Raw genomic sequence first — 144179 nt, 5'->3', positions numbered from 1 at the left:
CATATCTGAGAGATTCTGAGCCTCACTGAGCTCTCTGTAACAATTATGAGGCTACTTTTTGTTAGTTACCTGAGAAAATAAATGTTAAAAACACTTAACACAGTTCCAGGGAAAAGAGTGCTTACACAAGTTTCTTTTACCACCTTTGACAGCATGGTTAGTGACCTTGAATCACAAAAGGATCAATGTTTGCAGGTTAAATAAGGCCTCTGAATGAGAATGTCAGAAATACGCACACTGGTCATATAACTTTAATGATGTTCCTTAATTTTGCTCACAGCCTGTACCTAAGTCCTAACAATAGGACCTCTGCTTGCCTTGAAAGTGAGTTTCAGCCTTGTTCAAAAATTCTAATATTTGGCTTGTTATTTTTTTTTTGCTCCATGAAAAAGTTTTGATCTTGGCAATCTGCAGGCCCCAGACTCCTTGGATTCCTGCATTTATTCCCCAAAGATAATATATGCTGTTTAATTTAGCTTTTCCAAATCTTATCTTTTCTTTAATATCTGAGTCAAGTTCCATCTATTCCTGAAAACCCTTTTTGTTTAATCTCCACCTACTCTAGGAGATTTTTTCCTTGATATACAGCCCCTAATAATCTTTATAATTCCTTGAATACCTAATATTTTTGTGACTTCTCTTGAATCATGCATCAATGTTTTCATTTTATTCTCAGTTCAAATTTTAATGTGTTTTATGTCATCTCTTCAACTGGAATGCATGTTCCTTGTGGGGTTATTTTACTTTGTTTTCATCCAAAGGAGCTTCTAATAGTATCATACTTATGATAAAATTTTAATAAATGCCTTTGAATACTGATCATCTATTGAATACTGTATGGTTACTCTAAGCACAGAACGTTTTTATGTTGCTAGTAAATCCTTTGAGAATGTTCAGATACCCTGGTCACATAGATACTACATTAAGGATTTTGAAATATCATACATAAGAACAACTTATCTCAGTCAAGTTCTCACCATGGCAACAGCTACTTATTTCACAAAGAATGAGACTGATTTCTATGGCAGGTAATGTAAAGCCAGATGCTTCAGACTGTTTTGTTTTGTTTCTTAAAGTGGAGTTATACACATACATACATACAACAATAGTCCCATTTAAATAGATTACACATGTAAAATTCTTTAGGAATAAGTCATGTTTAGAACTCATTTCAGAAACGGATTTACCCAAAAAGAAGTTTACAACCATGATCCAACTTTACCTTAATACCAGTGTTCTCTATATTAAGCCTAAGGCAGGAGTCTTTAAATTATCCACTCAACATAATTGTTTACCAGGGATTTACTGGATTCATGGGATAAAATGAGAGGATGATTTTGGAGGAAGCTAAAAATTTCGCATGTTTAATAGGTATCAATATACCCGAGTATTAATCCACAGGAATGATTCCTTCTGCAATGTTCAAACACTTGAAAGATTACATTTTAGGCTAGGACAGTATTTCATTATAATTATCATTTTTAGACATTTCACTATAGCTTTGTTGTGGTTCGTAATTCATCTCCAACTTAAAATCTGTATTTATAGACACCTCTAACAATAATAATATCAAACTTCTTATTTGCATAGCACACTCATTGACACTTTTATGTCTTTTCCCTGAAGTACAGTGTAGCTCTAACCACAATTGCCATCTTGGTGATTTCTTTCCAAAGTCTTATCCAAGTCAGTTTAGAAGAATTCCATTTCTAAATATTTCAAAGAGATTAGAATAAAGGGAAGCAGCTCTTATTAGGAGGATTCTGGATGTGTTATGATTTTTGTAGGAAGTGTAGTATTTTGAATAAAAAATATTATTATTTGTATAATGCCACCTGTAGTGGAATGAACTTATTCTCTTCAGTGAGATGAAGTAATATTTGAAAGTCTAAAAAAGGTCTTGGTCTACTGATGTCTATGGCATTCTAAATTCACATCAAGGATTACAATAGTATTTATATATACACATATACATATATGTATATATATATATACATGCATATATATACACTAAAAATATATATATTTAGTACTAAATTATTTTGCTAGTATATATATATGTATATATATATTATATTTTAGTAAGTTATTTTACTAGTTCCTTAATTTTTTATATCTTTCTCTAGAAAATAAGATTTTTATTCATTGTAAAATTAATAGGCAGAAAATATTTTCCTGGATTTGGGCACAGCAGAAGTCTGCTGGTATTTTGGATATCCAGACATTTTTGGTGTTGCTATTTTTGTCAGTCTGTTGCTGAATTATTACTTTCAGGGAAAAAAAAATGTTTGAAAGAGGATAAATCTATGTCCGTTAGTCATTCTAAAATGGAGTTTATTTGTAGCAGAGGATAGAGGATTCAATTCATTGCAATACTTCTATTGCTTTCATTCTGTGTCCCTGCTATAGATACTCTGAATATAAAAATGAGCTAGAAATTGTCACTTCTCTATAGACTATTTAGGAATATTGCAATATGAAGAAAGAACTCTAATATAATATGATGAGTGTCATGATAGAGATATACCTCAAGTAGTAACATACTGATAACAGAGATTATAATTTTTTGTAGAGTAAGAGTGACATAAAGGATTTCTAGAAAGCAAAGCAACACCCCATCTAAGTTTAGGATAGTAAAAGTTCCAGGGAGAAACAAGTCTTTTTTTTTTTTCTATATTAGAAAATATTAAAACTCTTGCCTAGTAACTTTCATAGGGTCACAAAACTTTTATTTATTATAACCCAAGCTCATAGTATAAAGTCATTCCTAGCTCCTATTTATATCCCATAAAAAAGAAAAAAAGAAAAAAATTCCATGAGAAATATGCTTCCAATGATTTTAGTTGCAATGACTATATGGAGAAACGATTCTCAGAGGGTCACTACTATTCTTGGAATTTCTGACCTACATTCCACAGTATCAACAAATAGGTAAAACAGAATTTATCAAAAATACTAAATTAGAATCACCATTGAATTTTCTTTTCAGCCATTACTAAATCCAGCCAGTGTTAACCTTGGAAACATATTGTCAGTTTGTCCTATCTTTTCTTTCTCCTCAAACCTCTAATTCTACTTCCCTATTTAAATGATAAAACGGAAATAATCAGTAAACAGCCCTGGTAAATTCCTACCAACACAACAATATCCCTCTGCATTTGTGCTTTCTCTGGCATTATTTTACACATATGGCTTACTTCCCTATTTGCCGCCAATCCATGCCATATACACTGGGTCCCATGCATTCTTGCTTACTCATGAACACTGTTATGACATTTTTGCCTATCATTCTGCATATTCATTATTTATTTCGCTACTAATCATTTTCATCAGCATGCAGAATTGCTGTTATTTATCCCATCTGAAAATATAAATGACAAAAAAAATGTATCTTCGTAAAACTAATCAATTACTCTGCTGTCATCAAAAGAAACCTCCTCAAAGATAAAGTATATATTTGTTGACATCAACTTTATTCCTCCTATTACTTTTAAAACAAGGCCTAATTGGTGTAAAATGAAATGTTCATTTCTTAAGTACAAGGATATCTTGATTTATTGTACTTTGCAAATACTGTGTGTGTGTGTGTGTGTGTGTGTTTACAAACTGAAAGTTTGTGGCAGCCCTGTGCCAAGCTAGTCTATTGGCATCATTTTTCCAACAGCATTTGCTCACTTCATGTCTCTGTGTCACATTTTGGTAATTCTCACAATATTTCAAGCTTTTTCAATTTTTGTGTGTTATATTGATCTGTAATCAGTGATCTTTGATGTTACTCTTACAATTGTTTTGGGACTTCATGAAGCACACCCAGATAAAACAGCAAATCTAATCCATGAACGTTATATGTGTTCTGATGGCTCCACTGCCAGGCCATTCCCCCATCTATCCTCCTCTCTTCAAGCTTCCCTTATTCCCTGAGACACAACAATATTAGAATTAGGTCAATTAACAACCACACCATGGCCTGTGAAAGTCACTGTAAATCAAAACCTAAACTTTATTAAGGTCAGTGAAAAAAGCATGTTACAAGCTGAAATAGGCCTAAAGCTAGGGCTCTTGCACCCAACTATTTGCCCAGTTATGAGCGCAAAGGAAAAGTTCTTGAAGGAAATTAAAAGTGTTACTCCAGCGAATATGCTAATGATAAGAAAGCAAAAAGACTTATTGCTGATATGGGGAAAGTTTTGGTGGTCTAGCTAGGAGATCAAACCAGCCACAATATTCCCTAAAGCCAAAACCTAATTCAGAGCAAAGCCCTAACCCTACAATTCTATGAAAGCTGAGAGAAGTCAGAAAGCTGAAAAAAAGGAAGTCTGAGGCTATAAGAGATTACTTCACAAGGTTTAAGGAAAGAAGCCATATGCATGACATAAAAGCGCAAGGCAAAATAGTACGTATGGATGTAGAACTGTAGCAAATAATTCTGAATATCTAACTAAGGTAATTAAAGAAGGCCGCTACATTAAACAGCAGAGTGTCAACGTAGGTGATACAGTCTTATTCTGGAAGAAGATGCCATGTTGGGCTTTCATAGCCCGAGAGAAGGCAGTGCTTGGACCCAAGGCTTGAAATGACAGCCTGGCTCTCCCGTTAGCAGCTAATGCACCTGGTGACTTTAAGCTGAAGCCAGCGCTCATTGACCATTCCAAAAATCCTAGGCCCCTTAAAAATTATACTAAGTCTACTCTGCCCGTGTTCTATAAATGGAAGGAGAAAGCCTAGATGACAGCACTTCTGTGTACAGCATGATTTATTGAATATTTTAAGCTACTGTTGAAACCTCCTGTTCAGAAAAAAAGATACCTTTCAAAATATTACTGCTCATTATATCTGGTCACCTAAAAGCGCTAATGGAGATGTACAATGAGATTAATGTTGTTTTCATGCCTGCTAACACACCGTCCATACGGTAGTCTGTGAGTCAACGGTAATTTCAACTTTCAAGTTTCATTATTTAAGAAATACATTTTGTAAGGTGATAGCTGCCATAGGTAGTCATTCCTTGGATGGATCTGGGCAAAGGCAACTGAAAACCTTCTGGAAAAGAGTCATCATTCTAGAAGCCATTAAGAACATTTGTGTTTCGTGGGAAGAGGTAAAAATATGAACATCAACAGGAGTTTTTAAGAAATGGATTCAACCTATAGGTTCGCTTTGAAATGTTCAAGACTTCAGTGGAGGAAGTAGCTGCAGATGTGGTGGGACTAGCAAGAGACCTAGAATTGGAGGTGGATCCTGAATATATGACTTAATTGCTCCAATCTCATGATAGAAAACTTGAACAGATGAGGAGTTATTTCCTTATGGATGAGCAAAGAAAGTTGTTTTTTTTTTTGAGCTGGAATCTACCCCTGGTGAAGATGCTGTGAAGATTGCTGAGATGACAACAAAGGATTTAGAATATTACATGAAGTTAGTTGATAAAGCAGCAATGGGATTTGAGAGGATGAACTCAATTTTAAAAGAAGTTCTACTGAGAGTAAAAGGCTAGGAAACAACATCCCCTTCTACAGAGAAACCGTTTATGAAAGGAAGAGTCAGTGAATGTGGCACACTTCACTGATGGCTTCTTAAAGAAGTTGCCACAGCCACCCCAACCTTCAGTAACCACCATCCTGATCAGAGCAGCCATCAGCACTGAAACAAGAGCCTCTACCAACAAAAAGATTAGTACCAGTCACTGAAAGCTCAGTTCCTAGTATTTTTTAATAAATAAAGTTTTCTTAAATTTAGCTAAATGCATTGTTTCCTCAGACATAATGCTATTACACATTTAATAGACTACAATATAATATAAACATAACTTTTATATGTACTAAAACAAACAAACAAAAAAAAAAAAACCCAGTTCATCTGACTTGCTTAATTGCAATATTTTCTTTATTGTGGTGTTTGGAACTGAGCCCACAGTATCTTTGAGGTATACCTGTGTAGGGTTTGATGAGCTTGATAATTGGATACACCCTTGTAGCAATCATTCACAACAAAATCTGTAACAACTTCATCACCGAAAATTCTCTCAAGTTCCAATCAATTCGATCTCCTGCCATCAGGCAAAAGTGATATGGCATTATCAGAATGCCATATCAAAAATGATATGGCACAAGAGAACAGTAATAATTCTTATACTGAAAAATGGATTCAAGAACTGGTTAGAAGCTAAAAAGCCAAAAGTGCCTGGGCAAAACAGCAGACTCCGGTGCATATAAGAGGACTTGCAGAGTGAAATTCCACATTTACATTCTTGAGAGAGAAAAATCAGAGCTACTCACACATTGGGAAAAATATTGATCTGAAGATGGATTTTTAAATTGAAGTCAAACCTGATACTGTGAGTATGGATAAATGTAAGGACTCTGAAATGAATGTGAGATTAATCTGTAGTAAATCTACGGGCAATGATTCTTTGTCTTGTTTCCATTAAAGGCCTAGCTAGGCTTTGTCTCCACAGGTATGCTTTCACCTGTCCTAGAGGTATATGTCTCTGAATTTTATTAAGTTACTCAAATGCAGTTTCCAGAGAAAGAAAATATAAGAATTTTGTGAAAGTGGGTTCTAATCAAAGGCAAACAATGTTGTTCTTCAATTAAAATTAGAATCTTTTCTAATTAAATTTCCCTTGCTGTAGGCATGCATGGATATTCATCAGTCATATGCAAAAATGTTCTTTTAGATGACAGTATGTTCTCCTTACAAAGCAGAAAAAGTTCATAAATCTCTTCCACAAATCAAAATTCAGATGTCTTCTCTCTGATTGATTTATTACTGTATATTAGAGTCCTTGGGCACATTTGAAATTACACCAGCCATGTGATATATACAAGACAGTTGTTTTTAACCTCTGCAGATGTGCTCCAATATTTAAAACTGATGGAATTTTGCAGAGCACTTTCCTTTCTGTTTTATGGGCTATTATAAACAATTTTAATGTCATTCGTCTAAACTGTAAATGTTGATTTTTTCGGACCATTATGGATCATATTCTGACATCTTAGGGGTGAGTAAAGGTTAACATTCTTATGGATCAATTTAATTTTTTATATATGTATAGCCTTTAATTATTTTTTTCAGGAAATAACATAAAGTTCCATGCAGAGATATTAATGAAAGGGAGCCATTTAGGGGGACCTGGGTGGCTCAGTGGTTGAGTGTCTGCCTGCGGCTCAGGTCCCAATCCCCAGCATCCTGGGATTGAGTCTCTCATCGGGCTCCCCACATGGAGACTGACTAGCTCTCTGCCTATGTCTCTGCCTCTCGTTCTGTGTCTCTCATGAATAAATAAATAAGTATAATCTTGATAAATAAATAAAATCAGGAAAAAAAGAGCTTAAAATCATTTGAATTAAAGGCTAAAAAAGAAAAAAAATGTTCAAGACAACCCTAAAGGATAAAAATAGTAATAGAAGAAGGCACTTTTCAATAAATTAAGAAACTATATGTCAATCAAGAACTGATGTTTAGAAGTAAATAAAATGGCTATAGATTTTGAGTCTCATTATCCTTCAGTAATCAACACATTGTCATATTAAGATAAGGATAGATATGTAGATCAATAGAACACAACAGCAAACGTTCAATTAAAGCCATACATATATGGTCAAATTACTTTCATTGTAGATGCAACATAGTTTGGTGAATAGGAAAGAATAGACTTTTAAAAAATGGTGCTTGAATAATTGGATTTACGTAACCAGAAAAAAAAAATAAGCAGGAAAAAAAGCCATAAGACACACCATTTAGAAAAATTATCTCAAAATTGGTCTAAACTTGAAAGTATAAGAATTGTTTATGAGAATGGCAATATATTTGCAAGTCTCATTGATAAGGAAAATGCCATACTCATTCAGCTCAAGAAGGCTGAAAAACTGGGTGACAATGAAAAACAGAAACTTTGTCATAAGTTCTACAGTGTGCCGCACTGGGGGGAGAAAACCTACACCAACACAGATTTTTTTTCTGCCTCACATAATTGGAACCAACATAACTGTATGGGGCTGAGACTTGGGCCTCTCAGACTCTGCCTCTTGAGTCCTCTTCTGTCTAGGTGTTGGCAACATGCTCTCCTGCTTATCGTGGAAACAAGGCTTCTCTATAGGCCCATTTTTTGAGACCATCAGGATCAACAATGAAAGGGCATCTTCCTGAGCGTATCTTTTAGATAACAATATGAAGTGACATGCCCATCCCCAAACCAATGCCTGGGACTAGGCATTTGACTTCCATCTTCCCAGTTTTGTTGATTCCTGCAATTAAGAGAAAGTGGGTGCTTTCATCAGGAGGAGGATAAAGGCATGCATGGCACCACTCCAAATAACTTTTATAGGTAATTTATTTAAAATGACTAAGAAATTTGTCCTTTGTTTTAGCTTCTAGTAACTGAATCTTTTTGTACCATATGTATCTCCAAGGAAGATAACGCATACCTTTCTCCAAAAAAAAAAAAAAGAAAGAAACATTCTTCCTTTTTTTTTTTTTTTTTTTTTTTTTGAGGTTACAGACAGTCATTGACATCTAAGAATTTTGTTAAGTGGTAGAAAGCAAATAATCTCAGGTTTGGGTAATAATATTCAGGGTGAGTCAATATCGTCAAAACATGCAGAAATATTATAAAAATGACTTTAATTTTTGTATGGAAATGTTAGACCCTGGTCCACTGTCATGGTGAAGAAAACATATTATCTGGTATTCTTTAGATGGAGGAGCCACATAAGAAATGTTACAGCTGACACTATAACTAATGTCTTACACACACGCACACACAAAGCAAAATCAGAAAGTGAGATATGAATCATATCCTGTTCTCATAGAATTTTGTGTTTCTATCTGATTTACACAATTTGGTTATGAGAATCATCTCATTCTTTCTTGATTCAAGAGCTCAGACACGTGAAATAAGCCCTCCCAATCAGATCTTCCCATCAGACTTGGCTTGGGAGCTGTTTACTGGGCCTTGTTCCTGGGCATAGGAAGACCACCCTCTGGTGGTCATTTCAGTTATAGGAGCATAGGGCCTTGGAAACTTTAGAGAAAAAGGAGTAACGTCAAAGTTCATTGTACAGATGCAGTGGAGGTGGTGGTGAAAGTTAAAAGGGTCCAATGTTTATAGAAAGTAGCAGAGATTTCCTAACTGAAACAAGTCTGCTGTATGATTTTGAAAATTGTTGCAGCTTTTCAGTCAAAACCCTATTTCCCTTATTCTCCCAGAGATTAGTGACCATGATCTTCATGGTCAAGTATCTTTTATGGTAAAATACTAAAATATATTAAAAACTTAGTTGCATGCAACTATATAATTCCACTTATATTGGAAATTAATTCAAATTAATTAACTTCTCTAAATTAGTTCAACTTTTATAGAACATAAATTGATTTTTAAGGGATGCCTGGGTGGCACAGTGGTTGAGCATCTGTCTTTGGCTCAGGTCATGACCCCGGGGGTCCTGGGATGGAATCCCGCATCCGGCTCCCTGCATGGACCCTGCTTCTCCCTCTGCCTATGTCACTGCCACTCTTTCTGTGTCTCTCATGAATAAATTTTAAAAATAAATTGATATTTAAGCTATGATGCATATATATTAAAACTCATCAATCCCAAATATATGTGTTTAAATATGTGTGTGTATATACACACGTACAAATGAACACTTATTATAATAGAGATGTTAAATGTCAATTTAAATACTAATATATGGATCAGATTGATTATTAAATAATGACTATGCGTTGGCCAAGTAGAGTTTATTCCATAAATACACGGATTGATAATGGAAAATATATTACTATTTCAACATATTATTAACTAAAAGGTAAAGAACACCATATGGCTATCATTGTGAAAAATGGATTGAAAAAAATATGAATATAATGAAGAAAAAGTTCTTAGAGAAATATATGACAAAAGGCATTTTTAATGTAATAAGGCATCTATCTTACAGATCCATCATTATAGATAGGAACAAAATAATGAAATTCTAATACCGAAGAAAAGTAAAGGATATCTCCTGTGATTATAATTTTTAAATCACTTCCTCTTTGATTTGAAATATAATAAGAAATGGGAAGTATTACTGTTAAGAAAAAACATTCTTATCATTAGTAAGAGATGCTTTTATTTACTTTATGGAAATTTTTAGGGAAATAACTCATAACATTCAGACTTAGACAATTCTGTGGTCAACTAAAGATGTATTAAAATCAATAATAACCAAAAAATAAAAATAAAAAAAATAAAATCAATAATAATTTCAAGAAAAAATAAGACAGAATTTTCACCAGAAGATGATGAACTGAGCTGAAAAGGATGGACTGCTATCTCTTTTTAAGCTTTGGAAGTTCTGGGTGAAATATGTAGAATATATTTTTAAATTAATCAGTAAAATTGTAAAGGGGGAAAAAGGAATATTGCATGCTAGAAACTCATAAATAAATTTTAAAAATTGCAAGGGAAATCTGATACTTTGTTATCCCCAACTAGATTCAAATCATATTTAGCCCAGAAGCTTATGGGCTGAGATGTTTAGACAGTAGGCATAGCTGCCACAGCCAGGAGCATTATTTCTTTACCCTTTTAATAGCTTAGGACAAAATAAATCCTACTTTCTAGCCTTTAAAGTCAGCAGAGAACCTTAATCTTTGCAAGTATTTTGAGTAGAGGACAAAAAAATATGTAAAAACAAAATCCAATGCTTGTTCACAAAAAGAAACATACTGCAGAAAAACAATTCAAAACACCTGCAAGATATGAAATCCATAAGCAATACAACTATATAAGAAGAATCTAGAACTATTAAAAATCTGAGTGATATAATATGGAAGCACTTTCACAATATAGGACATATATGATTCACATAGAATAGACCATCTCTATTAGCCTCCAGCTAAAGAAAACTACAACTTGTATGAAAATAACCATGGAGAAGGGTCCATTAATAGAAGAAATGAGATATCCAGTGTCCCCAAACATAGAATAATAGAACATTATGAAAAGTACTCTTAAAATAATTAAGCTTAAAATAATGAAAGTTGAAAAATGACAAGGATAGTTTGATATAAGAAAAAGGCAAATCATAAAGATCCCCGTAGGACTTCTCACAATGTAAAACACGCTGAAATAAAATATTTAAGGAGTGGGATAAGGACTATATTAGACACAGTAAAAATCAAGTCAGTGACGTGGAAAACAGATATGGAGAATTATCCAGTATGTGTCACAAAGACAGTTATATTACCAAGATGGGCTCAAAAGACATAAGGGATAGTATAATAATTACCAGTTGTTCTAATAGGAGTCAAAGGATGAGAGAATGGGATAATAATATTCCATACAACAATTACTGAGAAGTGTTCACAATTGACTAAAGATTTCAATCTTCAGATTCAGGAGCATTACAAATCCAAAGTGCAATTAAGACAAATGAACACAGAGAGATATCATGGAAAAGTACATATTCCAGAAAAAATATGTATATATTTATATTTTATTTACAGTTGCATTTTTTGTTTCTATATTTTTATATATTCGGTCCATAACTAGGCATGGGTTATATGGTTATTTATGGAGTTATAACTAAATATACATAGTTTTGTAGTTTTGGACTATATAGGTAGGAACTGCATGTTTGTGTTACCCCAAAATTTATTTGTGGAAGCCCTAACACCCAACAGATTGATATTAGGAGGCAAGGTTCTTGGGAAGTAATTAGGTCATGAGTGTGGAGACCTCATGATGAGATTTGTACCCTCATAAGAAGGTAGATATTGAACAGCTTGTCTCCTATCCCTCTCTGTTCTCTGCTATGTGAGGTTACAAGGAGTAGGTGGCCATCTACAAATGAAGAAGTGGGCTTTCTCCAGGCACTGGATCTGCTGGCATCTTTATCTGGGACTCCCCAGCCCCCAGATGGTAAGAAATAAATGTCTGTTGTTTAAAACACCTTGTCTGCAGTTTCGTTAGAGCCAATTGAGCTAAGACATATATATGTATAGTCTAAAAGGAATAAGTGTTAAATTGACAACATACTACCAATCAGCAGTAATGAATGAGCAAGGACATGACACTGAGAAGTAAAAATGACTCTCATTCTTGATGTCTACACTCACCACAATGATTGACTTTATAACTGATTGGCTTCATAATTCACAAATCCTCATTAGAAGAATTACTTAAAATGTTTTACTAAGAAACAAGACAAATTCAAAAGAAAATAATGGAATTCGAGATACAAGTGAAAAAAGAAATCAGACTAAATATGGATAGATTTGTTACTAAATTCATATCAGTCCTGAATCTATCCACACCCAATTATATGGTATCTATCTATCTATCTATCTATCTATCTATCTATCTATCTAGAATATTTACAAAGAAAGTTGATAAATCTATAATCATATTTGGCGAATGATAAAAAATCACCTAAAGACTAATAGATCAGTCAAAAATTTTGAAAAATATGATTTAAACAATCTAATAAACAATTCAGTGGACAGATATAGAAATCTGAATATAATGAGTTGTACTCATGAAAATGGGTTCCCAATGTGGCTTTTGGGGTTCAAACTCAAGCTGTGCCCATTATTCACTGACTGATCTGGTTACCACAATCTCCTCAGCTATACAATAGTAGTAATAATAATATCTACTTGACTGGGTAATTGGGAAATTAAAGGTGTTATACAATTAAATGTTTTAAGGGCAGAGTCTAATTTATAGTAAGTGTTCAGTAAATATTAGCTATTTTATACTTATGGATTCATAGATTCACCTAAATTTATTATATACTACTAAAACATATTTTCATGATTATCACATTTATAGAATTTAATTTCTATCATTGCAAATGAAGAAACATTATGCAAATTTGAAGGTATTTATTGCAATAAATTCAGTTTACCAGGGTAGTAGTTATTACTGTTCTTGCAATCTACAAGTTTAAATACAACTACATACAATGCTAGAAGCAAACCGGTATCTTACAGTCAACTCAAGAAAAGCAGAATGACCAGGACTCATGAATATTTTGGATCAAGGACTTAAACCTATCAGGAATTTATGAGTTATCATCTCATCATTTTACTTCAGTATGCAATATTATCTTTCACATTTACCTTGTTGTGCTTATTTGCTTTACTCTTTTCTCTCAAACAAGGTGTATTTCTCAGCTCCTTTTTCATGCATGTTTGCCCCTCAGCTCTTAAATTTGCATAGTTTAGTTCCAGTTAGGGAAAAAGACTAACTACAACTCAGTCCAGATTCCAGATTCCTAGAAAAATTAATTTAATGGTCCAAACTTGGGTCAGGAATCTGACATCCTACAATCAGATACCAGAAGGCTGAGGGTAAAAATCACAATCAATGGTAGATTCTCATAAGAAGATTTACATTATGACTTGGAAAGAAATGACAATCCCTGACTGCTACATCACTATGGAGCCTACCAATCTTAAAAGACATACTGGAGTGCTTTATTTTATAATACCATGTAATAATTATTTAAAAAATAAAGTAGTTGAGGCGAATCCATACTGTTTTAGAAAATTGGAACTGTAAACAAACAAACAAAAAGCTAAATCCAGGGTCTGGTAGTCATCCTTGCCAATAAAGCCAGCATGATGGTAAAACAGTCATGATTTTATTCATCATTGAATCCTCTATATATTAAGACAGCGATCCAAAATATAATCATTGCTCTGCCCTTATCTTTTCCAAGTTGAAACACATCATTATTTTAGGTTTGATTATGTAGATTAGAGGGAAACTAGCTATAATATCTAGGAATTCACTGAACACTAGGCTAGAATATACCAACTTGGCTTTCAGCAAAGGTCCTGGATACTCACTAATGTACTACATCTCACTCAAAACTTCAATGGTTGACCTAGAATATGTGTTAATATTATCCAGTGTTATCTTTATTCATGTCAAAATGTGTTTGCTATGGGGCAGAAGACTTTATGACGGACCTTATGGTGTTCCAGACATTATCTGAAGTGTTTTACATATGTTAAGTCATTCAAATGTTAATATAATTATGTGAAAGAGGTTTTATCATCATCTCCGTTTTAAAGATGAGAAAACTGATAAAGAGTCATTGAGTAATTTTCCCAATGTGACCCCTTAGCAATAACCGAACTAGGCAAGCAGTGCTGCTTCAAAATCTGTTTTTAATCTTTCCACTAGTGAGTGAGTGAATGTGTGCGTGCGTGTGTTGTGTGTGCACTCACACAAATGTTTAACATGTGCAAATCTGGAAGGAGGAAGGGAAAGAGAGAGGAAGAGACAGAAAGAGCGAGCTTCCTAGGCAGGGTTGAAAGAAAAGAAATGAAAAGAGTGATAGAGAAAAAGAGGAATGGTTTTTCACTGACACACTAGAGAACTTGCTAGCTAGGACTTACCATCTGATACATACCATGTAGATTTTTCAGTGTTCCTGTGAAAGGCATATACTGTGACATACTGCTTCATTTTTAAAATTAATCCTTCCAATTGGTTAAGATATTTTCACTAAGGGCTATTACATATATATTAATAAAAGCATAAATATAGACAATAGCATTAGCTTTTAACTGTATGAAAGGAAATACTCCTTACTCTAATTTTCATTTTATGTTCACCATTCCAAGTTTTATAACAATTTTGTTTAAATATATCTATCAAGCATTTATCTCATCTCTATTTAATTATTTTTAGAGGCATGATATTGAATTAATAAAAAAAAAAACAGGGTTATGGCTACAATTTGAGAGTGACATTAAATATATTGCTTGTCGGGATCCCTGGGTGGCGCAGCGGTTTGGCGCCTGCCTTTGGCCCAGGGCGCGATCCTGGAGACCCGGGATCGAATCCCACGTCGGGCTCCTGGTGCATGGAGCCTGCTTCTCCCTCTGCCTGTGTCTCTGCCTCTCTCTCTCTCTGTATGACTAACGTAAATAAAATAAAAAATAAATAAATAAATAAATAAATAAATATATTGCTTGTCAACAGCTTTTAAATTTTTCTTTCCAGTCTATTATAATGGTAATTAAATTTTAACTTAAACTAGAGGAATGGGTATATGCGTCAGTACTAAATTAATAATGCTGTTTAGTACTCATTAAATCAACATGGCTGGATTCTAACAATTTTTCAATGAAAAGAAACATGAATTTTAACATATGCAATGTTGAGTAGTATAGTAGACTCATTTAGTTATGATATTATATGTTATAAATTATAATTACAACTCAGACATTTTTATTAATTGGATTGTTCTCGGCAAATTAAATCCAATATTTCTATTATCTCTATTCATATCAAAATACCACAGATATATAGAATTTATTAGAATTCATGTATAAGAACCAGAGTATTGTTTTCCAATAAGAAGCCAATTTAGCACGTAACATGTGTAAATACAAAATAAATACAACAACTTCAATGTATCTTTGCACCAGGCTATATATTATGCTTCTTGACTTTGCCCAAAGCCATGCACATTTGGCCACGCCAATATTTAGGTAGCAGTTTACAGAAGGAATTCAGAAAATACTACTGGCAGTATGGTTGTTTTCTACAAACAAAAAATGAAGTGTGAATTTGTAAAGAATTGTGTCTTCCAAAGGGAAAGTAAAACTGTAAATAATGCAAATTGGCAGGATTATAGAATATAATGATTCCAAAGAATATTCTGAGTTATAATTGGAAATCATATTGAAGGAAACAGGTTACTCTATTTTATGTGTTGCTAAGTGCTGAATATGTAGCTTGCTAAGGAATTCAACTATACCAGAGAAAATGAAAAATATACTGCAATATTATACTCATTTAAGAACCATTATTATACAACAGAGCGTATTATACAACAGTTGTGGAATAATATTTTCTGCTGTTTTTAAATTCTTAGCAAAATATAAAGTGTCTCTAATACCATGGGTTATTTGACTTTCTGGTTGTGCTGGATTTAAGAACACATTTGGTATGTTTAGATATAAGGAATCCAAATAGAACCTATAACTTCAATACTCTGGCAACCATAGGGCAAATTGCAGCTGAAAGAAACTAAAACAAATGGAAGTCTTCAGTTATTTAGGAAATAACAGAGATAGTCAGAGGGTGGGAAAAATTATTAAGAGGTTAGAAGAATAAGGTCTCCCTAATTAAACATGATTATTTTTAAAAATGAAGATTACTCTCCACTACTCTAAGGAAACTTGCTGCACTGAGAAACATTCTAAATTTACAGAAAGTCGTTTTCAGTGTCCTCTTATGAATGAGGACATCACAGTATCATTTCCAAAGAAAATGTAGGCTTTTCTGATGTATTGTAGAAAACTGAGAGCGAGTGGCCTTAAGCCTGATAGATTTGACAGAACAGTCTGCAGGGGAGGGGGGAGGAGAAGAATATCACCAACTTTTGAGAGCAAGGAAGCCCCCCCCATATCCCCCCCAACAAAGGCATCAACTTTCAGATAGGACACCTAAGGAGTAGAAAAAGTATCTCCAAGAAAGTCCCCCTCAAAATGATTTCCAGGGCTGTTGAGATGGAGACTTTTGTAATGGAGGGTTCCAGACACGACACCCTACCCCACCCCATGGATTTTCAGCTCAGCTTTGGAATTTTTTTTTTTTTTATGTGGTACTTCATTCAACAGAAATGGCTCTGCTCTGAAGGGTCTTCACCAGGTATAGATTACTCTAATGTTCTGTGTCAAAAAGTCATGAAAGAAACTGAAACAAGTATGATGAAAACAACAGGAACTAAAACACAATGTGCAATGAAGCAGAGAGGAACAGGGCTGCTATCTCCTATATTTGGAAACAAAAAAGAAATGGGAAAGAAAGCTTAGAGTTTACCTTTTATAGTCTTCTTGTTTTTTTTTTTTTAAATCACAGGCTATTTGGTAAAATATGAGTAATGCTTTGCTATATATAAAAATGATAAAGTCAAATTTTCTCACCAGCTCTTGCTGAAAGTTTTTTTCAGAAAATATTGCCTTAGAAATAGAAAAACAATAAAGCCAATTTCAATGTTGACCAAACTCAGGATCATATAGTTTCTACCACATTGATCACTTCATGCTATTGGTAAAATGATCAATATCACTGAATGGCCTTGAGCCTATAGAAAAGAATATTTTTGCAACATAATGACTCCAGAGTCAGGTTAAATCAAACTATCCATATTCTAGATGGAAAAAAGCAATAATTATAGGTGAAAAAGAAGCCGACCAGAGAATATTCATTTTCCGTCATTTATATGGTTTCAAATGATTAGCATTATAAAATATAAGCTATTTTGAATATTCGCAAACATGCAGATACAATGTTTTAATTTCTGAAGTAAACTAAAGATCAAAACTAAAATACATGCTTGCTATGTTGACTGTATCTGTGAAGAGTTAAAACAGAGATCTGTTTTACCAAACTCCATTTTTTTTTAAGATTCTATTTATTTATTCATGAGAGACACAGAGAGAGGCAGAGACACAGGCAGAGGGAGAAGCAGGCTCCCTGCGGGGAGCCCGATGTGGGACTCGATCCCAGGACCCCAGGATCAGGCCCCAGGCTGAAGGTAGGCACTAAACCACTGAGCCACCCAGGCATCCCTACAACTCCAATTAATGGATTGAATACATTTACCAAAATTGATCAATTAATTACTTCTTATAGATTAGTGAACATCAGAGATATGATATTTTTATCTGATCTTTGCTGTTTTTTTCTTTCCATTAAAGTTAGCATAACGTAATATCTATTCGAAAAGTGAAACAATGGGTGCCTTTGATCCACTAGATACCGCTCTACGTCCTTTGTGTAATGTTATAGAGTTTTATCTTCCAAAAGTCATTGGAGGGACGACAAGAGCTGTTATCAATGTCTTAGACTTTAATCGGCTTCATCTTGGTCTCCTTGGAAGTACTAATAAAACCAGGTACTGTGTAACACCCCTATTTCATTGAGTCCAATTTGAGAATGCAATTCGTTGGGTGTGCTAAGTACCATGAGCACTGCTCCTACGAGCATTCTGGTACATTTCTGCACCTGTGCAAGCCATTCTCTAGTATACACAGTGCAGAGAAGCTGCAGTTTCCCCCCCCCGCCCCGTAGGCCTGGGCCTTCCTTCATCTTCTTTGTGCATGGGGATCTAACTACCACACAGACCCTGATGCATGCCTTTGCCTGAGGACTTTCTCTGGCTTTTGAAGCACGCTCTGCCTCTCAGCAGGTCAGAAGTCCTGAGCCACTAATGATGATGGGAGACACAGCTCAGTGACTGATGGAGGTTGGTGCATTCATGTATCCTGGTGCTTCACCCTCGCCCCACCCAACACCGGATAACGTTAGGGCACGTTCTACCTCAGGGTCTAGCAGTATGAAAAGGCTCCAGTGCCCACAGTGATAACGTGCCTTATAAGCTACTTTTTACTTGCTTTCTGCCCTTCTCTGTCTCAGTCTCCTACTTTTTTATTGGTACCTCCTGAAATCCTGGACAGAATCGGCTTCTCGAGACTTGACATTGTTTCCTTCTGAATTATTCTAAAGGACTAGCTGCTGTGGGTGTTCCAGATTTATGCTTTTATATCAAATTCAGGTCCCTCCCTTTGAATTAATTCAAGGCCTCTTCTGTTGCCCAGGACACAAAGGTTAATGCCCAAGGCTCTAATTTCTAATTGCCTTGTAGTGGCAATAAAGTCTGGGGAAACCGTGGCTTCATTTTTTAGCCCCTCTGGTGTCATTGACTCTTGATTACATCCCACACTAAGAATTTTTTAGATTTTTTTCTTCTGAGCTCAACAATGTGTTTATTTGATGATTATTATGATTTATTTTTCATCTGGATGTATAACAATGAAAGGCAATTTCAGAATATCTAGTCTGCCTTAGTATTGGAAGGAGGGAATCACTTTACCCCTTTGCCAAGCTGAGAGAATCCTTTAGCTTAATCATCATCAAGACACAAGAATTCGTTCTTCGGTTGCATTCATTCTTCCTTCCAGCCCATCTGTTTAATTTTTTTTTAAGATTTTATTTATTTATTTGACAAAGAGAGTGAGAGACCACAAGCAGGGGGAGCAGCAGAGGGCGAGGGAAAACCAGGTTCCCCAGGGAGCAGTAAACCTGCTGTGGAACTCGATCCCAGAACCCTGAGATCATGACCTGAGCAGAGGGCAAGTGCTTCATCAACTGAGCCACTTGGGTGTCCCTGTTTAAATTTTTATATCCTATCTTTAATTCCCAAGATTTTGTACCCTTTTTGATAGCAATCTTTTGTTTTATGGCTTTAGGATCCTTCCAAGTCACTCTAAGTTAATTATACTAAATTCAAAATATTTTTGTATCTCCCATTTTTAATTTTTATTGTTATTATTGATGTTGTTATTATTTTATCATTAACTTTTTTATTTAGATCTTTTTTTTATGAGTTATACTCCATCTAAGAGTACACGAATTTTTTTTTAATTTTATTTATTTCTATGAGAGAGAGAGTGTGAGCCAGAGGGAGAGGGACAGGGAATCTGAGGCAGATCACATTGAGCACAGAGTCCTATGTTGGGGGGCTCAATCCCACTAATGCAAGATTACAACCTGAGCCAAAATCAAGGGTCTGTCACTTAACCAACTGAGCCACCTGGGTGCCCCCATGAAATAGATTTTTAAAAAGAAAAAAAAATTCTTTAAATTAAAGATTCTTTAAATTATTTTTTTTCTTTATGATCATTCTTTAAATTAAATGATTCTTTAAATTAAAATTTTAAATTAAATACAAGTAAGTATCTTGCAGGTCGGATAATCTCTTTTGGGTGAATGTTCAGTCCTCCCATTTCTACCCACCCACCTCTTTAGGGTGATAAAGAACTGGGTGTGGGTATAAGCATTCCTATGACAGCAGCAAAGAAAGAAGCATCTGGTGTTCACATTGTTTATGGATCCAGCCACGCATCTTTTTGGTCTCTGGACTAGCCATAGGTCATAAGCAGCATTTAGTAATGCCATGCTGGCTCTCACATCTGGAGACTGTCATCCTCAACGTTTATTTCCAATTGTAAATCAGTGAATAATGTGGTCTGTTTATTGTGACCATAGTCCTTTGCTGGCCTGTTTGCTCTCTCATTACCTGCTTTCTCACCTAACCATGTGACTCCCTCTGGATCCCCTGAATACAGCATCGGGAAAGAGAAGAACCAGAAACATACTCAAGGCTCATCTACAGACATTTTCCTCTTATTACTGATGTGTTCTTTACGGTCGTGTTGGCATGGGGCACCTTTCCATTAGGGCCTATTTTCAGGTCACCAAACTACAGATGTGATGGGCAGATGATAGATCATTTAAGAATGACTTCTTTTCAACCTAAATAAAGATCATGCTTTCCAACTCTGGTATTTTTACCTAGAGAGAGAAATTCAGAACATACATTTGGAGCTTCTTACTTTTCCTATCTAATTTATTCTCATCCCACAAAACATAAAAGGAGAACGTTTTTCTCTCATATCCTGAAGACAGTACCTCCTTTACATTATATTCCGAATTGCCTCTTCAGCTAGTTTTTAGTCACTGAATGGTCAAGTGCATCCATCTTAGCTTTTCTCATGGGCCAATTAGGGACTGAATGTTCTAAATAGAAATCTTAGCTTCCCACTCCAAAACATGGTTCCCATTAGATAAAACAAACAAAAAAAAAATTACTTAAAAAATAATTAACAGTCAGACACTGTATTCCAAACATATTTTATTTCCAAAAGCACTATTAGGGATCCCTGGGTGGCGCAGCGGTTTGGCGCCTGCCTTTGGCCCAGGGCACGATCCTGGAGACCCGGGATCGAATCCCACGTCGGGCTCCCAGTGCATGGAGCCTGCTCCTCCCTCTGCCTGTGTCTCTGCCTCTCTCTCTCTCAATCTGTGTGACTATCATAAATAAATAAAAATTAAAAAAAGCACTATTAAAGAAGGCTGAAGAAGCAGTGTCAAATCTCATTACCTGTATCCCTCAAAAGAGTTACCAGATTAATTAAACAAAAACTATAAAATCTTCTAAATAAAGGTTTATATCTTAGTTTTTCCTCATGCTTTAAAATATATCATGCAGAGGTGCCAGGGTAGCTCTGGGGTTAAGCGTCTGCCTTTGGCTCAGGTCATGACCTCAGGGTCCTGAGACTGAACCCCACATCGGGCTCTCAGCTCAGTGGTGAGTCTGCTTTTCCCTCTTCCTCTCCTGCTGTGATGTCTCTCGCTCTTTCTCTCTCACGATAAATAAATAAATAAAATATATTATGCAAACTTTTAGACTGCTATTATTTTAAAAGATAGTTTGGCTCAAGAAAAACAGCAACAAAAAAGACGTTTCTGGCTCTAATTTGGCTCTGCTATTACCTAACTGTATAATGTTTTACTAGAGTCCTTTCTTCTCTGATTCAGTTTCTTCACCTTTAATTAAGAAATTGTAACCGTAGGCTTATAAGTTCCTACATATCTTTAAAACACTATGATTCAGCCAATCACTGGAAATCGCACAGCACGCCGAATATAGAGACATTCTGAGGAGCCAAATATAAAAACAGACTTTAGACCAAGGTTAAAGGAAAACAAGGGAAATGTGCCATCAACCTTTCCAGCCCTCCCTTCAATTGCCGTTTGAATGGCACACTTGCTTTTCAGTCGTCCCTTTGGACCAACCCAAACTTTTGAACAGCCTTGACCAGAATTACTTATTATATCTTTCAATGGATGCTCTCATTTACATTTTCTAAAATGGCCCCAAAAGAATGTGTCAAAGAGTATATTTAATATTACACTAAAATGCTTTGTCAGGCACATTAGGAAATGATACTAATGGCACTTCTCCAGAGAGCTGGAGCCATGTTAATGGCCTAGTGCTTGTCGCCATTTGGGCTAAAGTCTACAAGAGTTTCTAAAGGTCTTTTTTACCACAAAATATGTCCTCAGAATTTTTCACAAGACGCTGCGTTTCTTTTTTAATGTGTCACATTTTCTCTATTTTGTAAAATATTCATCATGCTAAAGTTGTATAAAAATAAAACATTTATGTAATATTAAGTCTATAAAAAATGTCTTGTCAGAAATTTAATTTGTCTTAAATGGCAACACCTGATTTAACTTAAAAAAAAATCAGAGGCATATCACATAATAAATCTCGAAAAGAGCTATTGAATTATAATGTCACATTAAGTCCCTGTGCCCTAATAAAGTGTCTGCTTTGTAAAATCATACATTGGTGATTTGGGGACCTGATGTTTGGAAGTGAAGAAAGAAAAAAAGAGTAGACTTTTGCAGCTTTCATTTGCCATCAATTATACTTGCATAAATCTGTTGGCATTTCAGAATGTGATGCATCGGGTCAGCACTTGTCAGGTGAGTAAAGTGTTCCCACAGTGCAAATTAGAGTTTTGGAAGCAGGTCTTCTCTTTCAGTCCATTGGGGCATCATTTAGCACACTGAAGTGGCAGTTTATTAAATAGTACCCCTGTGGCCTGAAAGAAAGAACATTCCTCTCAAATTTCATAGACTATTTCCCAGGACTAGAGAGATTATATGTTAAGACTTGGCTCATTGTCGTTACTTCTACTGATTTGATCAAGATATTATAAAATATCAAAGTAATTATTGTCTATAAATTATAAACATCTATGTAAACTCTTTGCATGGTAATTACTCTAAAGCGCTTTAAATTATTTGTTGTATAGTTAATTCGAATGACAAGTCAATACTAAGTAATTAATCAGCTTTTTAAAAATATGACTCGGGAATTCATGAAAAATTCGGATTCATGTTGGATTATGGTGGCATCATTCTAATTGTAAAGTACTAAATCATCTCTCAATTTCATTTTAAGGATGACACATGCAGTCTTTATTAAGATATATAGTTGGAGGAAGGTATTGTAAGTTGAAACAAATTTTCTAATTACATTATAATAAAAGATTGACTTCCTGAAAGAGTGTCTAGGATCTAATATTTTATATAGAATTAGTAAAGCCGTATTTAAGTGATTAATGTGTTATAGCTTCACAATATATATTCATAAGTTACAAAGATTCGCAAAAGTCATTTGCATAGACTAAAATCACATGAAATATTATTTAAAAATAGAACATATTGGGTGGACAGGGAATGAATGCAGGAAAAGAATTTGTTTATAGCAGAAGGAAGAGAAATCAAGTTTGTTAATGAAAATAAAAAGCAAATTCTCTTTTTCTTGCTGAGAAAGAAAGAATTGGCCTACTATATTTCCCACTAAAAACCCAGTAGTGTTTTTTCCAAGTAAGTTTAAAAATAAACAGATGCCACATAGTGCAACTAATGATCTTGGGTACGCTGGATATGGTTTCGCTTTGAAGTTTACTTGTTTTCATAGATGGAAACCAATGTGAAAATGAAATAAATACAGAAAATAAGTACATGTCTAAACACAAAAGGTAGGACTTCCTTAAAAATGGATGGCTGAACTTGAACCCAGATCTTGCCGGGACCTTTGTTTTTCTTTTGTTCTTAAGTCTAATGTGTTTTATATTTGCTATTTTTGCTGTTGATTTCCAATTGTATTGCAATTGTATTATGATACAAAATGTGACTTGTTACATAGGTATTCAAATATATTGAGGTGTTTGAGGCTTAGTAAGTAAACTTGAAAAGAACATTTAATCATTATGATAAGTCAGTGTGTGTGTATGGAGGGGAGACGGAGCCAATTATACAGAATCGTGAGTTTATTGAATATTAGAGGTAGAAGTAGTTTAGGGATCAGTGGGCTCATTCTCCTTATTTTGCAGATGAGATAACCAAGCCTGAAAGTGACTCTGTTGAGGGTTAATGAATTTTAGAGAGAAGACTGATCTACAAGTCACCTGAAGTCCCAGCTAGCATTTTCAGTACATCTCCCTGGGTCATAAACTCTAATTGCAGAAATGTTTGCAGAACACAAGAGCTCATAAAAAAAAAAAATCTTTATAACAAATTTTAGCGTGTACACACAGTGTAGCTTAATTGGCCACTGATACTTTTTTAAACACATTTTTATATTCTGATCACTTGAAAGTAAGTGATTCAAGCAGTTGATTACTTAGCTTATATAGTGAAATTGGGAAAAAAAATCAAAAAGAATGTATTGGTACAAGTGCTCAATCATGACCCATTATGGAATGGATTATTTTTTCATATTATTATTTCAAAGTGTTTATAAGTCCTTGAGTAAACTGAGAATTATGGGTTCAAGGAGGTCTTACAATAATTCTAATGTAATGTCCAACATCTATCTGTCTATCTATCTATCTATCTATCTATCTATCTATCTATCATCTCTCGGATATTGGCCGTATAAGTACCATAATAAGCCTTTGTATAGACAGTGCAATTACTTTCATGAGTTAGCATGAGTTATTACTTTCACATGTTAACATATATGTCAGCACATGTACATGCACACATAAACACACATATGCATACACATAATTTATCTTGAACGGGTTAAGAAATACTGAGGTCTATCACTGTCATATCCTATGCTATAAGTGAAAATTTATTATTTTAATTTTAATAACATTGTCTTATTTCTACTTTCAACACCCATTACCCTTTGTATCTGTTTTGTTTGTTTTTGGTCACTGACTTCTGGCTTGCATCCTAATTATTTGTAAGTATCATTTAAAAGATGGTGGTTGTCATGGGAAAAGTTTTTGATTGGGAGGCAGAAAATTTGAATTTGAAACCTGAATCTTCCCATTTTTGACCACAAATCATCACTTAACAAATCATCACTGTTTTCATTTTTTTATCTGAAATAAGTTACAGCAGTACCAGTTTATACTTTGTGCACTTTGTTCCATCCTTGTCTCTTCTTTACCAAGCGCAATTTCCACACTCCCGATCAGACTAGAACTTACTCAAAATCAAGGGCAATTTACAGTGTTTCTGGCCCAACCAGACTAGCTCACGATTAGAATCAAATATTTATTAACCAGCTCTGAATAATTGAATATTGTTTTGAAAAGTATAAAACACTATACTCATCAAGGTATTTCCATTTTGTCCTAAGTACTTAGGCCCTTTACTTCTTCAGGGAAGAGACGAGAAAATCCACTCTACCATTTCTATCCTCAGTTTTGGACAAGAACTTTAGTAGAGATTTAACAAAATGTGTTTTTTTTTTTTTTAAGAGTGAATTTTTATACTTCTAGCACTTATGTCCCTAGATGATTCCAAGAGTTTAATATAAAATAAACCTATTAACTTGATATATCTTCTCAATAGTTCTCTTTTCAGTAATGTAGCTTTTATTAACACCATTTTACTGGCAAAAAATCTGCACCAACAGGTACAACCTATACCCAAAACACTGCACCAAACACACACACAACCTAAAGTGGAAGCCAGGTTTTGCGACTCCGACTTTAGATTCTCTTCAAGGAAAGGACTATATATTCCCTCACAGAAAACACTGTATTTGCTTATATGGTCCCCATATTTGCCTCTCTGAAATCCCATCCTTAGGAGATGCAATATGTTGACTCCTAGGTCAAAAATAACTTCATTATTAAAATCTTTAGTGTTAAATCGGAGGATCAAATAATTTTCCTTCCACATATAGCTAAACGTGTGTCAAGATGATTTTTGCTTTCGTTTACACTATTCTTACCACTCTTCTCCCTCAGTTCCCATGCCACCTGTAAATTTATTTCACATGCTACAAGTAGAAAATACATTTTAGTATCCAATTGCTACCCTTTGTTTCAACTCAGGATTTGTATAGTTGAGTATTCAGGTAGCAGCTGTGTCCCTTGGTACTTCCAGGTACTAAACAGGAAGAGAATAGACACAATTTTACGTGACTGTCGTAGTCAAGAATTGATGTCATTTACGTATGTCACAAATATTGTATTTTTGTATCCCTGTGCTACTTTAAGTCTTATGTTCTAATGCATTTGCCTTTTCGATAGGTAAGTGATTTCAAATTCATTTCTGCTTCGAAAAGAGTGCAGAAACTCATCGACCTCCCCCAGTACCCCTCCTAAATACATTTACTTCACTGAATATGCTAAACTGGACCTTAAATTTGCTGCCTATGTATATGAGAATGAAAACCAGATGTCCATTGATAATGGTATTGCTGATGCCGACACTTTGTTAAATGAAAATTCTTGCAGTGTTGCTGAAGAAGCAGAAAATTTAATGTCTCTTATTTGAATGAGTTTTACCTTTTTGTCTGGAAATTCTGTATCGCTGAGTAGAGTCACAGAGACATAAGTATTCCTGGGTCCAAGAGGACTAAAAACAGGTGCCTAATGATATCAAAAGTTATTATCTGGACATGGGGCTATCTAAATCTTCATTCCCTATCACCATAGGCAAAGGGTATATAACAAGTTAGACCAGCTTTAGGAAGAACACAGGGCATGTTCTATTTTTGTTCTTTTACCCATTGGTTTAGCTTTTTTTTTTTTAATCGTTAAAACATACATTCAAAATGCTTCATAAACACTGTGAGATATCTGGTATGCTGAACCACTTTGACCTTTTTAAAATTCTTTATCTCAGTTGGCCAGTCATTTTAGTCTCTGCAACAGGTTCCTGTACGTTTTAATAGGAAGAGAAGGGAATGGTCAACTCTTTCAAAATCTTGCTTAGAATACTGAAAAGGTCAACAAACTACAGCAGAGGAATGTAAAAATGAGACAATTGAAATCTGATACCTCGTTTTTGTGACGGAAATTTTTGCAAGAATTGAAAATGTCACAACACGAAGTCAATTTTCAGGAAGAGACTGGGACAGAGCACACACCGAACCCATCTCGCCACACTATTAGGCTGTGGTCTCACCTTTCTGATTAAAGAACTCCCTGCACACACACACACACACACACACACACACACACACACACACACAGCTTTCCTCTTTTTTTTTTTTTTTTTTTGTCTCTTGTTATTTTTACCAAAGATACACTCTGTGAGAACAGAAAAGAAAGGAACAAGATTCAACAGTTCTCAACCGGCACAGGATTTACTTCCCCAAGAGACATCTGGCACCTGGTCATGCCCAGAGGCGTTGAGGGTGCCTTGACTAGGGTGCAGGGCGCGGTGGGCCTCTCGGGAGGAGAGACCTGGTGTGCAGCTAGGCATCTTACCGCAGACCAGATAAGCCCCGGCGACAAAGAATTATCTGGCCTAAGGTGTCGACAGTGCTGCTACTGAAAAGCCTTAAGGTCACAGTATTTCCATCAGCTGCATCACCCAGGGTGCATCCACCCTCGTGGATATATTAAGCTTTTGCCTGGCCAGGTCCTTCATGGGCAGCGGCTGCACCGTAGAGGTCTCTTGTTGCTGCAAAACCAGAAAGTGCATGCAACCCAGAATAGACGCCGAGGCTTTACAAACCCTGCGCTGTGCACGGTGTTTGCAAGAGCTCCCTGCCCAGAGAGGGGCAGTGAATGCAGGGACAGTGATCCATGCAAGGGGACAAAGTAGCCGGTGCATCAGTGCACCAGGAGGTTCAGCTGAAAACCGAAGAGCAGAAGGCAAGGGAACAAACTAGACACGACAGATACGAAGCACTTATTAAACGCCAGGCCATACTTCTGATGCCACCTGGGTCATCGTCCTACTGCGAGCCCCAGCCTCCTGGAAGGGAGAACTGACGATGCCGCCTGTTGGCCCAGATCTTCCGGCAGCTTGACCCGGCCCAGGGGAGAGTCAGGAAAGTCTCCTGGAGGAAGGTGGGGGGTAAGGGTGTTCAGCCTTGCAGGGCACGCGGTCCCTGCTGCCACGCTGGCCTCTGCGCCGGTCGCCTGACCACAGCCAGGCCAGCTGGCCTACACGGGGATGGCCGGGCCCCCAAAAAGCTGTCCTCACAGAAGGAGGCGAGGCTCTATCGGGCACGAGGGCCACAGCTTGATGCACCCCCGGCTGAAAAATCCAAAATCTTTTCTATGACATAGATTTTGCCCTTTTCAGTTCTTGAGCTTCATCTCAAATGCCTTTTTTTTTTTTTTTTTTTTTTTTTTTGCTCCTGCCTGTGTTCCAAGAATACAAAACCACTAAGAGTTCTCTGAACGCATCAGGTTGTTTCGTGCTCTGTGGCTTTGTGGTGCTCCACCTCCTGGCCCTGGCTTCCAGGTGTTAAGTGAAAGCTGCGCCTAGTACACTCTCGGGTGAAGCATCACCTTAAAACCCTTTTCCATCCCTCCCTCCTTGCCCCGTCGCCACAGGCTTGCTCTCACTCTGCTGTGCCTCAGTGTACCCTTGTGCACTGCTATTAACCAACTTCAAATACATAAGTGGAAATTACTGACCTCTCTCCCCCTCACTAGACATGGGCAAGATGTGTAACTAGACTCTAACCCCTCGCCTGAATGTCAGAGAGATCTAAGAATTCCTTTTCGAACTCAATCCCTTTTGGTCCCACTTAAATGTGAAGACAATTTTTTTTTTGCCAAAATAGGTTCTATTGAGCTTTCTAGTAGGTAGCCATGGGTAAAATAGGGCAGCCCTAAAAGTATGTTGTATTTTTTTAAGATTTTTATTTATTTATGATAGTCACACACACACACACAGAGAGAGAGAGAGAGAGAGAGAGAGAGAGAGAGAGACATAGGCAGAGGGAGAAGCAGGCTCCATGCACCGGGAGCCCGACGTGGGATTCGATCCCGGGTCTCCAGGATCGCGCCCTGGGCCAAAGGCAGGCGCCAAACCACTGCGCCACCCAGGGATCCCTAAAAGTATGTTGTAAAACTAACATATGTAAACCATGATTAGTCATGATACAAACATCTCAGCTTTACAGTGATCAATGTGTATTTAAAAATTATGTAGAAACCATAGAGACACGGCAAATGAAGGCCATGGAGACACATTTTAGAAATCTTAAGCAAATAAGTAGATTATGGGAAAAACAGAATTCAGATGGACTTAGAGATTAAAGAGGAGAAGGGAAGCAGGAAAGTTAACCACCAGTCTGTGATTCCTCAAGGTTCCAGGTCTGCCATTTTTTTAAGGATTTTATTTATTTATTCATGAGAGACACACAGAGAGGGGGCAGAGACACAGGCAGAGGGAGAAGCAGGCTCCATGCAGGGAGCCCGACGCGGGACTCGATCCCGGGTCTCCAGGATCACGCCCTGGGCTGAAGCAGACGCTCAACCACTGACCCACCCAGGTGCCCCCCAGGTCTATCATTTTATTTAATTTTATTTACCGTTGCAATCCCTTTGTCTCATTAGCAACTTGCAAAACAGTCTGTTCAATCCAGGACTTTTAAACTGTCACTTTTGTCGCCCCAGAAACATCCGAGGTCTCTTACCATGAAAGAGTGGATTCTTTTGAATATTCCTTTTCTTAGCATTCTTGAGATTTTGAGATTTTGATCACACTGCTTCTACAGCAGATTCCCCGACAGTGATCCATCGGGCCTGAAACGCCCGCCACCCCCGGGTGAAAATCTTCACCCTCCATCTATTGTCATTGTGCATTCAGGATGTGCATTCAGGTTTCATTCGTTTATTTCTTTGTCTGTCTGTCTGTCTGTTTGAATTCAAACACATAGATATCGGTAATGTCTTAAACGGCACGTTTAGAATATAGCCTTGGAGTAAAGAGGCATCATCTTCCTATGCCTGGCTTCAAACCATTTAGCAAACGAATGGCTGTTCAGGGAAGTGCTTAAAATCGATGAAGGCAGTAGAGGGAACTGACTAAAAAAAAGGTTTGTCGGAGGTAAATATGTGACTCTTGGGAAAGTGAGAAATAAAAGAAGGGAACATCAGGCGACTGGATGTTTAAACGTGTAAACCCTCACTGGAAATGAGAAATGGTTCAGTGATGTGTTCAGATTTGGTGCAACTATGAGAAATGGAATGAAGTGAGAGGAAAGACGATTTGGATGGAATACACGAGAAACTTCCTGACAGCGCAAACCGCTGGATTACGGAATTATCCCTCGAGGGAAGTGGTCAAAGTCACATCACTTGAATGGTCGGAATCAAGAGAGACAAAACACCACTGGAAGTTATTTATTTGTTGATTCTGCATAGCAATCGTGGGGGTCCCTAAGGGAAGTGTTCTATCAAGCAGATGAGATTTCTGAGGCTCTCTTCAGCTATTCTGTGCTTCTGTTTTCTGAACTGCATATACAAATGACAAATGACAAAAAAAAAATGTTTTATACCCTAGTTCCTTGGCAGTTATATTTCTTAAATAACACAAAGTTCCCCCAGACAAAATGTGTTTGGGCATTCTATAAATGCAACGCTCTTCATTTTGTTCCATTTTCTGCATGGGGTGGGGAGGTGGTGGTGGAGAGAGAATTTAATGTCATAGTACTTGGGTTTGTACCCTTGCTTCAGTGCACGGTTGTATATACCCAAGCCACTAGGTCTCTCTGAGGCTACGGTTCTGCATTCATAATATGGGGCTCAAAGGTGATATAATTTTTGCAAGGGTTGGATGAACCACAAAGCAAGATATAAACATCATTTGGTAAAGGTTAGATGCATATTGTACTTAAGATAGTTTTTATCTTCACAGTTGAGATGACTTGCTCATCCCAAATTGATTATATATTTAAGTTTCTCTTACTCTGCTAGTAGTAATGACTTGTGCTGATCTAGAACATTCTATCTCATATTCTCATGCCTTAGCCATAGGAAGAGGAGAAGCCATTGGCAAGAAGGCTTACTGAGACTCTCCCAGAATTGAATCGTAGCTTTAGCGCTCAGAGCAGCAGAGCCTTCTGGGTGAGTCACGTAGCTGCAGGTGGGTGGGTGTGCAAAAACCCGCACTGCTCACAGCCTCTGATACTCCTCAAATCACTGGATCGCGTAGGACAGTTTGGACTGTGCCTGGCGAGTCTTCTCAATGTACGGATGGGACAACCTATTTGGAGATTATTCCGAACATTCCCTTCTTATCATGTTCTACCTGGAGCAGCAGTGAATCTTCAACACAGATAGGACTGGCTGTTTCTCAGAAATGGCAGGGGGCAGAAAACATGCCTAAGTTCATACATATTATTGAATGCCTCATAATGCTACTATAAAACTCTGCAAACCTATTTGGGGTAATTCTAAAGCGAGAGCCAAGTGCAGACCAACAGGAACTGTGATAACAGCATCATTTGGCTAATGTGCTGTTTATGTATACAAAATGCTTTGCAAATGGTAAGGGGAAAATCACCAGCAGAATAGTTTCTAAAAGCATCTTAGTTTTCTAAAGCCATACTTATCTAAAATTGTAACAAAGAACAGCAGGAGGTGTGTGACAATGAAGCCAGTACAAAATGAACGAAGTTTCAGCCAAATGTCAAAATATAAGGAAGGAATTTCTGAGGCAAAAGAAAAAAAAAATTGTATTGGGAAATGGGAATACAGTAGTTTTATAGAGATTTGGAACTTTAAATTATTCAGAACTGGTACAATCAAAACTAAAGCACGTGCATGTGTACCATCTGCTTGCCTCCGGAGAGGAGTCTTTGGAGAATTGATTTCAGCTGCCAGGGTTTGCAGGAAAGGAAACTGGTCTCTAGTTTATCCGAATCATTACTTGAAAACAGGAACTCAAGAACAGAGAAGAGACTTGGGCCGTCTGGCTCTGTCTCCATGGAGAGATATTCCCTAGAGATTTCAGCAGCTACAGAAAAATACCAAGATAGGTACAGAGAAAAGAGGCACAGCCTGTAACGTCAGCTTTAGAATAAGAGAAGTGCTTTTGATTCAAAACATGTTTTAGAGTAGTTGTGAGTACTTAAATAAAGATTTAACTGGCTCATGAATATTTTTTTTTCCTAGACGTAAACTAAGTTTTCTAGTAATGCTAAATCCTCGTTTGTTGAGTCACGTTCAGGCCAGACATTTACTTCTGTTTCTCTTCTACAAACAAGAATACAGAATCTGGCATTTTCTGGCCAAATTGAAAAATGGAGAATCAATACTCCTGGGAGTTAAGTCCCGGGTTCTAGGGAGTCTTAAATTTCATGGCATTAGTGCTACCAGTTTTGTCGCTAATGGCCATGTCTACACATGTAGTCTTCACTTAAAGACCACACTAGTCAACAAATACTTACAGTGTTTCTACAAGTTAAAGAACATCAAAAAGCGATGGGGCTTTTCGGGGGTGGGGCTCAGTCAGTTAAGCATTTGTTTTCGGCTCAGGTCATGATCTTAGGGTCCTGGGATGGAGTCCCACATTGGAGGGAGACTTCCTCTCCCTCTCCTGCTGCCCCTACTGCCCAGCCTGTGCTCTCTCTCCTCTCTCTCTCCCAAATAAATCATTTAAAAAAAAAAAAACAAAAGAATAGCAAGAAGCATAATTTATAGCCTGTGTTTTTAAAGACTCAAAGATTTAAATAGTAGTAACTGAACACCCATTTCAAAGACTTACATAATAATACAAGAGATTAATAGCAATTCAAAAGATGTTCAGCATCACCCATCATCTGGTAAATGCAAACCAAAACCACAACAGCCATCATCTTTCATCTGTTAGAGTGGCTAAAATCAAGGGATAAGAAATAAGAAGTGTTGGTGAGGATACAGAGAAAAAGGAACATAAACTGGTGCAGCCACTGTGGAAAACAGTCTGGAGGGTTCTCAAAATATTAAAAACAGAAATACCATATGATCCAGTAGTTCCACCACTGAGCATTTACTCCCCCCAAAAAATGAAAACACCGATTCATAAAGATACATGTACCCCCGTGTTTATAGCACCATTATTTACAATAGCCGAGATATGGAAACAACCTAAGTGTCCACCAATAGAAGAATGGATAAGGAAGATGCACACACTCTGGAATATTAGGAATATCACATAGCCCTAAAAAGGGATGATGTTGTGCCATTGCAGACAACCTGGATGGACCCAGAGGGTATTATGCTAAGTGAAGTAAGTCTGATGGACAAAGATATAAGTGGAATAAAAACAAAAAACCTCAAAACCAAAGGAAAATACAAACAGAAAACAAATGAATAAACAAACAAAAGGCAGAATCAGACCTATAAATACACAGAACAAATTGATGGTTTCCAGAGGGGAGGGGGTTGAGGGATGGACAAAACAGACGTAGGAGAGTGGTAGGTATAGGCTTTACCTATGGAATGACTAAGTCTCCAGCACAAACAACACATCACAAGGAATAGAGTCCATGGTACTGTCAGGGTATTTCATGGGGACAGATGAAAGTATAGTTGCCCTTGTGGTGAACACAGCATAATGTATAAACTTGTTAAATCACTATATTGTACCCCTGAAACTAGCATAACTCTGTATGTCCACTATATTCAGTTTTAAAAAATTAGCAATTCAAAATCTATCAAAAGACATCATGTAACTAAATACCAGGCAAATCTACACATTTTAAGCATTCTATGTTCAAAGAAAAGATGAAATCCTGTAAGTTACAGTAGGCAAGAAAGAGTGCCTAGAGATCAAACTTGAACGGGTTCATGAAAAATATTTCATGTACTGAGAATACACTATGGGGGAATCCAAAGATGGGAAAAGGATCAGCTTAATTCACTAAGGAATATGTTGGAGAAATTATAAATAAATGGATGGATAAGCAGATAGATAAATATTACTTTTTCAAGTTCTCCAGTTTCTTTAGGTAAGACATGTCCATGTTGAGTACTTTGACAGTCCAGAATATTCAGGGTTTTTTGTTTTTTGTTTTTTTTTTAGCCATGTAACTAGCAAATCGCAAAATCAAACACACACTCATGCAGAAAGTGTTGTTCAAGAACAGAACTGAAAAGTAAATTCACTCAAAAAATGAGCATATTCACTAAAATAGCAGTTCAAGCAAACTTAAATATTAAACACTAAATTATACATAAAACCATATCCAACTTAAGTAACAGAGACTCAGTTGGGTGCATAAAAACCAGCTTCTGAGCCCAGTAAATACTGTAGTTAGCACATAAGGTTCATGTTTTGTTTTGTTTTGTTTTCTATTCTCCTCCAGTTGGGAAATTTATATTAGGGAAAATAGATTAAAAGGATGTGCTTGGTAGTACAAACAATGCTCACATATTAATGTTTGTATATATAACTCCTGCTTTTCAAAAGTTTGCTTTATGCCATTTCACTTTTATGAAAGACCTACACTAGGACCTGTTTTCCAGAAAGAAAATCAAAATAGAATTTTCACTCAAACAAAAATGACAAAAAGTGAAAACAGTGTTCAGTGTGTGCTTTGCAGCAAGCTGTCACAGAGGCAGCGTGCACCCCCAAGCAGTGAGAGTGGCCCCGCCAAGCTCCTTCCTGGGAACTACATTCGGCATGTCACGTTGGCATCAAATTACCATAGATTTGAACTGTGTCAGTGAGCATCTGTGCTTTATCTCGATCTATTTTGTGCATCCATTAGCAAGATGTATCCTAAGGTGTTAGAAAAGCCCAACGGAAGTTATCTTTTATTGTGGGGAGGGGCCTGGAAATGCTCAAAAATGTTTCCATATAAATTAGTGGTACGTGCTTCTTCCCTTTTCCCCATTTCAGCTCTCAAAAAGTTTCACGGGAGTGCTGTACTTTCACATGGTAGGGGAAACCTGCATTGAGCATTGTACAAAATCCCTGATACGCATTATCTCACTCCACAACTGCACCAGGAGTTGTACACATTTACCCCATTTTTATATGAGGAAACGAGGCATAGAGGGATGCAAGTGGAAAAGTAAAATACTAACACTGAATCTTCATTATTCATGTGACTAAGGAGCTTGAGTGTCGATGTTTATCAATGTTTTCCAGGACTTTGACATCCCTGCACCATAAATGGTTGACAAACTAACCCTCAACTGTAAAGGATCTTCTCAGAAATTCAATAATCAATAAATTAGTATCGATACTAGAATCTGAGGGGCTGATTAAAGAGGTAAATTTATTTAATCCTCTGACCCAGGGAAAAGGAAATCGAATGGTATGAAAGAAATCGAAAGCATAGCAATCATGGACTTCATGCTCATAGTAGTAGGGGAAGACATGATCTAGGTCTATGTTTAAGGCCACAACAACCTTCTAGAGCAGTTCACCCATTTATTGGTGAGAAAATTAAAAGGCTAGACTATCACAGACACACCAAATCTCCAACTTTCTAACTGTCATCCCTCTTAAAATGTATTTGACCAGTATAGTCCATACATAAGGTTTCCAAAAATGATTTAGGGAAGCTTTAGTTAGAGATCATTTTAAGTAAAAATATATTTTAGAAAAAAAATTCAATATATGAAGCTGAATTTAGCTTGCTCAGAGTTCGCATACAAAGTTACAGAATTTGAGGTAGGGTTTTTTTTTTTTTCTTTAGATAGGATTGTGGGTTTTTTATTTATTTAGTTTTTTTTAACTTATATATCATATCAATGATAACAAATATACTAGAAATGAAAGTACCAACCCTCTTCCCTACATTCATAGACGGGTTCTATATCAATGTCAACGTGAAGGTTCAGTGTTCGTAAAAGTTGGGTCTGGCTACAACTATCCTGAAAGTCATCATGGTGAGGAGCATGATCTTTAAAAAAATAAATAAATCAGAGTCCTTGAACATTATTTTACATATCCTCAAAACTCTAACATATGAATAATATAAAGCATTGAAGAAAGTAATTGTACATGAGAGAAATCTGATTTTGTTTCCAACCTACTGCTACCTATGTCTTCCACATCACAAGATAACTCAACTTTTTTTTTTTTTTATTTTTAGTGGCACAAACCAGTTTTTCCATTGGTGAATGTCCAATTCCTACCACCACCTGTGTGTGAAAATTATATTACAGAGACTTTAAGCCCAGCAAAAGTCATGGGATTGTAATATAGCCTTGATGTAAAAGAAAATTAGCTGGCTACAGGCAGGAATTCAGACCAGATGGGACAATGGCCTCGTGCAATATGGCAACTCCCCGCTGCCTTGTTTCCATCAAAAGGAGCGTTATTCCTACACAAGCCACCACAATGGGAAAACAGAGACAGTACGGTTGCATCATCTTAAAGCTCTGTAGCCTTCAGAACAATTTCGTTTCTTCAAAGTAAAATAAGAAGTGCCTTTGATTTTCTTAAGCTCCTTCCCGTTTTACAGAAATATTAACATGTAACATTTGCCTTCATTACAGTCATTAGATAAATGCCAACTTAGTGTTAGAAGAAATGCATTTTCAGCTGAAATGGAGCCAAGTTGTCCTAGTTAGTTATGTTAAAGAGAATCAGAAATTAATCAGTCTACTATTAGGGCACAGCTGTTTTTTGAAATGTTTCTTTGATTTTCAAGAGTTTATGTTTTAAAGAGTTATTATTAAACATAATGGTAAGCCTAGAAGTTGAGAGCAAAGCACACTTTAAGCAAGCTGGCATTCCAGGGGAGCAAAAACAGCTTCTTCCTCCCAGTTATGACCTTTGAGCATGTCCTTTCTCATGCTCAGATACACCAAGTGGAGATATTATATTATGTCCAAGTATAAGCCTAGAGGAATCAGGCTTATTCATCGAGGGAACTCAAAAGTTTAACATGTTGTGTTTGTTTTTTTTTTTTTTAAAGTTCAGAAACCTGCAGGAGAGAATTCTGTACCCCCAAGTTATTAATACAACAGCAAAATTCATTAGCTGACTGTGATGACATAGTAATAGTCTTCAAACCAACAATAAATACCTTTTTATAAGCACTGTGTTTAACTTAATAGCCCTTTTAGCTCAAAGGCAAAGGTTGGTGTCATCCTTAACTGAAGCACACTTATATTGTCTCTTGCTGAGCCGCTGAGAGCAGGTTAATGCACTGCCACAATAATATACTTTTTTAAACTTTTCCCCCCCCTCCAACGATTGAAGATAGCATTTGCATCAATGTCATGACACATGGCATAATTGGAGGGTTCTGGGCCATGAATACGTATCAATCTGTTAGACCCTTGATATTTGTTTAAACAGTGTGGGTACTAGAAGCAGACCAGATGCCCTGGTTTCAATGCCAATGCATCACTCCATCCCCTTAAGCTGCCTTTTGTAATTGTCAGTTCAATATCAGAATCGGGGTCGGAAACCGTAGAGTTCATTACACATTCCCTTCCTTCTGATAACCGAAGAGTACAAAAAAGGCAGGCCTGAAATGCATTAATTGTTCCGTGTTTCATCTTTCATTTTAACCCAGATCACTAAGTTTTCAAAAGCCATACTTATGTTTTTAATATATCCAGTTCAAGCAGGCACAACCACTCCTTATACATTCCTGGAAGGGAGGGGTTTAAAAAATTGCCCTAGAGGGTGATAAAGGTCCAAAAGGAATTAGGGTTGCTCAAAGGAAAGGCAAAGTGTTCTTTTAATCCACGGGCAGGTGTATATAAAAATGCAATAATGATGTTCACGGTTTATAATGAAACCCAATACATAACTACGCACTGTTATCTTCTTAAGTAAATACACCTTTGCCTGCCCTTGATATTTCTGGGTATAGACATGGACAACTAGAACAAGCAAAGAGAAAATATTTGCTGGGCAAATGGGACCTGCAAGTTCCACTACAACTGACAAACATCCCTGAGTGTTCACCACATGTGTGTTCTCACAATAGGCCAATACAGTTTTAGGACACATTTTATGGATGAATACACTGAGGCTCAGAAGTGGGGTTTCCAGTTACCAGGGCCCGGTAAGTGTCAGAGCTAGAAGGAGAACCCACATCAGCTTGATAGCGCTTCGTGACAAGGACATGTGCCTAGACTAGACATCATGTCACGCGGATTCTTAGACCAGACTCAAACTAGTTGTGGGTCTCAGTAAAGTCCCTTTCCCTTAGTTCTCAGAATCTACATTGCTTGGGGTCCCTCCGATTCTAAAATCCCATGTACTGTTTTGAATTAAACCAACCTTGTAAGATCTAATTCACCTATTTTCCCTTCATTCAAAACTACGATTTACTGAATGTCCTGGATTCCATTAAAGAACACTGCACTCCAAAGTGATGTATTCCCAGGGCCTACTCGGTGCAATTTGAACATTTCATACGAAGTCACATAAGCAAACATTTCTGGGTCAGCAGCAGTGGTTGCAAAATCAAATAAGATGCTGAAGTCCATAGAATTCTAAGTGTAAGCATCTAAATGCCAGTTAACAGCTGACTGAGCAAGAATTTCTGAGATCATACTGAAGAATTCAGAAAAAGAATTGTGCTGTATGAACGTGTTTTGTCTTTTCCTTCCCATCAGGAAAAAAAAAAAAATCCTCATGCCCACACCTAGCTAATACTAGTGCCATAAAGTGAGATATGTTTGTGTGTGAATATACCTCATCCAAATATATGTATTTAATATTTTGGCTCACAGTTTCCTGGAGAGAAAGGAAGAAACAAGGCAGGATATTGTGAATATTAAATTCTCTATTCCGTCTCATATTATTTTAATATTCCATAAATTTTCCTGGTACTTAGAGATATAGGTTAAAGCTTTGCTTTCAAAGCTCAAATTCTTACATAGCAGTTTAAAATGAGGTTACAAATTCTGCAGTGCGAAAGAAGTACAAAATAAAGGAAAAAAACCCGTAGGTTTCAAATTGGTAGACAGAATCTCAAATTCCTGTTTGATGCTTTTTTTCTATAATTATACAGTTATCAGGGAACATTATTCTTCTTATATTTTCATTCATTTGAGGCGTATTTAACCCATATTTGCCCTCCATTATCCATTCTATGAATCACAAAAGAATGAAATATTTTCACTTTACTGAATGCATGTTTTAAACGATTTTATTTATTTCTTTATTTGACAGAGAGATAGAGTCAGTGAGCACAAGCCGGGGTGGGGGATACAGAGGGAGGGGGGAAGCATGCTCCCTCCGGAGCAGGGAGCCTGATGTGGGGCTCCATCCCAAGACCCTGGGATCATGACCTGAGCTTAACCAACCGAGCCACCAGGTGCCCCCTGAATGCATCTTTACATACTATTATCTGGTAGATATTTTGTCTTCAGAAGAAAGCTACCTTGAGGAAAGAAGAAGAAAAGGAGAAAATAAAAGATAAATGTGTTTCCAGAAGAAAATGGAAGAACGTGAATATATTTTGGTTGGTCTAGAGGAGGAGTCATAGGTACTATGTTCATCTTCTTCTGAAGTAAGGTTTTGAGAGTATCTCAGATACTGCTGTCCCTAGACACATTGCCTGGATGCCTGGCCCTCATGGTCTCCTTGGAGGAAAGTTACCGAATGCTAACAGAGAAAGCACAGATCCCTAGGAATCATTTCAGTATGCACTAGACCACTGGGAGGAGACGTGAGGTACTGTAACGCGGTAATTCCAAATAAAGGATGGGCCCATGGATCCATTGTGAGAGAGGATGGTACTATTTTACAGGATATACTGTGAAGAGTAAGCGAGTTGATACGTATGAGTTTCCAACACGGTGCTGGCATAACAGGGAGTGCTAAATAAAAGGGAGATGTTATTAATAATTAAGGTAGAATTGAAGAAATGAGAGGAGGACCCATGGTGATAGAAGCAGGATTTTAATAAAATCTGAGAATTTAATTGCTAAATAGGAAATGATACCATCCTTGCCCATAGAGGGATTTATGCTTTTTAAAATTAAATAAGTCATTAAACATAGAGTGCAAAGGTAAACAGCAATGTGAAATGTGGGGTAATAGGGAGACATCCTCGATCTTGGTTTAGGAAATCAAGAAACATTCCCCAGAAAATAAAGTCTAAATCCAAAAGGAGGGGTTAATTCTACTCTGTCAATTGTATGCATTTGAGAAAGTTAATTAATTTTCCTAATCTGCATCTTTCAGGAAAAAAAAAAAAAGATTCCTACTACTCTCAATATCTCCTGTAAGTGGAAACATAGAGTATTTCTCCTTTTGTGGCTGGTTTATCTCACTTAGCATAATGTCTTCAGGCTTTATCACTGTTGCAGCATGTGCCAAAATTCCTTTCCTTTTTAAGGCTAAATAATATTCCATTGGATCGCCAAATTATCGAAGCAGTCCAAGTGTCCATAGAAGGATGCTGGGTAGGGCAGCCCGGGTGGCTCAGCAGTTTAGCGCTGCCTTCAGCCCAGGGCATGATCCTGGGGACCCAGGATCGAGTCCCATGTCAGGCTCCCTGCGTGGATCCTGTTTATCCCTCTGCCTATGTCTCTGCCCCCCCCTCTCTCTTTCTCTCTCTGTCTCTCATGAGTAAATAAAATCTTTAAAAATTCTTGAAAAAAAATAGAAGGATGCTGGGTAAAGAGGATATGATATATTACAATGGAATATTATTCAGCCATAAAAAATGAAGTCTTGTGTTTTACAACAACCTGGATGGAGCTGGACAGTATAACCTTAAGTCAGGGAAAGACAAATACCACATGATTTACGTATGTGTGGAAGTTAAGAAAGAAAGCAAACAAGCAAAGTAGAAAACAAACCAAGAAACAGACTCTTAACTCTAGAGAACAAACTGATGATTACCAGAGGAGAGGGGTGGGGAGGATAGGTGAAACAGGTGAAGGGGATTAAAAACACACTTACCAAAAAACAAAAAACAAACAAACAAACAAAAAAAAAAACACAGTTACCATCACGAGAGCTGAGTAATGTATCCTGAGTAATGTAATCCTGAATCACAGGATTATATACTTGAGACTAATATCACACAGCTTGTTAACAATATTGGATGAAAATTTAAAAAGTCAAAAAATAAAATTACAAATAAAAATTCATGAGATAGGGGGTGCTTGGGCAGCTCAAGTGGTTCAGCATCTGACTGTTGATTCTGGCTCAGGTCATGATCTCAGGGTCATGAGATCCAACCCCATGTTGGGCTCCATGCTTAGTGTGGAGTCTGCTCAAGGTTCTCTTCTACTCTCTCTCTTCCCCTTCCCCTGCTCATCATTTCTCTTGCGTGCACTTTCTATCTAAAATGAATAAATAAAATCTTTTAAAAAATTCATGAAATAAAAGTGTTTATATGTTGTGGGGTGCCTGGGTGACTCAGTCAGTTAAGTGTTCAAAAAAAAAAAAAAGGTTATATGTTATGGGTAAATTGTATTGCTCTGTGCTTAAAATAACTTTTAAATGAGAACATTCCAAAATTTAAGAAATATATATATTCCATTATATGTATATATGACTTTTTGCTTATCCCTCGTCTGCTGATGGACACTTGGGTTGTTTCTCTTTTGAATTTAGTCTGTAACGCTGCTATGGACATGGTTGTACAAACATCTCTTCAAGTTCCCTCTTTTGATTCTTTTGGGTAGACACCAAGAACTAGAATTGCTGGATTATATGTTAACCCTGTTCTTAATTTTTTGGAAGAAGGGCTGTACTCTTTTTCATACTGGTTGCACCATTTCTACTCACACTAAAAATTCATGAGGATTCAAATTTCTCCACTTACTCACCAACGCTTGTTATTTCTGTTTTGTTTTGTATCATTTTGTTCTGTTTTGATAACGGCCATCTCAATGGTTGTGAAGTGGTATCTTATCGTGGTAGCGGTTAGCTTTCCGAAATGATCAATGATTAGATTTCTTTTCATTTGCTCGTTGGGGATTTGTGTATCTTCTCTGGAGAAATATCTATTAAAATGTTTTCCCCATTTTCTAATAGGCTACTTGTTTTTGTTCGTTGAGTTGTATGTGTAAAGACATACTCTGGATTATTAACTCTCTATCTAATGTAGGATATGAAAATATTTTCTCCCATTTCATTGGTTGTTTCTATACAATTTTTTTTTAATTTTGATGCAGACCAAACTGTCTCAGTTTATATCTTTTGTTGTCCGTGTTGTTGTTGTCATATCCAAGATACCAATGACAAATCCAATGTCATGAAGATTTGTCCCATGTTTTCTTTTTTTTTTTGTCCCATGTTTTCTTCTGAAAGATTTATGATTCTGTTTCCTTTAGGTTTTGATCAATTTTTTAGTAAACTTTTGTATATAGTTGAACATAACAGGTCAACTTGATTATTTTACATGTGGTTATCTATTTTTGCCAATACTGCTTGTTGAAGAGTCTTAGCGTTCTCCAGTTGTCTTGGCACCCCCGACATAAATAATTGAAGCATGTATGTGAGGGTTTATGTCTCTCTATACTCTCATTGTTCCACATTACCCTTTTTATATGTACCACACCCTTTTAACATTGAAATCAGGAAGTACGATATCTCCAATTTTATTATTCTTTTTCAAGAGTGTTTTCTCTACTCAGGGTCACTTGGCATTGCATATGAATTTTAGATTTTTTTTCCTATTTCTGAAAAAAAGTGTATCATTGGGATTTTGATGAGGGTTGTAATAACTGTGTAGATAACTCGGGGTAATATTAACATCTTAACAATATTATATCTTTCAGTTCATGAACACAAAATGTGTTTCTACTTATTGGTGTATTCTTTCAGCAGTGTTTTCTAAGTTACACTGTGCAAGTCTTTGGCTTCCTTGGTTAAACTTATTTCTAAGTAGTCTATTATTTTGATGCTGTTATAAAAGGAATTACTGATTTCCTTTGCAGATTGTTTGTCACCAATGTATACAAATGTAACCGAATTTTAAGTATTGAATTTGTATCCTGCCACTTAGCTGAATTCCTTTTTTAGTTTTGACTGTTTTTTTGTGTGTGCGTGCTTACATATAAACCATGTTTGTGAAAAAATAAATAAATAAATAAATAAATAAATAAATAAATAAATAATAAAGTTTGTGGACAGAGATAACTTTGCTTCCTCCATCTTTTTTTACTTATACATTTATATACTTTAATCAGGCTTTTTTTTGCCATATCTCTAATTCTCTCTTACTAATATTTTATAAATATATCTTTTTTCAATATAATCTATACATTTTTCTTTTTCAAGTTTTTATTTAAATTCCAGTTCATTAAGATACAGTTTAATATTATTTCCAGGTGCAGAATTTAGTGATTCATTATTTACATACAACACCCCATGCTCATCACAAGTGGCCTCCTTAATACCCATCACCCATTTAACCCATCCCCCTGTTCACGTTCATTCCAGTAAGCCTCAACTTGTTCTCTATAGCTAAGAGTTTGTTTCTTGGTTTGCCTCTCTTTTTCCCCTCTATGTTCATTCATCTTGCATCTTAAATTCCACATGAATGAAATCATATGGTATTTGTCTTTCTCTGATTTGTTTTATTTGGCCTAGTACTGTCTAGTTCAATCCATGTTCTTGCAAATGGCAAGGTTTCATTCTTTTCTATGGCTGAATATATATGAACTACTTCTTTTTTTTAAAATTTTTATTTATGATAGTCACAGAGAGAGAGAGAGAGAGAGAGAGAGAGAGAGAGGCAGAGACACAGGCAGAGGGAGAAGCAGGCTCCATGCACTGGGAGCCCGATGTGGGATTCGATCCTGGGTCTCCAGGATCGCGCCCTGGGCCAAAGGCAGGCGCCAAACCGCTGCGCCACCCAGGGATCCCGAACTACTTCTTCTTTAGCTACTCATCAGTCGATAATCATTGGGCTCTTTCCATAATTTGGCTATTGTTGATAATGCTGTTATAAACATTGGGGTACATGTATCCCTTAGGATTAGTATTTTTATATCCTTTGCATAAATACCTAGCAGTGCTATTGCTGAACATAGGATAAGTCTATTTTTAACTTATTGAGGAACCTTCAAACTGTTTCCCACAGTGGCTGCATTAGTTTGCATTCCCACCAATACTGCAAGAGGGGTCCCCTTTAGCCATGCCCTTGCCAACATCACTGTTTTTTCTGTTGTTAATTTTAGCTATTCTGACAGCTGTCTGGTGATATCTCATTGTAGTTTTGATTTGCGTCTCCCTGATGATGAGCGCTGTTGATCATCTTTTCATGTGTCTGTTGACCATCTATATGTCTTCTTTGGAAAAATGTCTATTCATGTCTTCTGCTCATCTTTTAACTGGATTATTCGATTTTTGATGTTCTATTTTATAAGTTTTTTATTTTCGATATTTATCTTTTATTAAATATTTTTCAAATATAAAAATATATTTTGCATTTGCAAATTTATTATTCCATTCTGAAGGTTGCCTTTTAGTTTTGTTGACTGTTTCCTTCACTGTGCAGATTGCTTTCTCTATTTTAATTTGAATAACTTTACTTTTTTTCTTGACTTCATTGTTCTGGCTAAACAATCTGTACTATGAGGAACAGAACTCATGAAAATCAACATCCTCATCTTATTCCTAATCTTAGAGAAAAGAAAAAAAAAACAGTCTTCTACCATTGAGTGTAATGTTAACTGTGGGTTTTACATATATTTTTACTATGTTGAGGTAGTTTCCTTCTATTCCTAGTTTAATGTCCATATTTTCCTTTACCTCTCCAAGTATATTAAAGGTAGATATTTGAAAGTCTTTGTCTAATATGTGCAAATCCTGTGTTTTTCAGGAATGGTTTCTCGAAATTTACTTGTTCCTTTAAATACATATGTTTTGGGGGCACCTGAGTGGCTCAGTTGGTTAAGCTTCTGCTTTCGGCTCAAGTCATGATCCCAGTATTCCACGATTGAGCACCCTGTCGGGCATCCTGTTCAGCCAGAAGTCTGCTTCTCCCTCTCGCTCTGCCCCTTATTTAAATAAATAAGTACGTAAGTAAGTAGTTTTCCTGGTTTTCTTGTATGTTTTGTCATTGTTGAAAATAGGGAATTTGAAAAAATCAGTCACCTCTCCCGGTTTTTGAAGACTGGCTCTCTCTAGGAAATTTTCACTAATTAGCAAGACACATTTGATCCTTAGAATCAGCTTGACATTAAGGTTCATGATACTCTTAGAACTTTTCTGGACACATGTCTTCCCTAGGCATGGGTATGTCCTTGTTTCCTAGTCTCCTGTTTAGATGGCTATTTTTCATTGTGTTCATTTCCCTCAGACTCTCATCTTTCACCACGCTGCCCTGAGAAGGTGGATCAAAGGTAAGTAAAAATACCCCCCAAAGTTTCCTTGGAAATTTTTTAAATTGGGTATTTGCTTGGTTGCTGGAAATATCTGACAAATTTCTAGAGCTCCTGTAAAGTTATTTTTGCCATTCTCTAGTTATTTATTTAATATTTTCATGAAACAAAAATCAAGGCCTTTAGAGCTTCCAAGTCCTCCTACCTGCCAATGTTCCTCTTTCAGTAAATATATATATATATATATATATATATATATATATATATTTTACCCATTTCTTTTATAGTCTACTTTATCTTTCATCCATTCCCTCACTGATTATGTCTATCTACCTACCTATCTACCTACCTTCCTATCATCTCTCTCTCTCTCTATCTCAGAATTTTTCAGAGATAATGACAGCTTATAGTTACTTGGGACATAACATTGAGGACAACAGAAAAAATTCCCTGATTGTATGAAATTTATCTTCTACTTAAGTTAGAATTGTATACAGTAGTACAGTAGGTCAGAAAGGGATAATTGCTAAGAAGGAAAAGTAGAGTAAGAAAGTGGGTAGGGGATACCAGAAAATAGTGCAATTTTTAAATAAGGCATTAAGAAGAGGTTAAAAACCACATGAAGCAAAAGAGAATTGTGAAGATGTCTGAAAAGAATGCATCTCCAGCAAAGAAAAAACCTTTTATAAAATCCTCCAGACAAGTACACACACATCTGATGTGTTTTCAAGGAAAGCAAGGTAACCAATGATGTTGAGGAAAATTGAGCAAGGGGCAAAAAGCAAAAGGCTTTTTTTCAAAGAGAGTTAGAAATTGTAGAACCTTTAAACATTACTAAGTCTTTAGCTTTACTTCAGTTGGAAAGGCATTGGAGGGATCCCTGGGTGGCACAGCGGTTTGGCGCCTGCCTTTGGCCCAGGGCGCAATCCTGGAGACCCAGGATCGAATCCCACGTCGGGCTCCCGGTGCATGGAGCCTGCTTCTCCCTCTGCCTGTGTCTCTGCCTCTCTCTCTCTCTCTCTCTCTCTCTCTGTGACTATCATAAATAAATAAAAATTTTAAAAAAAAAGAATATTTAAAAAAAAGGCATTGGAGAGCTTCGAAGCAGGGGCATGGGATGATGAAAAGAATCAAGGAGGCTGCTCTGTTAAGATTGGTTTTAAGGTGGGAAATGCATTTGCAGGGAGATCAATTAGAAGGTCATATAAATAATACTATATACAAGAAAATATAGTTTCCTATATTTTCCTGATATTTCCTGATAAACTTTGAAGAAATAACAAATGAAACTTGCCAAAGAATTGGCTATAGGAGCAAAGGAGAGGAAGAATTCAATTGTAACTCTATGGCTTTGTCCTGTGCAATCTGAAGAATGGAGTTGTACCTCACTGCAGTGGGAAAAGCTGCATGATAGGCAGATTTGAAGGAGGGAAAGAGAAAAATCAGAAGTTTAGTTTTGAACTTGATAAGATAAAAATACCTATTGAAAATTCAAGATCAGATAGGTAGGAAGGAGTTGGATTTTTGAGGCTGGAGTTCAAAAAAAACATCAGGTCTTAAAGTATTAGTATAGGAGGTATTAGAACAAAGATGATATTTAATCCTTAAGGCTACTGGAAATTACCAATGACCATGAAACATGAAAAGATAAAAGTTTAATTTGATGAGTAGGAAACAGGAAAGGAGCCTGAAATGGAATGACTAAAAGAGAAAGAGAAAAGCAGTAGGACAATAGAATGCCATATCCTGGAAGCCAGGTTAAAAAGTGTTTACAAGGAACACTGACTGCGTCATATGTTGATACGGAGTTACGTACATTAAGGTTTGAAAATTGATTGTTGCATAGAGCGTTATGGAGGTCTTTGGTGATTTGTCAAGAGCCGGAAGTTGTATATTAGTTTTCTTTCTTTTTTTAATTTTTTTTTCTTTTTTTAAATGGTAGAATTAATGTTTTTGTGTATGCTGATGAAAATCATCCTCTAGAGACTGAAAACCTGATTTTGCTGGAATTGAAGGAGTCTTGCTGATACATTGTTCTTGAAAAAACAAAGCAAGATGATATTCACTACATACAGGGGAGTGCTGCCCTTCAATTTGAGTGTGGAAAGTTTATCCAACATAATTGGAGGAATGACATCCTATATGGCAAAAATGCAGGAGTGCTGGTGTTTATAACTGTGGGAGCTTATGGCAGTTCTCTTCTGAGACCTGTTTTTTTAAAATGGGATTTGAAAGTAAAACATTTCAGTAAGAGTGAGAATAAAAGATAAAGGGTTATATGTTTAAAGAAAGAAAAGGGCAAACAATTTTCATTTGAGAAACGGAGAATGAGTAGAACAAGGATATAGGGTTTGACTCCCAGGAAAAACTGAGGGCTCAGTAAAAGGCTGGTGATCCTGAATTTAAAGTGAAACGATTCAATATACTTATTTGTTTTAGTCCAGAGACATTCAGCTACTATGTGCGGTCACTGAGCACTCAGACTATCATCTTTAACCAGAATTAGGATTTTGCCAAAAAGGTATGTGGAAGTAAGAGGAATAAGAGACTTCAAGACATATAGACTAAAAATAATGTATCCAAACACAGTCCTCTTCCAGTCTCTACATATCCAACAAATGACTATGGAACATACATTCTAGGCAATATTTCAGGAACGTGGGAAATATTGGTGGAAACAAATACCCCTGTCCTTAGGAAGCTTAGATTCTAATGGAAGAAAATAGTTATGAAAGAAAATAGTAAGTTAGTAAATAAATAAATATCTCAATAAATGATAAATGCTACTGGAAAAATAAAGTAGAAGAAAAAAGGTGGATTAAATATGCTAAGTGGGAGGGTGAAGCATCTAATTTAGAGCGGTCAAGGTTTGTCTCATTGGGAATGTAGGATTGAGGCAGACATGAAGGAGACCAGGGAGTTAACCAGACAGATACCTGGAGGGAGAGCATTCTAAAACTGTGACTGCTCAAGAAAAGTTCCAACATCTGAAGTGTGCCTGGTACAGTCAAGAAACAGCAAGGCGGACGACATGGCCACAGTATGGTAAAAATGTGGGAACACAGTAAGAGACGGGGTCAAAGTAGTAAGAGTATTGGGGGAAGAAAATCATGCTTTCCATTGCAAGTCCTTTGGCTTTTCTTTCGAGTGTAAAATAAAACACAACACTCATTGCACCATTTTGAGCAAAGCCATGATATGATTTAATCTCACTGTTAAAATAATCATTTTGTTTATTTTGTTAAGGATCAACTGTAGAGAAAAAAAAAGAATCAACTGTAGAGAGACAAGGGGATGAAGCAGGGAAATTTGTACATTAGTTGGCTCCCACTAGCTTACTAGAAGATAGGAAAACCACCAAATCTCAATGCTTGTATAAAAAAATGCTTATTGCACTCTCATGTTAGATGTTGGCTAGGATCAGTTATGGCTCTGTTCCCTGAGACTTGTCATTTTAGGATCTAGGATACAGGAACAGTCCATATCTGTGGCGTGCCATTCCCAGTTCAGAACAGAAAGAGAAAGAGAGAGAGAGAGAGAGAGAGAGAGAAATGGTCGCCCTACAAAATGCCTCTTTAAGCTCTCTGGAATGCCACCTGAAATCCCCAAACATTTCGTTAGCCAATTCTTCCCCTTCAGGGAGTGGAATTGCAAGCAAACTGGCTAAATAATTTGAAGACCTCAATGCAAAACTGAAGTGTGAGATCTCTTATTCAAAAGTCATTAGACATTTCAAGATGGCAAGGACAGAGCATTAACCCAAGTGAAGGTCACACACTCAAGAAGTTGACACTGACTGCAAGTTACATAGAAATGAGAAGGTCTGAATAATACTCTAGAAGGAAAGAGAAATATATGGGTAAATAGGAATAATAATACCATCTACCATAATTTTATAGATGGCTACTGGTGTAATCCAAGTGAGTGATTATCTTGGCTTAAGCCACATGATATTTTTAGTGGAGGTTGAAAGATGTGGTTAGTTTCTGGAAAGATTTTCAGAAGGGTGCTTCATATATTAGAAAGAGAGGGGATAAAGATTATTCCAGGTTTTATCCTGGATAACTGGAAAAACGGAGGAGCCAATAATTGAGTTGGGGAAGATGGTAGGTGGCATGATAGAAAATAGAGAGTTTTGGACATGATAACCTCAAAAAATGTATTAGATGTTCAAGTAGACGTGCCAAAAAGGAATTGCATACACATATCTGGAGCTTTTGAGAGAGATCTGCGTTAGAAAAATGCATTGGAGAATCATGGGCTGACGGCTAAAATTAAAATTCACATTTGCAATCACCAAAATAATGAGTGTAGATAGAAGAGAGAAAAAGCAGTAAGCAGTAAGCTGTGGTGTACTTTAACGTTCAGGAAAATGAGGAATAGACTGCAAAGGAGTGTGACAGACAGCAACCAATGAAGTAAGAGGAAAAAAAAATCTAGTGAATTTGATATGATGGAGACCATGTAAAGGAAATGTATCACAGAGGATCAACTGTGCCCAAAGCAGCTAACAGATGCAGGAAGAAAACTGACAATTGAATTTAGCAATGTGGATGTCATCAGTGACTGTAACAAAAAGCAGTTTGAAGTGGATCAGTGGGAGCAAAAGCCAGATTGCAATGAGTTTTTAAAAATGAGAGGAATTAGACACAGCGAGTATAGACAATTCTTCAGCAGAGAGTTTGCTTTTAAGAAAATCTGACATTTTTTTTTCCTTAGCCTCAGACATTTTGACTAAGTATACAACACATCATGGAAAAGTTTCACATTCTAAAAGCTTTGCATCTCAAGATAGCCATGAAAAGGGACATCTGGAATTCTTTCATATTAAGATAAGCCATGAAAAAATAGAAACAATATCTTTTTTTATTAAAAACAGGAAAATATACTACTCAAATCAAAACTGACCCAAATATTATCCAAATAGAAATATGTTGTAAATTTTGAACAAGAAACTTTGCCCTTTTTTATTCTTACTATCCAATTTTTGTGAGTCTTTGGACTCTTTTACAGATGCTTTACTGTGAATTTACCTATGAGTTTCTTCCTTTTCTTTGACAGCTCCAAAGTGAAGGAAAGAAAACAATAAAGAAATAGATGGAAGTGAAATTGGGGTCATAAGAATCCTTTTCACCCCTTTGTTTTCTTTTTTTTTCCAAATGGAGAAATAAACGCATGTTTACAAGTTTATCTAAATAAAAATGAAAAAATAAATCATAGAGGAGAGAGAAAGGAGAGGTAAATTTTTGAAGCCAAATCTAAAAACACAAAAAGGGATGAGAGAACAAAGAGAGGAATTGGCTTTGGATAAGACTACAATAATTCATCTATGACAGTAGTTCTCCAAAAGGTCATCCACTTATCTGCTTACCCCCGCCAGAGAACATTTGGCAATCCACGAAGACATTTTTGATGGTCAGGACTGGGAAGGGGGTTCTGTTAGCATTTAATGGGTAGAGGCCAGGGATGCTGTCAACCATCCTACAGTGCACAGAACAGCTCCCACCACAAGTGTTATCCAGTCCAAAATGTCAATAGTGCCAAAGTTGAGAACCTCTGGCCTACAGTGACAGGAGAGTAGGTAAAGTACATGGGAATGAGATTCTAATGAATTCAACATTTCAATGCAGTAGAAACCAAGGTCTTCAATGAAAGAGACAAAGAATGAGGCAGAGAGCAGAACTTACGAGTTTTTGTTATCAAGTAAATTCAAAGAAATGAGAAAAGGCTGGAAGAAAATTGAGAGACTATGCAAGCATTTATAATGATTAACCACAGTGTTTAATCTAGATGAGGCAGGGAGTGGGGATATTAAGGGAGTGAGGAAAAAGGACAATGTAGTGTGGGCAGTGAATGGGAGGGTTGGCAGGTTGGCTGAGGTATCACGTAAAAGTGAGCAAATATGAAGGAAGTGGTTGTCAGACAGTAAGTGTATTAAATTAAGATGATGAAAAAAAAAAAGAAAAAAAGATGATGGAGGTGTTGCAATTCCACCTGAGAGAGGGTGGAAGACGAGATTGCCAATGAGAAAAAGATATTCAGGGACTGAAAGGCTAGAGTGTTGAAGGGTCATTTGCATATATGTTGGAATTGCTAAGGATTCAGAAGGGGTAGTCTTAGAAACCGTGATGGAATAGGCAAATACTATTATTGAGAAGAGGAAGAACGGATTGGGGGTCAATGAATGATAGCTAATAGGAGAGGTAATTGGTGATACAACGTAAAGATATGAAGACATGAGGTATAAAACTAGAGGGTGTTAGAGAAGAATAGTCTCAAAGTCAAAATAGTCCTACCACTTTCCAGCCTGAAGTACAAGCATACCTCAGAGATAATTGTGGATTTAGTTCCAGACCACCACAATAAAGTGGTTATCTCAAGAAAGCGAACCAAATGAATTTCTTTGTTGTTGCTCAGGGCATTTAAAAATTGTTTACGCGATATCTTAGTCTATTGGGTACGCAATAGCATTATGTCTGAAAAAAATAAGCATACCGCAATTAAAAAATACTTTATTGCTAAAAAATGTTAAACATTATCTGAGCTTTCAGTGACTCATAACCTTTTTTGCTGGTGGAGGGTCTTGCCTCGATGTCGATGGCTGATGACTGATGACGGTGGTGGTTGCTGAAGGTTAGAGTCGTTGTGGCATTTTCTTAAAATGAGACAACAATGAAATTCGCTGATTGATTCTTTCTTTCAAGAACAGTTTCTCTGTAGCATGTGATGTTGTTTGACAGCATTTTACCCACAGCAGAATGTCTTTCAAAATTGGAGTCAATCCTTTCAAATCCTGCTACGGCTTTATCAACTACGTGTGTATAATATTTTAAATCTTTTGTTGTCATTTCAACAATCTTCGTAGCAGCTTCACCAGGAGTAGATTCCGGCTCAAGAAACCACTCATCTTGCTCGTCCATAAGAAGCAACTCCTCATCCATTCAAGTTTGATCATCAGGATGCAGCAATTCGATCATGTCTTCAGTCTCCACTTAAAATTCTAGGTCTCTTGCTAGTCCCACCGCATCTGCAGCTACTTCCACCACTGAAGTCTTGAACCCCTCAAAATCATCCACAAGGCTTGGAATCAACTTCTTCCAAATTCCTGTTAATGTCTGTATTTTGGCCTCTTCTCATGAATCATGAATGTTCTTAACGGCATCTAGAATGGTGAAACCTCTCCAGAAGGTTTTCGATAGAATCCACCCAGATCCATTACAGGAAGCACTATTTATCACAGCTATAGCCTTACAAAATCTTATTTCTTACATAATAAAACTTAAAAATTGAAATGACCCCCTCGATCCAGGGGCTGCAGAATGGACGGTGTGTTAGCAGGCATGAAAACAACATTAACCTCATCGTGTATCTCCATCAGAGCTTTTAGGTGACCGGATATAATGAGCAGTAATGTTTTGAAAGGTATTTTTTTCTTTTCTGAGCCGTAGGTCTCAACTGTAGCCTTAAAATGTTCAGCAAATCATGCTGTAAACAGATGTACTATCATCCAGGCTTTGTTCTTCCATTTATAGAGCAAGGGCAGGTAGATTTAGCATAATTCTTAAGGGGCCTAGGATTCTTGGAATGGTCAATGAGCGCTGGCTTCAGCTTAAGTCATCACCAGGTGCATTAGCCCCCAACAAGACAAGACAGCCAGCCTGCCTGTTTTTTTTTTTTGTTTTTTTTGTTTGTTTGTTTGTTTTTTTTGTTTTAAGCTTTGAGGCCAGCCGTTGACTTCTCTCTGGCTGTGAAAGTCATCAGTGGCATCTTTGAATATAAGACCATTTCACCCACATTGCAAATCTGTTGTTTAGGGTAGCCGCCATCTTTAATTATCTTAACTACATCTTCTGGACAATTTGCTGCAGCTTCTCCTCGCTGCTCCAACTTGCACTTTTCTTTCGGAGAGATAGTTTCTTTCCTTAAACCTCATGAGTAAACCTCTGCTAGCTTCCGACTTTCCTTCTGCAGCTTCCTCACCTCGCTCAGGCTTCCTAGACTTGAAGAGAGTTAGGGTTTGGCTTAAGGGAACGTTGTGACTGATTTGATCTTCTATCTAGACCACTCAGACTCTCCCATATCAACCATAAGGCTGTTCGGCATCCTCATCATTCATGTGTTCACTGGAGTAGCACTTTTATTTGCCTTCAAGAACTTTTTCTTTGCATTCACAACATGGCTCTTTGGCACAGGAGGCCCAGCTTTCAGCCTGTCTTGGATTTGGACATGCCTTCCTCACTGAGCTTAATCATTTCTAGCTTCTGATTTAAAGTGAGAGATGTGTGACTCTCTCTTTTCCTTGAACACTTAAGAGGCCATTGTAGGATTATTAATTGGCCTGATTTCAGTACTTCAGTATTGTTGTGCCTCCTCCGAGGATATGGAGAGAGAGAAACGGGGGAACAGCTGGTCTATGAAGCAGGCAGAACACAGAGCATGTACTAATATGTTCGCCACCTTCTGTGGGTGTATTTTGTGGTATCCCAAAACAATTACAGAAGTAATATCAAAGATTACAAATCACAGGTCACTAAAACAAATATAATAATAATGAAAGAGTTGTGAGGATTAGCCAAACTTGAGACAGAGACATAAGGTGAGAAAATTATGTCAGAAAAATGGTGCCAATAGACTTGTTCAACACAGGGTTACCACACACCTTCAATTCGTAAAAAATGCAAGATCTGCAATGTGCGATAAAGTGAAGCACAATAAAATAAGTTATGCCTGTAAAAGGCTGAGAGCCTGACAGGAGGCAGAGAACACTTTGTCCCTGTTGCAGAGTTCATTTTCCTCAAGAGCAAAACAGTGATGGGAATTTTCAGAAGTAATTTGAGGGTATAGCACATCTTAATGATAATGGGCCATAAATCCCATGGTTCCCAGTGCAAGGGTTTCATGAGCTTTGGAAGAACAAGAAGGAATAGAGAACTGGGGATGAGTGGTGGGTGGCCCGGGACCGAGGATTCTTGTTGTAGCAGATATAAGCAACGATCTAATGTGGTTAGTCCCAGAGGATCCACAAAAGATAGTTATGACTGAACTATTAATATTGGAGTCGGGGGGAGGGGTTGGTTTCTGGTAATTCCCACATGACTCCTGATGAATGGGAGAAAAAGCCTGGGAGCCTTGTGGTCCTAGTTCCCATGTTCTGGTTTCTAGGAAGAAACCTCAGTGCATGTGATCCTTGCTGATCTCAGCTGAAGGATTTAATGACTGCTGGAGAAAACCTTTCCACCTGAATTTTCCTTCCCCAACTCACCTTTACTGAATACACAAAGAAACTCCTTACATACTGATAAGTAAAAGACAAGGGGTTCCACAAGAAAATCAATAAGAAATATAAAAGCATATAGTTAGAGCTTGGAAAGTAGAGTTATTTATGTAGATGGGATATAAATATGGGTTTGTGTCTGGCTTCAACCCTTACTGGTTGTCTGCCCTGGAGGATGTTTCATGAGCTTTCTATAAAACGCCAGTAAATGGGAATAAAAATCCTATGTACCATACAGGAATTTTTTGAAGACTAAGTAAGATAACTCATAAAAAAAAAATTCTTAGCACAGTGCCAGACACATGACAAGCATGCTGTGATGTAGCTCATATTTGTTAACTCTATGTGTTTAGAAAAGAGAAAACCACCAATAAACTCAAGATGTTCAACCTTATTGCAAACTATAAGAATAAGATGCAAAGTTTCAACTACCCAACTGACAAAAAAAATTTAAAAACATTGATAGCATCCAATTTTTAAGTGATTATACGATGAAATTGGCACTCTTATTTGTGACTGGTGGTAGCGATATTTGGCATTGCCTTTTTGGAAAATAATCGATTAGCATTCATTAAAAATATTCAAAATATGCATTTTCTTGAATCCATCAATCAAAATTTAGGCATCTGATTCATGGAAATGAAGGCAAGAGAATGTCAGGATTTATACCTAAGAGTGTGTGTCTTTGCTAACGCCCATAAATCTCCAATTTCTGTTGTTTCAAGGTGGGCAGTTATGTCTTTCCTCAGTGTAGCTGGAGACTGGAAGCAGCAGGGAAGAGGACCACTGGCTTTTCAGCGAGAGAGGCAGTAAAAGGGAGCCAACGCCAACGCGACAGCAGGTCAGGAGCTGGCAACACCATCAGCAACTCTGGAGGGAAGTGGGGTCTGAAGCAGCCTCGTTAAAACCCCCTATTGGAGAGCCATGTGGGAAGGGACTAGATCACATCATTCTTAAAACCCAGCACTGCCTGGATGAAAATCCCTGCTCTGCCACTTTCTGTTACCAACTGTCCTCAGGTGAGTTATGAAACTTCACCTGCTACAGATGTCTTATCCGTAACATGAGGAGAAGCACAGGGCCTACCTCATAGGGTCTTTATGAGCAGTAGATGACGAAGTGCCTATTATGGTCCTTGGTACCTATTAACCACTATATAAATGTTTATTGAATACAAAAATGAAATCACTTCCAGAAATACTTCTTCTCAGAATTAAAGAGTGGAGCTTGGGAATTTGCCATTGGGAGAACGAACAGCTGAGATTATAGCAAACTACAGTCTAATAGATATAACATGGGTCCTCGCATACTTGGTTGTTGTTATCCATAATATTAACAATAAAATATATCATAAATTAAAATAATAATAATACCTACCAGCTCCGGAGCACTGGTCCAAGTATTTTACCTGTAAGAGCTAACCTATACAGCAATCGCATAAGATAGCTATTCTTACCCACATTTGATAAACGAGAAAGCTGAGACTAAGATAAGTCAGCATATTGTTCAACGTCAATCATTTAATAAACTGGCAGCCAAGACTTTGACGCACTAAGTCTAATTCCACAGTTTTTACCATCCACTACCCTCTACTTTCTGCATTATACGCCTCGGCCTGGGAGCTCAAAGTTTTATAAGGCCATTCTGGTATTGTACATTGAGACCAGTGCTCCACTGGGCTTTTGTGGACCAAAGGTGGGTATATCGTCACGTTTTTTTTAGCTCTAAGAGAATCAGCCCTGATTTAAAAAGTCGTGAAACCAAACAAATAATAAAATTTTGCCACATGATAGATGTGATCGTTTAGAAACCAGTGTCATTAACAAGATGCTTGCAACCAATTAAATGGTCAAGATTCATAACATCGGAAAGACTAAGCTTGTCCATAGTTCATGGATCACTAATCCATATCAGGCCGGTTTAATTAGAGAAGAGTCCAATGATTTCCAGTTGGCTTTCTACATCATTTAAACTACTTTTAAATGTCCAGATTATAATAAAATCAGGTTGAACCAATACTATATCCATTCCCATGTACCCTCTGCTTATTTCCCAGGGAAGTGTGAGCAATCTCATTAGCTTTTCCTGAGGTGACAGATCAATATCACACACGCATTTAAGTCTGCACTTCTAAATTCTCAGTATAATTAGCCGCACAGATTATACATTATTAAACTTCATTTTCACTGATGGTCTTTTTTAAGATTAAGGTATTACATATCATATTTAAATATATCAGTTTAATACAACTAGGTGGCTAACATTTCAAAAGCCATTTAACAGCTTTATATTTACCTACCAGACACAGAAGTCATTTAGATCAACCTCTACATACAGGGAAAAAATGTGTTACCAATTGGATCCCTAAAATAGTTGTGGTTACAATATGCATTTAAAATGCCAATATTGGGATGCTGGGGTGGCTCAGCGGTTGAGCATCTGCCTTCAGCCCAGGGTGTGATCCCGGAGTCCTGGGATCGAGTCCTGCGTTGGGCTCCCTGCGTGGAGCCTGCTTCTCCCTCTGCCTGTGTCTCTGCTTCTCTCTCTGTGTCTCTCTCATGAATAAATAAAATCTAAAATAAAATAAAATAAAATATAAAATAAAAATAAAATAAAATAAAATAAAATAAAATAAATAAATAAAATAAAATACCAATATTATTCCACCAGGAAAAAATCCATTGAATTTAAAATCTATGCTCACTATCCTTAGCTTCCTTTTATCCCAGGTTTCTTAAACATTAAGTGTGCTAAAAAAAAAAAAAAAAAAAAAAAAAAAAAACATTAAGTGTGCTACTATCTTAAGATTTTTTTTCTATCTTAAGATTTTTATGAAGATTTTGTTAACTTTTGATTGAGAAAATCTATTGTTTTTTTTCTTTAAACATGTTTTGGTTTTGGTTTTGTTTTTAAGATTTTATTTATTTACTTATTCATGAGAGACACAGAGAGAGAAGCAGAGACATAGGCAGAGGGAGAAGGAGGCTCCCTGCAGGGGAGCCCAGTGAGAGACTTGATCCCAGGACCCCGGGATCACGACCTGAGCCAAAGGGAGATGTTCAACCGTTGAGCCACCCATGTGCCCTTGTAGATTTGTTTTGAATGCAATTTATAATTCATACTTACACTAAGCTACCAAGTAAAGGCAGTTGAAAAAAATATTTTTGAACTGTCTTCTTTTTGTTCACTAATTAATTATAACTACTAACTGCTTATTTTGGAATTACATTATACCATAGTTTATAACTTTTTATTGCAAGTCATGTTCTGCATTTCTGTGTGTACAGTTTGATCGATATTTATTAGATTGTCACTTTTTTATTGTAACATCTTTTATTTAAGGCATATCAGATGTCTGCTTGTTGGTTGTGATTTGAAGACAGAATTATGAGTTATTTTCCATATTACATTCTACCTTAATGAGAGAATGAAGGCAGAGCAGAGATTTACTATACATTTTTATGAATATGATTTAAAAGAAAACAAGTCTTTCTTTTGTGTTATTATGTGTCATATGTCATATTATATTAAATACCAGAGAGTCAAAGAAGTAAAATACATAGTTCCTTTTTCTGAAGGGATTCTAATCCAAAAGGAAAAGTAGCATAATGTAAAATGTAAACTGTAAGGTTTAAGTTATAAGGAGTTTACATATCCAAGAATGAGTATTTCCTACCTGGGTCGTTGTGGTTGTCTTTAGTTTTTGTAATTTTAACAAAACATTAAAAGCACTTTTAAAATGTAACTGTGTGCATTACCAATGGAAGTAGAGAGAAGAATATTTTGTGGGGAGAGAGTAGGAAATATAGATTAAAATAGCATATGCATTTATAAGACTACAGAGAGATATGGAGGCTGATAATGTGTCACTAAAATGCCTATTAGGCCTCTTCGAACCAAGCTACATAGAATTTTATGGAAAGGATTGTTTGTTTGTTTGCTTTTAAATGAGGTTTCTGAGGAAGCAAATATCTACTTCCTCTTGTATACTACTAGATTCTTTTTGTAATCCCAAATATCTTGAAATGTGTGTGGTAGTCTTCCGTTACAAAAATAAAAATTAATGTTTATTTCTCTACTAGCATGGCAAAGATCGGATTACAGCTTTATTAATTTATTTGTGTTGTTTTTGAAAAGTTTGAAAATAAACTTATTTCTATCCAATTTTCATGTCATATAAGAGATGGATAAAAGCAATTCCTTGCCCCATCCACTCTGTATTTGAAATAGGTAATATCAGAAATCCAATTGAATGCCTTAACCAATCAAGCTAAATATTCCAGGGGGCTTTTTAACATGCTGCTCTGATGAAGCAAGAGTATTAAATTTATTCAACCATGAACAATTCTTTGATTATCATACACCTCAACTGCTCTGCTATATGTTGACCACAAGAAGAAAAAAATAGAAAGTGAAATGTGATTAGTTCCCGATGAATTGAAATTCCTTTAATAGATATCGAATGGAGAACATTTATATTAATAGTTACAATCAAGCTTTTAGTTTTTTCTCCTTGAGAGTAGTATTCAATAAATGTACTTGACATATGATAACATTCTTATAGATGTATAAATAGTCGCATATGGAAAAGTGGAATTATTGCCCCTGTATTATTTGTTCCAATAAGGGGAGTGTCCATTATGTAACAGGACAACTCATAAATAACCATGCCGATTATACTTTTTTTTTTGAAAACTATGTCCACAGTTGCATACCTAGTATTTGTCAATAAATTGAGTGTAAAGATGTAAAAAGTGATAAATTATAAGATTTTAAAATTATTTTGCTGCTGAAGCCTAACAAAGGATTGCTTAAAAAGCTTGGTTAAAGAGAAGAAAACATATAATTCAACCGGGTAAGACATGATTATATTATGCTTAAGCCATTGTCAGCGTATAGAAAAATATGGGGAGGTTTAAAAAGACCCAGTAATTATAGCATCACCTCGTTTTGGCAACCCTATAATATTCATTTTCCTGCTTCTTAGACAGATGCAGAAGTCTATAGTGTTGGAATTGAATGTCAAATAAAAAAAGTCCTGTCAGTGCTCGTATACCATATAGGGATCTTTTTTTTAACAGATGAATTATTACAACTTCATGTTTTGCTTCTCTGTCTTCACAGTTATTTCACACATACTTTTTGTGAGTCACTGGAAAGGATGAAGCATGGAAATTTCACAGAACTCACTAAGAAGTGTGAAATCAAGTTTGAGATGTTGAACATTGTTAATTTATTTGTATCATTGGTAAAGGTAGGACAACACAATTAGGATAAAGATATATGTCAAGCGAGGGGAAAGGGAAGAGTATCTAGAGGCCTTATAGAGACCCACCGGCCTCTTCTCAAATTGGTGTCAGTTTTCTGGACTAAATCTAACACGTGACCAAAACCCAGCAATACAATGAATAATGTATGGTCGCAGGAAGCTTATAGTCTAATTAAAAGACACTATGCATAGACACATTCATAGAAGGTTCAGGGTAAATTAAAGGGGAAGAAATGCTCCAAGCATGAAGTGAAATTTCAACTCTTCCATCTTCTTTTTTTTTTTTTTTTTTTTTTTAATTTACGATAGTCATACAGAGAGAGAGAGAGAGGCAGAGACACAGGCAGAGTGAGAAGCAGGCTCCATGCACCGGGAGCCCGACGTGGGATTCGATCCCGGGTCTCCAGGATCGCGCCCTGGGTCAAAGGCAGGCGCCAAACCGCTGCGCCACCCAGGGATCCCAACTCTTCCATCTTCTAGCACAGCTTATGTCACTCAAATTTTTCCATGTGGATGAGCTGATACATTTGAGAAATCACAAACAATCAAGCACTCGCTCTCTCCCTTTCTTTCTCTAAATCTATGTATCTATCATTTGTGATAAGAAGATAATATAACATTAACACTACTAACATTACATATTATCTATCTATATACATGAGGATTCAGATTCTTCCTTTTCTTTTTTTTTTTTTTTTTTTTTTACAAATTTGAAGCACCACTATAAAATAATTATCTTTGGGGTATGAACTTTATATTTTGTCATCATAGTATCTTTCCTCTATAAAAATTAATATCTCTGAGTCCCCAGAGTATAATGAACATGTGACAAGTGTTACTTTCCTTTCTCCTTCAGATTATATTTATTTCCACAAACATCGTTCAAGAAAATAAACAAGTATCTTATTTCAAATATGTAATTTAGTGTCAACTGTTTCTTAGTTTTCAGGAAAATTTGAAGAATGGACAGGCAGACAATTCGACACAATGCTCTCTTTCTTGATTAAGGTAGTTTTTCTATCTGTGTTTCAAGGACATATAACTTTTTAGAAAACTTACTATATGAGCATAAAAACAGAAATGGGATAGGAAAAATATGGTGCCTGAAAGTATTCCAGGAGTTGGAAGCTAAAGAAAATAAATCAAAGACTTGTCTTAATAATAGTTAAATATAAAAAAATAAAAAAAAATAATGGTTAAATATATACAAAGGGAGAAGAGGATTAAATATTTGTTTTCTGAAGAGTAATTTTGTATTTTGTTTTCTATTAAAATACAAGCACACAGACACACACACAAAGGGAGTTTTACAATACTCTTGTCCAATTCCCCAGCTTCCTTTTATGTAAATTGCTCAAAATCAGATGTGAGGAAACAAAAAATTATAATTTTTTATAATTATGTGCTATCTCCGAGAAGAATGTGAAGGCCATCTAGGGTAGGCTTCACTTTAAAGATAAAGCAAAGGAATCATCAATGAAGCAAATGACTTACCCAAGATCATCTGGTGAGTTCAAAACACATAATGAACTTACAATGTGTGGTGTCAAAGCGGCACTGAAATAGGATTTAAATCTTTAGATATTTTATATCTGAAAATAATGGCTACTTTTGTTTATTTGTAACATGAAAGTGAAGGCATTATACATTTATTCTTAATTTTTTATCGCGCATTGAAGACATCCTAAAATATTTATACCACGTAAAGTACAGGTAAGATCTATAAAATGTCTACTTCTTCATCACCAGGTTTACAGAGGGTTTCTGAAGTTCCTTTCTCATGCTGTTTTTTCCTCTTATTATGCGTATGCATTTGAAGAGTCATTAACTAACAAAAATGGCCCAAACTTGTAAACATATCAGGATATGGATGATGGAAGTATTTTTTTTCCAGATAATTCACTTCTGAATAGCCAAAAAGCTATTATTTTGTTGAATTCTCCACTTAATCGCTTTTAACTAATCCAAAGACAAAATAAATCTGATCTCTATTTTGTTCTGAAAAATCCATGGGTTTTTAAGTCATCAAAGACAAAAAGCTCCAAAGTTACACGTGAAGTCTTGATTTAAGATAAAGAGAACAAAGCACTCTGGTATAAACGAAAGGCACAGTGAACCACAAATGTATAATACATAAACAATTGTTATTGTGTGAACTACCCTCCTCCCGTGTTTCAGAAGATGACTTAAAATTATTTATAATTTTAATTGCTATTTATTCAAAGCCAGGTTGCCATCCTCTTAAGCATATATAAAGGAGAAAACAGTGAATCATAAGCTGTAAAGCTTATGTATCTAGAAAAGAAAACCTCAGCAGGAGGATCTGGCTATAGAATATTGTCCAGGTCAGCAGAGTTTCTCACATAAAGATGAGTGATTATATAATAAGTATCACAGCATGGTCGGTAATATTTCAATATTAGGTGAGATGGTATTTATTTTCAGTTCATTCCATCACCATAATTATTTGAATGGCCCTGTCCTTTTTTGTTCTTAGTTGAACTGAATTTAGGCTACTCTGTAATTTCACCTATTGCAGTGGATGCTCTCCACCACCCTCCCCCCACCCCATGAAAATGTACTTTTGTAATAATATTTGTAACAATATTTTTGAATACCTATAAAGCGTGGTCCATGAATCAGCACCAGCAGCAGCACCACCACCACCTGGGAAATTGTTAGAAAAGCAAATGCTCAGGGAAGACCCCAGACTCCCAGAGTAATAATGCCTGGAATGAGGTTTACCACCAATTTGTGTTTCACCAAGTTCTCCAAACCACATTGATCAGAGATTAATGATAACCAACACCATAGCAACTTAGAGGTTGCCTATGAAATGTGATTTGAAAACGGACGGTTGTCAATGTCTATCGATCTAACATCCTTTAGCAGATGTTTGAAATTTGCACCTTCAAAAATGCAGGTAGCCTCAGAGTTGTAGTGGTCTTAATTTCCATTATTCTCTCCTTTTTTGTTAGTCAAGTGACATACAACTCTTGTTTATTTTTACTCAAGATCCACTCAAACATTTTTCCCCTTCAGGGTGGGCTCTGAGGATGACCAATGATCAATTAGTTGCCAGATTCAGTGGTTCACATTAGTCTCCTACTAGTTTACCTCTCTATGCAGTCTCTGTCAGGCTTGTCTGTGCAAACCTACCTGAGGGTTATATCTAATGCCCTCCTGTGAATCTCTTTTTCTGGGTTCCTGGTTTTCCCTGGAAGATGGAGAAGCCATACAAGATGGTAGTTTCTTAAACTGTGATATGCATAATCTAGAAAGTATTTAACATGATTTTACGTAGTATATGAGTAAGTCCAACATTATAAAGTCCTAAATTTCATTTTCCATGAATACAAACATAAGAGTCAATTGTGAAGTGGCGTAAAGAGCTAAAAGGAGAGAAGAAAATTCTAGCAGGAAGATGTAGGTAAACAAATTGCATGCAGTTGACTTGAACGATTTGCTTACCCATTTTCTTCCACTGCATTTCTTTGAATATTTATGTTTTTCTCCCCATTGAGTATAGCTCCTAACATTATCGTTTGTCAGTAACATATATTGTCATAAATAAACATGTTTTGATACTTAATGTTACCATAATCACTTTTTAATTAATTATTTCATTAAATTCTTTCCACTGGACACCTGGGTAAGAACAGGTTTAATAGCATCCGGGTGAACAGGAAATCGAAGTTTAGAACACAAGTCTAAATAAACTAGCAGAAGACATTCTTTTTAGACAGAAGGAGGTGGATCTCTGTAGACCTCTGTAATGAGGCAACACAATAGCAAAGGAAGATGGTAAGAAGGGAAACAGGTTAGTGAAATGAGCGGACTTATTTGTCTCTATTCTACTTATAAGAGGCTTATAATTTATCAAAGAAGGCATGCCACATACGCATACACCTTATAATGGCAAAACGATTCCAAGCTTATTCTAGAAAAATGTATTTTCGTGATCAAGGGTCCTTGGGGAAGGCTGAACTCTTCAAAATAGCCCCTGATCTCTAACTTCTACCCCTAACTGGGCACGGCAGGCCCTCAGGACTGCAGAGCAGCTGGTTAGAAAGCAAATCACTACCCTAAGCATGAAGACAGGACTGACCACAGGTGTCTAGCGCTTCCAGTTCAGGTAGAAACAGACACCTGTGTCTTTGACCAAAGCACTAAGCACTGGCAAAGGGCAAAGGTCAACCTGGTAACGGAGAAAATGAGTGAAGTAAGTTACGTGAGCTGCTGAAGGGGACCGCAGGGTCAGAGAGTGACTATCCCAACAGCAGAATGGGGGAGGGAGATGAGGCAAAAGGGACCCGGGGAGGACCTTCTCCCTCACTTAGTGTGTGAGTAAAAGTCTTAAAAGAGCCCCTGACTAAATCCATTTGCTTCTTTTCTGACTCAGTATCACAGTTATTACTGCTTCTGAATTGATAAGACACAATCTATTAGAGTTTCAAGTATTTCAGTGAAAGAAAGAAATAAAAATAATTAAGTTGTTACTAGATAAATGAAGGGAAAGATTTCAAATGGCATCACACTGCAGAATGTCTTCCAAGGGAAGTGTGAGAGTTGTTTACTTTTCATTGAAAGTTCATACACACGCACACACACACACACGCACACGCACGCACACACACAGAAAGGAGGCCTCTGCCATTGTAGATGCCTAAGAGTAGGAAGTGCATCCGGCATTCAAATGTAATTGGAGTAAAAAAAAAAAAAAAAAAAAAAAAGTAATTGGAGTAAATTAAGCCAGACTGAAATTTTTGGATCTCCTACAGTTCCATCCTGATAGAAACCTGACATTATCCTCTTAAAGTCGGTGTCTAAAATAGGCATCTATTTATTTTCTGTTATATAGACTAATGCTATACATTTCCATTCCTCTTTTTTTTTCTTTTTTAAAAGATTTTATTTATTTATTTGCCAAAGAGAGACCACAACATGGGGAAGGGCAGAGGCAGAGGGAGAAGCAGACTCCCCACTGAGCAGGGAGCTCGATGCAGGGCTTGATCCGAGGACCATGATCTGAGCTGAAGGCAGGTGCTTAACCAACTGAGCCACCCAGGTGCCACTCTATTTCCATTCCTAAATCATCATTTACAACATATCTGCTTAGGCCTGGTAAGATAACTGCCTAGGGTTAACTAAGCAAGGATACAATACTTTAGAGGGTTCTTATATAACATGTAAAAGCTACATAACTTGAAATGTAGGGTTTGTGGTGTGATGCCCTAAGTCTCTATGACTTATCTGATGCTATTGTAAATGTTAGATTAAAGGATGAGACAGCGTCTGGACAAGATAGCGCCAAGAATGCTTCTCCTAACCCATATGTTAAATGGTGATAGCAGTAAGAGGCATTGGGAGATGACTAGAGAACATATTGTAATATCCAAGAAAAATAAGGTTCACTTTCTGTATTTGTGAGGTCAGGTCGTTGCGTGACTCTCAAGGCTTGTCAGTGTTACCCGGTCAATGAAACCCTCTAAGCTTCTGAGAGTCACTATTCTCTGTCTTCTAGCAAATTACCTCAGGAATTTAAGGGGCCAGGGAAAATGGGATGATGGATCTGGTCTCTAATAACAGATATCTTTACACAGACATGCGAATTTTCAGAGATGAAATCAGAGACTATTAATCCATCCAGTGCGCCTCCTCCTGTGCCATTCAGCATCTCTTTCCTATTACTTATCTATCAATAGGCAGGTCAATGCCTCAAAATGTCTTGGCAACCAAGGTTTAGAGTTCCCAGGTATATGATCCAGCCTGAGCTCCTGCGACATTGCCGAAACGGAATGCATTCTAGCCAACACCTGCACGTAATATAAAAACTGAAACTGATTTCCTATTAACATTGCACCTCGTTCAAAAATGCACTTTGTATATTCTCATTGACGAGTGAGACCATTTCTTTTGTGAAAAGCAATATAAATCTGAACACTTTAATCTTTTGTATGCTTCAAGTACACTTTATACTAGTAGGAGTCTACTCTCTCACTTAAGTAGGGACTTAATGTATGAAGGTATTCTCTGCCTCTTAATGGGATTTTTTTTTGTATCCCTTTTACCACAAAGGAAACTAAGCTTTGAGAAATAAACTGTTTGTTCTTACACATACATATGCGTATATGTGTACATACACCCACAAAAGCACATAGTGTGGCAACCCATATATTAGAAGTCTAAAGCCCTGGATGCAAAATATTCCTAAAAATATATGTTCGATTGCAGGATTGTATTTCTCACTGGACAATAATGGAAAAGACAATTGAAAGCTAAGATGGTTTTGTTTGTTTTAACTCAAGACCCAAAAAGAGCTACACTAGCATCTGACTTAAAGAAAAAAAAAAATCAGTATAAGCATTTTCAGCCCATTACAAACAGAAACAGCTGCATTACCAAACCCTCAGAGATAGAGCTGATAATGAAAATGTTACAGACCTTTAAGTGGAGCATCTCTGCCAGACAAGGTTATAATAGTGAACTTACATTAGGGAAGAAAGCATTCAGTATTTATGATTTGCAATTTTAACTTGTGTTTAAAGTGGTACAGGAGGATTCATGGGGGATTTAATGTTCTAGCAAATCTATTTGGTCAGTACTGTAAGATTTTATGACCTTTCATTAAGACTTGAAAGTTTAACTGTTCAGATTCTGCATTGAATGCAAATCATGCTATTTTGTGCTGCCTGTCGTCGTACGTCTCTAATGCCAGAGATGAAAGAGGCAGTTAGAAAAACCTTGTATTTTAAAGGGTCTGGCATCAGAGGCTATAAATACAATATTCATCAAAGGACTTCAGAGGACAAAGCTTTAAATGAAAAACCCAGAAAGTTGTTTATTCTTTTAAAATTCATACTCTGTGGAAACCAAGAGAATTACATTTAAAATGCTTAATAATGCCTAATATGTAGTTTAACATCAAAAATCCTTCTCCAGTGAAGAATATTTTTAAATTTTAGGAAAATGCCTAAAGCCGACCAAATCTTCATGTGAAGTCATAACTTCTTCTCCAAACATTCTCTGGATATGCATCACAAAGTTCATCAAGTTTATCAACATCATTCAAATAACATTCAGGTTCAAATAAATCTCCCCGAATAAATCAAGAAATCAAGAGGAGCTTCCGCATGGGTTTTCATATTTAGTTCTCACAATAGTGCTGTGTTTTGTGTATCAACAGATATATTTTACAGATTGGGGGAGTGTGGCTCAGAGAGTAAGTAATTTGACCAATAGTTAATAATCTCTACATGGACTTCCAGGGTACTCCTGTTTTTTTCCTGTTACATCCTGCTCTCTTTTTAAAGCAAATGTGCACCCCACCACCCAAGTTGTATTTTTAGTATTCTAGTGTTAAAAAACACAGCTTTGATATTCTTTACTTTTTTAAAATAATATTTATTTATTCATAAGAGACACAGGGAGAGGCAGAGACATAGGCAGAGGGCAGAGCAGGCTCCCTGCAGGGAGTGTGATGCAGGACTGGATCCTGGGACTCCAGGATCACACACTGGGCTGAGGCAGAGGCTCAACCACTGATCCACCCAGGCATCCCTGATATTAGTTTTTTTTTGTTTTGTTTTGTTTGTTGTTTGTTTTTCTTTTCATGGACCTGAGCAAGCTTTGCAAACCAAAACTCAATCTGTATCCATTGAACTGAGTCAGGTTAACAAAAGGTGGGGAATTTATTCATATAATTGTCATTTTCCAGAGAGCAATGTAAGGTGCCAAAAAAAAAAAAAGGCAAATGTGTGTCAAAACAAAACAAAAACAAACACAACAAAAATCTAGTCTATGGTGTTAAAGTTTAGAAAAATGGTTGGACATTTAGAAGGGGAAGGACTGGAAGTAGCTCTGGGATTGTTCTAGTGGTTTCATTTCTGGTTCTTGGTATACTTTCCACAGTGTATTCCCTTTGTGAAAATGTAGTGGTACATATCTGTGTTAGACGCCTGACACGGGTTGGCATATTTCTGGCTTCTGTTACGTGGTCTTTATCTTAAATCTAATTACTTTGGGGGCCATGACCATCATCTTCTCTATATCGTAGCTTGATAACTTTTATTTAGAATCCCTATAACCACGCATGGCTTCAGATAATGACCCTGATTTGTGTTTCTCAGACCATGTTGAATAAGAAGAGACTTAAGAAACCAGATATGAATTAAAATGTCATTTCACCTTTATGAGCAATAAAGTTGAAATAGGAAAATCAGTGTAACCCATATCCTGAACCATAAACTTTCTGTTCCTTTCCAGATACAAATTAGCTTCTCACAATAAAATAGTATTTGGTTCCCTCCTATAAGGGAGGTAGGCCTGTAGAATCTTTTGGAAAATGATAGGGTGCCCACTGTCAGCCTCAAATTTTAACAAGTGTGAAATTAAAATTATAAGAAAAAAGCAATCTTCCAGGCTTAAGAGGCAGATCCCTGGTTCATTTCCAACTATGTTTATCATGAGGGGCTAAAGAGATCACTCAACGTGGCACACAAAATATACAAGATTGAGCCAACTATTTGAGCTAAATTTGTAAAGTCGTGTTTTTTTTTAATACCCAATGTTACCAATTTGATGACTCATTCATTTTTCTCCGAGGAAAGACTTTAAGGACAATGAGAGATTTACTAAGAAACATAAAATATTCATGCCTCAATGGAAATATAAGGAATAAAGTAATAATTGTCACCTTTCTTTCTAAAATCTTGTTTGATATTTAACTATTACATTACTTTCATATCACTCAATATGGACTATATTCTGTATTTTATAGGTAGGAAATACATTAATATGAATGTTTACACAATTGCATATGCTTACTATTGACCCTATCGTATTACTATATACCTATTAAGTTATGGATAAATTATCAATGAACATTACACAAGTGGCTTAATTCTCCATTTTGGAGTAATAAATCAACTTCCTGGACAACCCTATTATATGCAGACAGCACAGCTCTTAATGTATTACTTTTCTTCTAAAGTATCTAAAATACTTTATTTTATTCAGAATTGTCCCTATACAGAAATAAGCATTTAAAAACTAAATGCTTCTTTCAAGAGAGTACAGGGCACACCTTTATTGGAATGTTGAGCACTTGTTTAAGAGCAAAATAATATATGGCCATGAGCGCCCACTGAGAAGAAATTATTTTAGAAATAAACTCTGTAAGGAATGAGTTTCAGATGTATCTCTCTAATAAATCTTAATCCAAAACACTTTTATCTATCTGTTCATCAGATATATCCACTAGTGTCTTTTGTGTGCCAGGAAGATAGAAAAAAAAATCCTACCCTGGAAGAATATATATGCAAGTTAAAGTTGAACAAAGATATGAAACCACAAGGTTACAACTCATGATGATGCAGTTGAGTGGAGATTTGTACAAAGAAGACTAGCAGAGTAAGCACTTAAAACTTCCTGGGGAAATGGAAAAAAAAAAAAAAAAAACTTCTGAAAACAGGTAAAGGATGAAGCAGTATTTATTCTGTAAACGTTGGGAGACAGTGCGACCAGTAGAGAGGACAGTACCGGCAGAGTGGCTGGCACTGGTGAGGTTGTATGCTTATGTCTAATTCCACTGCACACACATATATTCACTCAATGAATATTTATTTAGTGCCTATAATGTGCCAGAATGTCTATGTTCTGAAAACACATTTATAAAGTATAGACGGGGGGTGTCTCAGTGACCCAATCGGTTAAGTCTCCAACTCATGATTTCAGCTCAGGTCCTGATTCAAGGTCATGAGATCCAGCCCTGCATTGGGCCTTGAGCTGAGCATGGAGCCTGCTTAAGATTTTCTCTCTCCTTCTCCCTGTGAGCCTCCAACCCCTCCTGCACTCTCTCTATTCTTAAAAAAAAAAAAAAAATACAATGTTCCTGCCATCATGCTGCTTATATTCTAGTAGTGAGTGAAGACAGAAAGTAAATAAGTGAAACTGTTAAATATATAACATCATTTCAGAGAATGATGAATAAAAATAAATGAATGTAGTGAAGCAAAAGATGGGCAGAGTGGTTATTGAAGGCAACTCCCTGAAGTGACCTCAGTGGGAAAAGAAGAATCAAGGATGACCACTAGGTCTTAGCCTGGGAAATGGGTGATTATGGCATCATTTATTCTGATACAGAACCCTTTATTTAAAAAGGACTGGGCATAAAAAAATAAAAAAAATAAAAAAAATAAATAAATAAAAAGGACTGGGCATGTGTGTGTGTGTGTGTGTGTGCGCGCGCATGCACACAGGTGTGTATTTATATGTGTGTGGTGTAGATGAAAGAATAAAGAGCTTTGTTTTGAACATAAGAAGTTTTAGATGCCAGTTTTATGAAGAAATGTCCAGAGGACAACTCCATGTATCAGTCTGTTTCTCAGTGTAAACATCATAGCTAGTAAATTTCTGAGATGCCATTAAATCCAAGGGACTGGAAGAGATCACCAACAATTTGTGTGCAAATACAATGTGGAATACGAATAGGACTGAACGCTGAGAAACACCATTGTTGTGATTTTGAGGGGAGTATCCATCTAGTAATGGGCACTGGAAGTGGTTAACAAGGTGGGAAAAGCATTTGGAGATTGCACTGTGCTGAAGGGAGGTTGAAGATAGTGTCTCAAGCAAAAGGCGAGAAAATGGGACACAGGTTACATAACAACAGAAATTCTTCATTGCTGGATTTGTCAAAGTGGAATCGGCAAATTAGACAAAACTGACTTAGTGACATCTGTCTGGAGTGGGTGATGGAAACAATGAAAAATGAGGAAGTTGGACCAGAGAGTCTTGACCAACCTTTCAAAGAAATGGTAATGGTGGATGAGGCAGAAACAGATTATTGCAAGGCGGGGTGGAGGTGGCAATGTAAGTTTGGACGAGGTAAAGCACTTCCAGACAGGGGAGAGTAATAAGATTTTGTGCGCCTAGAGCATCAAGAAGTCTTCATCACAGTGAGAAAAGTTAAAGTGAGAGTGTTGAGACAAAAAACAAAAATAAAAACAGGAAAAATAAAGCAAGAGAATTGGGTTACAGGGTCATAGTCAGGTAAGGCCTGAGGCAAAGATCCAAGTGGTAGCGTGAAAACAAATGCTTGAAACCAAGGGAGAAGTTAAAAGACGGGGAGTGGGTCTTTTTACCCCCACCAACATATTGTCTAAACCCGCCACAGAATAAGAGTAAACAACTCTTTGTTGAATTAATGAATGACGGAATGTATATGCTCTGGGAGTGGAGACTTTTGCAGATATTTCAGCAACACTGAAGACAGAGTGTGACTCCACGTGTGGAATTCAAGTGGAACGTCCAAGGAAACCAGAGAAAGTACACTGAGTATATGGGGTCAGCTTTCTGCATAACTAAGGTGTTCTTTACGTCTCTTTGGGCGGTGAGTTAACGGAATTCTGTGTCTGTCTACCTTCCTTCTCCCTCCCTCCCTCTCCTCTTTTCTTTTCCCTTCCTTTCCTCTCCGTTCCTCTTCCCTTTCCTCTCCTTGCGTTCCTCTCTCTCTTTTTCTTTCCTTCTCTTTTTCTTTTACCTTTTCTTTTCTTTTCTTTTCCTTTTTCTTTCTCTTGACTGGGAACCTTTGTCCAAAATGAAAGTGAAGACCACTCAGTACATAAAAGTGACAAAAGTTGGGTAGGTCTGTTGCGTGAAGAGAGCAGCCTGAAGCCCTGCAGACACAGTACTCCCCCTCTTACCTACCAATAATGGTCCCTGAAGGGGTGTCAAAGACCTTAAAACACTGGGAACATTTTAAAGACATTTGTCATAATAAAACTGTATGTTAAATATAAACTTTCTTTTTTAAAAAGATTTTGTTTATTTACTCATGAGAGACACAGAGAGAGGCAGAGATATGGGCAGAGGGAGAAGCAGGCTCCTTGCAGGGAGCCCGACGTGGGACTCGATCCCGGGACTCCAGGATCACACCCTGGGCTGAAGGCAGGTGCTCAACTGCTGAGCACCCAGGAGCCCCTATATATAAACTGAAAATGAAACACATTTCTAGACACCCTGTATCTAGTAGCACATGCTTGTACTTATCTTAGAGAAAATAAATGATCTGATAGACTGGATCAAGGAGAAGACTTGTATGAATGTACACGAATAGTTGATGAAGATCATCTTCACTGACTGATGAAATTCCCATTTCCATTAAGCAGGACAAAAATTGCAAACAGTATAGTAAATAGATACTAAGTATGGCGTCTTCAAGCACCTTAACTCCTCCCTTTAATCCCTTTAAGAGGGATTATCTCATTGTTCTCAGCACATTCCTTCTCTCATGGTTCCCTTCTAATGGTACTTCTCATGTTCTATTATCTAGTACTGTTATTGTTGCATTTTCACACATCTCCTACTCTAAAATTAGAGCCTTTCCAGGGAAAGAATTATAATCCACAGGATACAGTCTACTGGTATCTGCTGATCATGTTATTAATGGAAATTTTCCATATGCCAGAGAGCAAGATGACAGATTTTCAGGTCAATTAAATATCCTTCATGTTGCATCATGTAATGAAAAACTAGAATAATTTTAAATATTTTACTAAAATAGAACACCTGGAAGCTTATCATTTTTCCTTAATTGAAGTATGAACGGTATTTGTTTTAACAATTGTATGCTGACTCCTTTTTGCTATTAGTTGTTCATACTTCATACTAAGTGGTGAATTGAAATATTACAAATGAAATCTGTTACGGTGACTTGTATACACATTCCTTCTAAGATAAGATGCTTGGTAAGATGGTAGCCAACATTTTTGTCTAGGTTCTGTTCTCAAAAAGAGAATTTTCTGTATTTAAAAATAAATATGAATGTGTTATAATGTTTTGATACATTTACTATAATTTTGAAGAGAGGAAAATTCCCTCAGGACTTTCATTGAAGGAATTGTGCTAAGAGTAGTTTATTATGAATGTGTGTTGAATTTTATGATTTTTCTGAATCAGCTGAAATAATCAAATATTTTTTCTCCTTTATTAAGTTAATACGAATTGCACTGATAAATGTTTGAACATAGTATCTGTCACAAAATACTGGAATAAACTCAGTCTATTTGCAACATGTTTTATATATTCAAGATTAATTTTGTTGACTTTTAAAGGGTTTTTGCATCTATGTTCATAAGTATGAAGAGCCTATACTTTTCTCTTCTAGAATTTTTGTTAGGTTTTTTGGTATTATGATTTATAGCTGGCTCACAAAATACTTTAGAGAATACTTTAGTTGTTTTTTTTTTTAATTTACCCCCAAGGAATTTGTGTCAATTTCTCTCTGAATTATAGTTTGAATTCACTATTATAGCCAGCTATCTAGGTCTGAAGTTTTCTTAATAAAAACATTGTGATTATAGATTCCATTTTTCCATAGTTAAAAAAAAAAGGTTTTCTTGTGTTTTTTTTTTTTTGGCATATTGTATTTTTCTAAGATTTTCCCCATTTTACTTAATAGTCAAATTTACTACAAGGGAGTTGTTTATTGTACTTTTATTATCTTTATCAACCTTATAAACCTCTGAAAGATAGACAACTATGTCTTTTTTACTTATAATATTATTTATTTTGTCATCTCTCTTTTTTATGGATTTTTCTTGCCAGCAATTAATCAATTTTATTGGATTAAAAAAAACTTGTGTTATGCTGTTCCTTCCAATATCATCCTAGTTTTCTATTTTATTAATTTCTGCTTTTTATTATTTCCTTTTTAAAAAAATCCTTTGTGTTTAATTTACTATGTTCTCTAAACTCTAGGATTCGATGCCTGTTATTAGGATCCTATAAGTTACTTAATCTTTTTAAATTTTTAACATTAGAGGATTATCTACATTTTTGTTTTTTAGTGATTTGTACCTTCAATGTGTTGTGATCAGAGAAGGATATTTATGAGTCCATTTTCTTCTATTTGTTGAGAATCTCCTAATGGACTAGAACATGATTATTTCATAAATGATAACTATATTTATCCTACTTCCTAAATAATATAGCATTCTTGTTATATATATCAATCCTATAAATAATAAACAATTATTAATTTTTACATTCAATATTTATTTAGGTTTATCTTCAATATGAAATTATTTTTCTCTTTCCAAGAGAATCCTCATCTTTTTATTTTGTGCTGCCCAATATTTTCAAAAAGATAATCTATTTATCTATAGAGATATAAATAGTTCTATATCTATAATATATCTATGTACATAGATGAATAGATGTATACACAGCTTTTCCAATTCTTTTCAGTGGGGATTTAGCCTCCTATTACTGAAAGCAAAAGTCTATAATTTAGAACAAAAGGTGAATGTCACCGTCTTAGATCAAAATTATATGAATTGCTTTATGCTAAACACTTCCAATGTCTTCTTTATAAAACAGGGCATCTATCACCGTTTGGTCATGGCTGGCTCCCATCAAAAAAGATTTTGGCCTCTGAATCATTTGAGAGATCTTTCTAAGATCTTGATTTCTATGGTGTATTTTTCTGTTTATCAGCACTGTATACAGTTTCAGGGAAATTTCAAGATCAAAACACTTTCTGCATTTCTCAGAACTATTCCTGTAGAGTTGGAACCCAGTTGTTATGTTATATCACCTTCTAAAATATTCACTATTTAAATAAGATTTTCATGGAAAGATAAAGAATAAAAATACCTTATTACTAAAAAAGGACAATTTGTACTTTTATATAATAGGATGCATTTATCCTAATTTCTTTAAAGTTCTTCAACTGACATGCAACTAATTTTAACCTTAAATGGAGAACTTTTGACAAGCTGTATATCACTGAGGTAGTGAAAAGTGTGAAAATACTAATGCTAATTTTCGATAGTGACAGTTCTTGGAATTATTCACACTTTATTAAAAACTATCACGGTTCCAATATCTTGTCATGAAACTGCCCAAACAAAATGGCCTAAATATATTGCATATTGCTTTATTAGACAATTTTTACAGCATTGTTTCAATTTTGAGACAAATGCTAATAAATTAGTAATACCTGCTTGAAAAACTTGTGTCACACTTGTCAGAAAATATCACCTATAATAAAAAGGACGCTCAGTAAGAGTTGGAAGAAAACACTGACTTTATCTCATAAAATGACAATCCGGGGAACTTCGTAGGATGTAGATCTTTAGATGTTACCACAAATATCATATACGTATTAGACAGTGAAAGAAAGCAAGGCACTCTAGTAGAAACCCACTGGATGAAAATACAGTCCTGAAATATTCTACCTCAAGTATAGCTAAGGTTGTAGGCTATGAGAAATCTGAATCATGATATTTTTTAAACGGAGTACTTTTTTCTTTCAGAAATAAGATCTTCCTTTCTATGAGTTTCCAAGTGACAGAGATGCCTTATGGTACAAACTTCACTCTAAGGAGGCAATGCAACCTACGTAATGGCGGAAGGAAGACAACATAGGCCTCAGGTAAGACATTTATGCCAAACTATCAGACTACCGATATCCTAAATCACCATGGCAGCTTCTACTGGTACGCAAAAAACTCAGATCTCTGACAAGTCCATTGACTTCAGACTAGGAACATGCTTTAAAAAAATGAGTTTAAGACCTTATGATTATGTAAATGTATCATTATGCTAAGATCAATACTCTGCACACAAATAGGTCAAACTTAAGCACAGCATTTTCCAAACGATTTCATGGAATTATGAGCTATTAACATGAGCTAATAATATGGTCTATTAAAAGTTACTATTAAGAAACATAGCAAAGAATTATTTGGTCAGGAAAGTTTGGGAAATAGTAGAATTAAGAGTTTCCTTTCCAGTAGAATATCTAAAGCTTATGAAATGCTAATCTGTATTTTGAATAACCAAGGTATATAGTGTTTCCCTTTCCCCAAGTGTTTATCCTTCTTCCTCCCCTTGAATTTCATTTAATGAGATCTGTTTGGAAAAGTCAGATTACAGGCCTACTTCTTCAGTATCAGAGCACATGATACAAGTCTATATGGAAGGGGGTTTGGATTAGGCTTCCTTGTTTTTCTCATATATTTGTTAAAAGTAATACTTGGAAGGTGATTAAAATATCCTGCCAGCATTGACTCAGCATTTTGTTTTCCAAAACCAGATGAATTCATTTTGAGACATTATCTCTGTCGGGGATCTTTCGGAGTAGACTTGACAAATGAGGCAGTTTTCTCCTTTTGATCAGGTTCACAAGCATTTTCCTTGCCTTCTCATTTTTTTTTCCCTCAGCAATTATACAGATTCAGAGATGTTTCTAGAGACATATTTTGAGAACCATATTTTGTGGGGAGACTCTGGGAGATAGAAGGTGAAAGGAGAGGAGAACATGGCCTTAACATAAAAATAGTAACACACACACACACACACACAAATTTATGTGTTTCCTTAAAAAGTGAAAAAAATATAGATTGTCTGCTTAACAATAGCTCTATCCAGTTTCAAATAACCTTTTACATTTTTCCATATATTTATTGGGATGATATGTTTCAAGAACAATGTGCTAGACATTGCTCTAGATGCCAAGTATATAACAGAACTATAAAGTTTATAATTTTCTGGGAGAATCCTACATGAAACAAATAACTAGCAAATAAGAAGCATGTCATTGAAAATCACAGGGTGCCCTGAGAAAGAATAATAGGATGCATCTCATTTAGACTCAGAACATAGACAGAGGTCAAAAGAAATGAAATTTGAGCGAATATTTGAAGGACAAGTAGGAATTTCACGGCTAAAGGAGCTTGGAAAATGGGAGTTTTCCAGCTAGAGAGACCAGCATATGTACAGGCCCATGACTAGAAAAAGTTGACTCCTTTGGGAGACAGAAATAATGGTTCATTATACAGTGATAATCACACAATGTAAAGAACTTAAAAAGAAGTCACATTTTCTGTCCAGTTTAATGATGTGCAAGCTGAAGGGTTTAGGGTACTACTATTTGCAACTTTAAAATCCATCAAAGAAAAAGATGGATTAAGTATCAAGGTAGAGGAAAGGACAGAAGAGATTTGTCACAAAGCAATCCTAGAAAAACATTAATTGAAAAACATAGGTAGTAAGACTATGGGTGTTCACTGCATAATTCTTTCAATTCTTTCTGTATGTTTGAAAATTGTATAAGATATAGAAAAAAAAAAGAACTTGTATTATTAACATACATGGTTCAGGGAATTTAAGGAAACAATGCATTGGGTTAGAACTCTGGATGACGTCTGAGGTGCTTTTAAGTGTCTCATTATTCTATGCATAAAAATACCAAGAATTTAGTTTTATTTAAAAATACAGTTATCTCCATCAATGCAACTGAACCACCAGACACAGAGCTTTTAGGTTTGCAAGAACTATATAAATTGGGAATGCATATTCCACGTTCTCAAGAACTTATGAATTAGTCATTTCAGTTAGCCATTAGTCCTAGGGCCGTCCAAGAATTGTTCTATGATTATGTTCAATAGCTAAGGGAGAAAAATCAGTAAAATTGAAGGGTTTTGTTCAAGTTAGCCATTTTTAACAGAAATAATTCAGACTATTAACCATACCTACTTTCTGTTACAAAGGCAATAAGTACAATTTTAAAGAAATAAAAATAGGGATAGTATCTTTTTTTCCTTTTCCAAATTTTTATTTAAATTCCAGTTTGTTAGCATACAGTGTGATATTACTTACAGGTATAGAATTTAGTGATTCACCACTTACATGCAACACTCAGTGCTCATCACAACCAGTGCAATCTTTAATACCCATCATCCATTTAGTGCATCCCTCCACCGACCTTCCCTCCAGTAACCCTCAGTTTGTTCTCTACAGCTAACAGTCTGTTTTCTTGGGGGCACCTGGGTGGCTCAGTTGGTTACGTGTCCGACTCTTGGTTTTGGCTCTGGTCACGATCTGAGGGTTGTGAGATCAAGCCCCACATTGGGCTCCTTGCTCAGGCTGCTTAACATTCTCTTTCTCCCTCTCCCTCTGCCCCTCCCCCTGAGCTCTCTCTCTTTCTCTCTCTTTCTAAAATAAATAAGGCTTTTAAAGATGATTTTAAAAATGAGTCTGTATTTTGGCTTGTTTCTCTTCTTTTTTCTTTATCTTTGTCTTGTTTTTTAAATTCCATGTGAGTGAAATCATCTGGTATTTGTCTTTCTCTGATTTGTTTCACTTAGCATGATACTCTCTAGCTCCATCCACATATTTACACTATTTCGTTCCTTTTTATGACTAAGTGATATTCCATTGTATGTATATATTTATATGTATCTGTGTGTCTATATATATATATGTGTGTATATATTTATTTTTTTAAGATTTTATTTATTCAAGAGAGACACAGAGAGAAAGAGAGAGGCAGAGACACAGGCAGAGGGAGAAGCAGGCTCCATGCAGGGAGCCCGATGTGGGACTCGATCCTGGGTGTCCAGGATCACACCCTGGGCTGAAGGCGGTGCTAAACCTCTGAGCCACCCGGGCTGCCCTATATGTATGTATTTAATACCTCCTCTTTATCCATTCATCAGTCAATAGACACTGGCTTTTTTCCATAATTTGACTATTGTAGATAATGCTGCTCTAAACATCAGGGTTTATATCCATTCAACCTAGTATTTTTGGATCTTTCGGGTAAATACCTAGTAGTGCAATTGCTGGGTCAAAGGGAAGCTCTATTTTTAACTTTTTGAGGACCCTCCACACGTTTTTCCAGAGTGGCTGCACCAGTTTGCATTCCCACCAACAGCGGAGGAGGGGTCCCCTTTCTCCACATCCTCGCCAACACCTGTTGTTTCTTCTGTTCTTGAGGTTAGCCATTCCGATAGTCGTGAGGTGGTATCTCATTGCAGTTTAGGTTTCTATTGCCCTGATAGTAACTGATGTTGAACATCTTTTCATGTGTCTGTTGGCCATCTGTATGTTTTCTTTGGAAAATGTGTTTTATTCATGTATTCTGCACATTTTTAATGGGATTATTCCTTTTTGGGTGTTGAGTTTTATAAGTTCTTTATAGATTTTTGAATACTAACCCTTGATCAGATATATCATTTGCAAATATCTTCTCCCCTTCCATAGGTTGCCTTTTAGTTTTGTTATTTCCTCGGCTACATCGAGCATTTTATTTTGATGAAAACTAATAGTTTATTTTTGCTTTTGTTTCCATTGCCTCAGGAGACATATCTAGAAAGGAATTGTATGATCCATATCAATGAGGTTACTGTCTGTGTTGTCCTCTGGGATTTTGATGGTTTCAGGTCTGACATTTAAGTCTTTCATCCATTTTGAATTTATTTTTGTGTATGATGTAAGAAAGTGGTCCAGTTTCATCTTTCTGCATGTTGCTGTCCAGCTTTCCCAACATCATTTGTTAAGAGATTGCCTTTTATTCATATTCTTCCCTGTTTTGTCAAAGATTAATTGACCTTATAGTTGTGGGTTCATTTCTGGGTTTTCCATTCTGTCCTGTTGATTTATGTGGCTGTTTTTGTACCAGGATCATACCGTCTTGATTACTATAGCTTTTTAATATAACTTGAAGCCCAGGATTGTGATGCCTTCAGCTTTTTCAAGGTTGCCTTGGTTATTCAGAGTCTTTTGTGATTGCATACAAATTTTAGGAAGGTTTGTTCTCCCTCTGTGAAAAACACTTTGGTATTTTGTTAGATTATGTAATTGCTTTAAATAGTATAGACATTTTAACAATATTTGTTCTTCAAATCCATGAGAATGGAATGTTTTTCCATTTCTTTGTGTTGTCTTCAATTCCTTTCATAGGCGTCCAATAGTTTTCAGGATATAGATTTTTTCACCTCTTTGGTTAGGTTTATTCCTTATGGCTTTTGGTGCAATTGTAAATGGGATCATGTCCTTGATTTCTCTTTCTGCTGCTTCATTATTGTTATAAAGAAACACAACAGATTTTTTTTTTTGCAACAAATTTTTGTATGTTTATTTTGTATCCTGCAACTTTGCTAAATTCCTGTATCAGTTCTAGATATTTTTTTGATGTAGTCTTTTGGGTTTTCTATATAGAGCATCTGTCATCTACAAATAGTGAAAGTTTGACTTCTTCTTTGCTGATTTGATACCTTTTATTTCTTTTTGTTGTCTGATTGCCGTGGCTAGGACTTCAAGTACTATGTTAAATAACACTGGTGAGACTAGATATCTCGGTCTTGTTCCTGATGGTAAAGGGAAAGCTCTATTTTTCCCCATTGAGGGTGATATTAGCTGTGGGTTTTTCATCTTTATGATGTTGCAGTACTTTCCCTATATCCCCATTTTGTTTGTTTGTTTGTTTGTTTGTTTGTTTTTCTGTAGAGAGGGATGGGAGAAGGAAGGAGGGAGAAGGAAAGAGAATCTTAAGCAGGCTCCATACCCAGCATAGAGCACTATGTCTCTCTATGTCTCACTATGACTCTCAATGAGCACTCAGCTCAGTCCCACAATGCAGGACTTGAGCCAAAATCAACATGCTTAACTGACTGAGCCATCCAGGCCCCCTATCCCCACACTGTTGAGGGCTTTTATCACGAATGGGTGTTGTATTTTGTCAGATGCTTTTTCTGCATTTACTGAACTGATAACATGCTTCTTTATCCTTTCTTTATTACTGTGATGTATCACGTTGGTTGATTTGTGGATATTGATCCACCCTCTGTGGCCCAGTGATAAATCCCACTTGATCATGGTGATTGATTCTTTTAATGCACTGTTGGATTTGATTTGCTAGTATTTTGTTGAGAATTTTTGCCTCCATGTCCATCCGGGGTATTGGCCTGTAGTTATCTTTCTCAGTGGAATCTTTATCTAGTTTTGGAATCAGTGTAATGATGGTCATAGAATGAGTTTGGAAGTTGTCCTTCCTTTTCTAATTTTTATAATATTTTGAGAAGTCTAGGTATTAACTCATCTTTAAATGTTTGGTAGAAATCCCCTGTGAAGCCACGTGGCCCTGGACTTTTACTTCTTGGGAGATCTTTGATTACGGATCCAATATCATTGCTGGTTATCAGTCTGTTCAAATTTTCTATTTCTTCCTGTTTCAGTTCTGGTAGTTTATATTTTTCTAGGAATGTATTATTTCTTCCAGATTGTCTGATTTGCTGGCATATAATTTTTCATAAAAATTTCTTATAATTGTATTTCTGTGGTACTGGTTGTGGTTTCCCCTCTCTCATTTGTGATTCTATTTTTTGGGGTCCTTTCTCTTCTTTTTTTAAAAGTCTGCCTAGGGGTTTATCAATTTATTAGTTTTTTATGAACAAACTCCTGTTTCCGTTGGTCTGTTTTACTGTTTTGTTTTGTTTGTTTGCTTGTTTGGTTTTTTTTGGTTTGTTTTTATATCATTTATTTCTGCTCTAGTCTTTATTATTTCCCTTATCCTGCTGGCTGTAGGCTTCATTTGTTGTTCTTTTTCTAGCTCCTTTATGTGCAAGGTTAGATTGCTTTATTGAGAGTTTTCTTGTTTTTTGAGGTAGGCCTATATTGCTATATACATCTTTCTTATGATCACTTTTGCTGCATTCCAAGGGTTTTGGACCATTGCATTTTCATTTTCTTTTGTTTCCATGTATTTATTTTTAATTTCTTCCTTAATTTCCTCGTAGACCCATTCATTCTTTAGTAGGATGTGTCTGACCTCCATGTATTTATGGTCTTTACAAATTTTTCTTGTGGTTGACTTCAAGTTTCATAGTATTATAGTCAGGAAATATACATGATATGATCTCAGCATTTTTGTATTTATGGAGGCCTGATTTGTGATCTAGTATGTGATCTCTATTCTGGAGAATGTTCCATGTTCACTAGAAAAGAATGCGTATGCTGCTGCTTTAGGATGAAATGTTCTGAATGTATCTGTTAAGTCCCTCTGGTCCACTGTGTCATTCAAAGCCATTGTCTCCTTGTTGATTTTCTGCTTAGATGATCCATCCATTAATGTAGGTAGGGTGTTAAAATCCCCTGTTATCATATTGTTGTCAATGAATTCCTTTATGTTTATTATTTCATATATTGGGGTGCTCCTAATTTGGGGTATAAATGTTTACAATTTTTAGATCTTGTTGAATTTCCCCATTATTATAATATAGTGTCCTTCTTCATCTCTTGTTATAGTCTTTGGCTTAAAATCTAGTTTGTCTCATATACATATGGCTACTCTAGTTTTCTTTTGACATCCACTGGAATGATAAATATTTCTCCATCTCCTTATTTTTAATCTGCAGGTGTCTTTAGGTCTAAAATAAATATCTTGTATGCAGCACATAGATAGGTCTTGTCTTTCGTTGGAGTGTTTACTTCATTTACATTCAGAATAATTATTGAAAGATATGTATTTAGTGCCTTTTTATTACTTATTTTGTCATTGTTTCTAGAGATGTTCTCTGCTCCTTTCTAGTCTTTGTTGCTCTTGATCTTCCTTTTCCACTCAAAGAGCCCTCTTTAATGTTTCTTGCAGGGCTGGTTTAGTGGTCATGAACTTCTTTAGTTTTTGTTCATATGGGAAACTCTATATCTCTCCTTCTGTTCTGAGTGATAGCCTTTCTGTATAGAATACTCTTGGCTACAGATTTTCCCATTCAGCACATTAAACACATCATGCCACTATCTTCTGGCTTGCCAGGTTTCTGTGGAGAGATCTGCATCTAGCCTTATGGGTCTTCCCTTGTATGTTAGGGACTTTGTTTGTCTTGCTGCTTTTAGGACTTTTTTTTTCTTTATCACTATATTTTGCAAATTTAACTACAATATATCTTGGTGTTGGCCTGCTTTTATTGACATATTTAAAAGATTTTATTTATTTATTCATGAGAAACACAGAGAGAGAGGCAGAGACATAGGCAGAGGGAGAAGCAGGTTCCATGAAGGGACCCTGATGCAGGACTTGATCCCAAGACCCTGGGACCAAGACCTGAACCAAAGGCAGATGTTCAATCACTGAGCCACCCAGATGCCCCACTTTTGTTGATTTTGATGGGTGTTCTCTGTGCTTCCTGGGTTTGGATGTCTGTTTCCTTTCTCAGATTAAGGAAATTTTCAGCTATTATTTCCTCAAATAAACTTTCTGCCTGCCCCCTTCCTCTCTCTTCTTCTCTGGGAGTACTATGCTACAAATGTTATATTTGGTGGTGTCACTAAGCTCCCTGTCTCCTTTTATGATCTATAATTTTCCTTTCTCTCTTTTTTTAGCTTCATTATTTTCCATAATTCTATTCTATATCACTTATTCATTCCTCTGTTTCTTATATGCTTATGTCATTACATCTAGTCACTTTTGAATTTCAGTTATTACATTTTTCATATCTGCCTGATTGATTTTTAGCTCTTTTATCTCTGTGGTAAGGGTCTCCCTGATGTCTTCCATGCTTTTCTCAAGCCCAGCTAGTATCCTTATGATGATTGTTTTAAATTCTCCCCCAGCATATTACTTATATGTTTCAGTTAGATCTCTGACCTTTTCATGTTCTTTCTTTTGGAATAAATTCCTCTATCTAGGCATTTTGTCAAGGTTTGTGCTTTCTTCTGTGTATTAGAAAAGCCTGTAATGTTCTGTGCTCCTGAGAGTAATAGCTTTATGAAGAAGAGGTCATATTGTGTCCAGGCCTGGCACTGAATGGAGGATTCGTTTATTAATTTTGCAAATATCTGCTTTCCCAAAATTTATCCAGCTTTGCATTAATTTCTGAGGAAACAAAAATGATAAAACCTTGTCCCTACCTGCAAGGACTTGACAGCTTTTTTTTTTTATGAAGACAGATAAGAACTAGATAATTATCCAGATGTGTTATACATAGAAATATGCCTTGGTGGACATACACATACATGAGGAAGGAAAAGATATAGATTGTACCAGCTATTACTTTTCACAGCCCAGATTACCTTGAATCTCCCATACTGTAGAAAGATTATTCCACATCTCGTTTGGGAGACAGCTCTTACTCTATTCTATGTGGTTTTGGTTGGTCTGTCACTCATGGTACACCACAATCCCTAGCTCCATACATGGTTCAAGATGATCATGCCTAGCCAATCATAAACTCTGATTCTTATATACAGAAACTGATATAGAATTAGATAAGTAACTCAAACAGAATATCTTCCTTAAGGTTTTTACTGGGGAAATGTTGAAATTGGCGGTCATCAGTGCTAAATTCTGAAGAATAAGTGGAAGAAAAGAAATGGCTTTGAGAGGAGTAATATAGGAAAAGGAAATAATCCTATTAGCATTTGTTGTGTAACAAACCACCTCAAAATGTATTAGCTTAATGCAACATTTAGCTTAAAATTTTACAGATGAAAAATTTATGCTGATCTCAGTTAAGTGATTCTAGGTTATAGCTTATCTCAACTGATCTTGGCTAAGTTCACTCATACATCTCTGGTCACTTATGGACTGATTGGTTTGACTGGTTTATCATTGTCTCTCTCTGAAAAATTGGGAGCAAATGTGATCTCTCTCCATGTGATCACTCATACTCCAATATGCTCGTTTCAGGATTTGAAGAGCAAGAGTTGAATGCAACAATCCTTGTGTTTCAGATTCATAATTCACAAATTTTGCTTTTGTTGCATTCTACTGGCTAACGCAACTCATAGAAACAATCTAGATTCAAGGGATGGGGAAATAGGCTGTGACTCTTGATGACAGGAACTAAAAACAATTGTACTTGCTTTTACAATTGTCTACACTCATAAGTGTGTCATAATATAGAAAAGCAAAAATAATCAGAGATGGAGCTGGTAACTCATGCAAAGGCATTTGCTTGCCCAGGAAAATTTGACTTCACCATTGAATAACAAGTCATAATTTAAACAATTCAGGCAGAGTAAGAAGTTTATTTAAACTCAGGATGGGATGAAGAGATTAGTAAGATATTAACCATGCTTTCAGTAAATGATAATTGTTGTTATTCCTGGTTTGCTTAACCTATGATCAAATGGTTATAATTTAAATATTAAAATTGTTACTTTTAGTTCAGGTGCTGATGATAACATTTCCCACGTTTTATTGAAAGGTGAAACACCTGTATTAGGAGCCTAGATGCCACAGGTTTGATAGTAAACTATGGAGATGGATGGCAGTAATCAAAGCTGAATTATAGGTCTACCATCCTGCTAGGAAGCCTAAAATACAAATCTAATAAAAAGTGCTAAAACATCACTGGAAGAATTTTGAATTGAGAAACCTGTATATAGGGAAAGTAGAGTATATAGTTAGAAGATATATAATGTGGTATCTCTTTCAGTTACACTAAATTCTAAAATTACAACAGACATTGCTTGCATTTTAGAAGACAGATCTAGTCCGTTATATTAAATTTGCAAGAACTCAATTATTCAGGCCTGCATGAGTCAGTTGGATCTAGAATAATCAAATACCATCGATTGGGTGGCTTAAACAATAGAAAGGTACTTTTTTTACAGTTCTGGAGACTGAAAGTCTAAGTTCAAGGTGCCAGCATGGTCAGGTCCTGGTGACAGCTCTCTTCAGAGAGCTTGTAGCTGGGTGTCTTCTAGCTGTGTCCTCACCTGCTGGAGAGGTGGTGGGAGGATGGGGAGCAGAGAGAGAAATCTCTCTTTCTCTTTTCAAAGGGATCTAAACCTACCAGATCAGGATCCCACCACTAGCCTCAGTTTCCTAATTACTTCCTTAGAAGCCCTATCTTCAAATATAGGTACACTGGGGGCTATGGCTTCAACATACAATTTGGGTGGGGGTAGAAGGGTGAGGGACACAATTCAGTCCATAACAAGACTAATATATGAAAGAAAAGTTATTTTATCAATAAAGAGCCCTTCTTTGCCCTTTCTTTATGCAATACTCAACCTCTCATTTAAATACAAGTTAGACAAATATTTAGCAAGTGATGCCATATTATTAGCTTGTGTGAAGTCCTGCCTTGCATTCTTTGTTTGGTTTTATACAAATACCTTACGGCTTGAGATGCTTATTTATGACTAGAGATAGTTAATAAGCATGTGTGTTTCTCTAATTTGGTAAATAAAAATTTTACTACTTTCAGCCATTCTGAGAAATCCAGAAGTTTATAAGAAGTAAACATATACTCAACTATGAGTAATGACTCCAGCATATATTATATATTTGAAATCATTAAAACATTTATTTTGACTTAGACCATTTATCAAGTGAAACAGGATGGTGATTACATGTTTAGATGTTTTAAAGAAAATAAAAGTGTAATAGTGACATTGCAAATTTAAATTTGTTTTTGTGCATTAGTCAGTAATGAAGATTGATACACCATAATAGAACAAGAATCATCTTATAATCAACTAAAATATAATTTTATATTGCAACTGGAACCATGAGGATTGAAAACATCTTAATGAAAAAGGTTTTACATATGCCTTGTAATAAATAAATGACACACTGGAATTGATTATTGCTTATTGCCCAGGGGAGAATCTTTAAGCCAGAAAAATGCAATATACTTACAACAAATTTATCAGATCATAATCCAATTGTACTCAATTTTGAGTTGAAAAATAAACCTTCACCAAGTGATGGGTCAATAAATAATACTTTAATTGTCCAGAAGAACTTAAAGCAATTAAAATTAATATTGAATAATGCCTCTAAGAAAATGTTATAAAAATATCTACTGAAATACTTTATATGAAATCAAAGAAATATAGGGTACTATAATAAAGATGCATAATGATATGGTTTTTATAGAAAAAAATCAGAGGGGAAAAAGGAGCTCAAAATAACACAACTAGGAAGAGAGCATAATAAATACAATGTGTACATATTAAATAATTACTGAATTAATAAAGGTAAATATCAAATTAACATTTGGCTTCAAAAACAAAGACTTTTTACTAAATGCTCACAGTACAGTTAGTATGACAATAAATAGGACAACTAACTCTAGGACTGGTGAGAAGATGGAACATTCCAAATCCCAGATCATAGGAAAGATAGGAAGAAAAAGCAGCTGCATCCATCCCATACCTCTAATTGTACACCATCCTCAACAAAGAGGTTGAGGCTCCAACATATGAGAAAATTAACCATAATTTTCAAGCTTGCCTACAATCAAAATAAGGACATCTATTGTTAATGAAAAAATAAATATTTTATATTTTACATCTACAACAATAAAAAGGACATAGTTCCTGATTGATTCAGTGTCCATTTTCAGTCAAATCTATGAATAAAATGAGATATACTTAATTTAACTTTGTCAAGAGATAATGTGCCCTCTCCAGCTGAACACTCATATGTATTTTGGAAAAACAACCTATTTTCTCTCTCTCTCTCTCTCTCACACACACACACACACACACACACACGTCACATTGAAACAAATATAAAAAGAGATATAAAGAGAAAAATTCATATTTCCCAAATCTATGCAAATTATACGCATTATAATTACTTGGCTATTTTAAGGCTCCTGTTTTTATTCGACTATCTTAAACAAAACACAGTCTTTCAACCCTTATTGCTTCTCAAGTCAAAAGCTGTAGACCCAGGGATAGCCTTCGATCACACAAGCAGATATGATGGTATGTTCAATTGACAGAATACTCCTTCTTGGATCATGGTACCATATATTCTCACTTTAAGATTGTACTATTTTAGATCTGCCATTCATATCATAACAGATGGAGAGGGGATGGATAAAAAAATAAAGCACAAATTAAATACACACAAAAATGTACTACCGAGAGCATATATCTTTACATAAAATTACTACTGTCTTGTTGAAGATTAGAATAGAATTAAAGGTTGAGTTACACACTCTTCATGATCAGATTCTTAAGATATTTTTTTCTGAGTTATTCAGGTCAGAGAGATTACATAACCATCGAAATTAGACACTGTTGATCCAAACTGGGCTCGTAAGCAGAGCTGCTTCATTGTCTACCTCCAACGTACATCACTTAAATCGTAGAAAACATGAAAGGTACTCCTTGGGTCTGTGCGATACAGCTGCTCTAGTAATGAACAGATTCCATGAGCTCCATTAGCCTTCATGGTACACTTTTATGTCACAGTGAAATCATTGATCATTAATGGTGCCTAAATAGTAGCCCTTCAAGTTTTATAAACTGGTCATATTGGTTTTACCACTATTTCAAGTTGCCATGATCTATTAGGAGAAATTTGGTCATTTCAAAAATCATATTGGGGGTGCCTGGCTGGCTTAGTAGAGCATGTGACTTCTGATCTCAGCATTATTTGTTCAAACCCCACATTGGGTATAGAGATTATTTAAAATCTTAAAATAACGTTAAAAATTGTATGAAATATAGCAACCAATCCACATATATGATGATTTTTTTCTTACCCAAACTGAGGACATTTAAATACATGTAAAAATACAAATTTTAGTGAATGCCCTTATTTTAGGGTTGTCTGGATAAGTAACTCAATTGGTGAAATCCATCAACAGCTATTTTAAATACTTTGCACATGTGCTGGCGGCAACAAATGCATCAAAATTCATTCCTTTGACTGGCAGCTGCTGCCTTACTTTGATATCAACAGCAAGAATCATCAACATTTAAGAAAAATCAAATCTGATTAAATCTAATTTTATAATCAAGAAAATATATTAAATGCATGATGTGCCCTCTCTAAAGTAAAATTCTGTTACTGAAATGAAAGAAAAAATTTTGAGTAGTAAAATTGATTGTTAGCAGGGAACCCAATAAGGAAAAACACTGAAATACAGGGTTTGTGTCAGAGACTAGGATAATAAACACAGTTTTGATAACATATAGTATACAAGTAAATTGCTAATTGGAAATCATGCTAGGGAAGTGAAGTTAACACCAATGAGTTTGGACATTATTCAGTAGATAGTTGGGAGATATTCAAATTTTTCTCCTTCAAATATATTCAATAACAATTAGACTGCTGTGCTGCTATGAAACTACCTAACTTAAGTTCAATTATTTCCCAAACACATTTTCTTGCTTATCAATTAGGCAGATCCTTATCTCTAGTTGAGATGATATTTTGGGCTCTATGTCAATTGAGAAATTACCTACTGACAACTCCTCTTGGCTGACAACTTATTTTCTTCCCTTGGCCATTATTCATCCACTCTGATATTTAAAATGCTCCCCTTCACGGTTCCATTATCTTCTGAATAGCACAAACCAGATAATTGTACTCTGTTTTTTATTCCCCTTTTAAATAGTTATGTTACTGCATAACGAATTGCCTCAAAGCTTGGCAGCTTAAAACATTGCGGAGAAGATTATTGTACGGTATTGCCTTAGGTCCTTCATGATGTAGCATTTGTAATTGTTGGCTGGACTCTTACTCATCTGAAAGCTTGAATGGGATTGGAGGGTTTGTGTTGAAGATGGTTTATCCATAAGACTGATGGTTTGTGGTGTCAGTTCCTTACCACATGGACCTGTCCATAGGGCCTCTCATGACATCGAGCTGACGTCCCTCAGAGAAAATGATCTAATGGAGAGACTGTGTGCTCAAGTGGGAGTATCTTTTATAATCTCATTTCAGAAGTGACATATTATCAACTCTTCTGTGTTCTATTGGTTACAGAGACCAATATCAGTATAATGTGGTAGGTAACTACACAAGGTGTGAATGAGATCAGTTGGGGCCATGTTGGAAGTTGGCTGTCATATACCTCATCTGCCTGAGTCCTACCAATTGTGGCTATAAAATAACTCAGAAACCTGCACCCTTTTCCTCCAAATCTCGCTGCTACTTCATTTTTCATGTTACTTCTCTTCCTGAATTTTTGCTTTGGCAATTGGGTTCTGTACTTAGGTTTCTTTTTTTCCAATCAGTTCTTCTTTATTTTCTATTGTGAACTTTCAAACTATATTTCTGGTCATTCAAATATCCTGTAAAATCACTTAAGAGCACCTCATAAACTAGGGGATGAATGTTCAAATTGCTTTGTAAGGCATATAAAGGTCCTCAAAGATTTGGATTCTGCTTAAGTTCCAACCTTATTTCCATAGGTGATTTCAATCCCAGCTTCTCTTCAACGTAACTGCAATATAAAATTACGTGCAGTTATCTGAGCATAAAATGCTTTATAATAGCTCTGAGTCATTACAAGTGTTGTCCCTCTCACTGCAGTGTCCTTTCCAAAAAGTTTTTTATTAGACCTCTCTTATCATTCTTCATTTATTTGAAGCTTTTGCTAAGCCTCAGAGACAATTTATTCAGTCTCTTTCCTATGCCGTGACCGTTACTGAATTCAGTGCAATCTACTGAGGATCTTCTCAAGCTGGGTGGCACATCTTTGGTGTGCCAAGAATGGGTTTACAGCTCTTGAATCTCAGGTATTGATCTGCCCAGGTCCCAGGCCACTTGTCCCTGGGTAGCCAGCAGCCTGTCTATCCTAAGTGTTTTTACAAAAATAGAATCATTGGTTCTCCCTGAAAGGATATGAAATGATACAGGAATATTCTTAACTTAATATTTGGAGCTGAATGCTCTGTGTTTAATGATTTGTAAAATCAAATAATTCTGACTGATGCTCAAACAAAATTCAAGTAATAATCTTTATAAACGAATTTCTTTATCTTCTTCTAAAGTCACTTATTTTAAATGATGTGATTATTGAAAATAAACTTAAATGTAATTTACTATTATTCCTAAAATTAATTTATTATTAACAAAAAAACATAAAGTGGGACCTACAAACAAACCACAGAAACATTAGGGTCATAATATGTTTCTGAGAAAATTTTACTTTTTTTTCCTGTTTTTTTTTTAACACTTTGCACTATGTTTTTCCAGATTTTTTAAGACTATAAGCATATTTTAATTTTGTCTTTAAAAATCTCACTTTTCCTTCCTTTAACAATTGAATGGATATGAGAATTTCTCAAAGTACACTCGATTCTACTATGCTTAAATTATATTTTTATATAGATAAATTGCTCTCGATATTTTCAATGTAGTCAGAAATACTGCTCTGTCATCTTCATGTTACGGTAATCAAGAATGTGTATTATCATGTGATACATTATGTTTTCAGTAATGAGGCTGTGAAAGAAAACATATTGCATACTGCTTATAGCCTGTCTTTTTCGCTAATTATTCAAAGGGTATTTTCTTTATTGAGCATCAAACTTAATTACTTAATTATATGACAGACGAGAATGGCTTTGAAGAAGCTATTCCATTCTATGAAGTGCATAATATGTTATGAAAAAAAATGCCCTAATTACATAATTAACTGATAAAATGGATTGGCTCCAAAGGACATACATAATACAGATGTTAAAAAAAATCTAATCACAGAACTGCACTATAATCCATATTGGCCAAGCACATAATCAAGATTTTGTTTTATATTTAAATTTACTTGGAAAGGACTGGAAACTAGGACATACAAAGCTAACAAAATTTTTAAAAGGACATATATATAGGCCTTGGAATAATTAGAATTATGAGACAAAGATCAACATGAATGCTGTTCTTAAAAGAAGTGACACTTTGGATGGAATGTGTACTCCTTGGAAAAAAGTGGTAATTAAAATCAGCAAGTATTTACTGAGGTACCACAGAGAATATGACACTGTAGTCCCTTTTGGGGGATTATAAATCTTTGGTTGCCTGGAATTCCTACTCCCACAAATGATTGGTTTAATTTACATAGGCTGGGGACTTCAGGGGGAGTCCTTATAAAGTCATATCATCTCTCAAATCTCAGTTTCCTTCACCTAAAAAAATGCGGCTTTCAATCTGGATGGCCTCTGGAATATTTTTTTAAGGTGTCTGCCTTTTTTTTTTTTTTTTGTCTTCATTTTTCTCTCCGGAAAAAGAGGAATCAAATTGTGACAAAAAACAACAGGCAGCTTAACAAGTTCTTGAAAGGCAGCTAGAAGACATATTTTTTAGGACATATGTATAATCATTCTACTTACAAATCAATTGTTCAAAATTGTTCAAATCTATGATGAAGCATTTCTGCAGATGGGACCAAAAAAAGCAAGAAGTCAAACAGTATTCAGAATAGAATGTAAAAGAACACCAGCAAGTTTAGGGGGGCTGGTGGGGAGAGACATAAAGCAAAGGCAAAATGCCAGCACTTGTATTTTGTAAAATTACAAAAAGTCTTTTTAGGGCAATTTCTCTTCCTATGTATCACCCACAGTAATATTCTATTTTTGTATTATTGTAATTCCTGATATTGAAAATTCCACAGACTGACAAATATAGTTCAAAGCTGTATTTAAATGTGCTTGTATCTACAGGGGCTTCTAAAAAAGGCTTTAAAAATAGACATTTAAGGAATCACAGCAGGGCATATCATGGAAGTATGCTTGATTAGGCAATCTTTTCAGTGTCCTTCAAATTACACCACATTGATAGATAGCAGTGCTCCCTCAGATCTTCCTATTTTTAGAAACTCCTAAGACCAACAAGGCTGATAGTGGATAGAAGAGTGATGTTCCAATCATCTGCCCTGACTGAGCATGGTTTAGGTAGATAAAATGATGTGAAGAGTGGACTCTAGTGTTTAATTATTTAAGACAGATCAGGTGGGGGAATAGTCAACTAATAAAATAAAAGAGCTGTTTGAGGAGAAACCGAGTTGGTCCGATTGACTGTATTGAACTTGTTTGGTAGTAAGCAACAGATTTTGAAGACTACACTAATGAAAGTAATAAAAGTGTGACATCAACATACAAATCACATCAGAGAACACAAAGTCACAATTCCAGAGATGAATAGGAGCCGTTGGATCATGGAGACTGGACCTGGGATGTGATATAGGTCCCAGGAAACTCTAGAGATAGTCTCTCTTTCCATCTCAGTAACTGCAGTCCAGTTCATTTTTCCCTTAAGCAGGTTTTGGAAAACTAACAAAGAAACACTGTTTCCTCCTTTTTTATGTCCATTTTCTAATAATTGGATTCTCTCTATATTTCCCATATTAAATCCCTTTTTAAAAATTGTTTATTTATTTATTCATGAGAGACACACACAGAGAAAGGCAGAGACACAGGCAGAGGGAGAAGCAGGCTCCCCGTGGGGAACCTGATGTGGGACTCGATCCCAGGGATAACAACCTGAGCCTAAGGCAGACGTTCAGCTGCTGAGCCACCCAGGCGTCCCCTCATATAAAATTCTGAAAAGAACCCTACGGGTCTAAGAAATTGTCAACCTCCTGCTTCAGCCAGAATTTTGTATCTGCTATCTCTTAGACTACTAACCTAATCTCCAGCATCATCCCCTGCATCAATATTCATGTCTTCACTCATTGAATACATAACTAGGTTTTCTAATGCTGGGAATTAAAAAAAAAAAAAAACAAAAACAAACAAAACAAACAAACAAAAAGAAAACAGCAGGTTAGAAAGAAAGATCCTTGCTGCCATTGAGTTTAATCCTTAGAATTGGAAGGCTAACAATTTCCAGAGTGAACAGTCTTAAAAATAACAATAATTAATTAACAAATAGTGGCAAGTGCTAGGATATGTTACAGAGATTACTTAGCTACTTCTCATTAGCATTCGGGGAAGGCCAGAAGAGTTGAAACACAGTGAGGAAGCAGGAACATGGCAAGAGGAAAGGTCCTAGACACAGGCAGCATCCAGATCGTGAAGTCTTCCCTAATTTCTATTGGGAAAGTATCTCCCCACTCCAATGCATTCTCATCTCTCTTCTAATCCCTTTCATTTTTAATCTTGATGCCATTCATTCATTCAAAACTATTTGTTGAATGACTAAGAGGCACTCTTGTAGGCCCCATGGATACAGTCTTGACAAAAACAAAGATCCCTGTCTTCATGGAATTCTTGCTCCAGTAGTCAGAGAGAGGCAATAACCCATAAATAAGCAAAATAAACACCCTATTTTTGCTTAGATTCTAACTCTTAGGCCACTTTTCTTTTATCCTCTAGAGACTGTAAACTCCTCAAGAGCATGGACAGCACCCTCGTTGTAAATTTATCCATAGTCTGCTACACTTGTCATGTATATGGATAAAAAAATAGAATACTAGGAGAAACACCATACTTAGATACATATCATTTTTCATTTGATCATAATTCTGCTCTAAAACTCTATTGGGCCTAGAACCAATTTCTTCGTATCTCTGGATTTAGTTTTCTCAGCTATACAGCAGTGATAATAATCTATTAGTATCCAATATGTTATAAAATATCACATTTTTCTGAAAATCAAGTGTTCCTCAATGTTCCTTCTAAACTAAAAAAGGATACATATTTTGTTACAATGAATGCTTATTGAAATGCATTGATAAAATTGCATTTACTACAGTAGAGCCATTTTTCAGAATCATTGTGAATATGATGTTAGTTTCATATTGGTGTGTATTAAATGAAAGAGCGATCTAATTGTCCTCAAGACTTTCTATTCCACATAACCCTAGTGAAATCTGCTAGTATCATGTTTCATAAGATCAGACAAAATAAAATGTTAAGCACAGAAGTTTCAGGAGTAGAAAATTACTTTTTATGCCTTTTGGGAGGATGTCTAAATGAGAAAATGTACTTCCATTTAAAAATGGATGGATTTTTTTCTGTAAGATGATGATAACTCCAAACTGAGTGAAGTTGGGGTCAGAGATTTTTGGAAATTGAATACTGCTGGCTGATAGTGAATCATCTGTATGAAGGACATAGACATCCCTTGTTGGTGGTTTTCTATTGTGGAAGAGCTATTGGAAATTATATCTATGTTCCTTAGAAGCAATATCATAGTAATTGTTAATAATGCTGGACAAAGAGTGAAGTGATATCATACATGTGAATGCCACCTTAATATTTAAACAAATATTTTTCAGAAGCAAAAACATGAAAAAATATGATAGTACTTTTCATCAGACTATAGAACATACAGCATAATAAGAAAAGAAGTTGATATTTTTAAAAGTATCGGGAAAAAAACATTTTCAGTAAAAAAAAAACAAAAACAAAAACATAAAAACTCCTTTTCTAAGACAAGGGCATTAAAGAATAAAAAGAAAAAGAAAGCCTGTGGTAGTATAAATTATTGTGATAACCATATTTAATTGTTAAAAGAGGTGGGATTTTTTGTTTTTGTTTTTTTGTTTTTGTTTTTTGTAATTGCTTTTAGACCTCTGATCTTCCTTGCATGGAGAAAAAAAAAGAAAAAACCTTTACTGTAATTGACAAGAATTTTAATATCAGCCACCAAATACCAATAGGAAAAAAAAATCACAAATAAATTACATATTAGGAAAGTTAGAGGAAGAGTAATGGTATTTCTAAGCTTTGTTTTAATTCCACTAATAGTGTTTTTTGAGTATTTGGGTGCATGTGATTCCTCAAAACACTAGAAGCAGAATATGTCTTAGAAGTTATTATTCAGAAAAAAAAAAGATCATATTGAGTCATTTTACCTCTTTCCCTGACATTCATGTCACATAATAAATGTCAAGTGTAAGAATATGAAAGAATGATAAAAAAAATAATTCAGAAGTGCAGTTAGTATATGCTGTTCTTGAGACTTTATTTGTTTATCTCTACAATGAAACAGAATCCTGGTGTATGATATATTCTTGTTAAAAGTGGGCATATACGTATGTTTTTGTTAAAATGTAGGCTATATACATACATTTTACTTTTTTCCAGAAGTGCAACTTTTATCTCCATCATCTAGTATTTGTCAAATTTCAAGTGCATTTTAGACTCAAACCACCCTCAACTTTTAAAACTCACTCTAGTTCTATAGTGGCAATTGCTTTGCTATTTTTCTTAACTCCGGTTTCCTTGAAGACATTATATATAATATCCATCACTCTCCCCCTCACGATATATATATAGTGAAAGTTAAATTTTGCCTTGAAGATATGTTGTCAATAGCTTCCAAAAATAAAATTTCCTCCTAGACGTGCTACTTTTTGGAGTTTTGAGAGAAGTTAAATCCCTGCAGCCAGAATGGCAAACTATTCTGTTTCCCGTTTATGTAAATATTTAATTTATTCTAACAACCATATAGACATTCTGTATATAATTAATATCTTGTTACTTTTATTCATATCATAACAAAACATTTTACAATATGTATAATTTATTACAGTGGAAGATCTTGCTCATTTTCTGAGAAAGAGAAAGTGGGGTCCAACATCAAAGAGCTAAAAAGAAAGAAGCAGCAGCTTAATCAGGGTTCTTGAATGTGGAACTTTGGTATTAATTAATTTATTCAATGCCCTTTCATTGTACACAATTATGTCACATGCTACATGAGCTGGAAGTGAATATGAAACACAAGATCTTACAGTATAGAGATTGGAAGCTTTGAATCTAGACTACAATTTTAATTCAGATTCAAAATACATAGTAGCTGGGTCACCATGGACAAATTACTTAAATTGAGATGATTATATCTAACTCATGAGATTGTTATGATGATTAAAGGAGATGACGTTTAGAAAGAACTCAGCACGGTGCAGAGCACATAAGCCCTGGATAAAGAGTCCTACTTTTGCCATTCTTAGAGATAGAATTTGCTTTCAAGAACCTTATGGTTTGGTCAATCAACCATCCCTATGTTGGAACCTAACAAGAAGTGAACAAAAATTCCAAGAAAGCCTACAGAAGAGGAACGCAGCTCATCACAGTACAGCCTCAGGACTGTGGCTGTGGGCCCTATAATAAAGGAGGAAGCAAGCCCACAGGTTTTCAATACTGTGGCCCCAATAGCTGCCGAATGATTTGCTCTCAGCCTATCTGGTGTTATTTGACTACACAGACTTCACAGTGGTCATTTTTAACATCCACGCCGTAGCACAGGATCTGACCTGACAGTTCACGGAGAAGGAAGTAACAATGGTTCTTAATATATGAAAATATATAAATATACTTTTAACTTGGGACACCTGGATGGCTCAGTGGTTGAGCATCTGCCTTCGGATCAGGGCATGATCCCAGGGTTCTGGGATCGAGTCCCAAATCAGACTCCTCACAGAGAGCCTGCTTCTCCCTCTGCCTGTGTCTCTGCCTCTCCCTCTCTCTATGTCTCTCATGAATAAATAAATAAATAAATAAGTAAAATCTAAAAAAAAAAAATGCTTTTAACTTGCATCCTAATAAAAATCCAAATTTTAAAATGAAAAAATAAATTAAAATGCACTGAATATTTTTGGACACTGTTTGATAAAATATTTAAAATAAAACTAGAGAAGTAATTAGGGTATTATCTTAATACTCAGCAGAGATTTTACCATATGCATTAGGAAAACGCATTTGAAATCTTCACTATCAGCTAAAATCACTCAGTAGAGTGGGGACTGGAACACAGATCACCCGATTTTACAGGTGGCTCATGGTCCCGAGCAATCCACCATACTGGCCCTTTGGTTTGTTTGTAGCTCCGCCCAGCTTTTTATGTAGATCTTACATCCCTTAATCTTGCAATGCATACACTGATGGAATCTTTCCTTTTCATCAGTCACGAACAAGACTTTATTATGACTTACTTATAAAGCAAGGCTTGCTATTTTCAAATTGGTTTTGACACACAGGTTGAGAAATCAGAGAACGTGCCATATCAAGAATAGTGGCAATGCCTTTCTGAGGTTGGCAGTCACCCCTGACCTCCCACTGCTGACAGCAGAGCACTTTCAGACAGATGGGTCCCCAGGGACACCCCGCAAAGTAGTAATAAGGAATGCATTATGGACATCTTCCACTTTGTGAAAAGGGTGCAACGCTGAAGAGCTCAAAGGAAAAAAAAAAGTATGCAGGGAAATGGCATTAAAATGACTGACATTATCTAGCCAACTGAGGAAAATTACAGGTTAGTCAAATAGATAACGATTTACGGCCCAAGTTTCTGAATCTTAGTGATTGAGAATCAGAAAATGCCTCCTGTGGCTGCCTACAGTCAGCCTCAACCATACATCTTTTGAAGCAGGGGATCATCGAGCCTGTGGGTTCAACCCTCATGAACATTTTTATCCAAGTAAGAAGTCAGTGTAAGATGAGGATCAAGTACTACCATAAAAATAGGATTGGCAAAAAAAAAAAAAAAGCAGGATGTCCAATTGTATTTGAATTTCAGATAAACAAAGTTTTTTTTTTTTTTTTTTTTTTTTACTCTAAGTGTGACCCACATGTTGCACAAAATATACCTATAGTAGCGGTTCCTGGCTGGCTCAATCACAGGGCAATGCAACTCTTGATCGTTGGGTTGTGAGTTTGAGCCCCATGTTGGGTGTAGAGATTAATAAAAAATATATATATATATATACATATATATATATATATGTTTATATATATGTAAACACACACATATAATACCAAAGTATTCATGGGGCATATTGATACTAAAATACTAAAAATGCAGCTATTATTTATCTGAAATTTACATTTAACCCTGTGTTTTATATTTTTATTTTAAAGCTGGCAACCCCACGGGATCCCTGGGTGGCGCAGCGGTTTGGCGCCTGCCTTTGGCCCAGGGCGTGATCCTGGAGACCCGGGATCGAATCCCACGTCGGGCTCCCGGTGCATGGAGCCTGCTTCTCCCTCTGCCTGTGTCTCTGCCTCTCTCTCTCTTTCTCTCTCTGTGACTATCATAAATAAATAAATTAATTAATTAAAAAAAATAAAAATAAAGCTGGAAACCCTACTTAGGAGACAGTATCTTAGAGGGATTCCTGTTTAATGTGTATGGAAAAGAGAGAAGCATTTTGTCATCTGCCTGGTGATAATAGTAGCATGGATGGGTGGGAGGGGAACTGATAGCAACTATGTGATTCTATGTTCTTTTAAAATACCACCTGGAAGAGCCACACTCTTTTCCCTCAGTAAGTGCCTTATTTAATTACCAGCCTCCAGGTTTCCTAGGATAATAATTATTTTCATTCACTGAAATTGAAGGTAATAATTATTACAGTTTTGAACACCAACTTTATGCCAAGTAATGTGCTAGGTGCTTTAAAGCATTCACTTTTTTTATGTATTTGCCCCATAGCTGTATGAGGTAGGTCCTTTGATTATCATTTATAAAGAAACAGACTCAGAAATTTTCTGAATTTGTCAAAAGTAACAGAGCTAATTAAACAAAAGTTATTTCTTGTCAACGATGATAACGTTAACACTGACTGAGTCCTGAGTTTCAGGAAAATTTTACTAGGCCCTGAGATGAATTACTTTACTTTATCTTAATTAATTTTCACAGTTGGCCTGCAAATTGGTATTACAGATGAGGAAACAGAGGTTTTTGAGTGATTATGTATTTTATTTTTCCCATGGTCAGACAACTGGTAAAACTTGGAATCAATATGAGATACCAGGCCTGCTTTAATCTAAATCCCAATCACAAAGGCAGGGGTTTCAGTAATTTCTAAAACACCTGGAATGTTGTTTAAAACTACAAATTCGGGAAGCCTGGGTGGCTCAGTGGTTGAGCGTCTGCCTTGGGCTCAGGGCGTGATCCCAGGTCCTGGGATCCAGTCCCACATCAGTTCCCCCACAGGGCACCTGCTTCTCCCTCTGCCTGTGTCTCTGCCTCTCTCTCTATGTCTCTCATGAATAAATAAAATATTTAAAAAATAAAAATACAAATTCCCACTGAATTAGAACCTCTGAGGTCCTGACCTAGATGCCTCCATATGAAATGTCTATCATTTTCCCATGTGATTCTGATACTGAACTTGTAAAAATGCTATGATTCAGACTCGATGATAGTTCTGTCTTTGACCCTGTTAAGTAACTTGGATGAAATCCGTTGGACTTTGGGCAGCATCATAGGTATTACTGAGTTTAATTATTTAAAAAACAAATGAACAAACAAAAAAAAAGCAAACAAACAAATAAAAGCCTCATAGCCATCTTAGCTCTTTTGGATTATTTCACTGTTCTGTCACCATAAATGGACAGATGAAGTCCTCCAGTTTGTGCTTAATAATATTCGCTTTAAAGATTAACATTTGTCTCGAATGTATCAGGTGTCCCTAAGTTATTAGTTTCTGTGATACTTCAGTGACATTCTACCCAAATAAGAATAAGATATTTCAAGATCTATATATTATCGAAAATATCATTGCTTATGTTACACAAATTTGAAACAAATGCAAGTTATACAGAATTAGACAGATATAGTTAAACAGAAAATAACCCAGAGAGAGAGCACATTGAGATGCTCAAGTGTTTTTGCGATGGTAGGTGGCAGGGAATATGGAATTCAGAATTTCTGAATAAGGTTAGAAGAATTGAACAGGCCCACTTAACCCAAGGAGCACGGCAGAAACCATTAAGCCATGTCCTGTGAAGACATACATACATGGTGATTTGTAGAAAGCATTTGTAGAATTCTTGACAATTCTAGGAGATAAATACCTCCAGCATTTCATGAATTTCTAAAATGGAAAACAAGAACAGCAATATTGGAGGCATTAGGAAAACTGTTCATTCATTTTAAAGACTGAGCTCTAGATAATTTAAAACAGAAACTGAGAAGTCTTTGCACTTGTCCTTTGATTCTGATGCAAGGATATGAATTGTATGACTTGTGGTAAGGAATATAGTCAAGAATAGATTAACTGTCCTAATATGGCTTATATAAAAATGGTTGAGAAGAAATTGCTATATCAGTTAACTCCATTTTAACTTAATATGTTCTACTTTCCTTACATCCCCTGAATCTAGCCAACTCTGGATCACATGATCCCTCATTTTCAACTAAAGATGATTCAATTTCCAATTCATTTTCTGGCCAGAAAATAATGTGTTCTTTCCCTGGATTTTGAATGAAGAGGTACATGAACATGTGTTCAGTCAGAGCAAGATAGGAAAAAAAAAGACCCATTGGGTGTAACTGATTGATGTTAATTCTCCAGTATTAGCACACAAGCATATAAATTCCTGCTGCTGGGCTATACCCAGAAATGTCAATATTTGTTCCCTTTGTAATAATGTCAGAATGCTCAAAATCTCCTGAATTTCCAGGAGGTCTATCTTCACCCTTAAAACAACTCCAACTCCTTTGATTTAGCTAGTTCAAGTAGACTTCTCTTTCTTAAAATGTAATAAATTATAATTCAAAAAATCATCCACTAGCCCTTCCCTCTCTTTCTCCCTCTTACTACATCTGTGAATTGGAACACAAATAGGGAATGAGTTTTCACTTAGTGTCTAGTCAAAACGAGTATTAAATGTATGTATGATCTCTGAGAGAAAAGGATCAGAAATTATCACTCTCTTCCCACAGGTCTCTTTCTTGTTAATTGTACTAAGAAAATCGTAATGCTACAATCTATGCTATATCTAACAAGGGAGTTGAAATCTTTTTGGGTGTTTTATGATTTCCCTGCACCGCCTTTCATCATGCCTGTTATGTGAATTTTAAACATTTTGCATCTAAGATTATAATTACTCTAACTCTTTAAAGAGCTTGCTTTTCTTTCCTTTTTTTTTTTCTTTTTGTAGACCTACCTGTTGTCAGAATGGAATGTGGAATGTCCAATTAAATGGAATTTAAAGTATATCAAGCAATGGTGAGCCAGCACATGAACCATTGTAGCTCACACTGCACCTTGCTATCAAGACAAAAATAAAACTGCTTACTTGTGGTTGTTGCCAATTCAGGAAATGGCATTTATAGAAACTTTGAAGAAACAGCTGTGATTTACCAAAAATGACTCATTTGATAATGCTGTAATAAAATACAGTTCACTGACTTTGTTGAACTCAACTCATGCAATAATAAAATGAGGCGCTTTTTTGAGTCTCAAAATATAAACTCAGGTCTGAAGTCAGCTAAAATTTATGGTTGTCCCTATATATGTATAAACAGTTCAATTAAATCCATAGTATTGGAAATTGAATTTCAAGGGCACCTGAGTGGCTCAGTCAGTTAAGCATCTGCTTTGGCTCAAGTCATAACTGAATCCGTATCAGGTTCCCTGTTTAGCTGGTAGTCTCCTTTCCCTCTGTCCCTCCTCTTGGCTTGTTCTCTCTCTCTCTCTCTCTCTCTCTCTCTCTCTCTCAAATAAATAAATAAATAAATAAATAAATAAATAAAATCTTAGAAGTTGAATTTCATATTTTAGTTAGTAAAGAATTACAGGTAAATATGCATTTTTTTCATATACATAGAGAATTTTATGTTCATCATTTGTGTTTGAGCTCTTTGTGGGTCATATATAGCACATTCAATCTACAAGTAAATTCTGGATACGGTCTCTAGAATATACCTTTTTTTTAGAGAAGAGCAACTACTATTGTGGTTAAGGTTATCTAGTCAAATTTCCACACTGTAGGCTGTAAACCAATTTGCCAAGCAAAGGACATCCATGCCCATCACTAGGAGTAGAAGTCTGGACACTTCTGTCCATTGCATCTTGATATCAGAATCCAAGGAAAACACAACATATTCAAGAACTAGATAGAGCAATGCTTACTCACAGAAAAAAAAAAAAAAAGGAAGATCATCCCCAATAGCAGGCATCAATCTTCAATAGCCAGCAGACTCCTCCTGACAGCCAACATGAGGCAACTGGCCTGCATGCACTCCTTTTGTGCTGCAGGGGAGGGATCCCCTTCCCTCTGTAATAGGGGGTGGACATAGCGGTGAGGTTGACCAAGTGCCACGTGACATACACACTTAAACAGAGCTATGGAGTACCCATTGAATTTGAAACAGGGGAAGATATTCCAAAACAAAGTAACAAAGTTGGCATAGACTGTTGGGGCTCCTTATGTCTTGGTAAGGCTATGTTCTGAGACCAAGACTCTGATTGGGCAAGCTCAAGCAGGAAAAGCACATTGCACAATGGCAGTTTTTCCAACAGTGTAGTTTTCATTCCCCAGTAAAATAAAGCTTTAATAGAGATACAAATCTGTCACTCAAGGAGGTAATATATAATAGTACACAATCAAATAAGGCTTTCATGTGTGTGTATTTAAATAGGAAATGCTTCCTACCTTTTAAAAATCATCAGATAAGAGAAAATGAGGATCAAATTCTAAATTCAGTTTTAGAAATATAGTTTGATATTTTAAAAATTAAGTTTACCATATGTTTTTATTTTCTTATAAAATGGTATTGATATTCTAGTTCAAGATGGTGACATAGGAAGAATCTAAACATACCTCCTCCCACAGACACACTGAGTCTACAGCTACAGATGGAATAATTTCCTTTTTAAAAAAATCTAAAGCCTGGCTAAGTGATGCTACACATTGAACCAAATGAGTTGAAAACCATATCAAAGAAGATAGGCAAGGCTGGGACACAATCTCACCAGAAACTTAATGCCCAGTACGGTGACCCACATCTGAGAGGGAACTCAAAACCTGCAGTTTTCCTTGAGAAGCAAAGGGCTTCAATTCTACATTGGGCATCCTAATTTTTAAGACATTTGCTTGAGAGATGGGACCCCAAACAACCTAACTCTGAAAACCACGAAGGATCATGTCCCAAGACCCATAAAACCATAAGACCCAGCGAACTGAGAAACGGCTCTTAAAGGGCTCACATGCTTGGACTCACCTACTCCAGGGCCTAGCTCAGAGGCAGCCAATCATAATTATTTGTTACTACTTTATTACTTTTGTATTTTAACCCTGGTACTAGTTTTGTAAGTTATTAATCTACTACCTTTAGTATATACTTACCTTTCTAGTGAAATTTATTCTTTCATATGTGTTCTTGTTATTAATTAGCACCCTTTCTTTCCAGATTAAAGGTTTCCCTTTAATATTTCTTGTAAGACTAAAAAGGAAGAAGCTGTCACTATTTGAATGTGACATTATATTAAATATAGAAAACCCTAAAGACTTCAAAAACCTGTTAGAACTAATAAATAAATATAATAAAGATGTAGGATTTGAATTCAATACACAAAAAAACTGTTGTGTCTCTCTATATTAATAATGATCTATCAGAAAAAGAAATAAAAAAAATCTGATTTAGGATTGCACCAAAAATAACAAAATATCTAAGAATAAGTTTAACCAGGATGGCAAGAGACCTGTGCTTGGAAAATGACAGGACATTGATTTAAAAAACTGAAGACAATACAAATAAATTGAAATGTATTCTGTGCTCATAAATTGGAAGAACTTATATTGTTAAAATATCCATACTATCCAAAGCAATATGTAGATTTAACCCAATCTCTATCAAAATTCCAATGGCATTTTTCAGAAAAATAGAACCTGCAATCCTAAAATTTATATCAAGCCCCAAAAGACCCCAGATAGCCAAATCCAGTCTTGAGAAAGAAGAACAAAACAAAAAGGATCACATGCCCTCATTTTAAACTGTACTACAAAAGCTACAGCAATTAAGAGAGTGTGGCATAGAAATAAGCAAATAAATCAATGAAACAGAATAGGGAGCCCAGAAATAAACCTATGCATATATGGTCGATCAATTTATACAAAGGAGCCAAAAATATGAAATGGAGAAATGATAGTTCTTCAGTAAATAGTGCTGGGAAAACTGTATGGTCACAAACAAAAGAATGAAAATAGACCACTATCTGACATCATACATAGAAATTCACTCAAAATAGATTAAAAACTTGAATATAAGACCTGAAACCATGAAACTCCTAGAAGAAAACACAGATGGTGATCTTTCTGACATAGGTCTTAGCAATGATTTTTTGACCCTGACATGAAAAGCAAAATCAACAAAGCAACAATAAACAAGTGGAACTATATCAAACTTAAAAGCATTTGCACAGCAAAGGAATCCATCAACAAAGTGAAAAGTCAACCTACTAAATGGGTGAATATATTTGTAAATCATATGTGTTATAAGGGCCTAAAGTCCAAAATATTTGAAGAATTCATACAACTCAATAGCAAAGAAACAAGCAATCTAATTTTTTAAAAAATGGGTAGCATATCTGAATATACGTCTTTCCAAAGAATATGTATAGATGGACAACAGGTTTATGAAAAGGTGCTCAACATCATTGATTATCTGGAAATGCAAATCAAGACCACAGCGAGGTATCAACTCACACCAGTCAGAATGGTCAGTATCACAAACACAAGAAATAAAAAGTGTTGATGAGGATGTGGAGGAAAGGGAACCTTGTGCACTGTTGGTAATGTAAATTGGTGCCACTGTGGAAAGCACTATGTTTTCCTCAAAACAAAATTAGAAGTACCATATGATCCAGCAGTTCTACAACTGGTGTTTATCTGAAGAAAACAAAAACACTAACCCAAAACAGATCTGCTCACCCGTGTTCATTGCAGCATTACTTATAATAATAACCATCTACGTGTCCAATGATGGATGTGTGTGGTACATTATTCAGACATAAGGAATATGGAATATTGCCATTTGTGACAGCATGGGTAGGCCTTTGAGGGTCTTATGCTAAGTGAAATAAGTCTGATAGAGAAAGAGAAACACCCTAAAATCTCTCTTTTATGTGCAGTCTTTTTAAAAATCAAGTTCATAGATACAGAAAACAGATTAGTGATTTCCAGAGGTGGGGATTGGTGTAGGAAAAGAGAATAAGCTTTTTTTTTTTCTTAGTTTAAATGAATTGAATAAAAATTTAAGTAGGGATATGAGAATAATACTCATCTTTGTTAATAAGAATGGAAAATTATTCAGGATTAGGGAACTCATTAGCCCCTGACACTTGAGGGAGCATCATAAATATTGGCATTTTTATATAGAGATTGTCAAATTGGATTATTATATAAATGTATTGATACACCTTTCTATACTTTTAATTCTCTCTTCTTCTCCCATGCCCCCATCTCTCTGTCTTTCCTTCTGTCTCTCTCTTGCTCTGTTAATTAGGTTTGGGACAAAAACACCTTAAACATCATTAAACTTTTTTCCCTGAATATTTCTTAATGGACTTTTACATTTTGAAACCCCTGAAAGGGTACACTGCATGCTACATTTTCCAAATAATATATATATTTTTTTGCTTGAAGGTGATTTTAATATATGAACATCAACACACGAATGCTTCATAGAATGGCATATGAGTAAGCATAGGCTAGTCTATTCTATAAACTGGTTTCATGTTCATTAATAAATATGTCCATTTCCAGGACATTCAGGGTACTTAAATTTACAAGTGCTTATATTTACTATGAAGTGAATATAATTCCACCCTTACATCAATTTATTTTCATGTATTTCATGAAATGAAACTGCATGCTGTAAAATGAAAATTCTCATGATTCTACATACAAAAAAACTCATAAAGTGCAAATTTTTAATTAGATTAATTTTAACTTGATTTTGGAAGACACATTGCACAAAATTCAAACAGTTCATAGAAATATACAATAAACATTCTGTCCTGACCCCAACCATTTGATTCCCATCTTCAGAAGCAATAAGAGTTAAAAGATTTTTGTGATTCCTTCTAAAGATATTTTGGCATGCATATATACACTTTTCCCATTTTCTTTATTTATTAATTTTTGAAAAGATTTTATTTATTCATGAGACACATAGAGAGGAGAGAGAGAGAGAGGCAGAGACACAGGCAGAGGGAGAAGCAGGCTCCAAGCAGGGAGTCTGATGTGGGATTTGATTCCGGGACTCCAAGATCGTGCCCTGGGTCGAAGACAGGCACTAAACCCCGGAGCCACCCAGGGATCCCCCCATTTTCTTTAAAACACGAATTATAGCTGTCTAAAAAATTAAATGTCATTGAATTCCTGAAGCAATCCCTTTAATATATTCACAGGTTGGTAAAATGCCCTGATAGTATACCAATAAATAAATTATAGAACAACAATAATAATAATAACAACAAAAGACCGGAAGAAAGTCATCAAAACCCAGTATCAATTATTGAGGTTTCAAAAATAGCAAGATATGACTATGGTAAGCTATAGCTCCTGAAAATATTATCATTGTATATGGTAATAAGTATTAAGAACATCTGGTTTATGTTATTTGTATGGTATCTAAAGAAATACGTGTATTAGCCAGAACCTGTAGCTTTTAACATGACAGTAGGTCCTACTTTGCATGCGAGAGCCCTTCTTTGAGCCAGTTGTCCCATTGTAATTTTTGATAGTGCTATCTTTGACTCCTAAATTTCTCTGATTCAGATGATTATTTATATAGCCACCATTAATCATATGGGATTTTGTATTTGGGATTCAAGAGAAGCCAAATTATCCTCAAAATCAGTACAATTACCCATTCCATCTCAATCCCACCTAGTGGAACTGCTGAAGATAAACTGGTCTAAAAGCCATGAGCCATTGCTTCCAGGTGTTGTTTTCCAACCATTTTGTGCTAAATGGCCCACAGTGAGCTGGCCTGGGGTTCAGTGCAGGCCTGGAAGGGATCCATATCGCTATCCCAACGGAGCTAGTCCACATGATTCTCTCTCCCTAAACCTTCTTCTCACTACTTGCAAAGAGAACTTTGGGGACTTGCCTTGTTTGTATTTATTGACCATTCTTAAAATGAGTTATTGCTTAGAAAGCATTACTCTTGTTTGGTTTTTTGTTGTTGTTTGGAAAGTTGCAGAATGCTTTTAAACCACTTTTAGAAGAATAAAGCAAAATGCAGGTCAATGGTTATAAATTCAACTAGACAGGGAATGTACTGAAAAGGTAAAGACAGAAAGGCTTAGCAGCAAAATGAAAATGTATATTTAAGCAACAGAGAGCTTCTGGATACAATCTGTAGGATCTCTGTCTCTCTCTCTCTCCCTCTCTCTCCCCTACTCCTCTCTCTTTTTCTCGGTACGACTTCCTCAAAGACAAAGCTATTTGACCATAGACAATTTTTCTATATGACCACATGCCATTAACTTATAGTTTTCACTCCTCAGAACAATGAAGCTTTAAATGGACAAGTTCCATATAATTCAGCCCTCTAACTTCAATAGGACAAATGCAATATGAAAAGATCCCAAAAACTAAAAAAGATACTCTCATTTTTAGCCCTCCTGATGTAGAAGGGAAGAAGAGTATAGTGCATTTATCCTCAAAGTTTCCCATGACGATTCCTTAGAATTATAAGTGGAAAGATGAATTTTTAATTTTGCAACTGCCAAACAGGCTGTGGTGAGCAAACTAGTAACATCACTTCCTCATTATAAAATTATAAACAAGTTATTTGGTCAGTTAGACCTCAGAATCTTCACATTAAAAATGGTGACTTTTTTTTTCATTCGTTAACAAGCATTGGCTTCCACTATGTATACATGGGTTTACTTTAAGAATTAAATGAGATAATTTTTGTAAAACTTTAGCTTTGTGGCTGGAATAATGTAAAAAGTTATTGCTTGTCATACTGCTAAAGAAATAAGTGGGTTATTGAGTCAAAAACTGTGGAAGAAGATACAAATATAAGGTATGCACTTCCTATCCATTGTTTATCAGTCACATGCTCCAGTGCACAGTTGATTTCCCTGAATTTGTAGGGTAGTGACTTCCTGTACTATAACCATCCATGAATTAAGACAGAATTAAAAATTTGGTGAAAGACAAGCATCTGCTATCCCTGGTGGACACCCTGTTTTTGGATATTTGATTTTTATTTTTCATCTTCTCATTAGGACCGAAAGTCTTTTGGGTTACCTGTTCTTAAATATAGAAAATTAATATAACTGACCTGAAGGTAATCATACTAAATCAAAACAATTTTGTAGCAAAACCATAATAGCACACACTTCAATAGGTCCCTTTTAATCCCTATTTAATGACCCTTCTATTGGTATGACTCCACTGAGAATTATCTAAGCTATGAGCAGAAATAGATCATGACATTTATATACATATGAAAAATATAGATATCCCTAAACATGTCTATAAATAAATAAATAGATGTAAATACAATTTATTATTTTTTAAATTGATGAACACTTAAAAAAATTAAGTAACCATTTAAAATTCAACATGATGGTACATTTATAGAATGATCTGTTTCTCTAATGATTTATTTAAAAACTATGACTAAGTTTTCATTCAACACTTTCAAATTTTGGTATCAAAATGTGTAGTTTATTCTCTTATGAAGTAGGTAATATGAAAGTACTTTTCTCCACCAATAATATTGTCACTCTGAGCCAACAAAAGATTAGTTCATATAAAAATACTTTAGAGGAAGACAAAATATCAAGTCTTTTGATGATGTCACAGTGAATAAAAAAATACAACCCCACTTCTAAAAATAATTTAAAAAACATTCTGTAATGTTGTAAAATATGTAAAACACGCAACAAAAATAATCTTGTAAAAGATAAGAGAAAAAAAAATGGCAAGTAACCAAGCAACCTAGTATTGAGAATCCTATGCTGGATTTGAATGAGAAACTATGTTTCAACTTTACCTTTTTTTCTAATTCACTTTGACTTTTGAATCTTACCTTTATCATACATAAAACGATCAGGTTAGACTATTCATGTGATTCTCAGAGTGGTTAGTATATACCACTGTGTGCTGGGAAATAATTCTCTATGGGTCTGGCGTTACGCTCATCTTCTGAGCAGAGAGCATTAACAGCTGTGTACAGAGATGTTAACCTAATAGCCACGGGAACATAAAGACAAGGCCTCCCGGAGGTATTCCAAGCTGTCTCCTGGAGAGGAGAAGAGAGGAGAGAAGGAGAGAAGGAAAGGAACGGGGTGGGGGGGGGGAGGTAGAGTTTGCCAGAAGCACCTATATAAGAGCAGAATCTCAATATCTTAGAGTCCAGAAGACATACTGAATCCACTGAATGCACATCTACCTGGGCCAGCCTGTGTCTCAGACTCAGGGGATCTTAAGGACCCAGGAAACTGATAGAAGCTTGAAGTTCAAGGTGTCTGCTGTGCTGCCAGTAATAAACTGTTTAAACCATTTGAGCTAATTGTCTCCTTACTGGATGAATCTATGGAAATGGAGCAAGTCAGTGTAGCAGCTGTGCTAGTTCCTGCTGTTTAGGAACCAACCGCTCCCTTCACCAGCTGACATGCTGAATGCACATTACAATCACATGAGGTAATTTTCCAAAATATGCATGTTCCCCTGGATTCTTAGATCTCCCATGCCTTTTTGGTTTTTGTTTGTTTTTGTTTTAAAGATTTTATTTATCTCTTTGAAAGAGAGTGAGAGAGTGTATGGGGGGGGCAGAGAGAGAAGGAGATGTCTTATTCTTAAGGTATGTTAAATAAAAAAAGAAGGGAGGATTTAAAAAAAGGGGGGGATGTAGAACTACTGGAACTAGTTAATGGAGCTCATTTGTTAGTAAAGGTAGTCACTAAAGAAGCAAAACTGAGTGCCTCAAGTGCCATACTGCCTTATAAGAAAAGGGAAATGAGTTTCCGTATAGCAGTGAAAATATATGGTATCTATCTTCCTCAGTCTTATTCATGTCACTTAGCATAACCCTTTGGGTCCATTCATATTATCATAAATGGTAAGAGCTCATCTTTTTTATGGTTCAGCAATATTCCATTGTATAGATAAACCACAATTTCTTTATCCACTCATCGATCATTTGGCACTTAACGTTGCTTCCATAACTCAGCTATGGCTAATAATGCTGCAATAAACACAGGGAAGCATGTATCTTTTTGAATTAGTATTTTCATTTTATTTTTATAATAGTTGTGGAATTATTGTATCATATGGCATTTCTATTTTTAATTTTTTGAGGAAACTCCATACTGCTTTCCATAGTGGTTGTACCAATTTACCTTCCCACTGAGAGTGCAATAACCATTGCGACAAGTGTGAGGTGAAAGCTTATTGTGGTTTTAAATTACATTTCCCTGATGATTGGTGATGTATTCTTGTGTCTCTTGGTCATCTGAATGTCTTCTTCTTCTTCTTTTTTTTTTTTTTTAATGATGATGCTAGCTAACATTTATTGAGTGCTTATTATGTGCCAGGCACTGCCAAGTACTTTGCATACATGATCTCATTTAATTCTCCCTGAGAGCTCTATTTTTTTTAAGATTTTATTTTATTTTATTATTTATTATTTTTTACTGGAGTTCAATTTGCCAACATATAGCATAACACCCAGTGCTCATCCCATCAAGTGCCCTCCTCAGTGCCCATCACCCAGTCCCCCCCACCCCCTGCCCACCTCCCTTTCTACCACCCCTTGTTCGTTTCCGAGAGTTAGGAGTCTCTCATGTTCTGTCTCCCTTTCTGATATTTCCCACTCATTTTTTAGAAAAAAAAATCTATTCAGTTCCTCTGTACGTTTTTCAATCAGATTGTTTGGGGTTTTTGGAATTGAGTTATAGAGGTTCTTTATATATTTTGGATATTAGCCCCTTATTGGATATATCATTTGCAAATATATTCTCCCACTTAGTAGGTTATCTTTTTGCTTTGTTGATGGTTTCCTTTGTTGTGCAAAAGCTTTTTATTCTGATACAGTTCCAGTAGTTTACTTTTGTTTTTGTTTACCTCACTGAGGAGACACATCTAGAAAAATGTTGCTATGACCAATGTCAAAGAAATTACCGCCTATGTCCTTTTCTAGGATTTTTATTGTTTTAAGTCTCGTATAAAGGTCTTCAATCCATTCTGAGTTTATTTTTGTTTATGGTGTTAGAAAGTGGTCATTTTATTCTTTTGCATGTAGCTGTCCGTTTTTTCCAGCACCATTTATTGAAGAAACTTTTTCCCATTTATGTTCTTGCCTCCTTTGTCATCGATTAGTTGACCATATGAACAGGGGTTTATTTCTAGGCTCTCTATTCTGTTCTATAGACCTATGTGTTTATTTTTGTCCCACTACCATATAAAACAAATGAGTGAACAAGCAAACAAAAGACAGAATCAGACCCATAAAAACAGAGAAAAAATGGTAGTTACCAGAGGGAAGACGGTTGGGGAGATAAACAAAATAGGTGAAGAAGAGGAGATACAGGATTTCAATTATGGAATCAATGCCATGAAAATAAAAGGTACAGTATAGGGAACACAGTCAATGATACTGTAATAGTGCTGTATGGTGACAGACCCTTGCTACATTTGTGGTGAGCATTTAATCAGTATGTTGTACATCTAAATCTAATGGAACATTGTGTGTCAACTATATTCAAAAACTATTTTTAATTGACATTTAAAAATAAAAGGACAAAATTTTTAAAAATAAAAGGGAAATGAGTTAACAATCTGTAGATAGAATGATAATTCTAGGAAAAAATACATATTTAAATATATAGATGAATACTCACAATAGAAATATTTTCAAAGAATTCATGATGTGATTCATACCTATGGTAAATGGGAAATATGGTGAGTTCTTCATAAATGCAGAATAATTAATGTGCTAAGTTTAGTCTGTAGAGTTAGAAAAGACTTCATAGAAGAAGTACCATTTTATGTCTTATTGATATATATGGCTTGAAAAGAAAACCAGTGATGGTTAGAGTAAGAGCCAATAAAATTAGGTGGATCAGTTTGAGTAAAGTCTAGATTGGTTTCCTCTAAGAACTATAGGTACTTCAGTATGACTTGAATACAGAGTAAAAGAAGGAATAGGACTAATTTAAAGACAGTGACCAATAATGTAATTATTTGAATAAATAAGGATGAGTTTAGGCATTAACCTGCACAGATTTTACAGCTATAATAGGTTATAATGAGGAGATACCCATTATATGATTTGATCTAAGTATAGGTGGTAAAAATCTAATATTCATTGAGACTCACAAGGTACACACTTACTATAGAGTATTATTTTTAAGGAATATGACACTGGGAGGTAATACCATAACTATTCATTTGGTAGAGATAGGAGACCTGATACAGAGAGAAGTTAGACAAAATCAGAATTCAATTCCTAGAGTATGTTTATTGTTACTATACTCTATACTTTTCCATATATTCTCAGCGTGCCAGTACCATAGAAAAAATGGACCAGAAGCAGACAAAAAGCAATGTCAATATTTCAGAGGGCTATGATAGGAATTTGCAGAACAGGCCTTGCAGTTAAATAGAGATGAAACAAAGAGAAAGATAAGTAGTTTAAGATAACTTTCAGATTTAGGGATAGTGTAGTTTCTAGTTCTATCATTCTAAGAGTTGAAAACTAGTATCATTTTAGAGAGGGAAAAGAAAAAGTCAGGACTCAAAGGAAACATAGCATATCCTTTATGGCAGACTGATGGCAAATACATGTCATTGCTATTATGTATTCCTGAGCCCATCAGAGGGCACGGTAATTCATTACAGCACTCTTTATAAATCTAAAATCCTTCCTAGTGGCTTCACCTGCATTATTTAATTCTCATAAAGGTCCAGAGAGATAGATACTATTATTTCCATTTTACAGATAAGGGAGTTGAGGCTTAGAGAGAAAATAATTTGCCAAGGTAATCTAAATAGAAAATGTCAAATCTGACTTTGCATCCAAGTAGTCCACCACCAGAGTAGGCACACTTAGGCATAAAATACTATTGCCTCAAAAGAAAATCAAATAGATCACATGAAAAAATAAGTTGGTAGATTATCAACATTTTAAATTATATATAAAATGCCAGTTCCTAACTATTTTATTAAGCCAGAGATCTCAATTTAGTCCAGTCTCAGGGAATGAATTTTTGCACGTTTGCAATGATAATGAAGGACATTTCTTTCAGGCACAAACCAGCAGCAACTAATGAAATTCAGATAATCCTATATGACCATAATAAAAATACTTCTGTGCCATATTTGTGTTCCAGTTGGTCTACTCCTTGAATAATACATATGCCCTACAGTCAAAATCAGAACAAAATTGCATGTTTTGATAGTTTCTTATTTTGCAAAGTCTTTAAAAAAGACAAGAAGATAAGAATAAACATATAAAGCATGTAGAGAACCTCCACATAAAAGGAAATCCATAAATCTTATTAGACTGGAAAAGTACTTTCAAAGTAAACCTAACTGAATAACATATGAATATTATAACTGGCTCAAATGCAACAGCTTGTTGGCCAGCTATGGAAAATCATCAGGTTCATTTCAGTGTGTAGCTTGTGTTCTTCCCCTAGAAATAAGCATGAACCAGATGGAATATAACTATCAGTTAGGCCTGCAGGGTATATATCCTACTGAACTACTATTGAATTTTTCTCTCCTTTCCTTTTGTGGATTGCCAATATTTGAAATTTCTTCCAGTATTCCAATTTCTTAAAATAGTGTGCAGTATTTTAAAGTCAAAACTAAAGTAAAACTCTAAAAAATCTCAACTATGCCAATGATTTTTCACTTTTATTATATAAGTTATCTATTTGCCAATAGAAATAGAATAGATTGCTTTCTAAATATGTGTCACTTCTGCTGGCTGGCTAAGAGAATGAAGTGTTATGTCCTTCAAATATCTGAACATATATTTCATAAATGTAAATTTGTTTCATATCTAAATAAATCAATGAAATATATAATCAATTTCACACTTACAATAAATTAAACAAAACAAAGGTATGTAGATTAAACATGACTTCAAACTTAATAAGTGTTCCCAAATCTTAACAACTACGGGGATGTTAGATCATCTTAAGGGCTGCTTCATATCAGAACAAACAAAGCTATGGAAGAACAAGTCATCACAATAGCAATTAATATCTTAAGTCCAATATATGAGAAAATATTTCAACTAGAAAAAAGGGAAAATAAAGTGATGGTCCCAGGGGAATCCTTGTACCTGTAGGATGCCAAACCAATGACATTTCCTCAACAGGAGGCTTAAGCATTATAAGAAACTAAGCCAGAGGAAGGGCTGCTCACTGAGAGAACAAAAAAGAAAGATCAATATTTTCCCCATTGGATATTTCCTAGTAACAACAGAAAGATTTAGAGAATGCAGTACTTCCTCACCTCTAAAAAAAGAAGTTAAAAGCTCATTTCAAAGCCCAATTTGTCCATAATATCTCATTTATAGAACACAGCTGTGTTTTACTTTTTATGAGGAGTGAATATTCCAACTCAGTAAGACAACATGGATGAGTGCTAGAAGGCAAATTGCCCTTGCTCACAACATGTACTTTACCAAAGAGTAAGTAAATATGTTGCTGCTCTGCAAACTCATGCTATTGCCTTGTGTATAAAACTCATATGCTCTAAAAGGAAATGTGTGATATTTTTCATCAAATATCTCGAGATTTATTCTGGAGATCTGTGTGATATTCACCATATTTCTGTGTCAAGATTTGTAAGATCACCCTCAGGCTTGGTGACAGAGTAGAAGTACCCAGAAACTCTTATACTCATGGTTATGGTTTATTACAGCAGAAGGACACAGATTAAAATCAGCAAAGTGAAAGGCATGAGGGGCAAAGTCCAGGAGGAATAAAGTGCAAATTTCCAGATATCCCTCCCAGTGGAATTGCATGTGGTTGATCTTAATTTTCCAGGTGATGAAACATAATATGTATGAAGTATTATCAAGTATAATAGGTGTGAAGTTTTGGGAAGCTCAGCTAAGCCTTGTATAGGGATCTTTCCTGGGTATCAGCTCACATGACTGACCTCAGGTTCTAAGATTCTCACCCTTCCCTATTCTCCCAAGTACAACCAGCCTTAAATCACATAGGAAAAATAGTACAGCAGAGAGGCCCAAGGCCTCACATATATAAAAACAATCTTATCAGGCAGCATATTGCAAGGGCTTGTCATGAAAAGAGGCCTACTTGGGGCATGTACAGGACTCGAGCAACCCAGATAAGCTGAATAAACTTTTTCCTGGCAAATTATACTCCATTGACCTTAATCCCTTTGCAATATTTAGATATGGTAGTAATAATACTCATGTTATCTTCCGGAAGTTATTTTGAGAATTAATTTTGATGATTCATGTGCAAATCTCAGACATATTTTTAGTTACTATTGTTATCATACTGATTTTGGTTGATTAGTCAAAAAAATATCAAAGGGAAATATGACTTCCTTAAACCATAGAGTAAATACTATGTTGATATTTAACAATTGTTCTACATGAAAATCTTTAAAAATGAGGATTAGCATTGTTTGTACTATGTTATCCAATTATGTTAGTATCAACCTGGCATTAATTTTCCCAATATTCCTAATAAACAATATAAATAACTAATCTTACAATATGGTATAATATAATTGTATAAACATACACATACACTATATATGAGAAAATAATAGGCAAAAGAGGTTAAAACCACGTATTTAGGTAATCTCTCTCAAAAGAGCTAATGATTTAAACTGGTATGTATGCTTGTTTTAACTCAAAGCAGTACTATGAGATGGGTGCATATCTTACTATGTTTTTCTATCCTTTGTCTCCTACACAGCCTCACCCCAAATAGTCAATATAAGTAATGCAATTTATTGTTTGATCTCTGGGTGTAAATCTTTGCACCAGGTAATTTATGCATTTGAAGTACTGAATAAGTATTTGGACATTGTAGTGAACAGCTCTCAATGCAAGCTATCCACATCCTTATAAGACTTTCTTCACATTTAGTTGGTTCACTCATAGTGGAATTGATAGCACTAAACCCCACGTACTGTACCAAAACATACAGACTCATGCTATATCATCTGGTTATAAGATATATCTTCAAGAAGCTTAGATTAAGGATTAAATTACCTGGAGAGAGAGATAGAATATGAAACATCCATTTCGATAGTGTGAAATGTGATAGAAGAAGTAGGATTCTAGAATTTTCAGCCATATCACTTATTTCTGGCCCCATTAGCTTGTTGATTGTAGAAAAGGTGGACTGGCTCTGAAGCTGCTGGCTTTCCTTATGCTTTCCCAATTTTGAGTGCTTCTGATTTGAAGCAACTTTGTCAAGGCTGTTTGAGATTGTGACTCTAGTAGTCAACTCTGGAAATTCTCCTAGAGTGTTTTTTTTTTTTTTTTTCAGTTCCTCCAAAAATTCTGGGAGCTTATTTATAAATCCCTTTCTAATTAAACTAGTGGCACACAGGAGAGAAGGCTATAATGTGAAGGAATACTCAAATAATGAGATACTGTATCAAATTCCAATTCTATCACTAATTTTCATTTCTTAGGTAAGTTTTTCCCTCTAAGACTCAACTTTCTTTATCTAATAAATCGTACCTACCATGAAGTATTTGTTTTCTGAATATAATGCATGTCAACCCTTTTTTACTACATCACCTAACAATAATCAAAGCTGTTGATGCTTTTGCTAAAGCCACACCACCTTATCATCTGACTCCTAAATTATGTCTCATAAACGGGAAGAAAAAGTTGTCTTTAAAGACTAACTATAAACTGGCCAGTATCTAATTAGAGGATATAATTAAGGTTGTTAGAATATTAAAGGCAATATACATAATTTATTTTTCTTACTAAGGTTTTATACCATATATCTCATTTTTTTGAGGCTGACATGTTATTTATCATTTTAAAATGGTTGTACCTGGGATGCCTGGATGGCTCAGTGGTTGAGTGTCTGTCTTTGGCCCAGGGCGTGATCCTGGAGTCCCAGGATCGAGTCTACATTGGGCTCTCTGCATGGAGCCTGCTTCACCTTCTGCCTGTGTGTCTGCCTCTCTCTCTCTCTCTGTGTCTCTCATGAATAAATAAGATCTTTATTAAATAAATAAAATAAATAAATAAATAGTTGTAATAGATTAGATGGTACATTTTGCAACCTTCATCTCAGTAATGTCAGGATGAGGTGCATCTAACATCAGCTAAATAGTTCAAGAGAAAATACAAAGTTGATCATCAATCTTGTAAATTGTCAATAAGTTTCTTAAATATACAAACAACATTCAAATAAACATTTTCCAGGTGAATTAATATAGCTTATTAATGAAAATAGTGTACTGACATATAAGAACCAGAAACACATGTTCATGTGGGCATGTGCACGCACGCACACACACACACACACATGCGATCATGTAAGGAAATGAGGGGCAAACAGGGCTGAACTAAACTATTATAAAGTATATTTCAGTGTCAATAGTTTAAAATTCCATTAAGCTGTGAAACAAAACAAAACAAAACAAAAATGGTTAAAGTTAATTAGGAATAGTTGCCTGGTGAGTTTGGGGTTGGATGTAAGAGGAGAAAGACACTCAGGCCAGCCAGCTGGAAAGGAAAAGGGCTACATATGGTGACCCATCAAAATAAGCGTTTACATATTAAGCTCAACCTCTGTCTCCTAAAGTCATATTATACAAAAGCATAATTGTCCCTCTCAATAAAACATAAATATTAAATAAGTTATTTTTGCTGCTCTAGTAAGTACATTCAGCACATTCAGGAAAAGTTGCTTACTACTCATCACAACCTTGCTTTGCTGATATTTCAGGGTGAATACAATCATTTCATGGTTCACTCCTGGTTACTTCTCCTTGGCAGCAAACATTCGCACATTAACCAATGGCATCACATGCTGTCTCTATCCAATTTTGTACATTTCACACTGTAAGATGCCACTGTATTCTCATTTTCTTTCATGGTACACTAATAAGCATGTGACGCATCAGCCTTTGAAGACACTTTTTTGGTTGTTTTAGGAGTCTACTTCAGGCTATGAAAGTACCATGTACAGAACTGATAAGTTTTCTTATGATAAGGAAAGTTGAATGAGGCCCACCCTTTCAAAAATCCTTCATTGATATGCTTAACATATATGACTTCCTAATTGTGCAGGACTGGGCTACATTATTGCAATATAAATGTTTCAATAACATGTCTGGTTCACTGAAAAAAAAAGTAGTAGAAGTAGTGACTCACTGAAAGAGATCAAAAAAGGAAATATTTATTTTAAGCGTATTCAAGTAAGCAGACAAATTTAATGAAAGTAGTTTTTCCTGTTTCTTTGGATGAATCACCTCAAGTTTATTCAAGTAATATACTTTGAATTTTTTTAAAGGAAATGAATGAATCCTTTAAGTCAGATTCCACAACTAAGAGAAGCAAAGAAGCAAGAAGACTTGATCCTGTTTGAAATCAAATGCAGATTGATACCCTACAAACTGAATGTCAAATAGAATTTTTCAGACAAACAAAATTTATGGGAATTTTTTAATGAGTAAATTTGTAGTCCTAGAAATAGTAACATGAATTCCTCAGAGAGCAGGAAAATGATATAGTTCAGAAACTCAGATCTACATAATGGAAGAGCATAGGAGAATAAATAAACGAGGTTAAAATAAAAACTTTTACGTTTTCCTATCCTATTCTTAATTAATATAACATATTATTTGTAATAATAGAAACAATGTATTTGATTATGAACGATTGCATATATTATATACATTAATGTTTATTTAGGGTAAATAAATAACAGCAGTGATACAATAGATGGGATGGAGGAATTTGTAATATTTTGTTAAGTAAGATACTTGAACCACATGTAAACTGGTATAGGGTTAATTGAAAGTGGAATTGGATTGATTGTAAATGCATTTTGTAAATTTTAGGGTAGCCAGTAAAAGAATAATTATCTATCTTTCTATATAAAAATATAGATGATAGATAGATAGATAGATAGATAGATAGATAGATATACTAGGAGACAAAATTGAATCATATTAAATGACCTATTCAGGCCATAAAATTCAGAAAAAGTGTAGAAGACAAAAATTAGGAACAAACAACAAATAGGAATCAGTAACAAATAAGGCTGATATTAATGCATTTATATAAAAATATTTTAAACATTAATGGTCTAAATACACAAATTAAAAGACACAGATGGTCAGAGTGGATTGAAAAACAAGATCTAACTGTATATTGCCTATAAGAAATGTACTTTAAGTACAAAGACACATATAGATTAAAAGTAAAGGGATGGATAAAGAGATACCATGGTAACACTAATTGAAAGGAAGCAATAGCAGCTATATTAATTTCACACAGTGCACAATTCATGGCAAGGAAAGTTGCTAGGGAAAATGAGGGACACTATACAATTATAAAGGCTCAATATTTCCAGAAGACAATGCAATATTTAACATCTATGTGCCTAACAACAGAGTATCAAAATTCATGAGGCAAAACTAATAGGACTATGAGGATAAATAAATGAATCCACTATTATAGTTTGAGTTTGAGACTTCAAAATCACTCTAACAGTAACAGAAGATACAGCAGAAAAATCAGTAAGGACATAGTTAATGTTAATAATACCATCAATCAACTGTATGTAATAGATTTCTGTAAACTACTTCATCTAATAGCAGAATATATAGTCTTCCAAAGGTGGAACATTCATCAAGAGAGACCACATTGTAGGTCATAAAATACACCTTAACAAATTTAAAAGATAGAAATCATACATCTACTCTCAGACAAAAATGAAATGAAACTGGATTTAGAACATCAATAAAATCAGAAGATAGTTCTTTTTAAAATCAATAAAATTGAGCAGGCTGGGTTGCTGAGTGGTTTAGCACCACCTTTAGCCCAGGGCGTGATCCTGGAGACCCAAGAACAAGTCCCACATTGAGTTCCTTGCATGGACCCTGCTTCTCCCTCTGCCTGTGTCTCTGCCTCTCTCTTTCTCTCTGTGTCTCTCATGAATAAATAATTAAAATCTTTTTAAAAAATAAAAAAATATATAAAATCAATAAAATTGATGTCTCTAGGGAAACTAAGAGAAAAAAATTAAAAAAAAAAACACAAATTACTAGTAACAACAACAACAAAAAAAAGAGGAGACATCATTACAGATACCATGAACATGGAAAGGATAGTAGAAGAATATTATTAACAACTCTATATAAATACATTGGGTAATTCAGATAAATTTGACCAATTTCTTGAAATATTTGGTCAGATAAGAAGTAGACAATCTGAATAAACTATATCTATCAAAGAAATTGATCAGCAATTAAAACCTTTCAAAATAGAAACTGCTAGGACCAGATTGGTTCCCTGATGGATTCTATCAAATATTCAAGGAATAAATTACACCTATTTTCTACAATCTATTTCAGAATATAGAAACAGAGGAAATATTCCCCACCTTATTCTGAGACTAGCACCTAATACTAAAACCAAAGATATTACAAGAAAACTGTAGATCTGAAAATATAAGAAAACTATATTTTAAAACAAAGATGCAAAATGAACTAGGGGTGGTGGAAGGGGAGGAGGGCGGGGGGTGGGGGTGAATGGGTGACGGGCACGGAGGGGGACACGACGGGATGAGCACTGGGTGTTATTCTGTATGTTGGTAAATTGAACACCAATAAAAATTAATTTATAAAAAAAAAAAAAACAAAGATGCAAAAATATTCTATAACATATTCAAAAATAAAAATCAACAATGCATAAAAAGAATTATGCATCACTACTGAGTGGTATTTATCCCAGGTATATAATGCTGGTTCAACATTCAAAAATTAATAAATGCAATCCATTACTTTACATCAATAGTCTAAAAAAAGAAAAAAATCATATGATCATATCAACTGATATAGCAAAGGCATCTGTCAAATCCAGTAACAATTCATGATAAAAACTCCTACTATAGTAGGATCAGAGGAGAACTTCTTCAACTTGATAAAAAAATATCTACAAATTCTATGACTAACATCCTACTTTATGATGAGGAACTTGAAGTTTTTCCACTAAAATCAAGTAAAAGGTAAGGATGTTCTCTCTTATCAATGCTTTTCAACATCTTACTATATAAGTACTATCTAATGCAATGAAACAAGAAAATGAAATAAAAGATAAGCAGATTGGAAAGGAAGAAATATGGAAAGGAAGAAATGTGATTATCTGTCAAAATGCAAAAATCTGATTAAAAAAAACTTCAGAAATTAAGTAACAATAAGAAGGTTTCAGGATAATAGATTGGTGTACAAAACCCAGTTGCTTTCCTACATGCCATCAGTGATTAACTAAATTTGATTAAAAATACAGTACCATTTACATTAGTAGCCCAAACAATAAAATACTTATGTATAAATAAATATAGGTGAGATGTATATGGGGGAAACTACAAACCTCTGATGAAATATATCAAACCACAGCTAAATAAATGGAGAGAGATGATTCATATTCATGAATAAAATGTATTGTCAAGGTGTCAGCTTTTGCCAACTTGATCAATAGATAGATTCAATACAATCCCAATCAAAATACCATCAATTTATCTTATCAATATTGACAGACTGATTTCAAAATATATAGAGAGGCAAAAAAAAAAAAAAAACAGAATAGTCAGTGTAATATTGAAGGAAAAAAATAATTGGAGAATTGACACTACTCCAAAAGATTAGAAAACTAAATGAACTAAACAGAATAAAGAGCCCAGAAATAAATTACATAAATATAGTCAGCTAATCTCTGACAAGGAACAAGAGTAATACAGTGGAGCAAAGATAGTCTCTTCCACAAATGCTGCTAAAATAGCTGGATGTCCACATGCAAAAAAAAAAAAAAAAAAAAAAAAGAATCTAGACACAGACTTTACATTTTTTACAAAAATCAACTCAAAATGGATCACAGTACTAAATATAAAATGCAAAACGATAAAACTACTAGAAATAAAGGTCAGAGGAAAACAACACGTAGTTTGCATATGATAATGACTTTAAAATACAATATCAAAGGCACAAGACATAAAATAAATAACTGGTAAGCTGGACTTCATTAAAACTAAAAATTTCTCCTCTGCAAAAGACACTGTCAAAATAAGAAGAAGACATGCCCCAGATTGAAGGAAAATACCTACAAAATAACATCTTATAAAGGTCTGTTATCCAAAAAAATATTTTAAAAACTCCAACTATTCGTCAATTACAATTTAGTTTTCCTACCCCAATACTTGTCCACAGTTTTTATCTTTAATTTCTTCTTTGATCCACTGGTTATTAGGAGAGTGTGATTTAATTTCTATGTGTTCATGAATTTTCCAATTTTTATCCTCTTGTTTTCTAGTTTCATGTCATTGTGGTCAAAAAAAGGCTCTTGATATGATTTTAGTCTTCTGAATTTGTCAGGATTAGTTTTCTGACCCAATATATGGTCTGTCTCAGAAAATTTTCCATGTGTGTTCAGAAAGAATCGTGTTCTGCTCTTAAGGAATGTTCTGAACATATCTGTTAGGTCCATTTGGTCTAAAGTGTTGTTAAAATCTGTGTTTCCTTATTGATTCTCTATTTAGGGGATTTACCCATTGTTGAGAATGGGGTATTACAGTGCTCGACAATTATTGTTTTACTGTTTATTTCTCCTTTTAGCACTGTTAGTTTTTGCTCTTTATATTTAGGTGCTCTGATGTTGGGTGCATAGGTATTTACAATTGTTATATTTTCTTGATGTACTGATCCAATTACCATGATTTTCTTTTTACCATGATTTTTTTTAAATTTTTTTTTAATTTATGATAGTCACACACACACACACACAGAGAGAGAGAGAGAGAGAGAGAGAGAGAGAGAGAGAGGCAGAGACACAGGCAGAGGGAGAAGCAGGCTCCATGCACCGGCAGCCCGACGTGGGATTCGATCCCGGGTCTCCAGGATCGCGCCCTGGGCCAAAGGCAGGCGGCAAACCGCTGCGCCACCCAGGGATCTCATCTTTTTACCATGATTACTTTAGAGTCTATTTTGTCTAATGTAAGTATTGCTAACCCTGCTTTTTTTTTTTTCTTTTAGCTACCATTTACTTAAAATTTACTTTTCCCACTCTTTCACTCTCAGTCTTTGTCTTAAGAGCTAAAGTGAGTCTCTTATAGCAGCAAACTGGATTTTTATTATTATCATTATATTCATTCAGCCATTTTATGTCTTTTTATTGGATAATTTAAGTCATTTATATTTAAAGTAATTACTGCTAGCTAAGGACTTACTGCCATTTTGTTCATTGTTTTCTTGTTGATTTATTGATCCACTTTTCCTTGTTTCTTATTCTATCTCTTTTGTATATTTTGGTGTCTTCAGGTATTATTGTGCTTTGACATTATAATGTGTAACATGCTTTCTGTGTAATTACTACAGAATTTTCTCTTTTGGTTGCCATGAGGCTTACATAAAATATTTTAAACTTTTACCACCTTCTCTTAAACCGCTAACAACTTAATTTCAATATATTTCACAAAATTTACTTTTACTATTCTTTCCCCCCTCATATTTTTAGGTTATTGCCATTACAACTTACATTTTTATATTGCATAATTAATAATAGATCATTGAAATTATGATTATTTTTATAAGCTTTAAACTAGAGTTGTAAGTGAACTATGTTCCACTATTAGCACGTTGCAGAATCTAACTATAGATTCATCAATACAAGTGAGATTTGTGCTTTTTAATATTTTTATTATGTCCATTCATATTCTTTCACTTCCCTTTCAAAAAGCATTTCCTTTAGCATTTCCTGTAAAGCAAGTCTAGTGATAATGAACTCTCTCAGCTTTTGTTTATTTGGGGAAGACTTTCTCTCTCTTTCAATTCGGAAGGGAAGCTTTTCTGGGTATAGAATTCCTGGTTGATGTTTGTTACTTTCAATATTTTGAATATGTCATCCCTTTCTTTCCTAGCCTGAAAAATGTCTGTTGAGAGATCTGCCAAAAATCTTATGGGGGTTCCTTTGTTTGTAACCTCTCTTTCTCTTGCTGCTCTTAAAATTCTGTCTTTGCCTTTATACAATTTAATTGTAATATGTCTCAGTATAGCTCTTTTCTGGTTCAATCTATTTGGGATCATTTGGGCTTCCTGGATTTGGATATCTATTTATCTCTCCAGTTTTGGGAAGTTTTCAGCCATTTTTGCTTTAAATATGTTTTCTGACCCTTTCTCTCTTTTCTCCTTCTGAAATTTCCTAATGTAGATACTGTTTCTTTTCATTGCATCTCATAATCTGCTTGGCTTTCTTCATTCTTTTCCATTCTTTTGAATTACTGTTCCTCTGCCTGGGTAATTTCTAATGCTCTGTTCTCCAGATCACTGATTCTTCTGCATGGTCAAGCAAATTTTTGAAACTCTACCGAATTCTTCAGTTACTATATTTTTTCCACTCATGGATTCCTGGTTGTTGCATTTTTTTTCCATGGGTGCTATTTCCTTGCCAGACTTCTTGTTATTCATGTATCATCATCTTCCTAATTTTACTTAGTGGCCTGTGTATTCTTGTAGTTGACTAACCTTCCTGAAAGAAATTGTTCTGATTTTATTTTCTCTGCAAGCTCATAGATTTTATTTCTTTGGGGTTAGTTACTCGAGATTTTATGGTGTCATATTTACCTTATTTTTTTGTGATTTTTTATTCGTGACATTGGTATTGTGCATTTCAGTAATCATGTGGGGTATGCCTCTGGTCTGAGAACAGTTAGATAGGACTCCTGGCTTGGTTCTCTACCCAAAATGAGGATATAGAATGGTCTTCGCAGTTGCCAGGATTCTTCTATTAGGCTTACTAGCTGATTAGGATTAGGTATTATATTCAATAACATATGAGGCTATGAATTAGCTTCCCTGCCCTGATAGGCCAGTGGGACAGGACCCAGGGCCTATAATGCTCATTGCTTGGGGACCCAAATCAGGCCAGAGTGTGCACTAAATTCCCTGGTCAGGTGCAACCACTTATTTTGCTTTGCAGACCGAGGAAACCACAAACTGTGTTCTTTGTTCAAGTGCCACCATACATAGGACTGTTAAATGGACTTTGCAGTTTCCTATGTGCCCTGGTTTGGTTCCCTGGTTGGATAGGCTAAAAGCCATATTCAGTGATGAGTGGGTCTAAGAACTGGATTCCCTGCCTGGACACAGAAGGAGAGGCAGCTCTAAAGTCAGTGAAGCTCTTTGGCATCTTAAGTTGACCTTCACCCTAAGTTCCATAGCTGAACAGGGCTTTACTTTGTAAGCTACTGGCTCTGCCTGCCCTTCTCTGGGCTCAAGCACCACTGCCTGCAGTGGTTGTCACTAGCCTTCTTGGTCAGATCAGATGAAGCTGAAAAATATTCCAGAGAAGGTAGGGCTATGTGTCAAATCCCTTGCCCAAGCAAGAGGAATAAGGGCCACTCTAAGTTATTCTCAATTTTCCAAACAAACAGGATCTCTGATTAGGAGTTGCTGAGAAACCCTCAGCCTTACTTATGGATTAATTCCCCTGCTTGTGCTTAGCATGGGAACCCGCTGTACTCCATATTTGCTTTGCTCTGGGAATAATCTCTGCTCACCCACCTCTCTGTTGGAGTCCTTCTTGGCCACACAGCTTCCAAGAGTTGTCACCAGCCCTTCTGATCAGATGAAACAGGAAGATCCCTATAGCAAATGGAACTGTGACTCCACTTCTTTCCTGGGCATGGGCAAACCAGTCACTGGGCCTGGCAAGTCTCCTTATTTGAGGATCTGAATCAGCCAGATCTTTGCAGTGCTGAGTTCCCAGGCCAGAGTGCATACCTAACTTACTCTTGCAGATAAGCAAAATCTCTAGCTGGGATTACTATTTTGGCACTGCAGGTATGGACTCAGTCCATCAAGACTCCTGTGCTAGTTGTTGCAAGTCCCTCTCTCTTCTGCATTGCAGTCAGACTCCTAGGGTTGAGCCACCAGATTCTCCTGCAATCCCTGCAATGCAAGATCAGAGTAGAGACTCTCACAATGTGATTCCAATGCTGGGGTTGGCTGGTTGTCACCCCTGCATTCTCTTTTCCCACTGGAGGGGCCATAGGCTTAGGGGAGACTTCTCCACATGGTGCTGCAGTGACTGGGGGAGAGGCAACACTGTCAGTGTTAGCCAGTACTCTTAGCCTTTTAATGCAGTCTTCCTCTCTGTGGTGTGTGTGAGGGGCAAGTACTTTAACCTTGCCCCTGTGTCCTACGGTTCTCTCAGTGGTCTTATTCTTAAATAGCTGTTACTTGTTCTTCTTGGCAGAGGGGGATGACATCAGAAACAACCTATCACCACCAACCTATGTCATCCTGGTAGCCTCACTCAATAATCATATTCTTGGTGGTAGTGTTGGTATTGTGATTTCAAGTCTAAATGTACTTTTGGGATAAAAAAAATAATACTTATGATAATGTGGTTGTTAAGTGGGAATACCAATAAGAGAAAAAGAAGATAAAGAATATAATAAAATTTGAAAGGTTAAATAAAAAGGTCATAGTGTTAAACCTGAACTATCAGTTTAAGCACAAAGTATTTTATCTTTTAAAAATGTATGTATGTTCTTATTCTGTCTGCAGAAAGGGCCTATGAAAATTGTCAACCCAGTAGCAATGAGCACTCCTAGATCCTAAATTTGAATCTATAACATCCTTATAAATATTTCCTTGGTACAATGGCTAGTTTTATTTTCTAAATTTGGACTGGCTGCAGTATGCAGTTATTTGATCAAGCACTAATCTTTTTTTTTTTTTTTAAGCACTCATCTAAGTGTTGCTGTCAGGTATTTTATAAGTAATTAACATATGCAATCACTTGACTTTAAGGAAAGGAGATTGTCCTCTGCTCAATTTGGGTAGGCCTCATCAAATCAGTTGTAAGGCCTTAGGAATAAAACTGAGGTTTCCCTGAGGAAGAAATTCGACCCACAGACTATAGCATTAGCCTTTCCCAAGATGTTCCCAGCCTGCCATCCTGCCTTCTGGATTTTAGACTTTCTTAGGAAGCTCCCACAATAGTGTAAGCCACTTTCTTACAATTGGTTTTATTATACATAATAATAAAATAATATATATAATATGTATAATAATATATATGTATGTGCATATGAGTTTTATATATGTTTATATGTCTATTTGTATACAACATTTAAATAAAATACGTTAAAATTAATTTCACCTTTTAAAAAGTTATTTTTTAATATGTGGCTAATAGAAAATCTAAAACTACATATGTGGCTTGCATTTGTGGTTTACGTTTTATTTCTAATGGGAAATATTGATTTTTAGGCTCCTCCCTCATCTAACTTTCTTTTCTGTAAGTTATTTGCTGGGGAAATTAGATTGTTTAACTTCTATTTTACTAGTAAAGATTCATACAACCTAGATTTTACTGATTGTATCTCTAAGTTTCAGTATATGTTTTCCCATATATCTTCATTGGTGGTTGAAACTTGAGACCTGATCAGATATAGGCTTGATTTTATTTGAGCATGAAGACTTCAGCATTGTAACTCCATCAGATGTCACATAATGTTGTGTTGCGTGTATCTTCATGATGTTAGTGACCTCTGCCAATGATTGCTTAGATATTTAATTTTATTAGCTTGCCATTTTAAAAAATGGTGATAATTTTAGTATCCCTACTCTATTTATTAGTTGGAATACTTTAGAAATGAACAATTTTTATCCATCAATTATGTGGAGAAAAAACTGGAGTTTTCTACTTCGTGGAAATCACACTCCAATGATATCTTTTGACAGAATTGAGTTGATTTTCATAATGGCAAAAAAATAAATAAAAACAAAAAAACTCTATTACTCTACAAGTAAAACTGCTTCCCCCCATGTCACAAAAATATTAAGGACCAATTTCAAATGCTACTAACAGAGAATTCCTGGTAAGAGTATAGTACATAAGAAACACACCCACTGAATCTCTGCAGTTTGAGTTAGACCTACCAAGACCACTTGTAGATTCAATTACGTAGCATGTAGATACAGCACAAGGAAGAGCAGTCCTAAGAGATAATCCCATTCACATCCCATTAAAGCAATGAATAAGGCTCTTGAGGAGCAACTAGCATTTCAAGAGCTCCAATATGGGGTCCAAGGTATGCATTTGATTAGACCAACTGAGCTAGAAGTAATCATCCACACATTACCTCAGGCATCCTCTGAGGAGGAATTGCTTATGAGAGGATACAGTGTCATTCAATCTGAAATCAGTAATTATAACAATTCATTAGAAAGATAGAAATATATCCTCTGCTTGATGGATTAAAAAAAGAGCTTGAAAATTCACCACTACCTCCAAAAATATTCCAAGTCTCATTTAATATTCCAACATCATCCTTTTTCTTTTTAGAAGCTTTAGTTGGAAATATGAAAGCTTTTATATGATGTTGGAGAAACAACTTTTATGAACTCAACACAACATTAGGTGTTTGGCACAGAAGAAGAGGAAGGAAGCCATTTATTTATAGATAAACATGTAATGATCACTTTATATGAGTCAGATAAAGTGAAATACCTGTAAAATAAGAATAGAAAAATAACAGAAAAGGCCCCAAGGATTTGTAGTTCAAAGTTACGCAGATAATAATGGTGCAGTGTGATAAATGTAATACTAGAGGGAGGGAGAGAACCTAGCTCAGGAGGGGTCATGCTGGGAATATCATTCCAGAAATGGTGACAGTTGGGTTGAATATTAAAAGATGAGTAAGAATTAGTCCCAAAACATAGGGAGTTATTAATAGGAAGGAGCATGCATGAAGCATTCTTGCCTATGAAATAAAAGTTGAAATAGCATGGAAGAAAAGTTGACTTTGCCTCATGTTCTTTTTATCGGGGAGTTGCCTGTTATATCCACATACATGACATACATGGGAGTAGTTTGTGGGAAATAAATTGGCAATGCCAGACTACTAAAGAATTTAGGCATCAAGCTTAGAAAGACAAGTGAAAGAATATTAAAATAAAACGAAGCCTTATTTACCACTAAATTTAGAGGTGACTTTAGTGTACCCCCACTTCATTCTCTACACACACCTGCTCTTTACATATACCATAGTCAACGCTATGGCCACACAGACCCAGTATTGTGTAGCTAAGTAACACAAAGACTTGTTTCAATTTTGGTGGCCTGATTGTATTCCAGGATCCTATTGTATGTGATCTTGTCTTGCCACTTGATGTTAATTATAGCCTGTAGCCCATGCAAATGAAACTGAGATGAAACATGTGATTTCAATTACGGGGCCAAATCTCACAATTTGAAGCTGTCACTGCTCCCACTTCTCTATCAAGTAGGAACTTTGCCTCTGTCTGGATTTTTAAAGCAGCCTTTTAAAATGGTAATCACAACAGAGAGTACTGTAGTTTAGCGTATTTGAGTCACTCTAGAGTTCATCTTCACTGGGCAAACCACAGGAAACAGGAAGGATAGAAAGACAGGAGGAAGGAAGGAGAGCAGGAGGTGAGGGAAGGAAGGAAGATGGAAGGAACAAAGGTGAGAGGGAAAAAGGGAGTAAATTAACAGAATCCATGTCATCATATCAGGTAGAATTTTTTTATTCCCAGCAAAATTGCCGTTTATCAACTGATTTGTTAGATAAATTTCTGCATATCAAAGCAATAAACTGCAAACAGATGATTAGTATTCGTTATTTAAAATAACAAAATAATAAGTATTTTACTAACCTAACTACTCTGCAGTCTCCCACTGCACATAGATTAACCGCCAACTTAAATATCTGGGAAAATATATATTATTGTCAAGTGATGATTTTCTATGCAGACTGCCCCTGCAGGCAAAGAACACTCAAAACAGAACATATTATGATTAATAATATAACAAGTTGCCATAATAGAGGATATTCTCTGAAAAAAATAAACATTTATTTCCAGCATGTGTGTCATTATGTCCCTGTGTATTTTATAGGTATATACATTTGTGTGTGTGTGTGCACGTGTGTATGTGTGTGTATGTATTTCTCTGGTAATTAATGTACCAGAAAATCACCTTGAAATTTTGGAAGATGGTATCGTTCTTGGATTCAACTTTCCAGAATCAGAAAGTATGAATATACTTGTGCAAGCTGAATATAGGATTGCCAAAGTCACTGACAATACTGCCTAGTGTTCAGGATAGACGTAGGAGAGATGCAGTTTGGCATATTCAACGATCCCACTGGAGTTCAGTGTTCCTCTACATTGAGCAAACCACAGTAATTACACGCATGGTTTTTAGAACAGCACCTAGTGTGTTTCTCCCAAAGAGAGGGACCTTCATTAATGTTATGACTATGAGGTGGCAACCAAAGATACGAATACAAATCCAAATTTTACGTGGTTACTCACAAACCTGGAGGGAACCGAAATAACCAACCTTATATAAAAAAAAGTGAGTGACAGAGCCATGATTACCAGTGAGATATTAGAATTACCCTCACTTCTCACCCAACTACAAAATATATAGAAGCCTTTGCCCTAACAGTGGGCCAGCATCTTTTACCAAATAGTCAACAACCACACTACATGGCATTCAGATGGGGCTACCCTAGAGCACGGATTTCCCATATTTTGTCCCCAAAAATAACATTAGCAAACCTTTTAGCTGTCAAAGTATATCTTGATTTGGAAGATAAATTACATGATCCCTCGACATTTAGAATAGAAGGCAGAAGCAAAGGAATCGGACTCTAGATTTTTCCCAGGCTGGATCTAGAAACTTGATCACTCCACCCATCTGGTATCTTGGAATATTCAGGGCTGAGCAGATATAATTATAATCAAGACGTCAGGAATTTAGGCAATATACTCATCTTTAGTCTGAGTCTCGCTATATTACAGTTCTTTCTCACCGGGTCTAATAGGAACTCTTGTATCTCACATTCATGGAAATAAAACCTCGGACTTAGTTCTTTTATTAATCAGTCATGTGTTTCTGAGGAAGTCTACAATCTCCATTCCTTTATAATTACTGGTTTTATTTGTAAACAATATGAATTCTAAGTAGAAATCCATCCTCACCTCTTAATAAAATATTCGTCATTTTCTAAAGTTTACCTAAATATTTCAGCCAAACCGAGGGGGAAAAAATGCATTGCATGTGCACTAACTACTTTTTGTGTGTGTGTTGAGACAGAACTGGGCACAAAGCTTGCTTGAGAATCAGGAGTGTCTAACTCTGGTTTTCTTATTACCTTGAAAGTCACTAAATTATGTACGGATATATATTTCTGATTTTTGCTATGATAAAGTTATAATACATATCTTCAAAGATCCTTTTTTGTTCAAAAATGATATACTCTATGACTATGATATAGTAGAACTAACTACACCATCCAACTTGAATTCTCAGCTTTGTTTTCATTAAGTCAACATAAACAGTTCTCTAGGAAAGGTTTCCCTATCAAGCAGATGTGAATGAATCCAAACTCCAACATTTGCCAGCGGGATGATATCGGACGTGCATAATGCTAGACATTAAAAAATCTCCCAGAGTCAGACTTTGCATCTTCAACGTGAGAGAGCTGGAAGGATGAATCCGTTGTTTTCTAAAATGAAGAACCTATTCCTTACTAGGGAATTTGTTTCTTAGAAAAACGAGAATTTTGTCTTTTTCCCTACCGTCTGTGAGCAACACTTCTCTCCTTTCATGTTCCTCGGTCAGGATAAGAGCCTTTTGCCCTAAGTATGATAGGTTATGGCTTTTAAGAAAGTATAGACAAGAGAAGTCAATTATGGGTTTAAGCTTTGATAATAACTCCAAGTTTTTACAGACAACTGGGTGATTTCTCTCCTTTTCCACTCCACTTGCTCTGTTTGGACGCAGGCTGCAAGAGAAAATTCACTGTTCAGCCACTTGCACTTATGAAAAGAGACCAGAAAAAATCCCACATGCTCTCAGCCAGCTACAGAGAGGCCTGAGTGGTTCCTTAATGCCCCCCAGTCTGACTTCAGATGAGCATGATACTCCTGTGAGACTACACTAAACCTGGGCCATTCAGCTCTTGGCCTAGGGGCTAACCTGTGCTCATCATGTCAGGAAGGGAGCTGCAGAAGCCAGCCATTCCTGGAAACTTCCTCAGGTTCTCCTATCATGAGAATTGGTCCAGCATCCACAGTGGAGGTCATCCAACGCTATGAATTCGCTCTGACAGAAAAGTAGTGGTTTTTTTCCAACCCACTGCAAAGTTAAATCATCAGTTAATACATGCACTAGCTTTTTCTTTTTCTTTTTTTTTAAAGGTATCATCTAACCATAAAACAGCCTATAAATGAATATTGTTCTTTTTTTGTAGTGAGGTGATTAGAAATCATTATTTCCCACGTATCCTATGTTTTATAGCCTATTAAATAAAGCTTCCATGTCATACTCAGCTTTATGTTTCCTCCTATCCTAATTATATTTTTCCTAAACGCGTAGCATAGTTTTATTGTTTGCAGATCAAACTGTCTTCTAAGAATGCCACAGTGTTCTCTACCTGCGTGTACGGTGTTTCTTTCCTTCATGTCAGTTAACTGGATTGCTGCCACTTGGTTAGCCAGCTCTCAATCAGGCAAGGCGAACGCATGAATCGGGAGATTGGTGCATATGGCAGACAGTACTGAGCAACTCTGCAGGGAATACTTTCTGCCAATTTTGGGTTCTAAATCTGTTTTATCTCCACATTAGTGTCCTCCACTGAGAAGAGAATTCCAGCTTCATTCAAAAACAGCAAGCCTTGTTTTCCTGTTGCAATCAGGATGTACTCCTGAACTGCGTGCACAGAGCAGTAAACCAAGCGCTGTGGAGTGAAGTGTCGGCCTGAAATGCCTAACACAACAATTGTTGAGTCAGTATTAGGAAGCGGCTTGGCTTTACATTTGAGACTCTGGCATTTAACTTATGATTCTGTCAATATACACTAAAGGCCACAGAAAAAGAGCTATGATGAATCTGCTCTCAACCTAACTCTGGACGGTTGTGTGTTTTGTTGTATAATTATATTGCCTGGCGTCAAAAGAAAATGTGAAGTCCAATTCCTGAACAAAGTAGATGCACCGGGCAGGAAAACCACGTGAGAAGAGTTCGAATGCGGAGGTTATCAGTTGATTACAGCAACCAGGAGTGGTGTTTATATTAAAGAAGCGTTTTAGTTCTTTATTGACTTGTCCTTTCAAAAATATTTATGGTGCATCTTTCTGGGTGGCACATATGCTACATGCTAAAGAAATCACAGGTGTGTATTGCACAGGTTTTGCGCCAAGAGATTAAAATCTATGGGGATGGGTAAACATCTAAATATAATAGAAGGAACTACAAATTACTATTAATCCATCGGTACGTTATAAAGACACATTAAGGTCAGTACAATGTTATGTCATCGCTCATCCTTCCTCATCTTAGGTTGACCCCAAAATATGGATTTGAGTGCAAGGAGTCAGTTTATTTGAAAAGTAATCTTAGAAAGCACTGGTAGGAGAATGAAGAAGTGAGACAAGAAAGGAAAGGAAGGCAGTTCTGGCTGCATTAAATGAACAGGTTCCTCCATGGCAACCCGGCACATGACCACTAGAAATGCAGGGAGACTGTCTAGGACACACTTCCGAGAGTTATCGTGCTAAAGGACTAAAGAGAACCAACTCTTTATCCACTAGCTCCTCCCCTGACATTGGTTGAGGGCTACTCCAGGCTACACTAACTCCTAAATACTTCCAACCTGCCCTGACCATGGATCACCAAGAGGATATCTTTGGGACAGTCGCTATGTCTACTCCCTTTGCTGTAGCTCATCCATAGTTTTAAAACACACTGCAAGCATTTTGGAAATACCAGTTTATGTGAGAAATAGTACACCTTCTGTGCTCTACTCCGGGTTCCATTCCTGCACTAAGGTAATGGAATATTTTCCTTTCAATACCTGTTTATCTATCACTTGTTATTATACAAGAGAAGGAGTGTAACAGCCTCCTAACTGATTTGCTTGCCTCTGGTCTACACTTACTCTAATCCATCTGACACGTTGTGACCAGATGAACATTTCACGTCTCCCTTTATAGGCACCTCCCGGGCTCTCCATGCCTATGAAGGCCTGCTAGAAGGTCTTAGTCTAACGTACATAAAGGCTGTATCTTGCATTCTGTAGAACTTTTACTCTATTATTTTGTTTGACTTTCATAATTCTATAGATATTATTTACTCACTTTAAAGAAAATAACTAGAGTTTGACTTCTTTCCCCAAAAAATTTAAGTGAATTCCTTATATCTTACACTATGAAGAGGAGTTGGAATTTGAACTCAAATGTGTTGTTATCTCCCAGGTATACTCCATTTATCCATCTTCAGTGTTTTTATGTCCTGCTCTGTCCCCAACAAATCCAACCGAGATTCCTTTGCTAATATTTGGTTCTGTAAGGCACCAGTAAGAGGATTCCATAGTTTTTGCAATCACAGGATGGCACTAGAAGCAACACATCACTTAGATATTAATGTTCTTATATATGATTTAACATTTACTATGTATATTCCTCAATTTGGTACTTCATAATGTGCAGGATACATAAAAACAGTCTTTTATGTGACATATATAGACACAGCAAAAATGTATAAAATGAGATGCTCCATCTCAGTATTAGCTTATCTCTGTCTCAGAACAAAACCTTTATGACTTTCAAGACCATATCAACTTGCCAAGGAGATGAGCAAGAACATTAACTGCTTTACTGCTATCATCTGACCAACCATCTGCAGCCTGTCAGAGAATTTGGAAAAGCCAAGAGGTAAGTTGGGAATTAAAGCATTTCTTTGACAAGAGCTATTCTGTGAGTTCCATCTCCCAAGGGGGATTGGGGTAGAATGGCTGTCTTCTGACCTTAATCTTAGTGAGAGAAGCTTCAAAGAAATAACTCAGCAAGCTTGATTGTATTCCCAGCAGTCTAGTGACACACTGGATGAGGGTCAGACTCACAAGTGAGAATTTTAAAGGGCAAAAGGCTGTAGCTGAAGCTGCCTGCTGGGCAGCTAAATGAAAAGCAGGGTATAATTGAAAATAACTGCACTCCTACTGATGGCAGATCAAAGGGGCATATTTCCTGTACTCTACATAAGAGAAATTTGGCCAGAATTGGTTTAGATGCTGCAAAGAGGGACAAGTGGAGGGGCAAGTGGACCTCAGCAGATAGAGATTGGGACAGCATTGCCAAATGCCTAAGAAATGAGGGAGGAATCTTGAATGGCCAGCGATGGAGATACAAACATCAAGAAAGTAGAGATAAGAGAGACTCCTAAGGAGAGAATTTCCTAAGTAAACCTTAAAAGTATCTCTAAAAAAGCCATAAATGCTTGCCACATCCTGAGAAAACTAATGCCAAATTGGTTCCATAAGTAAACCTTCCTCTTCCTCCTCCTCCTCCTCCTCCTCCTCCTCCTCCTCCTCCTCCTCCTCCTCCTCCTCCTCCTCCTCCTCCTCCTCCTCCTTCTTCTTCTTCTTCTTCTTCTTCTTCTTCTTCTTCTTCTTCTTCTTCTTCTTCTTCTCTTTTTCTACAAGTAATCAACCCAAAAGGGAGGAGAGAAGCTTTAATTTTAAATAAAGTTTAGAGGCTTTATTATTTCTGTTGTTATAATAGAGTAGAAGACGGACTGATTATTAATCTTATACTCTTATTTTGATAAAAATTGTTTGGAAAACTTTTTTGAGCAACCAAACAAAATCAGAGATCAAGGGCTAGTGGCCAGTTTGAAGACATTTTTATTCTTATGCCCATGAAACACACACACACATTTGACATCAGTGGATTCTTAAGAAAAATAGTCCTTTGTAAAGAGATCAATCTCCTAAATATATTTGATCTTTAAAGAAGAAAACAAAACTAGCCTCAAAGTTATATTTTTGACATATAATTGCATGTAAAATGGAATATTACATTTCGAAGTCTTTCTATCTTGAAACATTTCAAGAATGAGAAAATCCCATTAATAGCATCCATTTAAATCTATATACCCAATAAATGCTTATTAGTTATTTTACCATTAACACCTGAATTACAGAAAAAAAAGGTATACCTGAATATTGAAGATAAATCTGGTATCAGAATGTTGAAACAAACTCCTTGTTAAATGTTTCACAAAGAACAAAATAATTCATTGTATATACAAACAGATATATTAGAGATTTAATCATATAATGCCTTCAAACCAAGTTTGAAAACCTCTGATCTCAAATGTCAAAACTTTAAAGAGGTGGAAGCAAAATGAATGAACAGATGAATGAATTAACCAATCAATTAATTCCGACCCTGGGTAGGCAGGAAGAGAAAGAACCTACTGAATATATTGCCCCCTAGGAAAATAATATCACTTATTATTTGTACATAAAGAAGGGCTTCTCTAAATAGGGCTGTTCAAAGAAAGCTGAAACAAAGTAAAAATGAAGACAAATCATTAAGTGAGACGGTAGATAAGGGCACAGGAAAAAAAATTGGTCAAGAAATACTGGTTGGGCTAACATGGATTAAACTTTTACTTGGAGGGCCAGTATTAAAAATTAATACATTTTTAATATGATTTTCAACTGGAATTTTGTATATTATAGGAAAAAAATGAAATACATTGCACTCCACATACATAATCAAGAAGTGATCTCAACACCAGCTATGAAACCGTGAAACCACCACTCTGGTTTTCCTGTCCACAGAACCATATCTATGCAATCAATCTTAAATACGTTACTGTCCTTGAATTTATCAGTGCCTGTTTACTATTTTAATTTTTGCCTCTTTTGAATATGCAATCTGTAGATATTCCTTCCAAATATTCTTTTTAAATACAGCCATGATGGTAGCAGCAGTACACACAGGGACTGTGTAAGAGCTCATTAAGAAACAAATTGAGACATATTCAAAAATACAGTAGGAGCAGATGAGCTACGAGGATTCATGTGATCGTAACTTGTTTTTGTCACTAACAAGGTATTTGTCACATGACTGCAGTATCTGTTATGAAGTGGGATATTAAGAGGGAGATGGCATATAGTGAGAAGCAATTGTCCTTATGGTAAACTCTTCCCATCACTTTCTAATGACAAGGAGAATATCATTAAGGGCGAACTGTCTGGTTCACGTTCTAAAAGACTTCAATATAGAGGAGACTGAGTTAAGAAAGATCATTCCATCTACCTCTTGCTAGAACTGTTGTAATAGTCTCTTATAGGGTAACGCACACTCTAGCTCCTTGAAATCACTTTTTCGTATTGCAACCAGAGTGATCTTGTGAAAGCACAAAAGTTAATGTATCTATTTGCTGAAATCCCTTCTGTGGCTTTTCATTACTCCTAGATTTTTTTTTTAATTTAAGAAAATAAAAGATTAAATCCCATAGTAAGAAGACCTGCTCAGTCTCTCTCTTGTCAGTCTCTAACCTCACATCGTACTGTGTCCTGTGCCCATCTGTCCCAGTCAGAAGGACTCCCCTCAGTACCCTGCCCCCCTCGTTTTGATTATTCTGCCATTGTTTTGCAGATTCAATTCTTGCTCTCTTGAAATCTTCTACTTCTTGTTTTGCCTAATTTATGACTCTTCCTCCGTAATATTTATTTGTCTTTGCCACAAGAATGTTTTCTTGGATAAGCCACTCAGTTAAAATCTGCGCGTCATGAGATTCTTGAGCAATAGGCATTTCTTTTTGAGAGCTTTAGCACAGCTTCAATTTCAAACATTTAGAAGTTTTTACTTAATGTTTATTCCCTGCCCTTCACAAGAGGGTAAGCTCCATGAGGACAGAGGGGGAATAAATCTGTACTTGCTCAGTATTGTAGCACTAGTGCTCAAGTAGCTAAAATTGAGAATTCGGAGAGTGACCAGTTACTTTAAATTTCAAAAATCTTAGGAGACTACTTACAGTGAGGACAAATCAAAAAAGAGCAGTATGATGTGTGCTTCCTACCCCTAGCTGAGCCTACTAACCTGTTTAGGAAGCAAGAATTATACACACAAAAGATTAAATACAAGAGTACATTGCACAGATGAATAGTGTGGTAGTGGTAATACACAGTTTTTAAAATATTGCAATTAATCTTAATGTAAAATAAATTTTAATATATGTTATAATTACAAATATTTTAAATTTATAAGATATAGCTTATAAATCATATTTCAGATCTATATATTTTGAATTACGTTTAAATAACATGTGATATATATTTAACATTCATATTAGAGTGTTAATATATATTTGTTCACTCTAAAATAGTCAACAGACAAGAAAAACTAAGCCTTAGGGAAACTAACTTCTCCAAAATTCAAGAGCATTATGACAGTAATACAAGTATATGAATAGCAAAACATAAAAGGGGTGCTCTATGACTCTAAAAATAGAATTTATAATTTCCCTGTAAATTAAAACTATAGGAGAATAGGGATCCCTGGGTGGCTCAGCGGTTTAGTGCACGCCTTTGGCCCAGGGTGTGATTCTGGGGTCCCAGGATGGAGTCTCACATCAGGCTCCCTGCATGGAGCCTGCTTCTCCCTCTGCCTGTGTCTCTGCCTCTCTCTCTTTCTCTCTCTCTGTCTCTCATGAATAAATAAATAAAATCTTTAAAAAAAATAGGAAAATAAAAGCAGAGTTGGCTTGTTTATGACAGTATTTACTACATCTGGCACCGTAGATTTTTTTACTTTTTCACTTGTGCTTATTTTGTGCTTATTTTGAAGATTATGAGGATTTTAAGGGGAGAACTACAAGAGTTGCATTTTAAATACTATAGGAAAGGTGTGGAAGATCTGTTGAAAGAAAACAAGATCTGAAGATAGGAAATCCACAGGTTTTTGGTTTTTATTTTGCTTAAATTAACAGACTTTCATTTTAGAGCAGTTTGAGGCTCACAGAGAGTGGAGAAGTACAGAATTCCCATATATCCCCCTTCAGTTTCTCCCGTTGTCTTGTTTTGATATGGTCCATTTGTTACAATTGATTAGCCAATATGAACACATTGTTATTAACCAAAGGCAGTAGTTTTGATTGGGGTTCACTCTGTATTGTACATTCTATAGGTTTTATCAAGTGCGTAATAGCATTCATCCGATCATACAGAACAGTTTCACCGCTTTAAAAGTACCCTGTGTTTCACCTGTTCTTCCCTCTCCCTCCCCCGCCCCCAAATATCTGGTGATAACCGATATTTTTTACCATTTCATGCCTTCATTTCATAGAATTTATAGACCATCAGTCTATTTAGGTAATATCACAGGTGTTAGAGATGCAACGCTGAACAAATAGACCGGCTCCTAATCTCCATGAACTCTATTCTATTGGTGGGAGATAAAGAGAAAAAGATAAATGAAAAAAATATGATATTTAAAAGAGTCTAAAAATAAAATACCATTATGGGATAAAAAAAAATAAAAAAATGAGGGAGGAGGTACTCTTTGGAGATGTGGGACTTGAGATAAGCACCAAGTGATAAGAAGTGTACTCTGCAAAGTTCGTAGGCTAGCGCCCTCCAGACAGAGCAAACCCACAAGACAAAGGTTCTAATACATCAGAAAGGGCTTGGACTGTTTTAGTGACAGAAAAATGTCTTCATGGAAAGACAGAAACATGTCTCACTCCAGTAGCCACAGCACTCTCAGCACACAGACCGTCTCTGTTTCCCCATAAGACACTTGCAATTCCTCATTTTCCTGAACATCTCAGGGGTAGTCAGCCGTTGTCAACTCTCTTTGAGCTGCTCCCACGCACTTCTGGATTTATCCTCCTGCCTCTCTGGCTTCTCCTGGGATCCTGTATCTTTCTTCCCTCCTAGGCATACACAAAAATGCTGGATTTCTTTTTTGGAAGGAAATATGGGCTCTTCTTTTTGTCTCTACCATCTTTCTGTAGATAAGCCCATGCCTCTAAATATCATACTACTCATAAAATACTCTTACGCAAGTTTTGTTAATGAAACATACACACAGAAGCTTTAACTTAAAAACCTCAGAGTCGTCCTCGACTCTTTGACTCTTCCCTCTCGTTACCTCCCATCCCCAACGGGTTTCTAAGTTCTAAATATAATATATTAAAACCAATTTTTAATCAGTTCACCAGTTTACAGTAGTGGAGCATTATAATTAAGAGCATGTTCCGTGATATCAAGCTTCCTGATGCCTATTCTGTCCTATTATTAACAGCATGGCCTGCAGGAAGTGACAGCCTCTCCAAAATGTATCTCTTCATCATACATGAGCTCTAGTAATTCACACATGAGATGTTTAGTATGTGCAGACCTTGCACTATCCGCAGGAATTAACTGAAATGGACCTAAATGTAAAACACAAAACTAGGGCGCCCGCGTGTCTCAGTTGGTTAGGTGAGTGAGTTGGTTAGGTCAAAGTCTGGCTTCGACTTGGGTCGTGGTCCCAGGGGCCTGGGATCTCCCGGGTCAGGCTCCCTGATCATCGGGAGCCTGCTTATCCCTCTCCCTCTGCTCCCCCTGCTTATGCTCGCTCTCTCTCTAACTGTGTGAAATAAATAAAATCTTAAACAAACAAACACCAAACTGTTAACTCCTAGAAGATACATAGGAGAAAACAGCAATGACTTTGGATATGACTTTTTAGATCACCCAACGTACAATCCATAAAAGAACAACTGATAAGCTGGACTTCCTTAAATTTAAGAGTTACAGACTCCTAGAAGGGAGGTGAATAGGGGTATGAGTGAAATGAAGGGGATTAAGAGGTAAACTTCCAATTATAGAATAAGTCACAGAGATAAAAAGTACAGCATAGGGAATATAGTCAATAAGTGCAACAACAGTATTTGGTAACATATGGGGACTATACTTATCATGGTGAGCACTGAGTAATGTATAAAACTGTTGAATCAATATGTTTATGCCTAAAAAATATGCTGTGTGCCTGAAACTAATATAACATTGTATGTGAGTGATGGGTCAATGAAAAAATTAAAGGGACACCTGCGTGGCTCAGTGGTTAAGCATCTGGTCGTGATCCTGAGGGTCTGGGATCGAGTCCCACATCAGGCTCCTAGCAAGGAGCCTGCTTCTCCCTCTGCCTGTGTCTCTGCCTCTTTCTGTGTCTCTCATGAATAAATAAAAAAAAATTTAAAAAGAATAAAAAGATAAACCACAGAATGGGAGAAAATATTAGCAAAATACATATCTGATTAAGGATTGTTCATCCAAAATAAATAAAGAACTCTTAAAATTGAACAACAAGAACACTGATTTAAAAATGAGCTAAAGGGACAGCCCGGGTGGCTCAGTGGTTTAGCACCTGTCTTCAGCCCAGGGTGTGATCCTGGAGACCCAGGATCGAGTCCCACATTGGGTTCCCTGCATGGAGCCTGCTTCTCCCTCTGCCTGTGTCTCTGCCTCTCTCTCTCTCTCTCTCTCTCTCTCTCTCTCTCTCTTTCAATCTCTCTCTCTTCCTCTCAGTGTCTCTCATGAATAAGTAAATAAAATCTTAAAAAAATAAATAAATAAAAATGACCTAAAGACCATAAAAGACACCTGAACAAAGAAAATATTGCAAATAAGCATATGAAAGAAATGTTCCCTGTCATATGTCATCAGGGACATGCACATTAAAACAACAAGATACCCCTGCACAACTATTAGAATAACCAAAATCTGGAACATTGATAACAATGAATGTTAGTGAGGATGTGGAGCAAGAGAACTTTTCACTTACTGCTGCAGATAGGAATGCAGGATGGTTCAGCCACTTGGGAAGGCAATTTGGCAGTTGCTTACAAAAGTAAACATACTCCTAGCATAAGACCCGGCAACTGTTCTCCTCCTTATTCACTCAAAACCTTCCGTCCACATAAAAACCTGCATGTTGACGTGAATAGCAGCTTGATTCATACCCGACAAATCTTGGAAGAAATCAGATGCCCTTAGTAAATGAAGGATAAATAAATTGTGGTCTATGTAGCAAATAGAGTATTAGAAAGTGCTAAAGAGGCATGAGCGATCAAGCCCTGAAAGGCCATGCAAGAAACTGAAATTCATATTATTAAGTAGAAGAAGTCCATCTGAAGAGGCTACACCCTTTAATATTCCAACAACATGACATTCTGGAATAGGCAAAACTCTGGAGATGACTGAAAGATCAGTGGTAGAAGACCAGAGAGTTGTCCAGGTTTAGAAGGCCAGGGTTGAGGGTAAAAGGCCAGAGAGATGAAGAGAGCACAGAGGATTTTTAGAGCAGTGAATATACTTGATACCATTCAATTACGATGGATAAATTTCATTACACACGCGTTCAAACTCAGAATGCACAACACAGAGAGTGAGCTCTAAGGTAAACTGTGGAATCTAAGTGATTAATGTTAATGTAGATTCCTTTTTGGTAAAATTTAAAAAAAAAGAAGAAGAAAGAAGAAGAAAGAAAAAGAAAGAAAGAAAGAAAGAAAGAAAGAAAGAAAGAAAGAAAGAAAGAAAGAAAGAGAGAAAAAGAAGAAGAAGAAGAAGAAGAAGAAGAAGAAGAAGAAGAAGAAGGAAGAGGAGGAAGGAAGGAAGGAAGGAAGGAAGGAAGGAAGGAAGGAAGGAAGGAAGGAAAAGTGCCATTCTGCTGAGAGATATTCATATGATGGAGGCTATGCACATGGGGGGGTAGGCAGGGGTGTAAGGGTAATCCATGCTCAAAATAAATAATAATAAAGGTTCAAAATAAACGTCACAAACCTCAAAGGAAAACACGGGTGTAGGCAGGATGGCGCATCAGGAACTCTCAGGAAAGGCTAGCTATTATAACTCTTGTCACTGTCATTGTTAGTATCATCGCCCCGGGGCCAATGCTAAGACCCTAGCCCACATCACTAGCTCACCCTCTACAGTGTCACTTACCTGGTTTTTCTCCTTCCCTGTTGCCCCTTTCCTATGCATATCTAATCAGCAGCTGCAATGATTTTTTTGTTTAAATGAAATTGGAATCGCATTATTCTTCTGATTGAAAATCCTTTGTGATAGCCTTTTGCACTTAGATTGATTTCGAAAATAGTCATGATCTGGCCCTGCCCATAGTCCCAGCTTCAGTCCTTGCTAATCTTCATCATATCTCATTCACACCCCTTATCTGAAAGAGGTTTTTTTTTTTTTTTTTTTTTTTTTTTTTTTTTTTTTTTTTTTTTTTTTTTTTTTTTTTTTTTTTTTAATCTAAATCATGCAAAGCTCTTGCTCCCATCCCTCCTGCCCAAGTCAATCTTTCTGGAATACCCATCCAATCATTCTTCATCTTTGTTATTTTCTTCCAGGCTTTAAACAATATTTTTGAGAGGCTTTCCCTGACCATTCAATCTGAAAAATCTCTTCCATTCTTTACTATCACTGTTTGTTTATTTATTTATTTATTTATTTATTTATTTATTTATTTATTTTTCATTTCTGGCATGTATTGTACATTCTAATTAAATACTTCACTATGTGCTACTGGTATGTTGCCTATTTCCTGCATGAAGGCAGGTCTATGACTATGTTGTTACTCACAGTATAACCAGAGAGTAGTATAGAACATAGTACCTAGTCAAAGCTAAATAAAATTGTTGTTAAAAAAATAAATGAAAAGTGCTCAAATAATTAATGGAAAGGATATGGATTTTTAGTCAACATTAATGGAGAAAATTAGAGGTCACATATCCTCAAATATTTTATAAAATATTAATATGAGCAATGCCTGGGTGGCTCAGTGGTTGAGCATCTACCTTTGGCTCAAGGCATGACCCTAGGGTCCTAGAATCAAGTCCCATATCCGGCTTCCGACAGGGAGGCTGCTTCTCCCTCTGCCTGTATCTCTGCCTCTCTGTTTCTCATGAATAAATAAAATATTTTTAAAATGTTAATATTAGTTAACATTTATTGCATACTTACAACTGCCAGGCAAAGAATAGGTTATTGTATATTTCTCACAGCAAATCTGCAATTTATACACAGTTATATACATTTTTCTAACTATGAAAATGAGTCTCAATTAGATTAAATAATATGCCAAATTGCCCAATTTGTAAACAACAGGGTCTCTAGATCTGTGAGGTTCCAGAATCTTCCTTTAACACCACAGTATGGCCATTAATATAGATCAGACATTATGTATTCAAACTACCAATTTCTCTGATGAGAAACTGAGGTACAGAGAGACAGAATGCCTTACTGAATGCTATGCAATTAGCAAATAAGAGACAAGGCTTCTGGACTTCGAATCCAAAGTGTTTTTATCTCCCCTGTGTTGAAATACAAATAGCAGTTAAAACAATAGTTAATCATTTCAGAAAATCTTAATAACTTATCTTGTTCAAGCAGGAGGTCTACAAATAATTTACACTATTGTTAAAGAGTTTTTCTTTCTTCCTTAGAGGGATTATGCCTCTTTGGTGTTTTAGGT

This window comes from Nyctereutes procyonoides, unplaced genomic scaffold (genome assembly GCF_905146905.1).
Source record: "Nyctereutes procyonoides isolate TBG_1078 unplaced genomic scaffold, NYPRO_anot_genome, whole genome shotgun sequence".
Lineage (NCBI taxonomy): Eukaryota > Metazoa > Chordata > Mammalia > Carnivora > Canidae > Nyctereutes > Nyctereutes procyonoides.
This window is presented reverse-complemented; position numbering follows the sequence as displayed.